Source organism: Bos indicus, chromosome 14 (genome assembly GCF_029378745.1).
Source record: "Bos indicus isolate NIAB-ARS_2022 breed Sahiwal x Tharparkar chromosome 14, NIAB-ARS_B.indTharparkar_mat_pri_1.0, whole genome shotgun sequence".
In the NCBI taxonomy this organism is placed as follows: domain Eukaryota; kingdom Metazoa; phylum Chordata; class Mammalia; order Artiodactyla; family Bovidae; genus Bos; species Bos indicus.
In genome coordinates this window covers 8,125,459-8,249,473 of record NC_091773.1, presented here as the reverse complement: position 1 = coordinate 8,249,473, position 124,015 = coordinate 8,125,459, and the positions used below count along the sequence as shown (strand labels likewise).

Here is a 124,015-nt window from a genome sequence, read left to right as displayed (position 1 = left end):
TTTCCATGCAAGAATACTGGAGTGGATTGCCATTTCCTTCTCCGGGGGATCTTCCCAACCCAGGGATCGAACCCACGGTTCCTGCATTGGCAGGCAGATTCTTTACCACTGAACCACCAGGGAAGAGAATTTACTCCATGAATAATCTTTCCTGTAAGTCCACATGGATCATGTTGGATTTTTGTAGAGTGAAATCACCTGCCACCCACAGCTTCCAAGGGCAGGTGAGGGCTCACCCCTTTTGAAATTTAGCAGACACCCAAGAACTAGATTCTTACTGAATTTGCTTCCCAATTCAGGAACGTGAACTTGGCTTCCAAGATCATAGAAGGCCTGGATGAGGGACTTGGGGCTTTCATCCCCGGGATGGGTGGGATGGGGTGGCCAGAATGCCCTGGTTTGAGAAATGAATCTGTCCTGTGCAGGCCCCAAAGAGGAAGTCTCAGTTTCGTGTTTTGAAGTCATGGGCAAGGAGACAGAGCCATGGTGCAACCTGTTCCAATAAAAGTTACCAGATGAAAAAAACATTTCTTTATTGAATGCTTAATTGGTGCCAAGCCCTCTGCTAACTTTTGAATTATCTAATCATGGCAGCAATTTTGAGCAAGCATCTCTTTCCCATTTTATAAATGGAAAGTCTGGGACTCAAAGAGTCTGGGGAATCAGCCGTCAAAAGTTGAAACCCAGATCTCTGCTTATTCCGCTCTGCCTTGCTCTGGGAGATGGTGAAGGACAGGGAAGCCTGGCGTGCTGCAGTCCATGGGGTCAGAGATGCAAAGAGTCAGACAAGACTGAGCGACTGGACAGCAACAACAACTTGATTTGGGGGAGGCCTCCAGGCAGAGCCTGAATGAGGCCTGTTGGAGTGTCCACTTCTCCAGACCCTTGTAACCCCATGTCCTGGGATCAAGGAAAGGTAAACAAAAGAATAGTCAAACTTGGGTGGAGAAATTCACATAAGTGCTTAGAGTGAATATCTCTTGCATGCAAAGATGAGTGAGAAAAAGGAGACCTGAATTTACCATGTCACTAATGCGTGCTAACCCTTAGCATAAGCCTTTGGTGAGCACTTCCCAGGCTTTAGGCTAGGTGCTTTACTGCATACCTAATTTAATCCTCAGAGCAAGCCTATGAGCTGTGGCAGTATCATCATTTCCCATTTTAGAGATAGAGCTGAGGCCCTTAGATAGTATTTGCTCAGTGTCTTCACAGCTAATGACCTGCCGACCAAGGTTAGTCTCACGCCTGGGCCATCTCTCCTGATGCTAAGCCCAATTAGTCTGCCCCCACCCACCCCTGCAAACCAAAAGGCACAAGACAACGGCTTACTGACAACAGCTGCAACATTAACTTTGAAAGTGATTCAGAGAGTGATCAAAGAAAGTAGATTCAAACGATATGATTATCTAGGCTCTCATTAACATTTAAATACTGTGTATCCCTACAAATTGTGGGGAAGTAATGCAATCTGTTACTATTACATTAAATTAGGTCACTGATTTTTAAAGACTTATCTTGACCCAAAGTAACTGAAGTAATAACTCTGCCCAGCTGGGAGTCCTGAATGGTCAGAATGGCCTGCTGTGTATTTCTGCATTGTATACATATGTGTGTGTGTGCGCGTGTATGTATATCTGTTTTCAAACTATGACTTAATATTTAAGTATTTCGACTGCCATTTTCAGGCTTTCCTGGTGGCTCAGACATTAAAGAATCTGCCTGCAACGCAGAAAACCTTGTTTTGATCCCTGGGTCAGGAAGATCTCCCGAAGAAGGGAATGGCAACCTACTCCAGTATTCTTGTCTGGAGAATCCCACGGACAGAGGAGCCTGGTGGGCTACAATCCATGGGGTCACAAAGAGTCAGACACAACTGAATGACTAACACACACACACACACACACACACACACTGCCATTTTTGTAAGTGACTGAAAAATACATATGAAGAAATGTCTTAGAATTTCCCCATAGAGGGAAAACAGCACTTGGGCAATCTGTCATGTTTTTCAGCATTCCTCATTTTTCTCATGATTTGTGTCGCACGGAACATGTTTATCCAATATGAAGAGGAAGAGTTTTCATTGCTCAAATTCCCTGTTTGTAGCTTTTTGCCTTGAAGCAATAAATCATCAGCAAAGTGACTTAGTGGACTGGGTGAGTTTTCCTGTATTTTCAGTTATTATGAGGCAATGATGGAACATTGAACACTCCCAGTAAATGTGCAGGTGGTGGACATTAGGGTCCCAGATATTTTATACATGACAATAAAAATGGCTTAAAGTTTGAAAATGCACTGAGAAATGGGAATTCTGGTATACAGAAAAGACCAGGGGGGCAAATGTGTTGAGACTGGAAAACATCTCATGTAAATATAAAATGAACATTTGGCATTCATTCACTTACTCATTTATTCAATGTCTTTTTATATTCCCAAGTACCCTGTGGGTGGGCTTCCCCGTGACTCAGTGGTAAACAGTCTGCCTACAATGCAGGAGCTGTAGGAAACTACAGGAAACTCGGATTTGGAATATCCTGGGTCTGGAATATCCCCTGGAGAAGGGAATGGCAACCCACTTTAGTATTCTTGCCTGAAGAATCCCACGGACAGAGGAGCCTGGAGAGCTACAGTCCATGGGGTGCCAAAGAGTCGGACACGACTGAAGCCACTTAGCATGCACGCATCCTGTGGGTACCTGGAGGTCTGGGACCATGACTGCATCTTCTAAGCCTAGCACATATCAGGGATTGGGGAGCATGGGTTGATGGATGGATAGAGATCTACTGGGCTTCCCTGGTGGCTCAGATGGTAAAGCATTTGCCTGCAATGCGGGAGACATGGATTCAATCCCTGGTTCGGGAAGATCCCCTGGAGAAGGAAGTGGCAACACACTGCAGTACTCTTGCCTGGAAAATTTCATGGACGGAGGAGCCTGGTAGGCTATAGTCCATGGGACTGTCACAAAGAGTCGGACACAACTTTTCTAGAGATCTATTGCCGGGTGCCTTGGGAACCAGGGGAGTGAAATGAAGTGTAAGGAAGTTTGCATAAAGAGGAAGAGGAAGCTGCTAAAGGTTGGCTTATTGATAGCAATGAGAACCATATCACCCTGCCAGTAAAGGAGACAGAATTAAGAACCAGATAAAACGGTAGAAGCAGTTCACTGCCTGGGTGGGATTAATTAACGGGTGCACAAATGTCCCCACAGGCAATAAAAGCGATAAGGTCCTCCACGTTGTTAGCCCCAGGAACTAATCCATGTTCTATAATCTGAAGATGCCAACAGGTGGTTGTGTGAGTTATGTGCTCAGCCAATTGTTTTCAAAGGTTAGAGTGATATAGTCCATTTTAGAAATGGCTGCAGAAGCCATTTCATCTCTGTGAGCTTTTTATCTGTGAAGTAAGGATAACTCAACCTCACAGATAAAGATAAAAAGGGGAAAAGAAACCATAAAATATGCTAAATATGACTGTTATTAGTGATACCATCTCTGCAGGCTGTCCGTATCATGAAGTCACATGGTCGGTGCTTTCTGCAGAGGGCGGGGCATTCAGGAAATTTTTCAGAGCAGGAATGAGGAAGGGCCTTTTCTTCAACAGTGAGTTTGCCTGTCGATGGATTTAATTTCAAAAGACATAGCAATTCACCTGCTACAACCACATCCATTACTAGGAATCCCTGCCGTGTGTACGTTGGGTAGGGGCTGGAGTATCATGAACTAACCTCTAACCGCACAGAGCAGTGACCCAGTTCGATCCCTGGGCTAGGAAGATGCCCTGGAGGAGGAAATGGCAACCCAGTCCCGTATTCTGGCCTGGAGAATCTTATGGACAGAGGAGCCTGATGGACTACAGTCCATGGGTTGCAGAGTTGGACACGACTGAGCACAGTGCAGCAGGGACCCAGCCAATGACCAGTAGTGAGGTTGTGTCAGCAGCTGTGTGTGAACATAGTATTTCCTCTGACCCAAAGGTGGGCCTCCCAGTTGGTGCTAGTGGTAAAGAATCCACCAGTGAATGCAGGAGACACAAGAAACACAGGTTCAATCCCTGGGTGTGGAAGATCCCCTGGAGAAGGAAATGGCAACCCACTCCAGTATTCTTGCCTGGGGAATCCCATGGACAGAGGAGCCTGGGTGGCTATAGTCCTTGGGATCATAGAGTCAGACACAACTGAGCATAGCATAGCAAAAGTGGTCCACAGACCCTAACCTCTCCAGTTGAAATCATCTGTATTTTTCTTATCACAGTAGTGGCAATTATCTCGAGATGCTATTATGTCCATAGTTGATTGGACAGCAAATAGACATCTGAATCAGGCTGATCCCATTCTTCTCGTTAAAAGACACAAAGACCTGATTAGTTCTGAGTCCCAGAACCAGAAGGTCAAGTAGCCTTTGGGTTAGGACCATGGTTTTATGCTTTAGAGACACAGGGAAATCTGATCTTAGAAAGCAGGAGGCTTATCTCCTCACCAATCCCATCTTCAACTCAGAAAGCCAAACTTCCCCCTTCTGCCCTTGGATTCCATGTGGGACACAGTTGAGTTTTCATGCAGCCTGAGAAGCCCAACATGGATTTAGGCTACATTTAGGGCCTCCCAAGTGGCACTAATAGTAAAGAATCCACCTGCCAACGAAGGAGATGCAAGAGACATGGGTTCCATCCCTGGGTTGGGGAGATGCCCTGGAGGAGGAAATGGCAACCCACTCTGGTATTCTGACCTGGAGAATCTTATGGATAGAGGAGCCTGGTGGACTACAGTCCATGGGGTCGCAGAGTTGGACACGACTGAGCACAGTATGGCAGGGACCCAGCCAATGACCAGTAGTAAGGTTGTATCAAAGAAGGGGAAGGAGGAAGGGGCAGATGGAGGCCTGTGTTATCCCATACAGAGCCTGCATGTGGTTGGTCTTGGTGTACACTTGGTCTTCCAGCTGCTGCTGAAACCCAAGGGTCTGGGAATCAAAACCAAAACAAGCAGCTAGAACAGAAATAGGTCCCCAGCTGGCAAACCATCTCTAAATAGCATCCGATACATGCAAACACCTGCAAGCATTCACTTCTCTTGACGACGGAAGCCTGAGCTCCCAGGAGCTGATCGTGGGAGGTCTAGGGGGCCCTGTGCCGAGTATGTGCCCACTGAGATGGTGATTTCCTGCTGACTCTTCTTGCCTGCATTTCCTTTGTTCCTGTCTCTCACACAGGACCTGACACAGAAAAGGCATTTACTGTGAATGCAGAAAAAGAATGAGCCTGTGTGCTTCTCCTCCTGTGTCTAAAGCAGGGCCCTTAAGCTAGAGGTCCTTGGACCAAGGATCCATGGATTACATTCAGGGGTCGTGTGCTTGGATGAGGGAGAAATGGATCTTTGCTTTTGTCATTGTCATTGTTCATTCAGTTGTGTCCAGCTCTCTGCAACTCCAGTGACTGCAGCACGCCAGGCTTCCCTGTCCTTCACTCTCTCCTGGGGTTTGCTCAAGTTCATGTCCATTGAGTTGGCGATGCTATCTAACCATCTCATCTCTAATTGCAATTTAGCATTTCTTCCTACTTAAATGTGGTCCATAAACCTTAACACTGCAGTTGAAATCACATGTATTTTTCTTATCGCAATTGTGGCCGTTTTCTTAAGATGTTTTACGTTCATTGCTGCTGCTGCTGTTGCTGCTAAATCGCTTCAGTCTACCTTGAAATTATATTGAGACCTACCTCCACATGGCTATTTCACTTATCAATAAAGAAACGCATGATGTTGTCACAGTTAGAACATTTGGAGAATTACACTTCGAAGTGTAAGCAGTGTCTCCTGCAATGTCATTTGCTGGATTTATTGTATGCATTAAAGCTCTTCCTGCCTCCCTCTCTGACATGTGCAGCACACACGGTCACCCTCCCCGCCTTCTCTGCCCACTCACTTGCTGCATGATGACGCAGACTGCAAAAGTGTTGACAGCTTATTACAAATGCTGAGAAACTCTTCAAGGATATGAAGAAAAGCCAGTATAGATAAACAGCATGCTAGCTATTTAAGAGGAGGGTGTTAAGTGTGGGCTGCATTTAGTAACTTGCTTCCAAAGAACAAGTATGGAAAAGCAGAAAAAGTGATTTGATATAGGAGACACCTAGCAAACATGACCTTGGCCAGGTGATCAAGGTCAACCTCATCCCTGTTAAATCACGTTGACCAATCATACTGACAGCACAAGGCGATGAGGATGCCACCGAGTGTCTGCATTCTTCATTTTCAAAACTCAGAACCCCAAATGAACCATGAGAACACCATGCACACAAACCTCAATCGAGCGTCGTTGTGCAAAATGCTCCACCAGGGCTTCTCAAAACTGCCAAGGTCATCAAAAACAAGGAAAGTCTGAGAAATTCGTACAGACCAGAGGGAACAAAGGAGGCAGGATGAAAACAGACAATGGGGGAAAATGGTGAAATCCCAAGAAAGTATGGAGTTTAGTTAATAGTAATAGATCAGTGTTGATTTGTTAGTGGTGACCAATGAATCGTAGTGACAAGTGATGTTAATAATAGGGGGACCTAGGGGTGGAATATATGGAAACTCTGTACTATCTTTGCAACTGTTTGCTAATTGTTTAAAACTTTTTACTTTCTGGCCACACTGCACAGCTTGTGGGATCTTAGTTCCCTGATCAGGGATTGAACTCATGCCCCCTGCTTTGGAAAGTGCAGAGCATTGACCACTGGACCACCAGGGAAATCCTTTGTGGTATAAATTTTAAACTAATCTTAAATAAAAATAGAAGATTGTAGTGAAACCTGTTAACATTTTTAAATACAAGTGCAAGAAGCATTACAGGCTTATCACTGGGTGGTCTTTTCACACACTTTCCTATTAAAAAAAAAAAAGTTTCCTTCTTAATTATAGGTTGAAAAGCTTGATTCCTTTGTCACTGTGTTATCTGGCCACTAAAGTGCCTGAAATGGGGCTGGTCTGAATTGAGATGTACTGTGATGTAAAATGAGTTTCCCAGGGGCTCAGCGATACAAAGCAGAAGCTGCAGGAGACGTGGGTTTGATCCCTGGGTGGGGAAAATCCCCTGGAAGAGGAAATAGCAACCCACTCCAGTATTGCCTGGGAAATCCCATGGACAGAGGAGCCTGGTGGGCTACAGTCCATGGGGTCTCAAAGAGTTGAACACAACTGAGCACAGACATGAATGAATGTGATGTGAAAATACACCCTGGATTTCTCAGTAGGAAGAAAAGAATGCAAGGCACCTCGATAACTGTTATATTGATTCTATGTTAAAATGTTAATATTTTGGATATGCTGGCTTTCATGTATTATTAAAATTCATTTCACTTGTCTCTTTCTACCTTTTTTAATGTGACTACTTGAAGATTCGAAGTTACATCAGTGGTTCGCATTGTATTTTTATTGGACAGTGATGCTCTGAAGAATTCCAAAGGTGAGAGGCATGTGGGCAGGAAGCCCCAGGTAAGGAAAGACCCATCTCAATGCATGATCTCTCAGGTGGGGGGAAAAGACACAAGCCACTGCAAAGTTACAAATTTATTGGTCTGGAAATAAATACAAATATCTCATTAAGAAACTCTTCTGGAAAGACTTGTACATAACAGCTTCTTGTTCTGATTCAGCCACTTCTGCCTCCCAGGTGGTAGGTGACAGGTAAACTGAGTCATAATCCCCCAAGCTAGCTAGAAGGCTTGACTACTTCCTCCCAGTAACCACTAGGCCCCGGTGGTTGATGCACGTTCTTCCATTCATTCTGATCAAAACTTGCTATACGAAGATCCATGGTTAGCCAAAATGAGATTGAAAGGCAGTAAGTAGTACAGGAACTCAACAGCTATGTTGACACTGCCCAGAAATGTCAGTGGTGCCACCCTGCTCAGGGAGAAGTTAGAGGGGCAGCGAAGAGGGGAAGGCAGGAGAGAGAAGGAAATCCCATGGAATACATGTTTCAGACTCTGTACATCTTCTGGGCCACCACTCCCCATGTGAATCCCACCCCCTAGCTGAAGATTCTGGAAGGTCACCAGGTCAGAAACCTTTGGCAGTCAAGTTCAGATTCACCCCCACATTGTCAAAGATTGGAAGCAGGATTTATCACACACGATTCCTGGGAACCAGATGGGATCGACTGAAATCACAACTGCACTGGATTCCATCACAACCACAAGGAATTCCTTACGTCTAATCACCAAAAATACCACCCCACCCCAACGCCCCTGCCCCAGTGCTGCTGCCTGGAGACACAGCACAGCCAGCCCCAGCTGTTTGCAATCTTTCTCTCCATTTCAGAGAAAACAACTACAAATCTACACACTCTTCCCCATGAATGAAATAACCACTCGTTCATGTATTAGGGGTGGGATGTAGGGGCGATGGAGGGGGAGGCAGGCAGCTGATTCAAAGCTTTAAACACACAAATACCAAATGCCTGCCAAGACCGTTTCTTTGAAAAACTGGAAGATTTTGTCCCTTACTCTTGTCCGTTAAAAAATGCCAGGAAAACAGGCTTCTGGGCGTCAATCATAAAAAGTGTATATATGCACAAACGTTTAAAAAAAAAACCTATTACTTCAAGTTAACTATGGAGATTTGCTTTTTCCAAATACTTCGGAGCCTCCACGTCAATTCCACCTCTCTCCCTGCTTCCCGTTTGGCTTTTTTTTTTTTAAATAGCTCCCCACCACTCCCTGCTCTCCCCCTCCCCAGTCAGAAAGGGCTTGGTTTCCAGAATCTGGGTCTGTTTTTTCTTTAGTTGGAGAGGAAACAGGAAGTAGGCGGGCCGGGCTTCCAACAAGGTGTCCCTTTGCGCCAGGATGCTCCGGCCAGGCTAGCCTTGGATAGATCGAGTGTTTACTCTGTGCTGGTTTCTGGCAGTTTGGCGTCTCCAAAGGAGGGTAGGAAGGTGGCCTCCCAGCCCCTCGTTCGGGGGGAGGAGGGGGCACTGAGGTGCACCTTTCCCTCTGGTCCACCCCACCCTACCCTCACCAGAAAGGGCGACCCCACAAACACCCAATCTCACCGTGTCGTCACCAGAGCTCACTTGTACAAATAAGCTTTGGATTAATACCGAGTTACGAGTTAACGTGCGGTTGGCAGGCAGGGGTGGGGAGGGGGGCCGGAGGAGGGGCAGCTACAGCGATCGGTCCCAGAGTCCAGGGGAGGCCGGCCGGCCCCGAGGCCGCCTAGCAGGACACCTCCGTGGAGTTGGGCCCGGCGCTGCTCCCGGGGCCGCCGGAGTTGGGGATGATGTCCAGCCGCGTGCCCTCGCTGGTGTGCGAGCGGCTGCGAGTGCCCTCGCTGGTATGCGAGCGGCTGCGGGCACCCTCCAGGGACGTGACGCTGGAGCCTGACGCTGTGCGAGACCTCATCAAGCGGGTCATGCTGGCGGAGGGCACTGGAGAGAGAGGAGAGAGCCGGTGAGGGAGTGGGCAAAGGCTGGAGACACTCGCACCTTGGCAACGCCGCCTGCCGTGTGCCCTGCCTGCCCATGGAACCTTTGCTCCTGTTCGTCTTCAAGGCCATCCAGACACTGGGCTCCCCGTCATTTCTGTGCCCACTCGAAGAGGTGAAGAGCCAGGCTCAGGCTGGGTGAGGACTGATGGGTCCCACCCTGGCATGAACCCACCAGCTGAGTCTCGATCGCAGCTGTCTGCTACTCGCTTACCAGCTGTGGGACTCGAGGAGCATCCCTCTCTGAAACCCCGGCCCCACGTGTAAAATCAGAATACTACCATGGTCCCCTGGCTATCAGTGCCCGAGTGCATGCCCACCACCCTGTGATGTCAACAGTTTCTAGAGTCAGGAGGATGTTCATAGTCGGCCCCGCTAATCCCTGCATGCCACAGGCTGGAAACCGAGGCCACACAGAGTGGTCAGCTGTGAGCTCCCAGGAACTCTTGATGGCACCATCCATTCCGAAGGACTTAAAATGCCCTTAAACATGGCAGGTGGCTGAGACGGTGGGATGAAAAACTCCACCTGTACTGGGTTGAAGAGCACCCTCCCAAGTTCACGAGCACCAGAATCTCTGACTATAACCTTATTTGGAAATAGGGTCTTCACAGATCTATCTAGATGAGTTCATCCTTGGTTAGAGTGAGCGCTAATGCAATGGCTGGTTTCCTCCTAAAAGGAGACAGATGCACACTCAGGGAGCAGCCGTGTAAAGACAGGGCAGAGGTCAGAGTGATGCAGCCACAAGCCAAGGGCTGCTGGCAAGCACCAGAAGCTGGAACGAGGGAAAGAAGGATTCTTCTGAGAATCCATACAGGGAGCGTGACCCTGCCTACATCTCGGTTTTGGACTTGTAGCCTCTAAAACTGTAGTACTGTGAGAGAATAAATTTCGTTGTTTTAAGCCATGCAGTGTGTGGAGATTTGTTATGGCCACCCTAGGAAGCTACTCCATCAGCCGATTGAAGCCTCTTTGTCAAGATCACATTGAATAAAAGACGCCACACACTGAGGCAGTGATAAGTACAAATGCATGGAGGGGTTATGTTATTGGCTCAGTGGGCATATGTGTTGGCTTTCCACCACAGATACTGACAAACAGAATTCATCCTTGCATACTGAATCTTCTTCTTAAAGAGCTAGCTCCTGAATCCAGGAAAAAATCAGGTCAATCCCACACCTGTTGCTCACATACTTTCTCTGAGCCCCCCTGTTCCTTGATCCCACATGTGCAGTCTTACTGACCCTGCAGGGCTCTGGTAACCCTAGCATGGAGTCATGGATGCTAAGGGCTTGTCACAGTGGCCCACGGCTGTGAGCAGGCACTCGGGAAATAAACGATTCCTTTCCTCATCTTTGGAGGATGCCTCTAGCTCTTTCTGTTGTCTTTCCCTATGATCTGCAGGCTGCTTTCTGGAAATAGAAGCCAACATAGTGGGTGGGGGCAAACAAGGCCGGCCTCCCACTTCCTTTCTCTCCAGAATGCACTTTCAAAGCAGAAATCCAAACCCATGGCAGGTTCAAGACGAACAGTTACAATTCAGGCCTGCAAGGTAAACAAAGCCCTTCTCAAGTTACTGCCTTTGCTGCACACTTTCCCAGAGGGGCAGAGACCCACAGACAGATGTTTTCTGTTGGAAGAGGGTTCTTTGGGACACGGTCCTGCATGGAGCATGAAAATCAGGCTTGCTGCTCTCAGCTGTGCTAGAAACTAAATGTGGCTGAGGCCAATCTGAAGACTGCGGTCAGTAGACCAAACATAACATTACTATTTTAAATGAGCAAACAGTTTAAGCCTCAGGAAAATAAAGAAAAAAAAAAAGGAAGTGACTAGACATTCAGACTTCTTAATTAAGATGGGCACTCGAATTAGAAATCCAGGCAGCAGAGCGAGAGAGAGCAAAACCAGCCACATGAGGGCTGAAGCTGTGGCTGACATGCCAACATCTGCCGACGCTGGCTGCTGCCCGGAGTGTGGCTGGACTTAGGGCTGGCTGTCCCGGCCTCGGTACTGTGTTGCTGAAAAGGGGCTGTGTGTGTCTGTGAGCAAACTGGAGCCATACTGCAAAGAGGCTGCAGGTTCTTTAGTTGTGCTGCTATTTATCCTTCAATTCTCAAATCTAACGATTTAGCAGACATGCTCTGCCTTGAATATAAGTGACTTTATCACCCATTTGCTCGGAGATTTGCAGTTTTCGAAGAACTTTCACAGATCCCCAATCTGCTTCTTGCTTAATTTCTCAAAGCCTCAGTTTCATCATTTGTAAAATGAGGATAAGAGTATCTCCTAGGATTATTGTGATCATTAAATGAGAAAAAAAAAAGGACTTAATGATTTTTCATCACCACCACCACCATCACCACCACCACCACTATCTCACCCAGCACCATCCTCACGCCACCACCATCCTCATCGCTTCCAGCACCATCACCACCACCACCATCATTATTATTGCCACCATCCATCCTCAGGCTTCCCTTGTGGCTCAGCTGGTAAAGAGTCTGTCTACAATGCGGGAGACCTGGGTTCGAGCCCTGGGTTGGGAAGATCCCCTGGAGAAGGGAATGGCAATCCACTCTAGTACTATTGCCTGGAAAATCCCATGGACAGAGGAGCCTGTTAGGGTACAGTCCATGGGGTCACAAAGAGTCGGACACGACTGAGCGACTTCACTTTCATCCATCCTCACGTCACCAGCACCACCACCACCATGACCAGCATTACCATCCTCACGACAAGTCTCTTAGGGAAACATGTAATCAAAATTAAAAAAGATTTTCATGGTTTCATGGGCTGTTGTCTTCTTGGTTCTCAGAGGGCTAGTCTTCACCCACACCTTAAAACATTCCCTGGTGTGAAACAGCTTCTGTTCAACAACGGGGGGAGAATGAGCCACTAGGGTATGAGGAGACACTGGAAGCTCTGTACTGCGGCCCACCCTCCACACACCTAAGTACTTCTTCCCTGACATGCCTGGCGTGCGAAAAGCTAAAGCTGCCCACGGTGACACAGAATCCTCGGCCCAATCCGTTTCCAGTTCCCACCACTGCCCCTCGGCCCACCCCTGCTGGGAAAAGCCATACTCACTGTATCCCATGCCCTGCACGAAGTACTTGAAGGCCTCGGCCAGCTTGGCCGGCTGCAAGAGAAAAGAGCGAAAGTGCAGTCAGTCACCGGAGGTCCGGATCACTCAGGGCCACTGGGAGCCAGGCCTGTGGTCCCCTTCATTAAAGAGCTTGGCAAAAGACAGAAACACCACGTGTTGACAGGACAAAAATACAAGAGGAAAGCAAAGAACGGGATGATTATGGAGAACCAACTTAGCTTTGACCAGGAAGAACGTTCACGTTCACTACACAGCTGGAGAAATTTAGTCAAGTTACATGACCGGTCTGAGCCAGCTTTCTCACCTATATAATATGGGCAGAGTGCTACACCTGCAACTGAGGATTTCTGTGAAGAATACATCACTGGATAAATTGATGCGTCCAGCTCAGCGTCTAGAATGTAACGGCCACTCACTGTGCTAAGGGCTTTGCAGCACTCTCTCATCTTCTCCCAACAATGACTTTGCGAGGTTAGTACCATCTTCATATACATTTCATAGCTGAACAGATTTGGAGAGAGAAACAATCCATCCAAGGTCTTCTGGTTAATTAGTGGGCCTGCACATTAACCCAGGGTTTTCCAAATCCCGTAGCAGCTTACTCTCACCCCAGTAGCAGGCAGGCTGGTGGCTGGCTGGATGAAAGGATGGTGGATACATGGATAGATGAAAATGAAAAAAGGTGGATAGAAAGAAGGAAGGAAGATGGATAGATGAATAAAAGAAGGATGGATGGTCTTAAAGAAGGAAGGATGCAAGGATGAAAGGAAAGGAAAATGGAAAGAAAGAAGGATAGGATGAGAGGATGGACAGATGGATAGATGGATGAACAGACACATCTCTTATCAACTGGGCTACTTTAAATAAAATGAGCTGGGAATGCTGCATACATACCCAGTTTGACCAATTACTCTCAAAGTTTAATCTAAACCAGGAGGTGAATGTTTGGGTAAAGGTCATATCTGAAGGCTAATTAATTCCAACTCTCAAATGTAATGTCTATTCTCACACCCTTTCACTTCACTGGTGAGCCATCATCAGAGTGGCCTTGTCCACCTCCACCAACTCCTGCCACTGTTCTCAAAGAGCCAGATGATATTTAAAGAAGAGTCTGTGCTAAAAGTGCCCTCTAGGAGTCACGGGACAATAAGATAAGAACGAGAGGTGCAAGCTGGAGCTGCGGAAAGCCAAGGGCATCTGTGTTCAACATGGCAGACAAAACAAGATGACGGGCTTGCAAATGAGATCTCAGCCCAAACTCAGCTCCCCTGCATGCCCATAGGCAATCTCTGCCACCTGATAGCCTCAATTCCCCTTCTGTGGCTGCGGTAGAAGGCACATTCTTCCTCTCTCTAAAGCTTATTGCAGGGATTGAATGGAATGAAGGATGGGAATGCCCTTTGTAAACACACCCAACTTGCAAGGGCAAGAGAAGGCAGGATGACAGAGCCATTGGTTCTTGTTGGGCTGCCCTCTTGCGGGGCTGGGCTAGTTTAGCTCCTGCCATGACATTTAAAATGTGTTATGGGACTTCCCTGGCGGTCCAGTGGTTAGGACTCTGCTCTTCCACTGCAGGAGCCACAGTTTGATCCCTGGTTGGGGAACCACGATCTCACACCAAAATAAAATAAAAAATGCTTTAATTATGGCTAGGGTTAGAGTCTTCTCATTTCAAATAGAGAAAGGAATAAAGGAGGGGGAGAGGAAAGAATAATGGTGCCCCTTCTCTTCAGCCAATTTAAGTTGCACTGTCTCAGCAGGGTGTTGAGCAGGCAGTGTGGATAAACAGCCCATCATAAAATAGTGTGCAACTATTAACTCTTATTTACATCTAAGCAGGCTTGGCTGGGCACCCATCTGTTCCTGCTGAAACTGAACCATCCCATCCTTCTCTGGCTACTCCCAGCTATTAAACAGGCAAAACTCAACAGCAGATATGAACGTGAAAATACTTTGTTCTTTGCCAGTAGAAACAGAGAGGGACACTGGAAAGGGAGACTAAGAGAGCCACCCGAGGCCACTTGTGCCTGATTACTGCTGCATGCACACAGAGACACACACATGCACACATACATGCACACACACACACACACTTATACACATGTGTGCACACATACATATACACATGTGCACGAACACACATACACATATGCACGCACCCACAGGCACATACATATACGCACATGCAGGCACACACATGCATATAGACACACATACATATACACATGTGCATGCACACACATGCATGTACCCACAGACAAACACATATACGCACATACATGCACACACATACACATGTGCGTGTACACACATACATACGCACACATGCATGCACACAGAGACACATACATATATACACATGGGTGTACACACACACACACACATATACACGTGTGGATGAACACACACACACATACACATGTGCACACACACATAGGCACACACACACACTTTGGCCCATCTCCTCTCTGTGCTCCCTGCTCTGCCCTTGGGCTCTGGGAGCCCATGGCTATGGCCTTTGGACTTCGGGGTCAGGCACACCTAGATTCTGGTCCATGACTGCCAAGCTATGTCCACTCAGCAAATCCCTTCCTGCCTTGAACCCAGTGTCATCCGCTCCACAGAGGCTCGTGCAAGAGGATCTGACACGTCCTGACGTGCAAGCACTTTTACAAACGGTAACAGGTCTACAACATGTCCTCAGACGTCACGGTGTGGGGGCAGGGGGGAGCAGGCAGCGAGGGTAAAGGGGTTAACAGGTCCCAGAGACCCCTGCCCTCCACGTGGGGAGTGGAGACAGGTGTGACTCACCTGAGAGATCTGCGGGAGGCCACCGCAATCTGCCATCTGGGGAGACAGGGAAACCGGTTAGTGCAAGGCCTCGGTGGAGGGCATGCCGACTCGGGCCTGGCTGCAAGTGGGCATCCACTCTGCCTGCTGCCCTACCCGGGTCCCGCCCTGTGAGGGGACCCGGGCAGGTTATGGGTGGGGAAACCCCCACGTCCCTCGGCTAGGCTGCTTTGATTATTAACCATGTCGGCATTGAACTCTGCCTTCTCGCACCATTACTGGCAGCTCCTGACAGGCCAGGCGCTGTGCTAGGCCCTGTAGGTGATTTCGCTCTGCCCCTCAAGAACCCTGGAAGGGATGGCTGTCCCACTTTAGAGGCAGAAACTGGGCCAGAGGGAATTGGAGGAATTTGTAAAGTCCCAAGTCGGGTCTGTCTGACCAGAAAGCATTCACTGCACAAGGCCCCATACACATGATTTCTTTAAAGATCCCTCGGAAGGAAAATGCAACATTCAAGCCTTCAGGTCTGATGAGGCTCCTGGTTGGCCATCCTTGGTAAATGCTGTCGCTTCTGAAGGTCCTATTAAAAAGCCACATCCAAAGCCATCGCTGCTTAAGGCCATTTCAGGCACACGTGAAGATTTATCCAAAGCCTAGGGCTCTGGAGCACTTGGGGAGGGAAATGCGGATGGGATGAGGATAGGGAAACAGAGCTGGAAGGTCTCTTCCAGTGAGAGTGAGTGAGGCTGTGGCCAGCCTACAGTCCAGGCTCAAGGTCAAGGTCAGCTAACCCAGGGAGGCCCTCAGCCTAATGAGGATGTAGTGACAAGACAAGGGAATTGAGCTCCAGGGGCCCATGAAGCAGGGCAGGGTGGTACAGTGAGCAGAGTCTTTCTAGAATCAGGCCCTGCCCACACAATTCCTGTCCATCCCTCTCCAGAGCACAGTGGCCAGCAGCCCATAAGCTCCTGGAGTCCCATACATAGATCCCTTCATCTTTGCAGTCTTGGGTTGCCAGCCAGCACTCAGTAGGTGTTTGTGAACAGACAGTCATCATTTCTGTGGTTTCTGACCACCAGTTATACTATAATCAGGCACAACTCAAGTCTGCACAAAATTTTTGGTGTTTCTAAGAAAGAATAAATGCAACCCCCCATCGTTTTCCCTGTACCTTGAGGAGAGTGGTCTTCGTTGGGTCCAGTTTTGAGTTGCACTCCACCTGGATGGGAAGAGGGAGAAGAAATTTCTAATTTCCTACCTGGAGCCAAAGTCATAAACTTTACCCCCTCCCTGCCACTCTGCTACCATCATCAGAAATTCCAATATTCCTACTGGCATGGAAGAAAAAACACAAGCTGTGGCATTAAATAGATGGCTTTAAATTCTAGCCCTGCTACCATGAGCTGTGTGCTCTTGGACAAGTTACTTAACCTCTCTGAGCCTCAGTTTCCTCATCAATAAAATAAAGATAGTATCTTTTTCAAAGGGTTGTGAGGAAGATTAGCTAAACTGTAGAAGGTGCTACAGAAACAGTCACTAAATGAACGGGCTTCTTTAACCAGCTGCTGCCAATGACTCTTCAGATTCAACATCCCCAGTCCTGACAACTATTCTTCGCATGAAACCACATCCACCAAACTGGTTTCTTTCTTCAATTTCTCAGTGACCCTCTTACAAGTGCATCCAGAAGTGGGAAAAATCCTCACTTGGGATGTCCAGAGTGCCTAAAGTAGAATTATCACCTCTCTTAATGTAACCTATGTATCTTTATTGATACATCCTATGATTATGTCCAGTGGACTTAAGGTTAAGTGTTAGTTGCTCGTCGTGTCTGATTCTTTGCAACCCCATGGACTATAGCCCTCCAGGCTCCTCTGTTCATGGAGTTCTCCGGGCAAGAATACTGGAGTGGGCTGCCATTTCCAGTGGACTAGATTGCATGGTTCATTTGGATACCCCAGGTCTTTACTAAATGAACATGTGCAGACCCTGCACTAGCTCACCTCTCAAAGCACATCACAATTCTAGACTTTTCCCAATAGCCCCTAAGCCTCCCATGTCCCCAGCTATAGTGATGTTGGAAAGACAGAATCCTTGTTTTACCCTTACAACATCACAGGTGGGAATTAAGGGGTGAACTGAGCCTTTCCTAAGCCTTTCCTAAGCTCTGCTCCCAGGTCCCTCTCTGCCCTGTCAGATGATAAGGCTCCAACCAGGTCTGAAAGTGCCACCTGACTCCCAAATGGGCAGAGTCTCCTGGCCAGGAATTCAAGTGGCAACATGCCCATAGAAACAAGCCAGTGGGAGGCAGCTCGGCAGGTGAGGGGGCCTGGGAGACGAGTTAGAAGGCCCACTGCCAAGGAACTAGGGCTGGCAGTCACCAGGGAAGGAGGCTGGTGGCTGGGCCTTCTGCCCAAAGTCCAGTATGGCATCTAGAAGACGTCACTTGCTCTGATGGGAGCAGAGGAGGGGCAGAGGGTGGGCAGGGAGACTTCATATAAAGTCAACCAGATCTGGACCATCGATTTAAGTACAAAAGCTACTGGTGATTTCTACATACCACAGCGTCCACAGCAGGAGAACTGTCCCCAACCACCAACAGAGCAGGACACCTGGGGGCAGGGAGAGACAGGGAGTTAACACAAGGTTCATTTAAAGGTTCTCATGCTCCCACACCTGCCAGGCTGGGACCAGAATCCTTAAAAAAAAAAAAAAAAAATTATGTTGTTTTCCCCTGTACTCTTCCCTCTTTTACTATCTTCTTTCTCCACCCTCTGCTTTATTCTTAGGAAAAATGGGTAAGTAGTCATTTACACCCTAGTATGAATTTCAGCCAGAGACCTTCTATGCCCTGATATTTTATTTTCAAGTACTACTCAAGGAAGGATGAGTAGGATTTTGCCAGTCATCAAAAACAGAGACAAAAAGGACACACCTAATTAAGGAAATTACATGTGCCAAATTCAGGTGTCAAATCATATGGTTCATGTAAGGAACTATAATAAGACATAGTCATTAAAGGTAGAATCCAGTTGGTTATACCCACGACTGTCTTTTCCTTCTAGTTTTATAAAGCACTTCAAGGTGGGTCCTGTGCCTTATTTGTCTCCAGGCTCTGTGAAGCAAAGCCTCAAACAGTTGGGCATAGAGTAGGTGTTTCATAAATTCTGTCGGGTGTGGTTATTAGCATGCCTTGTTTGAGATCTGAGGTCCCCCCAACCCTAGATCTCGGGGACACCCTACAAACCAAACTCCTGCACAGAGAGATGAGTGAGGCTGGGTCATGCCCAATCCATGGCTAGAATCCACCCAGGTCTTGCCCACTGGGCTGTCCTAGCAGCAGGCAGGCCGTCCTGCCAAGCTCAGGGCTAAGATGCTGCTGGCACTGGCCAGCAAAGCTGAAGAGACAGCGCAGGGGGGAGGGCAACTCACTGCAGGGTGACCGTGTGGGCTCCAGGCATCGGCCGCTCGATCTCCAGGTCCCGCCGGCTGCAGACAAACAACAAACACACGCACCATATAACAGCATGCCCTCCGCGGGAGGAAGCCCCCTTCCACCCAGGCAACCCCGCAGTCCTACGCTGGCCACTCTGGCAAACAGCCACCCACATCCCAAGCTGTGTGGGGTCCCACCCCAGCCCCTCTGGGTCCACCGAAGTGGCTTCAGGGACAGCAGGACTCATACATTTCCTGTGGACTCCACCTTATTGTCCTCTGTTTTGTTTTTTTCCTTTTATGCACAAATCACATCCTTCTGTGGAGGCTTCCTCATTCCCACCTGTCCCCCAAGCCACAGCCTTCACCTCCCAAATGCTGTCCAGGCTCTTCTTTTAGTCTGAGTCTTACTCTCACACCTAACTCGGAGTCCTCTACATAGTAACCAAACCATCTCTTCAGAACTCAGACCTGACCCTTTCACTCCCTCCTTTTAAACCCTCCTATGGTTTCTCACAGAGAAGGCAATGGCACCCTACTCCAGTACTCTTGCCTGGAAAATCCCATGGACAGAGGAGCCTGGTAGGCTGCAGTCCATGGGGTCAAGAAGAGTCGGACACGACTGAGTGACTTTACTTTCACTTCTCACTTTTATGCATTGGAGAAGGAAATGGCAACCCACTCCAGTGTTCTTGCCTGAAGAATACCAGGGACAGGGGAGCCTGATGGGCTGCTGTCTATGGGATCGCACAGAGTCGGACACGACTGAAGTGACTTAGCAGCAGCAGCATGGTTTCTCACTGTACGTATGGCCACCAGCCTCTCCCTGCCTGGCACCTCCCAGCATGAGACACCCTTTCCCAGCAGTCAGCTTGGAGCCAGTTCTGGATTCAAATCAGGCTCCTCTGCTTGCCAGCTGTGTGACCTTGGGCAGGGTGCTGAACCTCTCTGTGCCTTCGCTTCCCCAGCAGGAAATGATGGTGAGGGCACCCTCATCATGGAGTTTAGGAGGCATCAGTTCTTTCCTGAAGCGTGTGGGGTTGCGGGAGCTACTGCTGGTCTCCTCAGTGCCCACCGCCCAGTCAAAAGCCTGCCCACTCCAGTCCTCGCTAGTGTTTGCTGAATGAATGGGTGCTCAGCCTCCGTGTCTTCAGCTACTCACTGCGAGTATTACCTGTCCCTCCATCACTAAGAGGCTGGGAGGAAGGTAGGCGGGAAGGGACATGAATGCCCTTCGAGAAGTTGAGTTCTTAACATGTGAGGAGACACAGAGCCCAGGTCATCCTTGACCCCTCTGTGGAATGGCAGACTGAGTTCCTTGGGGATTCTAGAACCCCTGGCCGACATCAGTGGCCCCGAGCTGTCCCCTTCCCTAGCTGAGCCCCAGACTGTCAGCCAGGTATGCTTGAGAGGGCTGCACCCTTGCTAAAAGCCAGGCTCAGCTGCTCCCTACCCTTGGAATGAGTCCCTTACCTCCCAGTAGCCTTTCTGGATTCCTCTCCACGTCCCTCTCAGCTCTCCCCACCTCTGGTCCTTCTTAGGGTCAGCCTCGGCACAGGCACATACGTAAATCCATGTGCAGACCATTTGCCATGTGACTGTTCCCACTCGAGCTTGCACCCCTGGTGATCTGGAGTGGAGTTAAGCTCCTTGCAAAGTACATGTGTGCTCACTCAGTCGTGTCTGCTCTTTGCAACCCCATGGACTGTAGCAGGCCGGGCTCCTTTGTTCATGGGATTCTCCAGGCAAGAATACTGGAGTGGGCTGCTATTTCCTACTCCAGGGGATTGTCCCAACCTAGGGATCGAACCTGTGTCTTCTGTGTCTCCTGCACGGGCAAGATGGATTCTTTACCAGTGTGCCACCTGGGAAGCCCCCTTGCAAAGGATCAATACTCAAAACTCCGGGAGGCACCTGACTTCCCAGGGCCCTTCCTGGGCACCCTTGTTCTGTTCATTTATTTGCTCCAGGGCTGCATCTTAAATTACCTTTATGTTCTCCCCTCCCTGCCCCATCTTAGTTCCGGACCTGCGAAAGCGGCCATCGTGTGGCTGAACAGCACGGGTACCTGTTGTAGGCGTTGATGAACAGCTGCAAGTTGCCAGGGTTCATGTCGTTCATGACGTGGTGTCGGTAGGCGTGGACCACCTCCACGTTATTCTGCATTTCCTCCTGCGTAGAGAGAGGACAATGTCATTGTGGGAACTATGGCACTGGCTGGTCACTGCCCTCGCCATCCTTCCTCTTATTCAGGTACAAAGTGAAGACGGTAAAGCCTAATCCATAGGCCTGCTATGGGCCCGAGGGAAGCTTTGGGAAAGTAGAAGCTGTACCCAGAAGCAGACTGATGTCTGAATATCAACTGCAAGGAGAGCGATCACAAAGCTGGAGGGGCAAGCATGCCTTTCTGGGCTCAGATTTTGGGAGTTCTGATCTGAACTCAGTCCTCCTGGGTCTGAACTTGTACAAGTGTTTTACCTCTCTGAGCCTCAGTTTCCTTTAAAAAAAAAAAAAAAAGTGGGAGTGACATCACCTACTTCATCAAATTGTAGGATTTAATAAAGGCTGGGCAGTCTAGGAAGCCCATTGTAAACACCGACGCGACTTTAGCAATTACCATTATTTTCTTTTTAATGGAAGAGATGAAAAGAAGTTTTTCATGTTTGCAAAACAAAACTAACCCATGCAATGGGAAGTTGCCAGAAAGAAGCTCAATCTTGATCCCCAGGAGGGCCAACCGACCTTTGCAGAAGGCCGGCCTCAGCCTTCTCTCTCCCTGGTTCCTTTCTGAATGTGATTTGAGGCAAACAAGTTATGAGCCTGTTCTGTTTCTCATCTGTACAACAGAGGATGCTGCAATTTCATGAAAGGGCCCGATGTAATTGACGACAACCAGATCAAGAGTGGGAGGGAGCAAAGAGGGGCCAGTGTCAGCCCAGAGCTGTGTCAAGACAGTCCACGATTACTGAAGCAACAGGGACCAACCAGCTGTTCTCCCAGAAAAAAGAAAGTCACAGTCTGAGGAATTGTGCTGGGGTTACAGATCGAAACAACTGCAGTGGGTTGGGGGCACAAACAGACACCCCAAGTAATTTCAGGTATAGTCAGGCAAAGTTCTCACTCTATACCTGACACCCCCCTTCCAAGAAAATACAGACAGTGGCTCTGATCTTTCCTGTATTCCTACGAGGTGCACGTTATACACTCAGGGTGGAGAAAATGTAATGGAAACTGAAACATAAAAAAAGAGGACTTTGGCGGCTTGAAAGGTTGTCCCAGTGATGTGTTCACATCACATTCCGGGACCTTGTGAAGTTAACTTATTTGGAAATGAAGGTCTTTGCAAATGTAATTAAGTTAAGGATCCAGAGATGAGGTCATCTTGCATTATCCTGGTAGGTTCTAAATCCAGAGATTTAGAACCAGTGTCCTTGTAAGAGAAAGGGAGATTTGAAACAGATAGAGAGAAAGCCATGCAAAGATGGAGGCAGAGACTGGAGTGTGAGGGACCACCCGCCAATTGATGCTGAAGCCACCGGAAGCCGGAAGAAGCAGGAAGGACCTTCCCCTAGTCCCACTGGAGGACTGTGGCCCGGCTGACACTTGATTTCAGACTCCTGGCCTCAGAAGTGAGAGAGAATGTATGTCTGTTGTTTTAAGATACCCAGCTTGTGGTGCTTTGCTACAGCAGCCACACCAACGAACACGAGGAGCAATTCGACGCACACTGCAGCAACTCAGCAAGCATCTGCCTCCCCGGGTGTCTAAGGTCTCACTCTCCAGCCTCGGAGCAGGCAGTGGTGTGTAGGCCACACACAGGCAACAGAACACATCACCAGGCTGGACGGGCATCGAGGGGCACTTCAGACCCACATCCGGCCCTCTCCCTCAGCAGGAGGAACAAAGCCAGAGTCAGGGACCACGGTGGCCGGGGGACACGGCAGAACCACGCACCACTCCCATGTCACCAGGGGCTTGGCTCAGACCAGCCTCAGTGGGCGCACCTACACAGCAGCCCATCTGAGTGCCAGGTACCAGCGGAGGCACAGGTGGCCAGCATCCTGCATTAGTTACAGGAACCCACACTGGGCCCAGACTCATGGGCTCCAATCTCAGCCCCTCTTGCTGGCTGTGAGACCTCACACAGGTCACTCAACCTCTCTGGTCTCATTTTCCTCATCCACCACGGGTGGGGGAGGGGGGCGGGTAATATGTATACATACATAACTGGGAATAAAAAGTCTTTCTCACAGGAATCACAGAGGCCCTTAGGACTGAGGCTGACACAGTCCATAGATGTGCATGCTGTTAGCTTTGTCATAGCCCAGAACTGAAAAGAACCCAAAGTCCCTCAATCGGTGAATGGAGAAGCAACCTCTGGTCTATCCACACCACGGAACACCACTCAGCACGACAAAGGGATGAACTCTCAATATGCCCATCAACACAGATGGATCGCAAAATAATTATGTGGACTGAAAGGAGCCAGATTGGAAAATTAAGAAGCCCATACTGTGTGATGCTGTTTACATAAAACTCTAGGGAACTGCGGCGAATCTGCAGCGACCCAAAGAGGGTTAGAGGAGGACCGAGAGAAGGAGGGCCAGGCTGCCCCAGGGAAGTCCTGGGGGAAAGCTGTGTAATTAGTCACCTGGGCTTCAGTGATGGTTCTTACCGGTGTATACGAATGCCAAAATCTCACATTTTATACTTTCAATATGTGCTGTACTTCAATAAAGCTGTTTAAAAAGACTTCTGTTGAAGGGAGAGTGAGAGAGAAGGAATGACTTGACGATTGTGAATGAGTCACGACTCGCTGTTTGGGGAGGGTCGGGGGGTCGCCCCCTCGCTCCGTGCCCTCTGTGCGGGGCAGCACACGACTGAACAACAGAACGCCAGGTCACACGCTCACCTTCCCGAAGAGGTGCGACACCACCATGTCTGGAAGGGCTTGGGTCCATCCGGAGATCTGGGAGGACAGAAGCAGGCGGGATTAGATCGCAGGCATTTGTGCAGCAGCCAGACAGGGTCAGCAAACCCCACTGCCCTGGGGCGGAGCAGTGGCATGGGCTCCCCCGCATCCAAGTCTGGGGTCACCCCATGATGGAAGGTGTCTCCAGTTACCTACGGGGCCTGGAGCCCTGGCAGACGTGGCCTGGCCCTCCATCCGTTCCTTATTCTCAGAGCCCGGGGCACAGGAGATGGGCAGAAATGTGTCTGAACAAAGATCTCACATTTCCCCAGCTTTCACCAGGCCACAGCTCACCAAGTCCTCAGCAAGGGGTGGCGGGGGGTGTGGGGTAGGGTGTTGTCTGTTGCTTCCAAACACACATTGAGTTGCTAGTCTATATAACAGGATCTGTTTATGCCCAACTATCCTTTCTATGTCATCCCCCAGATTTTTCCCTCTCAAGCTAGTTTCCTCTCTCTGAATACTGTGACCTTCTCTTCTCTACCTGCTCCCACTGACAAAGCTGGAGTTCCATAAATGCTAGGCATATAGCAAGAACTCCGTAAGTGCTAGGCATACAGTAGGTGCTCCATAAATGCTGGGTATACAGCATTTATGGAGCTGTATATACAGCTAGGTATAAATGCTAAGTATACAGTAGGAGCTCCATAAATGTGTGTTGACCAACTTCAGTGTCAGGCAGGGACCGAAGGGGAGAGAAGCTCTAGACCTGGGTGTTCTCCTAGCTGCGAGACCCTGGGTTTGGGGGCATGTCACAGAGCCGCTGGACCTCAGATCTCTGATCATAACCAGGGTGCCGGGAAGCTCAGAGTCATAAGGCCAAGGCGAGGGCTACACAAGGCAACTGCTAGTGTCTGACACACACTAGACCCCCGAGAGACAGGTCTTCCACCAGGGCTGCAGCTGAGAAGGAAAGAGACAGTGCAAACAGTAAAACCCACAAAAAGCGCTCAGGCCCACATCAGCCAATGGTCAGCGGCCCAGCCCCACGCCTGGCACAGGACAGCTACCAAGAAGCCAAACCAGCCCACTGCAATGTCACTCCCTTTGCTGGAAAACAAAATAAAAAACAGGGAGTGTGTTCCGCTCCTGAATATCATGCCGGCGGGAGGAAAGGGCTCCCGTGTCCTGGCAGAATGTTCCAGGAAGAAATGAAATATCAGAGTGGCCAGGGTGGGGTGGGACGTGTGCGGAGGGGCACGACCCCTTCACACTCCCTGCCCCCGACAGCCACCCCAACCTTGGCAAAAACACACTTTCCAAATGAGAAGCCAGGATAACCCCGGCTTGAAAGGCTTTGTCCTGTTTCCATTGGAACAGTTTCCCTTTCTCCTTGGCAAATACTGGGGGCCTTTATGAAAAAAAACAATAATAATTTTTTAAAGATAAACAAGGAACCCAGCCAGAGCCAAGCTTCCCGAGACAGCGAGGGCCCTTCCCCGGGCAGGGATGTGCCCTGTTCTCTTTGCGTTTCCTGCCCTGTGGAGCTTGGGTCCAGGCGGGCACCTGGCACCTGCTGATGGAGGTAGAGCCCGCGGTGAGCCCAGCTCGGGGGTGATCCGAGGACCCCAGAGTCCAAGGGGTCCTGTTCGGCCCCAGATCTCTCACTGCCCGGCTCTGTGCAACCCTGGACAACATTCTAACCCTGCGACCCTCAGTTTCCTCCTCCATAAGATGGTCATAACAATCCCCACTCCTAGGCTGCCTGAGGATTGAATGAGGTCATGCAGATATAGCCACGGAACGTAGAAAGAGAACCTGATAAATACTCAACACATGTTAGCTAATTATTACCGGCATAAAACTAAGTGGCATAAAATCAGTACCAAACATATATATTTTTTAATTAATCCTATGTAGGGGACTGGGGTGACAGACATTTGTCTTTTGTCTTGTTTGTCTTTTTAGTCTCAGCATCTTGATATAAACCCAACATATGCTACGTCCTCAGTAGCTACATCTTAACCCAGGCTCTCCTTATCAAAGCTGGCTGGAGACCCACATCCTACTGGTATCACTGACTTGGACAGTAGTGATTTGTTGAAATCCGAATGGTGCATGGCTGAGATCATGTTCACTATTCAAAGCCAAGCAGAGGAAAGCAGCCTTCTTTGCTGGGGATAGTGGAAGGGGGTGCAAGGAGAGGTTCCTTGCAGTCTGCCCTCCAGGCAGAGTCGGGCACGCCTGCCCCTCTGCAGATTGGGATACCCCCGGCTGACCCAGGCCCCCAGGCTCACCTTGGAGGCAGCCCAGTCCATCCAGCCTTCCGCACACGGGTTCACGTTGATGAGCACAAGGCCCTCCACCATCTCGGGGTTGTTGAGCTGCAATTCAAGGCACGAGGTGAGAGAGACAACCTGGCCACAGGAGAGACTGTGAACTTTAAAGTCAAACTGAAGACAGAGAAAAGTCCGAGAGGGTCCGTGTGGACCCCCAGAGCAGGCTGATGCTCTGGATATGCCCCCCAACTTCCAAAACTGAGGTTCCAGCATAGTAGACACTACGTGGGACTTCTGAGAGAGTACAAAGAGGAAACCATAGGAAGAGTAGAAGCACACACACTTGGCAGACCTGCCTGGGACAAGTCACTTCACCCCGCTGCCCCTCAGCTTCCCCAGCTGTGAAATGGGTACATCATACCACGGACATCATAAATCAGACAAGGTAATCGGCTCTCCAGGAATCAGTAAGAATCCTCTTACTTCTCAGAGACAGAAATCTAAGATAGAGTTGAGACTATATTTTGTGGGCTCAGAGCCTAGACAGCCAAACCATTTTGTATTCATGCTAGCATTCCTAACCTCTAGAATGTCCGGCAAATAATAGGCCGTCAGATTACATATGGTTGAATACAATGTCTGGTCAGGATACAAAGGACCTGAGAGCCCCTGAAATGGACCCCGAGTAATGTCAGTGACATTCATCATGCTAACACGCGCATCTCTGATTAGTTAAGCATCAATCAGTCAGGGTCCAAGACTTTCCTGACTACAAAAACTGTGCAGCTATCACAAAGAAGGGCCACAACAGAACACTCAGTGATGTGAGGCCCTGGTCATGATCAGGACGACGATAAAAGCATCTGTCTAGTGCGGCATTTCAATGAAGGGGAAAGGGCCACTGCTGTGTGCCTGGGGGCACAGCCCTCACGTGCCCCGGGCATACAGAACTCTGGACCACACAGCCCCATGTGAACTGTGGTTCTCCCTTGGGAAATGCAATTATGGTTCATTTCTTTTTCCCTTTTGTGATTTTTTTATTTGTGGTTTTTCCAATTTTCTGCCTTAATCTTGAATTAATTTGATTTAAAACGTATTTTTAAAAAATGTTTCTTTTTAACCAACAAGGACCTACTGCACAGCATATGGAACTCTGCTCAACATTATATGGCAGCCTGGACGGGAGGGGAGTTTGGGGGAGAATGGATACATGCGTATGTATGGCTGAGTCCCTTCGCTGTTCATCTGAAACTATTACAGCATTGTTAATCGGCTATACTCCAATAGGGACTTCCCGAGTGGCTCAGATGGTAAAGAATCTGCCTGCAATATGCGAAGTTCCCCTGGAGAAGGGGATGGCTACCCACTGCAATATTCTTGCCCGGAAAATCCCTGGACAGAGGAGCCTGGCGGGGGCTATAGTCCATGATATTGCAAAGAGTCACGCATGACCGAGCAACTAACACACTATATTCCAATACAAAATAAAAAGTTAAAACAAAAAACAAAAAGACTCACAGCAAAGCGAATGAGTATGTAGGCACCTGCTCCAGTTCCCATTCCAATGATGCTCTTCAGCCTGGAAGCAGAAATAAAAATTCATATCCCAGGCGGGGGAGCCTTGCGAGGCCCTGCAGCCCTCGCCCCCTGCCCTGAGGAGCCCCGTCTCCCCCAGCGTCTGTCCTGGGCATCCCTGGGGGTGGCTGGCAGCATGCTGCCTTACGTGCCCTGGAGGAACTGCGATGCCACGCGCTCTGTGGCCTCACAGAAGACCGCAACCTCGGGAAGACTCCTCTCCCCTCACTCTGCTCCTGACGGCGGCCAGGCTCGGACAGTGCCCGATGGCCACTTACGGGAAGGCCTAGTCCCTGAACTTCCTCTTCCCGCCCTTCAGCTGTATTTTGGATTCTAAAATTTGGAAGGCAAGTTGAACTGGGCAAGAACTCTGAGGTGTTATCATTACATGAAAGGCTCAAGGAAGAAGGAAATGAGCACTGAAGAAATAAGGGCCTGGAGGGAGACATGGAGGGCTCAGGTAGCCCGTTCCAGAACATCCCATGGGAAAGAAAAGGCAATAAGAGAGGAGAGGTGGGGAAAGGGTGGGTTGAGTGGCTGCCATCATGGGGTGGATCCACTCAAGAACAGCCCGACTTGCAAGAAGCACACCGGAGTAAAGAGACTGAGACATACACTGTCTGCAGAGTGTGACAAGCTGATTTCTTCCCTATCTTTAAACATTCACCTAGATTTCAGGGGTGGGGCCAGACCAAGGCGCCAGGAGAGACAGAAGCTAGAGGTCACCTTTCTCTGCAAGCTCTTACCCAAACTGCTGCAGGACTCCGGGGAGCATTTCAGCCAACTGGTCCATGGAGGGATACATGTACCTTGGGAGAGGGCACACAGAGGCGGTTAGCGAGAGCTCGGACCCCGGCAGAAATAAACAGTGCAAACTGGAACACGTTTGAAGGGCAGGGACGGTGTGACAACCTGCCTCGTGCCCCGGACTCCTCGGTCTAGTCCCTCCGTGGCCCTTATTCCAGGCACCCCCACAGTGTATCAGCCTGTTCCTCTGAGCAAGGATGCTCTCCATCCTAATCCCCCCACACCCTTGACTTTGTAAAGTGGCCCTTTACAAACTGCTTTCTATGTCCCAGGCCCCACACCGAGCATTAGATGAGCATTATAAACTCATTTGGGCTTCCCAGGTGGCTCAGTGCTAAAGAATTCCGCCTGCCAATGCAGGAGACGTAAGAGATGCAGGTTTGATCCCTGAGTCAGGAAGACCCCTGGAGTAGGAAAAGGGCAACCTGCTCCAGTATTCTTGCCTGGAAAATTCCATGGGCAGAGGAGCCTGGTGGGCTACAGTCCATGGGGTCGCAAAGAGTCAGACAGGACTGAATGGCTGAGCACAGCACATAAGCTCATTTAATCTTTACAACAAATCTCTAAGGTTGCTATGATTTCCCTCATATAAAGATTATAAATATCACTGAGGCTAAGAGAAAAGTGACTTGGTTTTATAGATGAACAGGGACTTTGAGCTCTGAGGATTTCAAAGGAGGTCCCCTGGCAGCCCTGCCAGGAAGGGTTCCTGATCTTACGGAAACCCCCTCTTAACTTCTCTCCCCAAGACATGCCTGGGACACAAGGTGGAGAACACACACCACCCTGCTGGGGTGGACACAGTGGCCTAATTCAGCTTCAAGAAAGGAGACCTGGGGGAGTTTAAGGCACAGAGACGCCTCGATTCACACATCCTCTGGGACCACAAATTTTGCTAACAGAGGGCTGGAGGAGCTCCCCTCTGTTCCAGACTGGCCCATGACAGCAGGTATGCTAGAGCACGACGGTGTAAGGGCTCACACTGGGGAGGTTAGGGAGCCTGCTCCACCTGACACAAAGAACCGACTCACTGGAAAAGACCCTGATGCTGGGAAAAACTGAGGGCAGGAGGAGAAGGGGGCGACAGAAGACGAGATGGTTGGACAGCATCACCGACTCGATGGACACGAGTTTGCGCAAACTCCGGGAGACAGTGGAGGACAGGGAAGCCTGGCGTGCTGCAGTCCTCGGGGTCCCAAGGAGTCAGACGTAACTTAGGACTGAGCAACAATGGCAGGGAGTCTGCCAGCCGCCTGGGTCTGACTTCAGGGCGAGGCCGTCCCCTTTGCTAGATGCAGGAAGCAACAGAAGCTCCCATCACCAGCTCCTTAGCAGGGCCTGGAAGGGTCTCTTGCTCTCACTGTGCCCACCTTTCCAACGGGGACATGAGTGGTCCAAGCCCCGGTCCCACATGGAGCCGCTTCCTTGCCTGGCTCCTTCCTCTTGAACAGCAGCAACCTTGCCCACCACGTCACGCTGAACCCAGGTTCTCCTTCCCGATTATCTCCCATTTCTAGGCTGGTTCTGCCTCCCAAGAGCTGCATGCCCACACTTACTCAGGAGGCCCCCACGTGCAGGAAGCTGACTCCAGAGGCAGAAGGACCAGCCAGGGCTTCCCCGCCATCCCTGCTTTGCCAACTCAGCTTCGGGATGAAGGGCATGCACTCTGGAGGGCCGAGGAGACCCCCAACCACAGGAGGCAGATAGAAGCCAGACCCACCCCGCCCCCCACCAAGCCAAAGGCTGGAATCGCATGGTGACTTTGGGGAACAAAGACCCAGCACCTTAACCTCTAGGTCAACTGAATAAAAATTCCTGGGAGTGGAGTCAAGGTTTCAGAATATTTTTAAAATGTCCCTATCGGGAGCTAAGAGCCACCGGGTCACCCTAACTCTTAATCTGGCTAAGCAAAGATATGCTGACAGACCTCTGTCTTCATCTGCGGCTGTATTAAGAAGTTTATAACCTGTATGTTGTATCTCTGGGTGTCCCTTCCCTTCCTCTCTGAGAAAGATGAATGATTTAGGATAAATCGGTGGATACGTGTATATGTACGGCCAAGTCTCTTCACTGTCCACCTGAAACTATCACGACATTGTTGATCGGCTATACCTCGATACAAAATACATAGTTTACAATAAAATAGAATAATCTGAAATACGATGAACATACGCAGATGTATAACTGAGTCACTGTGCTGTACACTAAGTCACTCAGTCGTGTCCGACTCTCTGCGGCCACATGGACTGTAGCCCACCAGGCTCCTCTGGCCGTGGGATTCTCCAGGCGAGAATACTGGAGTGGGTAGCCATTCCCTTCTCCAGGGGATCTTTCCAACCCAGGAATCGAACCCGGGTCTCCTGCAATACAGACAGAATCTTTACCATCTAAGCTACCAGGGAAGCCCCAACACAATACCGTAAATCGTCTATGCTTAGGTGCTCAGTCGTTTCTGACGCTTTGAGACCCCATGCACTATAGCCCACCAGGCTTCTACATCCATGGGATTTCCCAGGCAAGAATACTGGAGTGGGCTGCCACTTCCTTCTCCAGGGGATCTTGCCGAACCAGGGATCCAACCTGCGTCTCTAGCATCTCTTGCATTGGCAGGCGGATTCTTTAACACTGTGCCACCTGGGAAGTCCTGCAAATCAACTACACTCCAACAAATTGTTTCAGTTAAAAAAAAAAAAAGAAAGAAAATAAAGGATAATTCAGAATAGTAACCAAAAAAGGAGATCTCTTTGTGGAGACCAAGAAGGCCTCTTCTGGGAGACTTTAAACCCAAGAACCTGCTCCCACGTTGGTTTGATCACACCATGGCAGGATTCTGCCTCTCCTGTGTGACCCTGACTGTCCAGTACATTCATTAAGCCTGGCCTCAGTCTCACAGCCAGAACTGAAAGGCCATGCCAGTCGCACACCACGGGGGAGCAGGAAGTGTAGACAACCACGAACAAGGTAGCCTGATGTTCCCAAGAGGGGATGAGCCTTAGATTCAGCAGACTGGGCTCAAACCCGATCACCCCCCTCCTCCGGTTAAACTAGTCGCACAGCCTTGAGCAAGGCAGTCAACCTTTCCATGCCTCAGTTTCTCCATCTAGAGAATGGCGCTACCAGCACTGGTTATATAAGGATTAAATGCAAATAACATTTGCAAATAAAGATGATTAAGCCTGGTCACAGGACGTATTTCATCAATATTACTTCCAACAACGATCTTTTTCTGCCCAACTTTCTAGATCTTTCTGCTAACCATTTCGTCTTGTCAAGAACCTCTCCCACTTCAGTCCTGTCTAGATCACAAACACCTATTAAAAAGTCAGCCTAAACGGGCTGCTGTGAGGCCGGGAACAGGGTGTCCAGAGGGGCGGGGGATGAGGAGTTAGTGTATGACGCTTGTGGGGCTTCAGTTTAGGCTCATAAAAAAGTCCTGGAGATGATGGTGGTGATGGCTGCACCACAGTGTCAATGTACTTAACACACTGAAAAATGGCTAAACATGGTAAATGTAAGTTATATACATTTTATCACAATAAAAAAGAAAAAAGTTAAAACCCAGCCAAGGCCTCCCCCCACTGCCTGTTTCCACCCTGCACGGCTTTCCTGCCCCTCTCCCGGGGCCCAAGGCTCCCTGCTCTTACCCCGTGGGGAAGGACGCAGCGCCGTCCTGCTGGCCGGGGGCATCCACGTGGCAGACGGCAAAGTGCTGGGTGATCTCCTGCATGTCCTCGGAGTTGAAGAGAGGGTTGTAGCAGGTTTTGTCTGGAGAAGAGGCAGGCGAGAGAGCAGAGGAAGAAGTTAGGAGGGAATGAAGTCTGCGTCCATTCTGTTTCACGCCTACACGGCAGACAAAATGAACTTTCAAGAATGGTCACCTTTTATTTCGCACTGTCCTCTGCTGATAAAAGGCTAGAAGCCCGCGCACCACAGTGAAGAGTAGCCCCGCTCTCTGCAACTAGAGAAAGCCTGCACAGAGCAATGAAGACCCAGTGGAGCCAATAAACACAATTTTAAAAAAGGGACCTAGCATGGGATCTGGTACAGATGGTTATGGCTATGGGGAAGACATGTCGGAAAAGATGAGCTTGATAAAAGAGGAATGAGAGTGAAGTACAAAAAGAGTTTTCGGTGACTGACATCACTCCTAGCCTCAGGGTCTTAAGAAGCTGTGGCAAAAAAAACGTCAGTCAGGCAGTCTGCTGATCAAGAATTGAGCAAACACCCAGCCTGCAACACACACTAGACTAGGAAGGCCTATAAGTTCCTTCCTAATCATCACAGTACCATTTCTGCTTTCTGAAACTGTAATGTTAAGTTGATCTTATTTCGGGCCCCCTCCATCAGTAAAAAGCCCACCTTTGGTAACACTTCCTGGTAATCATAAGAATCCACAGTCTAAACATTCACAGCAGCAGCATATGCACAATAGTCCGAACGAGGGAGCAGGGCAAATGCCCAACAGCTGGGAACAGATAAGTCATCTGTGCTGGGTCCACACCTCGGGGTCTCATTCAGAGAACAGAGTACTAATACATGGTACAATGTGGACGAAATCAGAAAAAGCCAGACAGGAAGCCCACATTTTGTGTGATTCCACTGATAAAAAAACGTCCAAAGTAGGCAGATCTTAGGGACAGAAGGCAGACCGAGTGGAGGCCAGGGGTTGGAGGGCATGGGAGACTGGGTGACAGGTAAAAGGACAGGCTTCCCTGGGGGCTCAGACGGTAAGAACTTGCTTGCAATGCAGGAGTCCGAGTTCAATCCCTGAGTCAGGAAGATCCCCTGGAGAAGAGAATGGCTACCCACTCCAGAATCCTCGCTTGAAGAATTCCATGGACAGAGGGGATAGTCCAGGAGGTCGCAGAGAGTCAGACATGACTGAGCAACTAACGCTTTCACTTCACTTTTCAAAACTGCTCTAAAATGGATTGTGTTGGTGGCTACACAATCCTGTGAAAATATGAAAATCTACAGCATGCTTTCAGTAAAAGCAGTCCCTGTCACACATGCTGACGGCAGAGGGCTCCTGAGCTCCCAGCCTCTCCAGGCCCCTGGGCAGTGCACTCCAGGCTTGTCCAGTCTGTAGCAAGAATTCTTCCCAGAACATCTCCAGGAAGTCCCCTGCATGTTAAGTTGCTTCAGTCGTGTCCAACTCTCTGCGATCCCGTGGACTAGAGTCCGTCAGGCTCCTCTGTCCGTGAGATTCTCCAGGCAAGAATACTGGAGAGGGTTGCTATTTCCTGCTCCAGGGAATCTTCCCAACCCACGGATGGAACCTGCATCTCCTTGGTCTCCTGCGTTGGCAGGTGGGTTCTTTGTCACTAGCACCACCCATAGTGAGAGTTCTTCCCAGAACAGCTCCAGGAAGTCCCAGCAAAAGAGAAAGATCTGGACGCCCCCGCAGCCGCCCTTCCTAGCTGACTGTGTCCCCCAGCCCTGGGGGGAACTGGCTCACCCAGAACTCCTCAGAACTTACGGTTCATCCCAATGTCGTGGTAGGTCAGGATGACGGGCCGGTTCCCCTTGGGGGTCCCACAAAGCGTGACGTGAATGGAGCCATGCAAAGTCTCAATGTCCTGCTCCTGGGGAGAGAACAGACAGACGGGCCTGTCATGTGGGACGTGAAGCCATGGTGTGGCTGTAATTACTGCCTGCAGACACCCAGCGCGTGCCACTGAGGTTTGCAGAAGCTTCTCATTTGGTCCTGGGCTTTGAGTGGCAGGTCTCTCTGGCTACAGAAATCACTCACAGAAGCAGAGATGGACTGGGGGTGACCACGGAAACCCACCCATCCCATCCCTTGCGGTCAGTGGTTGCCAATCTGAAGACCTTGACTCAAAAATAAAGAAATACACCCCAATTCTCAGGTTCCACCTTGACAGCAGAAAAGCTCATTATCTGTGCTTTTAACAAAAACTCTCTCCCTTCTCCATCCATCTCTGTCTGAGTGATGCAAGGTCTCACAAGGCTTCCTCTTTGAAGACACCTGAAGCATCTCCTGGGCTGTACCTTGCTTCTATGAAATGGGAAGTATAATAGAGCCTCCTGGGGAGGGTGAGTGCTTTACAGGGGATGGTACTGGGTGTACCAGGCTCCCTCCTAATACCCAGGCCTGCCCTCAGCACAGGGGTCCCAGCCTTATGCCCCCCCCCCAAAAATGAGTCCCTCATTTCCCCAGCCCTCTCTTCCTCTAAGTGCCTGCATTACAAGCGCTGGAAAAATCCACAGAGGATGCAGTATGGTCCGGCCCCCAGTGGGGGCCACAGGTCATCTGCCGGGCCCAGCCCTGGCTCTAAAGCCACCATGGGAACAATGGTTCATTGTGGGGGCTGCATTCTCCATTGTCTCTTCAGCTGACCCACATGGCGCCCTCTAAAAATAGGCCAGGCCGGGCAGTGTCCCCACTGGCTTGGGGCATCAGGGTTCAAACCCAAGCTCGGCCTTTTCCCAAGCCCTCTGAGACACTGGAGATCCATCTGTAAGACAGGAGGCAGCCACCCACCCTGGGTTCCTCAGCAGAGGAGATAACCTTGGACAGGGAAACAGAGCCAGGTGAGAGAGGGCTGTCCTGGACAGGACTCAGGGCAGAGGAGTTAATGTCCTCTTCCTTGTCGCATCTTTTCCAGTGGCATGTATCTGCTTCTTAGCCACCTCCCCAAACGGCCTGCAGATTTCCAGGGAGAAAGGGTGACTCTGCCCTCCACAGGGTCTGGCCTGGAGAAGGTGCTTAGAGATTTATGCAAAGGAGGTCAACCCAGTCAATTCTAAAGGAAATCAACCCTGAGTATTCATTGGAAGGACTGATGCTGAATCTGAAGTTCCAATACTTTGACCACCTGACACGAACAGTTGACTCACTGGAAAAGACCCTGATGCTGGGAAAGACTGATGCTTGGAAAGGGCAGGAGGAGAAGAGGGAGACAGAGGATGAGATGGTTAGATGGAATCACCGACTCAATGGACATGGGTTCGAGCAAACTCCAGGAGCTAGTGAAGGACAGGGAAGCCTGATGTGCTGTAGTCCATGGGGTCCCAAAGAGTTGGGCATGACTGAGCGACTAAACTGAACTGAACTGTAGCCAAAGGTGGTCAGAAGATTCAGTTCTGGCTGAAATGTCAGCAGAAGTTTCTGGAGCTTTGAGGAGAAATTTTTTTTAAAGAGTCAGACCTGGCCTTTTGAGTTTTTCCTTTCACCCATCTACCTGCCTACTACTTGGAACACAGATGTGATGCTTGGGGATTCAGCAGTGATCTTATGAGCATCAGGACAAAAGCTCCATGCTCAGGATGACAGAGCAGGAAGCTGGAGGAAGTCTGAGACGGGTGACATTTATGGTCTGCTGTACTAGTCCTTCTGGGTCGGCACAAATGTCAAACTTTACCCTCTTTAGGGTACTGTGTGTTCGATGATACTAATTCCAATCCTACACTCACCCTGCGACCCTGGCCAAGTTACCAGACTTCTCTGAGAATTCCTTCCCTCAGCCGTAAACCAAAGTCAAAAACAAACCCATCTGCTTATGGAGATGCTCCTAAGACTAAAACCATCGTAGGGACTGGACATTGCAATGTCTCTCTGCAGGCTAGCTGTTCCAGTTGCCTCTCCAGAGACAATTACTGTCAAGCTACAAAGACCAGCTCCCAGGGTTTAAGTCAACTGGCTGAATGATCTAGGAGAGCTCTGAGTTCTGCTGCCGCCACCTCCCTCCATAATCCGCCTGCTCAGCAGGCGCTGGGGAGACGCTGAGCACGCTGGACTCTAAGAGGATGACACACTTACCCAGGCTCCAAGTCAGCTGGCGCACTGGGCTGCCCCTCCCCTCAGTCTAGCAAGCCTCCGTCAAGGCACGGCCTGCAGATGGAGGGCACCCTTGGGAACAACAGGCAAAGAAAGCTGGTTTGGGGCTCATATGGTGCAGCATTAAGTCAAGGCTTGTTGAGGTGAGAAAGCCAGATCATGAGAACAGAGGCTCAGGAGAAAATGCCAAGGGCTGGCCCCACCATCATCTTTTTGTGAAATAAGGTACCCTTCCTCCATCTTCCCAGTCCCCTGCCTGGGCGCACAGTGGGGAAGGGTGGGCCTGGCTGAGCCACTGATCTCGCCCTGCCCATTGGGTAAGGAGCACGTGAGTTATGAAGACTGACAGGAGGGGTGCGTTGTAGAAGACACAATCGTATTTGCACAGAAGGACACCATCTGCTTCTGGGAAAGCTCTACAAAGCCAGGTCTGGACCCTGTGCTCCTAGGACAGCCATTTCACAGAGGACAAATGCCAGTCCCGGGGGCTGAAGCCTGGCACCCAAAGGTACACAGCTGCAGGTCATTGAGTGAAGATTCTGGACAGACCCCTGGGCCTCTAAGTCTTGATCTCTGGCCCACTGGGACATCTAGAAGAGAAGGAGATCTCACAGAGGTCATGCTCCCTCCATTACTCAGCTTTCCTCAATGGTGTCATCACATCGAGGAACAGTCAAGAAGTTACAGTCAGGAAATGACCTGCAGTGGGTGAAAGGGTGACGGCCTGGGAATTCAGTCCAAGTCTCCAAGGAGGACAGCCTCTCTTGGATTACAGAAAGAGGAAGAGGGGAAGGAGGGCCATCCATGGAGCACAGGGAGGCCCGAGGGACTTCCCTGATGGTCCAGTGGATAAGAATCTGCCTGCCAAAGCAAGGGACGAGCATTTGACCCTTAGTCTCAGAGGATCCCACATGCCAGGGGGCAGAGAAGCCCGTGTGCCAAAACTACAGAAGCCTACAAGGAAGAGCAGCCCCTGCCTGCCTCAACTGGAGAAAGCCTGCGTGCAGCAATGAAGACCTAGTGCAACCAAAAACATAGGATCAGTTCAGTTCAGCCACTCAGTCGTGTCCGAATCTTTGCTACTCCATGGACTGCAGCACGCCAGGCTTCCCTGTCCATCACCAACTCCTGGAATGTGCTCAAACTCATGTCCATCGAATTGGTGATGCCATCTAGCCAATGATACATAAAACAAAAAAGATTCTAATACATCTCTTTTCAAAAACGTTTATAGTCAAACAGAATCCTTGGAGTTGGTTCTTGGACATGAGTGTGCCTTCTCTCCAGATTGCTGGACTCCTGAATAAAGCAACCTTTCCTTTTCAACCAACCCTTGTATCTCAAGGATTGGCTTTTGAATGGCAAGCAGCCGAACACAGGGTGCCTAACCTGTGTTCCGTTAACAGCATCACAGCAGATTTTTTAAAATTGATTTATTGCTCTGTTGCTCTCCTACTCTCCCCAATATGCAGAAGTTAGAAACAAATTAATAAAAAAAAATATAGCTTATGTAGTCACTAAAAAAAAAAAAAGATCCTAATACATCTTTTAAAAAAAAATAGGAGGCATGCATGCTGAGTCTGAAGCAGTGACAGAGTGCGACAGTCATGACACCTCGGGGACAGTGCTTCTGCCCCCATTGTTACAGATTAGAAGACTGAGCCCCTAGGAGGTCAGGCGATGGGCTGAAGATACAGGGCTAGCAGAGGCAGAGCTGCCCCGCACCCGCTCTGTCCAGGACACCTATTTATTCCTCAGGACCAGGAGATGGGCGTGCACACGAGGTCAGTCTGATGGCCTGGACTGGACAGACCTGGCGAGCCGATAGGAGCCCCACCACGAGGCTGCTGCAGGCGAGGCGTTCCTGACCCCTCCACCAGGACAGTGTTCCCAGGAAACCTGGGAGGAGGGCAGAGGGGTTAAGCCTCACTTGGCGCTGACCCAGATGCGTGCCACTGCCATCTGTCACGCTCTGTCTCAGCGGCTTCCTCGGAAGTGAGGCTGGGGGCAGGCGGGGACGGAAAACGGTGGGTTGAGGATTTCCAAGCCTCTGAATTCTGCCCACCTTCAGTCAGGGGGCAGGAAAACAAGAAGCAATTGTGTGCAAAGAAAGACATTCGTAAAAGGTCACCGTTTCCATTTTCCCTGTGAGTTGATCTGCTTTCAAGAGATGGGGGGGGCGGAAATCAACTTCTCTACAGGCGGGAATCAGACCCCCTCCCCACCCCGGCAGGCCCAGCTCCACCAGACTGGGAGCTCCAGAGCAGGAGAGGGACCCCAGGAGACCCTCCAGCCCCCACCCCTCCTGCCCAGCCCCCTCCATCCCCTCCACCCCCAGGCCCTGCGGTAACATCAGCTCATTGCCCGGAGATCCCTGGTGAGCACACAAACACAGATTCCCATGGAAACCACATCAAATCAAACCATCCAAATAACTAAAGATCCAGGTGGAAGGAATTAGAAAGAGCAAATCCACCAAGAGGGGCCAAAGGAAGTGACCCAGCCCCTGGGCGGGGGGAGCTACGAGCAGTGAGCTGAGATCTGCCGCCCCCACCAGCTCGAGGGACTGAGTCAGGCTTTGCCGTCTAGCTTATCATTGTGTGACCCTAGGCAAATCCCTTACACCCTCTCTGACCTTGTCCCTTCAACAAGGATGCCAACAATACCTCTTGTAAAGGATTGTTTTGAGGGTTAAGTGAGATGATGCAGGAAAAGAGGTCAGCACAGTGTGTGACATACAGCTAGTGCTCGAGACATCAGCTCTTACAGCGCCCAAATAGACAGAGGGACCACCTTTAAGACTATCGCAGTAGTACCCTCTGACCAGTTTCTTAACATCTCCACTCTGGTCTCTTACCTGCAAAGCAAAGGTCACTTCCCACCTTAGCAAGAAAGCCCTGAGACAATGGACGGACACAATACCCCGCCTCAGGGGCTTTCCACAAAGCCTCCCCACCTGCAGCAGAAGGGGCAGGGCTGGATCAGTAAGCATCTGCCAGCTCCGATAGTCCCGGATTCTAGAATTCTAGCCAAAGAAAATAAACCAGAACTCAAAGTACTTCCACTTTCCCCACTCATCAAATTTGCAAACACTACTGCTTAGGCTGATGCCAGACCCATCTCTGCAGAGCCAGATCAAACCACTTCCTTCCTGCAGCCCCAGCACCCCAGGCCAGCAGCCCACCCAGCTCCACGCTCTGAGGGCATCAAAGCCCCTCCAAGTGAAGGACAGAGCAGGATCTCAAGAACTGCTGGCAGAATATCACATGCCTGGCCAGGCACCCATCGACCTGCCCTAAAACAGCACCCAGGCCAGAACAAACTGCCCATTTCAGGTGACATCAGCCAGGATGAGATAAGGCCCAGATGCCATCAGCTCTGGAGGCTAAGCCGTCTCCTGAGACAGCAGCCATGAGGCTATTTCTTACTGAGGACCTTTGGGCTAACTGTATGTATTTTGATTTGTGCACACACACACACACACACAAAGTTCTTGACCACTTTGGGAAAGGAAACGAGTCGGCCCCCATTTGGCTAAAATGCTGAAGCACCAAATATTCCTCGAAAAATAACACTGGCTGCTTTGGGACACTCACAGTGAAGAAGAGCAGCCTCCTTCAACTCAACCGCCAAGAACTGCCCAGAAGGGACTCTATTCCATGAGCCTTAAGGACCAACTAAATGAACATGTAAAAGTGGACTGCCGTTAAGGCACATCGATGCTCCAGCCCTTACATCAGGTCCCTGTCCAGGGTTTAAACATAAACCCATGGGAGCACTGTTTGGATTAGCTACCTGGCCAGATCTTTTCTGATAAAAAAATTGCAAAGGTAAACTGGAACCTAGTCCATAAAACGTAGATTGGCCATTCTGGGGGTTAGTCCTGCAGTATATGTCCTGGTTGACAGAGTCGATCTGGGGCAGAGCTGGGTTCAGTGGGGCCCCTTCACAGCTCTTGGCCATGGGAAAGCCTCGGTTTCCTCATCTGTCAGGCAGGCATGAGGGTGCAAGTCTCAAAAGATTCCAACAAAAGAACCTGGGAAGGCCTGGGCCTGGCCTGGCTCATCAGAGAAGCTGAAGCCCACCGTAGGCAGGAGCGCCTATGTGAATCTGAGGTCAGGGTGTGCAGGCGAGTCCCCGGGCTGGGACGCCCATCAGCTACCCTTGAGCAAGATGCTGTCAGTCTCTGCTCCTGGCGCTGTGAGCCGTAACCCGTCAGGACCCAGAGAACATCAGCCTTTACAGTATGATGAATCTTCTAAAGGATGCCCTTCAAAAGTGACTCACACCCACGGTTTTAGAGACTGCTGGAAATCTGTGGGAAACCTTCATAAACATTGTGAGTCAACCGGATCCAGGAGCCAAATCCAAATGAATATAGTTTTATCCAAAGATCTTTTCGGAAGCAACCTTGACAAAGCGTCACTTGGTACTCAGATTTAGCTCAAATATTGTGGTTCATTGATAAGGTGGGCTTCCCTGGTGGCCCAGTGGTAAAGAATCTGCCTGCCAATGCAGGAGACACAGGTTCAGTCCCCGGGTTGGGAAGATCCCCTGGAGAAGGAAATGGCAACTCACTCCAGCATTCTTGCCTGGAGAATCCCATGGACGGAGGGACTTGGTGGGCTTCAGTCCATGGAGTCGCAGAGTCGGACACAACTCAGCGACTAAACAACAAATCGGTAAGGTGGAGTCTATCAGCAGCTTACAGCAAGAAGACTCAGAATCCGAGCCAGGGGGCCCTCTGCGTGTGCTGTCGCCTTTGAATAGGTGATCGGTCCCTACTCTTCTGTCACGGGAGTCCACATTTCCCTCAGGTCTCAGTCCAGTGTCACCTGCTCCAAAAGCCCTTCCCGACCCCTCAGCCGAAGTCCTCACCCCATCACGGCAGCCTGCGCCATTGTCCTCCAAGCCCCGACGGTAGCCCAATTTGTCATCTTGCTCAATGGATCACAGGTGCCCCACTCCACCCCACCTCGGCTTCTAAGGACTCAGGAGGAATGGCTGCAATCCCAGCTTTATCCCCAGTCCCCCTACACCGTGACCTCAGGCAAGTGACTGAATCTCTGTGCACTCAGGCTGTCCATCTGTCAGAGGCAGACAGGATTCGTGGTGAGCAGCAGGAACGCCAAATGGGCAGCTCACTCAGAACGGTGCTGAGCAATATACTCCTTTAGAACTGACTTCCCTGGAAATGGGGTCACTGCCTGTCACACTCGCCCCTGTATCCCCAGCACCGAAGACGATGCCAGGCACAAAGCAGGCGTTTGTGAAAGGGACAAAGGCAAGCACAGTCGGAAAAATGCCTCCAGCTCCCAGGAGAGCTCTGGGATCCAGTGGGAGGGCTCGGCCCAGGCTGATGACCCTCATCCTGCCTCCCCGGCCCCTTGCCCAGGCTTTCGTCCTCTGCGGTATTCAGGTCCTCACTCTGCTGATGTCCAGAGGATGTAGAACCCCCCACACCCTTCCCTAGCCACCCTCAGGTCCACCGGTGCAGACGGGTGGGCCCCACCCTTGTTCTCTGCTGTGCCTCCCACCTGTGCCAGGGGCAGAAGCAAGTGGCAGAGCTCTGTAAACGGTCACAAGTGACACAAAAGCAACGAATTATCTTCATGGGGAACAGACAAACTACGTCTTCGAGGTTCCTCCCATGACCAAAATTTTAGAAATCTATGGCCCGCAAAGAGATCAAACCAGTCCCTCCTAAAGGAAATCAACCCTAAATATTCATTGAAAAGACTGATGCTGAAACTGAAGCTCCAATATTTTGACCATCTGATGCAAAGAGCCGACTCACTGGAAAAGACCCGGATGCTGGGAAAGACTGAGGGCAGGAGGGGAAGGCGTCGACAGAGGATGAGATGGTTGGATGACATCACTGACTCAATGGACCTGCGTTTGAGCAAACTCCAGGAGATAGTGAAGGACAGGGAAGCCTGGCGTGCTGCACTCCATGGGGTCGCAATGAGTCAGACACCACTTAGCGACTGAACAGCAAACACAATGACCAGAGGACCCAATAATTTCACTTTTGGGTATGTATGCAAAACTGAAAGCAGAGTCACGAATGGATGCTGGACATCTGTGTTCCCAGCAGCACTAATCATGACACCCAAAGGATGGAAGCAGCCCAAATGTCCACTGGTGGATAAAAGGATAAGCAAGATGCAGCCTGGACATAAAACAGAGCAGTAGTACTCAGGCTTAAAAAGGGATGGTGTGCTGACACTGGCTACAGTGCAGACGAAACATGAGGACGTTACGTTAAGTGAAACAAGCTAATCCTGCATGATGCCACTTATGTGAGGTACTGAGAGCAGTTAAACTCCTAGAAACAGGAAGCAGAATGCTGGCTGTCAGAGGATGCAGGGAGGGGAATGGGGAATTAGTATTTCATGGGGACAGAGTTACAGTTTTGCAAGATGAAAAGAGTTCTGGGGACTTCCCTGGTGGTTCAGGGGCTAAGACTCCACACTCAAAGCTCCCAATACAGGGGGCCTGGGCTTGATACCTGATCGGGGAACTAGACCCCGTGTCACAACTAGGAGTTTGCATGCTGCAACTAAGACCCAGCATAGCCAAAGTCCATGGGATTTTCCAGGCAAGAATACTGGATGGGTTGCCATTTCCTCCTCCAGGGGATCTTCCAAACCCAGGGATCGAACCAAAATCTGCTGCATCTTAAACAAATAAATATTTAAGAAAAAAAAGATGGAAAGAGTTCTGGGGGTTGCCAAGGGGTAGGAGGTGGGGAGAGGGATGGATTGGGAGTTTAGGGTAAGTAGATGTATACGATTGTGTGTATAATGGATAATCAGCAAGGTCCTACCGTATACTGTATAGGCAACTATATTCAGTATCTTGAGCTAAAGCATAATGGAGAGGGAAAGAAAGTGAAAGTCACTAAGTCGTCTCTGACTCTTTGTGACCCCAAGGACGATACAGTTCATGGAATCCTCCAGGCCAGAATACTGGAGTGGGTAGCCTTTCCCTTCTCCAGGGGATCTTCCCGATCCAGGGATCAAACCCAAGTCTGCTGCATTGCAGGCAGATTCTTTACCAGTTAAGTCACTAGGGAAGCCCAAGAATACTGGAGTGGGTTGCCATTTCCTCCTCCAGGGGATCGTCCTGACCGCGCGTCTCCTGCATCTCCTGTATTATAGGAGGAGTCTTTGCAGCTAAGCCATCAGAGAACCCCTACATTACATATGTATTTCAACACAAAAAACAGTTGGAAAAACCGGGTGTGTTATTGGGCCAACACTGACTGGGAAACATCACGCCAGGTTCCTCTATACAAGCTGGAGTTTTGGTCTCCATGTGGCAGATGGGGAAACTGAGACCTAAGGGAGGTGAAGCATCTTGCTCTGGGCCAGGCAGCCAGGAATGGGCAAACCTGGCTCTTGAATACGCCGAGTCTGGGTGACTCTGTGGCCTCGACCCTGGGGGAAACGGACATTACAAGGCTGCTGCAGGAAGGCAAAACCACAGACCTGATGGCTGCTTCCTGCGGAAGACGGGGACAGGGACAAGGGCTGACATTTCAGTGACAGAGAACGTAGATTCGTCTCCCTGCCCAGGGCCCCGCCCAGCCCAGCCCGGAATGATCAGCCAGATCCTGGGACTGCCGCTCCAGCCCCACGGCCCTTGGAGCCCACCAGATAACCAGGGCCACGGCTGCTGTAGCTGTTGCGTCTTTCCAGTCCTTCCACCCTGGGACCCTATCTTCACAATGGTGGGAAATGGCCAGACAAGGATCCGATGTAATCCCTGTTAGCTCCCCCACCGCACAGCACTGCACAAGCGATTCCCCTCTCTCTGTCCTTCAGTTTCTCCCGCTGTAGAAGGAGGGTCTGGATGAGCTAAACCCGGGACACCTGGAGGCAGTCTATCTACCTCCCACTGTCCCCGGTGCCCCCACATGCCCAGTGTCCTGAGACAGAGACCAGTGGACGGAGCTCTGGCCTGGGGATGGGACAGACAGAGACCTCGGCCTGTGGACCACACAGTAAGAGCACAAGCTCCCTCTCTGCTTAGACAGATTTGGGAGTGATGCCCAGTTCCACCCTCTAGCCTCAGTTTCCCCATCTGAGTGATGGGGATAATGGCACTTCTGCTTATGCTACTGTGGAGGTGTTAAGTGAGATACTGGCTGGGGAGCCCTTAGCAGAGGGCGCGGCTCACAGGAAGCATCGCTAAGCCAGCGGCATCAGGTGACGCAGAACAGGAGGCTCTCAAAGCTGGGAGAGAGAAGGCCCGGGGTCTGGTGCCACCTCCCTCTCACTGCAGGGGGACCTCTGCCAAGTGACTTCCCAGCCCTGATTCTCTTCTTAAACCAGCCCAATAAAGAGCATGACAGGAGGCCATGTCCCTCCGCTCCTTGAGGACCAAGGTCTGTGTACTGGGTGCTGAAGCAGCCAGTGAAGTGAGGGGTTCAGGTCCCCCCACCCTCTGATGGCCTAGAAGGGCAGGGAGCTGATAGTCTGAGTCACAGTGGGAAGAGGAACCAGACACAGCGGGTGATGGTGGGGGTGGGTGACTAGCCTTTGTCCCAGGGCCTGAGTTACTCACAGCCTCCACTCCTGGCTCAAGTCTCAGACCCTAGGGAGCAGCCCCACCCATCCCAGGGCCCACTCTCTGTTCCTCTGCACAAAAGGTGGGCTGAGCCCACCAGGTGGCCTGGCTTCCAGCTCTAGAGGGGCTGCAGATTCAGCCAAGACCACCCGGCTGACGTTCCCACCTGCAATGACCCCAGAGGAGAAAGTGTGCCTGGAGGTCTGATAACGTTTCCTCCTATTCCCCAGGGACCTGTGCCGGAGGGAGCTGGTGGCTCAGGAGGTCCCCAGACTTCAGAGTCTAATGATCACCTCCACACATCCATCCATGCCTGTAACCTGCATTCTTGCAGAGAGCGTGGCCTCTGCTTCCTGAGCAGTAAACACAGCCCTGAACAGCACTGGAGTCTGAGTTACATCCAGGAGAGAGGGGAACATGAAATCTGGGGGGCCTCCTTGGCTGTGTGACTTGAAGGCACTGCTCATCTGTAGTAAGACGATAGCAGAACCCCCCTGCCCCGACCAGGGCTCTTATGAAGAGTAAGTGAACACATTTGATTAAATAAGGGCAGGGTGCTTAGAACAGTGCCTGGCACACTGCTGCTGCTGCTGCTAAGTCGCGTCAGTCGTGTCCGACTCTGTGCGACTCCACAGACAGCAGCCCACCATGCTCCCCCATCCCTGGGATTCTCCAGGCAAGAACACTGGAGTGGGTTGCCATTTCCTTCTCCAATGCATGAAAGTGAAAAGTGAAAGTGAAGTCGCTCAGTCATGTCCAACTCTTAGCGACCCCACGGACTGCAGCCTACCAGGCTCCTCCACCCATGGGATTTTCCAGGCAAGAGTACTGGAGTGGGGTGCCATTGCCTGGCACACAGTTAGTACTCAAAAGCATCCATTCTTACGGTTGTGTTACAGATGGCGGGTAACAAGCTCAGAAGTTCTGAGTAACTTGCTCAAAGGCACATACCTTGAAAATGTCAGCTAGAATTAAATCCGGTTGACCTGACTCAGAAAGGGTAGGGGGAAAGATGCTTTTGTTCAGGATGCCACGATGTCTCAGCTGCAGCCTGACCGTGGCGAGTCTCACTGTCTGGGTGGCTCAGTTTCTTCATTCATAACATGGGGAGATGCCAGCCCTGGTCTGGGCGCATCCACTGCAGGGGTACCGAGAGGCTGGGATAGCAGCGATGCTGTAAACCCAGGCTGACGAGTCAGGGAGGCGCTCCTGAAGGATGCGAGGGTGTCTCTAGACTCAGCTGCTTTTAACCACAAACTCCTAGGGTGGAAACGACCTGTCCCGGCCCAAGCTGTCCCTGTGGCCTGCCCCAGACACCCGTTGACAGCGAGAGAGGCTCGAGGGCCCCAGGCTGCAAGGACCTCCCTCGGGCAGGGAGCTTCCCTGCCAGCTCACGGAGCCCCCTTCAAGCCAAGCCAGTGCCCCTCTGAAGTAAATGGACATGGTGGCTGCTAACCGTTGCTCAGGCCTCCTGCTCACGGCCCTGACACAGACGCTACCAGGAGGCTCGGAAAGCAGGTTTCACGGTGAAACTGCAAAGAGCACAGTACTAGCTGTGCCACCACGGACCAGGCACACCTAACCTCTGAGCCTCAGCTTCCTAAACTTGAAGAATGAAGACAGTGACCTGGGCTGTCTAAAGCTATTGGGGTTCAGTGGGGTGTGCCTGCGGAGATCAGGGGCCACGTCTGCCTGGGTGTCAGGGCCTGGTGCACAATGATAGTGCAACTGGTGTGTTCTGAACGGGCAATATAACACAGTGGGATGTGTTGACCTCAGAGGACAAATGGCTGAACAGAAACCAACACCTCGGATTCCCCAGGGTTTCCCGGGGCCCGGGGTCAGGGTGGGCTTCAGGAACAGCCAGGATGACCTGTAAACACACTAAAGCCCATGCACCTCGCCTGTGCTCTTTGCATTCGCCTCCCTGACTTCACACCAGCCAGTGTTTCCAACCCCACTCCCTCTTTCCCCTTCCTTCCAAAGACAAAGCCAAGATACACAGCCTCTGATGGATGGCAGGCCAATCACTGAAATACAAGATTCAGGAGGACCAGTTGCTCTTTGTGGGGAGGAAGGAGGTGAACGGTATGTTGGAGTTGCAGGACTCAGGATGGGGCGGAAGCCGGGGTACCCATGTGATGGGCAAGCAGAGGGCCAGGTGAGCATGCCAGCCTACGCCCGGCCTGTATGAGGCCCTGTCTTCTCCGGGAAGCCCACGTGACCTGGATGTGCTCAGGCTTCTGGCCCCACCCCCAGGGCCCGGCACAGTGTGGGGGCCCACACAGCTTTGGAATAAGGAGTCCAAGACTCACATTCCCTGAGATTCTGATCCACCCCTCAGCCAAAAGAGGTCAATCCCCTCTCCTGAAAGCCTGTTCCTGGACAAACCTCCAGAGGCACCCCCCCAATCTTGCTCCCATGCCAAACCGGAGCAAAGAGGAAGCCGGAAGACCACAGAGAAGCTGGTTTCACTTTCCCATGTGGAGCCAAGAACATCAAACCTTTGCTTCCCCTATCCCCTTGCATCACAGGGTCCCAAGCCCACCCAACGTCTTGCCATTTCCTGTGCACATGCCTCCCAGCTCTGCCCAGTTCTGCAGGGTCAAAGGGGCTGCTGGATCTCTGTCCGGCTTTCACAGAGGCTAACTGGCTCCTGCTTCCTTGGTCAGAACTCAAACCCACTTCTCTCTGGGGAGAAGGAGCTGAGTGCAGGGAATCGGCTTCCATCTCTCCCCTTAGCCCTAACGTCTGAACACGGATCTAACCCATGGAAGAAAGGGGAAAGGAGAAGACAGAAAAGGCGAGGGAGAAGGGAAGCCACATCTTCTACTTGCCTGAACATCAAACTCCTGCAGGAGGCCGGTGATGGTCTATGGAGAGACAAGAGAGATGGTCAGTTTCATCACTTTCCCAGGGCAGAGAAGTAATGTCCGAACACACAGACCTCCCCATGCCCTGAGTCTATCATATCAACCCTAGGTCCTTTGTGGAGCCTATTTCTTTCCAGAGAGACTGTTTATCTCAAAGAATAGCAGTCCAACTAAAAAGGAGACACAGTAGATGGATTCCTCTTTGACTAGCACCTTGGTAAAAAAGATCTGAAGGTCTAAGCTAACCACAACTGCCTATAAACTGGTCTCTGTCTCCACCCATGTGCTACACTTTTAAAGCTCGAACTTGATCGTGTCACTGTCTTTACATCTCTTCCATGGCAGCCCACCATCTGGATTAAAATACCTCTCATGGGAGGAGAGCAGAGCATTCCCCGCCATCCAACAATCCTGACTGTCCAGCTCAAATTCCACCTTTCACCAGAGTTAGTGGCAGGCCTGGCCCAGGAAGATGGGAAAAGGGCTCTCATCCCCCGGGTGGCAGTGAAAGTACAGGTCAAAGTTGGGGCTGGAATCGCCCTCGGCCAATGCTGGCACCCTTTCCTCCCAGCTCAGGATGGAGTTCAAACACCCCCTGAAAGCTGAGCCCAGCTGGATCCACCACCACCCACCATGCAAGAAGACAGCTCAGCAGAGCAAAAGGAAAGAGAGGTGCTGGAAAGGGGAAGGGGACCCCTTTGAACAGCCAGGGGCTGGGAGTTAAAATTGTAACACCCAACTGCTGAAGGAGATTAAAGTAAGGGGCGGGATGGAGGGGGGGCATGAGACTCAAGAAGGAGATGATATATGTATGATTATGACTGATTTGCATTGTTGTATGGCAGAAACCAACACAGCATTGTAAAGCAATTTTCTTCCAATTAAAAAAAAAAAAAAAAATATATATATATATATATATATAGCTTCAAATCTCCTGGGGCTGGGGTTAAGAACAGAGGGAGTGTGATAAATTCAAGTGGAAGCAAATGGCGGCCAACATACTTTGTGTATGTGTGCGTATGTGTGCGTGTGTATTGACAGGAGAGAGTAGAAAAGCTGCTTTGTACAACCCTAACCTTCACAATGTTAACAAGAGTGAAGCTGTCATTCAGATTGAGGATGGACATCAGCAAACCTAATTAAAGACACTTTGCTCAGTCAGTCTAAGGAAATGAAGGGCTTACTTCCATTTAAACCTGGAAAGAAAAGGCCAGTATCTACTTAGAGACAGACTGACATGTAACTTGGAGTTAATAACCTCCTAGATGTTTATTTCAGAAATAACATTTCCCAAGGGCAGCACTAGGCCGCCTAAAAACGTATAAACGCGGTGTGTAAACATGCATGTACCCTTGGACTCAGCGATGCCACTTGGGGAATTTATCTAAGACCTGCACGTGTATGAAACGATGAACATGCAGGATCCAAAGAGTCTATGAATACCTGCAGCTCTGCTGGGAACAGTAACGTGGCCCCAGGGGTCCACATACAGGGCCCTGGTCAAACAAACGTGGTGGAGGACTGAGACGCTGGAAAGACAGAAGCAAGTACCCTATGGACTGGTGTTGGAAAGGTCTCTGACATAGGTGATTAAGGAAACAAAGCAAATGTGGTATACTATTGCATGTGGTTTTTCAAAGCGGGAGGGATAAGAATATGTTAATATGGGGCTTCCCTGATGGCTCAGTGGTAAAGACTCCATCTGCCTGTGCAGGTGATACAGGTTAGATCCCTGGTCCTGGAGGGCCCCACACGCCTCAGAGCTGCTAAGCCCGTCACCCCAACTACTGAGCCTGTGCTCTAGAGCCCGGGAGCCAGAGCTACTGAAACCATGTGCCCGAGAGTCCCTGCTCTGCAACGAGAGAAGCCACTGCAGTGAGAAGCCCGCACCGCAACTAGAGAAAAGCCCAGGCAGCAGCAGTGAACTAGCACAGCCAAAAATAAATCAAATAAATAAACAAAATTATTTTTAAAAGATGCTAATATGTATTGCATCACCTGGGAGTTTTTCTGTTTCTTTTTTTCATTTTTTTCAAGACTGTGTCAAAGATGCAGTCAGAAGAGAAAATGGATTTGAAGCATACATAGTGAACAGTGTTGGAGTTGGCCAACTATGGGCCTCTACCTTCCTCCACCTTCTTTTTGTAAATAAAGTTTTATTAGAACACAGTAAGCCCATTGGCTTCCATACTGCCTAGGGCAGCTTCCAGGCTGTAACTGTAAAACTGAGTAGTTACAACAGAGACCATGGGTCTTCAAAGCCTAGGACACCTTCCAACTCATCCTTTACAGAAGACGTCTGCAGACCCCTCACATGGGAATGATATCGAGGATTCTGCAGCTTCCCCTGCTCTGGCTTCTAATCCTATCCAATCGACCTTGGGAAATTCTCTTCCATCAAAATGAGTTTCCATTACCTATATAATGGAAAATAGAAAGATGCGTCTCACCTTCATTAAGAAAAGTCCATGATATACACACACTGCTATATTTAAAATGGATAACCAAAAAGGCCTGTATAATACAACTCTGCTCAATGGTATGTGGCCGCCTGGATTGGAGGGCAGTTTGGGGGAGAATGGATACATGGAAATGTGTGACTGAGTTTCTTCGCTGTTGGCCTGAAACTATTACAACATTGTTAATCAGCTATACCCTAATACAAAATAAAAAGCTAAAAAAAGAAAAGTCCACGAAATAATGGACCTAAGACAGAGCAGCCACGTGCAGTCATAAAGGAATTAAATGAATAAGTCCATTTGCCAGTGGTAGTTGGCCTGAGTTTGGCTCCACGCCCCACACTTTGTAACCATGTGACCGACAAAGAAGGACAAATTAACCTCCCGGAAACTCAGCTTCCTCGTCTGTAAAATGGGAACAATCACAGAACCTAGTGTCTGATCAGCCATAGCCTTATCCTTTAATTTAGCAGGAAATAACCTATGAAGTATGATTAGTCCAGAAACCCACATGCAGGGCGGGGCTGGTGTATGTTAATTATTACTCTGGAAAGCATTTAGTTGACCTCAAAGTAACCCCACTTTTGAACCCAAGCTTTACATTTTACAAAAGGTGTCTCAGCACAGGCAGTCACAAAACTCAGTGAGAACTGGGATGTGAACGTGGTTTAAAAATACAGTGTCGACCATGAAAACGAAAAGGTTTCTCACATCCATCCACAGCCAGTCCAGGACGGATCATGCCAGGCTAGGCTATACGGCAGGGGAGTCTGCTTCCAACAAGGAGGTCTTGTTGACTTGAAAGGTTTGGCCAAAAAAAGAGGGTGATAATTGCAGCAACACGAGAACACAAGCACAGCTGGTCCCCTTCAAACTGCTCCACGTGAGTTAACCCCCTCCATCCTCACCCTGGCCCCATGACACTAGTCCTAGGGTCACTGGTTTTTAAAGTTGGGGACCTGGAGCATGAAGAGGTTGAAGGATTCGCCAGTGGTCACGGAGCAGCAGAGTGTCGCAGGCAGGACCTGAACCCAGGCAGTCTGGTCCCTTACCCACTGAGGTGGGGCAGAGCCGCTGGGCAACGGGCTTCAGGGGCAGGTTTAGAACCACAGGATGTTGAAGGTGGAGGTGTTTGGAGGAACTCTGGTCCAGTGCCCCTCTCATTACAAATGAGATTGGTGAGGACAGAAAGGCCAGAGGTGGGCGAGGCACCTTAGCCCTTGCCAGCCAAGCTGGGGCCTGAACTAGAACCTCCTGGCCTTTTGCAACAGGACAAGGTGACCTGTGGAAACCAGGAAGCAGTGGACATGTGCGTATGTGTGCATGTGTATGCACACATGTGTGCATGGATGTGTGTTCCTACTGTGCACACACATATGTCCATATACGAGTGGGGATGGGAGGGGGTGTATCCAGGGCTTCTCCACTCACCTCCCCTTTCTCCACCAAAGGCTTCACCTCGGCGAGGTCCACGTCCTGCAATTCCCGAGACATGTCCTTGATGTCACGTGCCTGCACAGAGACAGAGGCCAGGGGGTCAGCAATTCCGGCTGCTAGGTGTTTCCAGACAGAAGCAAAACTGAGGCCAGGGAGGAAGCCTTCACTCCCCAGACCAGCAGTTTCTACCTCCCGCCCACCACCCCGACCCAGTCTTGCCCCTGGGGATGGAGGGAAGTCTGTTTCCTGGGACAGGAAACTGAGGCTTTTGGACAGCTCAGTCGGTAAAGACTTTGCCTGCAATGTGGAAGACTAGAGTTCAATCCCTGGGTCAGGAAGATCCCCTGGAGGAGGAAATGGCAACCCACTCCAGTATTCTTGCCTGAGAATCCCACGGATAGAAGAGCCTGACAAGGCTACAGTCCATGGGGTCACGAGAGGTAGACACAACTTAGCCACCTAACCACCACGGCACTCAAAACCAGGCCCTGACACCCAGGCCAGGCCCACCCACCACACCAAGGACGGATGTTTTTCTCTGCACTTTAGAAGGAGACCCACGTCGCTGCCACATCCTGAAGTCAGACAGCCCCAGTCAGACAGAAGGTCCCGGAGGCCGGCCATGGGGAGGCATGGCATTAGCTCCCTCCTCTTCATCCCCACACCAGTGAGATATCCCCAACAGAGGGACGGCCACAGAGACAGCCCCATGTTCATCTCTGGGCAGGGTACTCTGCTCCCTGCTAGGGTGGGGTGGGGGGAGCGGGCAGGAGAAGGGACTATCTCAAGCCAAGATGACAGGACGGAGCATTTGGGAAGACTGTGAAAGAAAAAAGATCTTCAAGGCACAAAGCACTTGATGAGCCAGAGCGGGGGCAGGAAAGCAGGGGTCGGGGGCCGGGGTGGGGGCAGAGATCGGTGTGGGCCAGAAGGGGCCCTCCGGGGTCTGATGCCGGGCCAGCTGCAGGAGAACCACAAGAGCAAGACGGAGTGGAGTTCCAGCAGTGGAAATGCCACCGTAACTGACCTCCCTGGGGACCGAGGCTTGGGGGGTGACAGGTCCTGAGCACAGTCCCTCCTGGGGGGCTCAATCAGGGACCTGGAAGCATCAGTATTTCTTCTTAGGGGTGAAGAGTCAAGCTGAGAGTCTGAAGCTCCCCACGCCCAGTATTGGGGTGAGGTGTAATGAGCTCAGAAGGAGGGGTAGGTGCTACAGGCAGAGCTGAAGAGATGGGAGTGAAGGAGTAAGTGACAGGAGACCAGGGCCCCCCGCCAGGTCACAGACCCAGACATTCTGAATCAGGAATTGGGTGAAAACATGCTGGTTTCCAGAGTGGGGACCTCGCCCCAAACTCTTCATGGCTCCACAGATGTAATAGCCAGACAGAGAGCACAGGTCTCTGAACGTCTCAATTTCAGCTCCTCTGAGGACCCAGCTCCCTGAACCCAGAGGAACCCTCCTTGTAAAACACCTCTCAGGGGTCAGCGGGCGACAGAGCGGGGCCGCCCCACACGTTCCCCCCACGCCAGCACGTGGTGCTCTGTGGGCAGATCCCCTGGGACGCTCTGGTCTAGGACCCCAGTAGATAACCAGCCCCACAAGAATGCCTTTATGCAGCCTCTGGAGTCTAGGCTCCAGAACATTCCGAAAACAAAGTCGGTTTTATATTTGCGAGGATTCCTGGGCGGCTGCCAGCTCGGAGGCAGGAGGCATGAAAAGCCAAGGTCTGCCGGCCTTGCTAACTCAGCGTGTTCACGGTCCCGAGACCCTGGCCATGGGACACCTCGCCTACACAGGCCAGGGAGCATTCCAGAAGCTCACGGCTCTGGCAACGCTAAGAGCTTGTCACAGGGGCTCCTTCAGAACCCAGGGGTGAAGTCAGGGTCTCTGGCTATCCCTGGGCTTCCGTCCCCACCTGCCAGCTCTCCAGGACAGGTAGGTAGCCTACCTGGCTCATTCCCTTCCCTCCCTGTAGCCCCTAGCATCACAACAGACAGAATGAACAGACAGATGCACAGCTTTTATGCAGCTTCACAGCAACTGATCACTCAGTCGTGTCCGACTCCTGCAATCCCATGGACTGTCACCTGCCAGGTTCCCCTGTCCCTGGAATTCTCCAGGCAAGAATATAGGAGCGGGTTGCCCCTTCCTCCTCCAGGGGGATCTTCCCAACCCAGAGATCGAACCTACATCTCGTGCGTCTCCCGTGGTGGCAGGCAGATGCTTTACCACTGCGCCACCTGGGAGACCCATGTTTCTGTCTACATTCGCTCTTACGTGGCTTAGTAAACCACAGGAGTGAAACGCCTCGAAAACAGGTCCACGTGTATTTCAGGCTGCAGCTCAGCCCAGCGTGGTCAGGTCTCCTTGGCTGGCTTGACTCCAGTGTGATCCCATTGGAGGATCAGCCTTCACCTGCCCTCTCACCCTCCCTCAGAACCAGAAAGAGTTCAGGTCCAGCTTTCCTGGCTTTCCAAACATGCTCCCAGAGAAATCCCTTTACCCCACACCTTCTTTTCCTCCTAGAACTCAGCTTCCCAGACCCCAGGAGACAGTGGCTTGAAAACTGGTGAATCCCCCTTAAACATCAGTATTTGAGAACTGCTCCTTTTTTGGAAGCTGGAGGAGGCCTCAGGGAGCCCCACCCTTCATGTGCTCAGGGCCCTGGGGAGACTCAGAAAGGAGCTCACAGAGGACTATCACAGTGTTTGTCCAGACGAGGGTGCTTCTGTCCCCCACATCTGGCAAGGTCCGGAGACATTCTTGATCGGCACGACTGGGAGATGCTACTAGCATCCAGCTGATGTAGACCAGGGAGGCTGCTGACCACCCCACGGGGGCACAGGGCACCCCCACAGCAGAATTATCTGGCCCCAGGAGTGAAGCGGCTGAAATGCCCTGGGCCCAGACCAAGCAGCCAGTGAGAACCCCAGGGCTCTGAAGTCTGCAGGGAGACCAGATAAAGCAGAGAACACTCCAGGTTCTCCTCGTTCCCGGGGGGGTGGGGGTGGGTAGGAGGTGCCGTTCCCGCAGGCCCGGGGCAGCCTGTAGCTCATAACTGTAACTGGACACGTCCCGACAAGTGAGTTCAGCCAGGACCTCCAGCCAGGTCACCGCCTGCGATTCCCAAGACCACACAAACAGGCTGTAGAAGGTGCACCTTGAGCCCCGGGCCCCCACACCCCCTACCCCCTTCTCTGAGCTAGGGTGCTCTCAGTCCATCTCGGCAGACTTAGGCCCCTTGAGGCCAGCCCTTAACCCCGTCTCTGTTGCATCCATCAATAAACATTGCAAACTTTTGTCTCAGAAGCTGGGGGTCTAAAGGAAACCTTATAAGGAAGTTCAATATATAAAACTGTTTTTGAGAAGAAAGCTGACACCTTTTAAATGAAGCCAGGGACACCTCGTGTTCCCCATCCCTATCGTCTGCCCCCCACGAGGCAAGACCAGCCCTCAGAGCCCTTCTGAGTTCCAGGAAGCATGTGCAGTAGGAAGGTTTACTCGGAGGTGGTTTTCCTGCACAGCAGTTGTATGTGCAGACACTGAGTGGATCAAGAAAGGACTTATCACAGCTCTGTGGTGAGACCCGACTATGTGACAAGTCAGGCATAGACAGGAGGTGACCTGGTTTGGGTGCCAGGGCTGGTGCCCTGCCCCGTCCCCTTCAGGCTCCACTGAGAGGGTGCCCACACCTGGGGTCACCCCCCGCAGCCAACCTGCAGCCCCACTGGGCTCAACAAGCTCTCTCCCTGGGTTTGAGGCCAAGCGCCGGATGCCAAGCCTGCCCTTCTCCACCGCCTCCTGCAAAGTCCCAGAGCAGGACGTAGGGCTGCAGAGGCCCAGGCAACCCTGCAGGGGCGGAGGGTTGCAGGTGGCAGTTCTGAAGGGGGCCAGGCCGCACCGGGCAGGGTGGTGGGAGCCTGGGTGTCTGACTCCAGCCCCCTATGCCATCCTGTAGGGTGGGCTCTGTCTCAGCACAGAGGGAAGCCACTCCACACAGGAAATGAGGTCTCCTGCCAAAATCCCACTCAGTGCACACAGCAGAGCTCCCGGTCACAACACCAGCTGCCAGACTGGTTTATACCACTTCTTCCTTTCCCACCTGCCTGCCCAGAAGGAATTCTGAGAAAATCAATATTGCAGAAGTGAAAGGCAGCCAGGAGTTAGTGGGGAGGCGGGGGGAGATCTGAGGGTCATACCTGAACATTACCATTGATTGGCTCTGCGATCTAACCTCTGAGCCTCAGTCTGCTCATCTGTAAAATGGGCATAACAACTCCTGCTCCCAGAGAGTAGTGGGAGGCCTTCAATGCAACCATGGCACACAGAATCGGGCAAATAACTGCCTCATTAATCAGTGCACTTCCCTGGTTGCCTCAGAGACCCAGGGCCATCTGTGGGGACACGGTCTGTATTTTAAACATTCTTAGTCCCCGAGTGGCCCAGCAAGGAGAGGACACAGAAAAAAGGTCCAGCAGGTGTCACATGGGTTTCCAGCAATCAGACCCAATGCGCCACCACTCGGGTCAATGAGTAACAAAGGCCCAAGGGGCAGGGGCAGGTGGGGGGGGGGGGGCGGCGCAGGCAAATACCTTTCCAGTTCAACGGACCCAGGAGCCAGTCAGCAATGAGCTGAACTCCATGGGTTCCAGCAAAGCCAAGACTGAGATTTGCTCGGAGGAGCGAAGAAGGTGACCTCGGGGACTGGGAAGGCAGTGAGCGAAGGCATCTCAGGCCGTGAGGCCACGTGAGAGCTGTTAGCCAGTCACCCTGAGAGCAAGGGGACGGACAGCGCCTGGGATTCTCACAAGCCCTGATGGAGCAGCGGGAACACTGTTTAGGAGCTGGCGCGTGGGAAACCTGCCCCTCCCGCCACATGACTGTTCCCAAGCCATTCATCCCCTCCCTGGGCCTCGGCTTCCCATCTACAAATATGTGGCAAGTGTTCTACAGACACCGTTGTTGTTTAGTCGCTAAGTCGTGCCAGCTCTTTGTGACCTGCCAGACTCCTCTGTCCATGGAATTCTCCAGACAAGAATACCGGAGCAGGTTGCCATTTCCTTCCCCAGAGGATCTTCCTGACCCAGGGATCGAACCTGTGTCTCCTGCCAACTGGATTCTTTACTGCTCAGCCACCTGAGAAGCCCTCTATGCACATCACATAGTCCCCAAAACTCAGGACGGATGGGAGCCCAAGCAGGAAGGTGCTACATGCAGACAAAAGGGAGGTGCCCCCTGGGGTGCTATGAGGGCCTCTTGCAGCATGGCTCCGCTCAGGTCATCTGTCCTGGGAACCTGGAGGACCCTCTTCTCCCAGCCGGGACCTCCTCCTCGTCCCTAAGACTGGAGTCCTCCACCAGCTCTGGCATTCCTCCAACAAGCCACCTGGAGGGGGCATTTGCCCTTCCTCTTTGGCAAATTCTGCTGGGCCCCTAAAGTCCCTTCGAGGCGGGGGCGGGGGGCGTCAAGCACAGAAACACCCAGAGACTTCTCCTGTGTGGATCAGCTGGCGGAGTCACGTGTTTCTCTCTCCACCATACACAGCCCCCTTGAGTTACCACCAGAGGCCCAGGCTGCGAGCAAAGTCCACATCTTAGACATTCTCCCTTCACAACACATAGAAGGGATCCGCCATATTCAATACTTCAGAAAAAAGCTTCATTGCATTATTCTGTTTGTTCCTGGAGGAGGTCCCTGGGAGAATGTGGATTGGATCACCTCAGCTTACGAGTGGGTAATCTGAGGCTCAAACGCCAAGGCCTGTGTGACTTCCTAAAGGCCTAGACTCCATCCTTTGGAGTGAGTGCAGGTGGGCAGGGCAGGGACAGGCAGACCACAGCCTCCCAGAGTCCTCCAGTGAAGCAGAGAGAGAGGGGAACCAGGAACAACTGTTGATAAACTTGCATCGATTGTTACTGTCAGCCACTGGCCCAGATTTTGTCCCCTCCAGAACACGCCTGGTTTCCAAGCCACGTGAAAGCGGTGTTTTTTTCCAGCACACTGGGCTCTTTATAGAACAAAATTTAAAAGGCGGGCAGGGGATCAATGGATGCTGCTGATGTTCGCCATAACATCCTCTCTGAGTACAGTCAACTCCAGAAGGTTTGAGAGAACAGTGCCCCGTCTGCATTAACCTCCAGAAAGGCAGCCTTGGGGTATGCCCTGCCTCCCCGCACCTTGCTATGGACATGTCCTTTGGTCTTTTCTTTGCCAAAGAGATTCTGAAATCAAGCTACCAGGCAGTCCACGGGTTCTCGTGATGTTTTCTGGACCTTCTGAAACCTAAGCCTTCGAGGAGGGTGAAGAAGCTGATGGCCTCTCAATGTTTTTCTTATGTAATCAACCTAGTAAACAATAATGGCCGGACTCACTGGACCTTCTAGAAAGTTCCCCAGTTGAGGGGAAGGGAGATAGAAAACAGGGCTTTCAAAAGTCTATAAAATGAAAAAAGACGATCAGACAATCAGAATTCCTTCAAGAGGCCCTGGGTGCTTCTGCTTGGAGGCTGAACCTCAGCAGCATCCAACAGACTGTCTGATATTGAAAGACTAAAAAAGAAATCACTAAAGAGAATGCACCCCCCAGCTGCATCCATTCCCTGGGTACCAGGCTGGAGACCAAAGGCAACTTCTCTGTTTTGGGCCAGAGCACAGAACTAGCAAGAAAGTCTGGGACACAATAGCAGGAAGAGGGAGGGGCCCACACGTGGTCCTCACCCCACCCGCTGCTCCACAGCACGACCCAGGACCTTCCTGTCGGTTCTCCATGGAGGTCTGGCAGCCCAGCCACCTGTCTGGCAGAGAGAAGACCAGACAGTCTGCGGGGACGCGCAGGATAACGGAAGTCTAAAGGAGGATGCTGGGTGGGTGAGAGGCTTTTTCTGTGAATCTGCAAGACAAACACGAGCAGCACTGGAAGGTCTGTGAGATAATGTGTGGAAAGCACACAGACGGAGCCAGCGTTAGCATGGGACGTGGAGGCAGATTCCTCCTACACAACCCTTCGTCCCTGAGATGGGACAACTGCCACACTGAAAGAATCTTTCCCCGAATTGGTCTTGCTGCTCTTACCCTCTGGATGACCTTCCGATCTTTCCTACACAACAGGGCCCACGGTTATTTCCTTAGTAAATGGAGGTATCCTTTGGACCAACATTGCTTCCCTGGTGGCTCAGACAGTATAGAATCTGCCTGCAATGCAGGAGACCTGAGTTCGATCTCTGGGTCGGGAAGATTCCCCGGAGAAGGGAGCGGCCACCCACTCCAGTATTCTTACCTGTAGAATCCGAGGGACAGGGGAGCCTGGTGGACTGCCGTCTATGGGGTCACAAAGAGTTGTACACGACTGAAGCAACTATGCTACTACTACTTGAACCAATATTAACTGATTGCCTACTAAGTGCACTCTCCGGTCTACGGCAAAAGGGTAATTAAGCAGACACAACCCAGAATGATCCAAGAAGGGCACCCAACCCAGTTGGCCTGCCTGGAGGGGGAAGTCAGGGAGGGCTCACTGGAGAAAGCAGGCAAGTTCAATGATTAACAAGAAGAGCAGAGGAGGGGGAGGGTTCCCAGCTAAGAGAGTCCTCAGAATTATCTACCTCTTCGGAATGACTCTCACACTCACATTCAGAGAGAGCTGCCCAGAACCTTCTCAAAGCCAATAGGTGGAGTTGGGGGTAGAGATGGGGGAACAGAATGGAGCCCTGTTCTTCCTTAAAAAAGGTCCCCATCCACCTCTTTAAGCAGAGCAGTACATGGGCATATCGTTCATAGGTACAGAGCTTTCCACAGGTTTAAGGAGGAAAAAAAAATTTTATAAAACAAAAGATGAATCCCCCAGACTGCTAAGGAGTCCCACTTCCTAGCCCCTCAGTTGGAGGAACGCCTCTGCTGGACTGGAAATGCCTGGAGACGGTGCCCAGGTGGGCAGGTCTTCGGTAAATATACGGTATGAAGTTCAGGACTGGGTGGAAGAGAAACCTGTGTGTGGATCCACACTCTGTAATCAGGTCTATTTGGCAGCGCCAAGTCAGGGTGCCAGGGTTGCCAGGTCTCTTCTCACAGGGCGTCTGCTCTGGAGCAGTGGGGTCCGCATACTGGCAATCACACTCCTCCGGCACACCCTGCTCCAACAAGCCTGGACTGGCGCAGCAGGGGTCAAGCGAGCGTCCAGGAAATTGACCTCCGCCGGGTCCGCAGCAGAGACGGCCAACCTGCCTGTGTCTGTCTCCAAACTTAAAGAGAAAGAAAGGGCAGGGCTGGGCCCAGACTGAGATCAGGGAGTCAGGAAGGGCTTCCTGAAATGAAGCCAAGAAACCAAGTCCAGGTTCCAAAGATGGATAGAGGAGGGCCTGGGCAGCCTCAAAGGATAATGCTGCAGGGAATGGTCCACGGTGGCCCACCGGGAACGGAGCCCCATCACTTGATTCTGGACCAGCAAGGGACCTGCTCAAGCCTCAGTCTTCTGATCTGAGAAATAGCAAGGATGTCTCCTGTCTCAAAGGAACAAGGAGATGCCTTGAAATCACAAGGCACTTTAACCAAATAAAAGCTATTTACTCCAGACCCTGGAGATATGAGGAACGTGGCCCCCCTCTTTCTTTTGCTCTCCCCCAGCCATCATTCTGGAGCAAATATCCTCCTCTCTGGCAGTACACTCTAGCCCAATCCAGCCCAGAAAGCACTGAAACAATGCAGATCCCTCGCCCATCCCAGACCTACCAGGCCTGGAAATCTGCATTTCAGACAAAGTTCCATTATATTTTTATGCAATCTGCATAAGCCTAGCTTTCTGTAAAAACTTCAAGAAGCAAAACATGAATCCAGCATTTGCAGGCCTTCCCCAGGCAATGCCTTGAGAATGCCATTGGTGGAAATGATTGACCGCAAGTTCCCTCACCGTGGCCTCATGGGCAAGTACTGTCCTCAACTCTTGCCGTAGATTAACTCAATTAATATTTACACGTCCCGGTGAGACAGTATCTGTTACTCTCATTTTTCAGAGTGGGAAACTGAGGCCAGAGCTCTGGCTGGCCTCTCTGCTCTTCTCACTCAAGCCTTTTTGCAGTCACCCCAACGTGTCATTTTGAAAAAAGAACAAAGGCTTTCAGGTCTGATGCTCTGGGTTCTCAGCCTGCCCCTCCCACTTCCAGTCACATAGCCCACAAGCAAGTCCCTTAAACATTCCTGGCCTTGGTTTTCCCATCCAATCAATGGAGCCAAGACAGCACAGGGAGAGCTCTCGTGAGGATGAGAGGGGCTGTGGGATATAGCTGCTGATTCGGAGAGAGAGAAAGGTCCTGTCCCTTCCCAGCCCCCTCTGCCTGAGTCAGGGCCCCTCCCTGCTAGAATCTTAGATGCTGAGTCATCATCCTGGCTTCCCTTCTGAAGCACAGGGCCTTTTGAGTCACGCTTTGGATAGGATTCTCTGGATCCCAAGGAAGAACTGCAGCTTCAGGCCATCAGAAAAACACAATGAGATCTTTCTTCCCCATCTGTGCTGAGGCCGCTCAGGCCAGGAGATTTCAGTGCGCTGAGGGCAGGGGATGTGTGTGTCTGGGGGGCAGGGCGGGGAGGGCTTTGTTCACATCTGGGGTCCAGCCTGGGCAGCCCAAATCTGGGCCACCACCACTCAGCAGGGCTGCAGCCCTTTCTCACTACGCTGATTCTGCTTCTGTCTCAGGAACTCCTGATTCAGACTGAAAATCAACTGACCCATCAATCACCCACATTGTCTGGAAAGTTTCCCCGCCAGAAACTCAGTGAGGATCCAACTCATTTTCTGACGGCAGAAAATACATCTCTCAAGACGGAGATTCCCTGTTCACCACCTTCCATCACAGCCGGGAAACTCAGGCTGACTTCCAGGCTTGGCTTCTCCTCGGCAAGTCATTCCCTGCCTTTGGGTCCCAGTTTCCATCTGTAAACTGGGCAGAAGTTGGACCAGGAACTTGTGTGAATTTTTAATTTCTCCAAATTATTAAACCAACAGATAGCAAGCCTGGATTTGCTTCTCAGGAAAAGAGACCCCAAAAGATTCTCCAAGGTCTCCCTGGAAAGCGCAGTCACATGCTATCACCAAAAATTTAACTGCCTGTGGGATCACAGAGGAATGGGGCCTTTCAGTTGATTCAGTGTCTGTATTTGATCTCCTCCCAAAGGCCTGGCCCTGGGCCAGGTGCCAGGTGCCAAAGCGAGGCAGGCGAGGCCTTCCTTCTCGCTCTGAGAGGAGTGAAAATGATGAGAGACAAAGTGCCACAGAGCTACCAAGTCCCGGGTCTGGGGATATCCGGCTTCGCTCCTGACTCCAGAGCACTGTCCCTTTAAAGGTATCCTATCACTTCCTGACCACTCCTGTGTCCCCTCCTCCCCTGACCCCCACCCTGAGTCACCCCAACAGTTACAACCACAGAGGGTTGGGGTCTGCACCCTTGTCTGCATTTCTGCCCTGGCTGGGGAACCTCTTGAAGCCAGGTGCAGTGGGTTGCACTCTCTGTACCTTGCTTATTTCAGTTCACCTTTGTGAAACTCAGTCAAGATTCCAGCATTTCTATCCAGGAGGAAGCTGGGCTGGAAGGTCTGCCTTGGGACTGCATTTTTCACGGCAAGAACACACTCTGTGTTTAGATATTCTGTTCTTTAGGAGGTGAAGTATGGCTGATGGCTAAAGCCCTCCTGCCTGGCCACTGGCTGAACTCTCTCTGAATCTTTCATCTTTCCCAGTAACTCAAAGGAACCAAACAAACTCAAGTGCCCAGGACATTTGGGAAGAAGAGATGGTCTGGGCACAAGACAATCGCGCCCTCCCCAACTAGGTTTGCCTCCCCTACCAGCTGCCGGGCACCTCCCCCACACAAGCCACAAGTCGGTGCTGCCCCAGACCTAGAGGGATGTCTGACAGCAGAGGCGACAGGCGGGCGAGTGGGGGAGGTGGAGCGGAGCAAGGCAAATAGCCACTAAATCCCAGCTTCAGCCACTAATGCGACCCAAGCGGTGACAGCGCGTTTCCCCCGGAGCCCACCACGCGACCCAAGCGGTGACAGCGCGTTTCCCCCGGAGCCCACCACGGTGCACACGCCCTGACCCCGGCTGAATCCGAGACCGCGGCGTATCTCCCAGGAAGGGCCGAGCAAATCCAGCTGTTATCCTCCCCTCGGAGGGCAGGAGAGAGCAGGGAAGCTGGGGAGAGTGGGCGGAGGCGAAAATGACGCCACTCGAAGCCCCAGCCAGCGCAGAGCGGCCAGATGCCACACGACCCCTCTGGTCCAGGCCACCGCTTACGCGCCGCCACAGCGCCCACCCCGGGCCACCTCGGGGGGCGACCCTGCCCAGCAATGCTCGCCAACCCTCGCTCCCGCGCGTGTCACACGGGCTGGAACACTAGGACCCTTCCCCAACACACACACGCGCGCGCGCACACACACACATGCGTGCTCCACCCCGACTTCCAGGCTGAATGGGCCCCCGCCCCTCAGACACACACTGGTTGGGGGCAGAGTATGGGAAGCAGACACACCCACGTCCCCTTCTCGAGCCTCGTCCCTAGCGCCGCTCACCCCTAGCCATCTCCTTTCTACAGGCGCACTCAATCCTTCCTTCCCCAGACACCCCACTCCAGGGACACACCCCACCTCCACCCTCAAACACACACACACTCCTGGTCTCGCCTCCTCCCACGTCCAGCGCGCCCTCCAGCCTGGGGCGCCCGTGTGAGTCCGGAGGGCCTTGGGAAGCAGCGATCAAGGTATTGGGGGCTCTCCACCCCCTACCCCGATCCTCAGGATCCCACTTCCTCAGCTAGGGGAAAGGTGAACCCGGACCTTTTTTTCCCTCTTGAGGCCGAATCAAACACCCCCACTCCAGTAGTGCTCGCACCCCCAAAGCCCCTCCTGGCGCTCACCCACGGGCCACCGAGAGACCGAGCACTTGCAGCTCCGGGAGTAGGGGAGGTCTGGCCACAAAGGGCGGTCCAGCAGAGGCAGGAGCACCCATAGGCGACCGATCCCACCCCTCCTGGCGCGAAGAGGGCGTGGGGCTTACCTAAGGACGAGGGAGAAAAGCGAAAAGGACCCGGAGCTAGGCTGCAGGCGCCCAGAGGGAGCGAGGAGAGAGGCAAAGAGAGGAGTGCGCTCCACAGCCAGAGCTGGGAGCCAGGCGAGGTTTGTTTATGCCCGGGAGGAAGGCGATTTTATAGGCGCCGCGGCCCCGCCCCCCGCGCCTCGCCCCGCCCCCCCCTCCGGGCTCCCTCGCCGATCCCTCCTCCCGGGAGCTCCTCCCACTCCCTTGGGCGCGCCTGGCTCTGCTGGGGCAGCGCGCGGGGGATGCTGTTGCGCAAGCCCGCGTGGAGGCGAGGCGGGGAGCGGCCCTCCGGGTCCCGGCGGCCGTTCCGCAGCGCTGTCCCTTTCCTCGTCCGGAAGGCCGGGGCCTGGACGTGTGCAGCGGGCGTGTGTGCACTGGGGATCCATTTGGGCGCGGGTGCGTGTGCTTGGGCGCGCTCGCGCGTGTGCGTGTGGACTTCCGTGTGTCTCCGTGTGACCGAGTGGCCCCCGTCTCCATCTCAGAGTTTCTTCTTCCGAGTACCCTTGCGCCACGCCTGGACTTCCCTTAGGAGCGACTCCGGGTCTTAGATCCCAAGTCCCGAATAAGCTGCCTCCTTAACTTATTGGAGACCTGCTCCCTGCGATTCTCGCCCCATGACCCTTCCTTGTTGCATCAGCTTTACGTTGAAACCCAGACTCTCGCTTAATCGCGTCCATCTTGCTCAGCCAGTCCTTGGGCACTCTCACCCAACCCCGGTTCCCTAGTTCGAAGCCCACCTGCCCTTTCCCACCCTGCGTCCTTCTCCCCGCCCCCAGAACCCTGGCAGGAAAGGAAGGCTCTCGCTCCTTCCTCGCCCGGTTCCCAGAACTTGTACTGAGCACCCTTTCCGCGTTTAGCCGCCTTGTCTACTGTCTGGTTTGTGACTCCGTGTTCCCAACGCGCTCTGCTTATCAATATCCCCCGCGGAACTTTTTTTTAAGAAGGTACGGGCCAGGGCTCCATCCCAGGTCGGTTTGATCAGAATCTCAGGGAGTGCAGCCCAAGCGTCTTTTAAGAGCTTCCCAGATGGTTCTAATGTGCAACCCGGGTGAGACTCACTGCACCTGCACCGGGAGAATATTATTTTATGGGTGAAGGAAGACCCTACCGTTGTCCCCAGGCCCCTTGCCCAGACTTGTGTTTGCTTGCATCTGCGCTCCTCCTCCAGCCCTCTGCCTGATGGTGGTAAACCTCTTCCCTCCACCAGCCCAGGTTTTGCTCAAGATAGGGCCCTGGTTCTCCTCTGTGCAGCCCACTGGCCTCCAGGAGTCCTGGTATTTACCTATTACGTCATTCCACAAATATTTATTGAGCCACTGCTTTGAGCCAAGTTCTGCATTCAGCTGCTGGGGAAAAGGACTGAAAAGCTGAGGAGCGCCAAGATTCAGTTTCCCCATTCACCCAAAGAGAAGGTTAAGCTGGGCTCATTTCTTGGGTAACTGGATTGAGCACCTGCTCAGCCTCTGTTATATACACTGGGGGCATGGTAATGAACAAAATTAGGCCAGCTTTCTTTTACTGCACTTACACACATCCATTTCCCCTTACCTCCCCTATTTCGATTCTCAACATTTACTGAGCTGCTCTGTTTATTACCTGGCAAAAGATATAGAGGCTCAAGTTCAAAAGTGGAGTAGGCCACTACTTCCTCAATAAAAAATGGGAGCCCTGGCGTGTGGACTGGAGAGGGCACTTTGCCAGAAGAAGCCACTTCCACCCCTTTGAGGACGACTTGCGGGGTGGAGCACTCAGGGCGGTCCAGACCTGCAGCAGGCTCTGTCCAATGGCAGACGAGTCTTCTGCTTAGGAACTCAAGCCTTCTGGAAAACAATGAGCAGAGAACAAGTGAGTGGATCAGGGAGACAAGATACCAGAGACAAAGAGAGGAGAAAAGAAGAATTCTTCCGGAGTGGGGGATGGGGTGGGGGTGGGTGGGTAGCATTTTCTGTGGCATTCTCCAACCAGGGTGAAAGGAGATCATTGCAGAGTCCAAAGCAGCTCGGAAAAGTTCTGAAGGAGGTGTCGTTTGGATCACAGACTCCGTCTCATGGGTCCAATACAGCCTGTTTTTCCTTCAGTGCTGCAATACTTTGCTGTTTCTGCAATGCTCTGAGTGCCCAGATGAAGCCGTTTTCCTGCATCCACTTGCAGGAAGGAAGGACTCGGGGGCAACCCTGGATGGGCACCGGGGTAGAAGGTGCTCCCCCTGTGAAGTGGCCCCAGGGCACTGAGAGCTTCCTGCACCGCTGGTCCCCCAGCCCAGGTCAGCTGAGACAGCAGAAGCTCTGAGCCAAACGTGGGTGCAACTGTGTTGAACCATTTAAATTATTTCTCTTTCTCGCTGGTCAGCAACAGAATTAGATTTGCTTAGTGAATGCACACGTGATGCAGATCCATCACCAAATCAGATCGGATTTTCAGGACTAATGTCCCTGGAAATTTCTAGTTAGCAGCATGGACACCTTTTTTTTCATAGACTGTTCTCACTAGAAGGACCAGAGGCATCATCCATTCCCAGGCTCTGTCTTGGATTCATGGGAACTTGGGGCTGAGAGAGAGTACTTGGGAAGAATGCTTGATTTCACCACATGGGTGCTGTGGTCCCTCGGGCAGTTAACCTACATGTCTTGACATTCATCATGAGAGTGGAGAAGATGGGTAAGAGAAGCCGCTGGACCTTCTGGCCACGGTGTGTGAGTCCCCTGATGCGGTTCCATGTTTTTTAATGTGAAAAAGAGTCCCTGAAAAGCTAGCATCCCTTCTTTCTAGTATTGGGCTCCCCTCCATATCTCCCTCTCTTGTCAATCAGTCTAATCTACAAGTACACATTCACAACAATCTATGACCCATCCTAATAATCATCTCTTACCCCAAGTTCCCCTCCAGTTACTATGTAGCCTCTTCCTCCCCAAACTTCTCTAAATAGATGCCCATCCACATCCTCCACTTCCTCATCTCCCCTTCCTTTAACTTTTAGCATTTAATTTACCAAGTTCCTCAGGAGTCAGTCCTGGCTTAATAAATCTACAAAGCTCTTTAAGGAAAACAAGTCTTCTTTGCACCCACACACCACCTCCTCGCCCCCCTCCCCTCCTCCCTCTTCTCTCCCCTCTCCCTCTCCCCCCCCCCCCTCCTCTCTCCGTCTCCCTCACCCCACCCCCGCCCCTCCTCCTGGGAAGCTGGGACTTTCATCTCTGCAGATCATTTGTATCTCATCTTTGATCTCACCAGCTTTTGTGGCCCTGGCACGTTCTGTAATTTGCTGCCTCGGCCTCCTCATTGGGAAGTTGTACATAATAACAGAGCTATCTTCTAGGGTCGTTTTAAGAAATACCAGTTAATACACGTAAAGAAAAGAAAGAAAGAAAGAAAGTGAAGTTGCTCAGTCGTGTTCAACTCTTTATGTCCCCAGGGACTGTAGCCTACCAGGTTCCTCCATCCATGGGATTTTCAAGGCAACAGTACTGGAGTGGGTTGCTATTTCCTTCTTCAGGGGATCTTCCTAACCTAGGGATCGAACTCAGGTCTCCTGCATTGTAGGCAGATGCTTTACCATCTGAGCCATCAGGGAAGTCACATAAGGACCTGTGAAACATCCTAGAACAGTGCCTGGCATGTACAAAGTCCTTGATAGAATGTTAGCCATCATGATCACGACCATCATCATCTCATCCCATCTCTCCTGGCATCTTTCAAGGTACCCGATTCATACAGAAAGCCAGTAAACAGTGGTTGAACAAGTGAGCAAAAGCAAGTGCTTCTTCCTGAACTCTCCCTTCTTTCTGCAGCCCTGCTTGGACTTCATGGGGAGGGGAAGGGATCTTTCTGCTTGCTTCGGGAGCCCAAGTAGAAGGATCATATCTGTGGACCTCTGAACCTTTTCCCAGTCCTCTGAGAGCATCCTTGACATGTAATGTCCAGCTGTGAGCAATGGGGAAAATCTGCGAAAGGAAAACAATTTCACAGGCGGTTGGATGTTCGCCTTTGGTTCAGGGTACACAGTAAATCTTCCATTTTTAGTAGGAATGAAGAGGTCTATATAACTTTTGGCCATAATAACCAGTTTCTCTTTGCTCCTGGTTTGTAATGGTTTGTCAGGAGTGCTATAACAACTTACCACCAAAAGAGTGGCTTAAAATAACAGAAATGTATTTTATCTCAGTTTTGGAGGCTGGAGATCTGCCATCAAGGAGTCAGTGGGGTCAGCCTCCCTCTGAAGCCTCCAAGGTGGAATCCTTGCCCTCCTCTCCCAGCTCCTGGTGCTTGCAGGCAAGCCTTGGTATTCCCTGGCCTGCGGTTGCGTCACTCTGATTTATGCCTCCGTCATCGCAGGGCCTTCTTTCCTTGTATCTCTCTCTGTCTCTGTATCTCTCCTCATGGGAACACCAGTCATACAGGCTGAAGGGCCCACCCTAATCCAGTATGACCCCTCTGAACCTCACTGATTATATCTGCAAATGTAATCATCTGCATCTGTATTTCCAAATGAGATCACATTCTGAGGTTCTGGGCTAGAAATTAATTTGGAGAAGGAGTGATGACAGGATTCAACCCAGGGTTTCATTAATATGTGTTTACCAAATATTTTTCGTGCATTTGCACAGAGACCTACTTACTGGCCTGCTCAGGGCCACCCTGATGAAGCTGCTCTCTGATGCTCCAGAGAGAGTTCTCGCCAGGCTTTCCACCAGCCAGCCCACTTCCGTCATCCCTTGCTTGGCTGATATCTTGAATAACCTAAATCATAGGTCCTGCCTAATTAAACCTTTTATTGCTCTTACTGCCTGCCAAGTTCACCACCCCTCCCCAGTGTGGCAACAGAGATGTCCGCTAGCATGTCCAGGCATTTTTCTCCCTCCTTCGACCACTGGGTTACTCACCACTTCCTCTCGAGCAGACCCTCACGTCGGCACCTCTGAACCTTTGGCCAAGCTGTCTTCTCCTTCTAGAAAGCCCTCCCACATTCCCTTCTCTGGAGTTGTCACTCATCTGGGGAAAACATGGATTTAATCTTGAAAGGACCTGCCTGAGAACAAAGCTAGTGTGGAGCAGAACTGAGCACTGGGAGATACTGAGAGCTGAGATATCACCAGGTCGTTCACCTCCAAGTCAGCTTTTCCACGTCCTGCCCCTGAAATCAGGCACCTGGGTATGACTTGCCCTGTCAATAAACGGGAGGGGAAGTGATTTGTGTCACTTCCGGATGGGGACTTTAACAGCCCGCTGGTGATTCATCTCCTATCCCCATCACTCTCAACTCCGGCCACACGGACCATTCCAGATGGTGGAGGGTCCGTCCAACAGAACCCAGAAGGAGGGAACTCAGAGCAGAGTACCCAGCTGACCAAAATCATCATATGACAAGGGGAAAAAATAGACCTTGTTACCACGCACCAATAGGATCCAGAAGGGGGTTGTCATTGCAGCCCAGCACAGTCCATCCTGACCGGGTCATCCTCCGGCAAGGCTACGGTAAACGTCAACTCTTCCAGTAAACCTTTCATGCTCCTCTCCAACCAGATTCATCTTTTTAAAAAATCCAGTACATAGTTATTGAGCATTTAAAATCCATCAGGCACTATGTGAGATGCTAGCGATAAATGGATAAAAATGGCATGACTATATTATTGGAGTTATTAGAAGTGTTGTTAAGGACCCGGGGTCTTAGAAGACTATGTGACCCAAAATCTCACCTACTCTTGAGGTTCTAGAAAAGCCCTCCTGGAAAAGGGATGTTTGAAACTGGCACCCGTTAGACTAGGCATGGATAAGCATGCCGTCACCACCTCCTGCCCCCAGAGCTTTGTGTGTTTCCCTTTCTTGTTATTAGTTAGAAATCTTTAGTGTATATGTGGCATAAATATAATTTCAAATGGCTTAAGCAATAAAGGGGTGGGGCATACTTACGGGCTCACATAGCAGTAATATCCAGAGAGTTAGCTTCAGGAATGGCTGGATCCAGCGCCTGATGTTATCAGATCTCTGCCTCTCCAGCTCTTAGTATCTTCCAGATCAGTTTACTCCATGCTGACTTTGTTCCCAGGTGGGCTGTTTCTGTGTTAGTTCGAAGGCTGTCAGTTAGTTTGAGGTCACTTAGTTAGAGAACTCCTAGTCTGAAGAGGACAGAGCCCTGGGAAACTTCCCTCATTTTCTCTGAGAGGTCATGGGAGCTTTGAGGAGCCCGATGTATGTTTGGCAATCACTTATTCTGAAATCGCTGGCCCTTCATGCTCCACCCACGTTCCTGGCTTGACTGTCTCCACCACCGCCTCCAGCTGCACTTGCCAGCCTAACCTGCCTGTCTGCCCTGCCCATTCTAGCTCCTTTATCCTCTGGGTTTTGCTTGTACCTCTGAGGACAGAGCTTCCTACAAAAAGGGGCAGCAACTTCTCTGAGTTGGGACTAGACCGTCTTGCACAGGACAGGAAAATCTTAAATAATATTTGCTCATTGAATGGAAGAAAAGAGGAAGGAAAGGAAAGAAGGAAGATGATTTGCACTTATGTACAGACAGTTGGCTTAAAACTATTATAACAGAGCTGGACCCTATGGGCCTTCCCAGCACAGACACCCACCCCCCGCCATCCATGTCGACCACCTGCCTCTTGACTGTAGAAAAACTTTAACCAAAGACTAAATTTAATCAGAGAAGTGAGAAAACGCATAAGCAAAGGAAAGCGATCAAACAAGACCAAATAACAGTGTACCCATTAAACAAAGTCAAGGACCTTTAGTTCCTCCTCAAGGGCCATAGATAATACTCTGAGCCATATTCTTTGAGCTGTTTTACAGATATTAAAACTCCCATGAGGTGGAATAAGTTAATTATACTAAGGCTTCCCTGGTAGCTCAGCTGGTAAAGAATCCACAGGCAATGCATTCCTGGGTCAGGAAGATCCCCTGGAGGAAGACTTGGCAACCACTCCAGTATTCTTGCCTGGAGAATCCCCATGGACAAAGGAGCCTGGAGGGCTACAGTCCATGGGATTGCAAAGAGCGACTAGGCACACATTAAGTGACCACAAGCACGTAGACCCCAGACAGGTCAGAACTGGAAGGTTGATGATGTTGACTCTCGGTTACCTCACCACCAACCAATCAGAAGAATGTCCACGAGCTGATCACACACCCACAACCCTCTCCTTGGCACGTAACCCTTTCCTTCTTTTCCTTGTATAATCTCTGAGCAAAATATGGAAAGTGGGGAGTTGATTTTGAGGGGACATGCGTCCACCTTCTCCCCAGGATCGCCAGCTTCTCAGTCAAGCTATCTTTTCTTTTTACCCAACACTTATCTGTCAGTATTGGATTCTTGAGCCAGGAGCAGCCAAACCTCAGTTCAGTAACATGGCCATTCATCATCCAGGTTTAGGAGGTAGGATGGTTCTTTGACATTTCCTAAACTTTAATGTGCTCTTCTTGCTTCTGAGGCTTCAAACAACTGGCAGGATGCTCGCTGGCATCCTGGGTGATCCTTAGGATTGTCTTAGTTGGTGGAGAAGTTACAGCAGGTGTTGCAGGGCCCCCTGGGGGCTCCTTGCTGACCGCTCCCCCCAGCCACCGCCACCTGGGACCAGGTTCAACAAATGCAAAAGGATTTTTGGGGGGCGGCAACCATGCAATTTACTTCCCAGATAGATTAGAGAAGAAATGTCACATGACTTTGCATTCCTTGTGTTAAATTAAGTCTCAGCCAGCCCCCCACCATTGCTGGACCTAGTGGCAAATTATCCTGTTTGGCCCAGTGTTATTGCCATTAGGAACAAGTGTTTACTGCTTTATTTTCACCACTCACAATGCTTTCTGAAAAACCTGAAGGAGTTTTAGGTTCACTCCTTTGCTGGGAGCTTCTCAAAGCACAGCTCAGCACAGCCCTGATTCTTCAGGCATTGTGCCTCACTCTTTCTGGACAGGGACTGAAATTTGCCCTCCACCCAAGCATTCAAGCAACATGTGCCTTTGACCACCACCAGGATCATGTGCAAGAGGAAGGTGCTCTGCAGTGGGCCCGGAGGAATACAGTGTAGGCATTCCCCTTGTGAGCTGCAGGGAACAGGTGTAGGCTTGTACCAGGGAGAGTGGGCTGGACTAGGCTGAGTCAGGTTATTTTCACGGTACAGGGCAGACAAGGCGTAGCTGCCCCGTTCCTAAGCAAAAGGCAAAGGGATATAGTGGGAAAACCCACAAGCCTTTACTTCAATAAAACCCAGCCAGGCTAACCTGAGCAGGTGGACAGGTGTGTACCTCGTATTCTTTCTACAGGGCTTCCCAGGTAGCACTAGTGGTAAAGAGCCCGCCTGCCGATGCAGGAGACGTACGAGACACGGGTTCCATCCCTGAGCAGGAAGATCCCCTGGGGGAGGGCCTGGCAACCCACTCCGGTATTCTTGCCTGGAGAATCCCATGGACAGAGGAGCCTGGCTGGCTGCACTCCATAAGGTCATAAAGAGTCAGACATGACTGAGGGACTTAGCACACACATTCTTTCTACAAGTCCAGAGCACTGGCTTATCAGAGGGAAGAGCACCTGTTCTGTGGGGAGTGTGGGTGCTTTTAGCCCCATTTCACAGATGAGGAAGCTGAGTTCCGGACTGATACCACAAAGCCATCTAACTTGTGGCCCCGGCCTGGGAAAGTGGCCCTGGTGACCTGCAGGCCGAATGATTGCTGGACAGGGAGCTGGTGACCTGAATAGATTGTGTCCAGGGAGGAAGACAGCCAGGAAGTGTCTGGAGAGGAGAAAAAGTGGCTGCCAAGTACCTCCAGCCTCCCAGGGAAGCAAGGGACAGAGCCCCGGAGCCGCGTTGGGTGGTAGCAAGGGTGGAGCTCGAGTTGCTCAGTCTGCCCACAACGGACAAACGAGCCCTCGTTTATATCAAGTCCAAGTGCATGTTTGTGCAGGTAGATGCTGACTCTACCTCGGGCACCTGAGCACCAGCGGCAGTGGACCGTGGCTTAATTCTGAGCCTGTTACAACCCGGGGAAGCTACAGAATGGATGTTACTCCCATAGAAGGAAAAGGTGTTTCAGAAACAAATGTCCCGTGGAAAACTACTAGAAAATTCAAAGAAACTCTAAATGCATACACACATACATGCAACTAACAAAATAAGTTTAGAAAATTTAAGAAAGGAAACCACCATGCAGAAACAATCCCTATTAAGATTTTAGTGGGTGTCCTTCCATTTTACTATGAGTATGTGTGGGTAAATACATGTTTACAAGTGTATGATGATGTGTGTGCATGCTGAGTCACTTCAGTCATGTCTGACTCTTTGCAACCCTATGGATTGTATCCCACCAGGCTCCTCTGTCCATGGGCTTCTCCAGGCAGGAATACTGGAGTGGGTTGCCATGCCCTCCTCCAGGGGATCTTCCCGACCCAGGGATTGACCCACGTCTCCTGTGTCTCTTGCATTGGCAGGCAGGCTCTTTACTACTAGCACCACCTGGGAAGCCTGGTATGATAGTATTTAACTGCAAATAGATATTTTGATGACAGCATTTTAAAATCATCATAGGGAGAAGGGAACAACAGAGGATAAGATGGTTGGATGGCATCACCGACGCGATGGACTTGAGTTTGAGTAAGCTCCAAGAGTTAATGATGAATAGGGAAGCCTGGCATGCTGCAGTCTATGGGGTCGCAAAGAGTCAGACACAACTGAGAAACTGAACTGAACTGATATATATATTTATAACTTGCTTTTTTTTTAAAAGCCATACATGATTAACATCTTTGCATTAAAAAAATCTACCCACACATTAAAAAAATTTTCTTTTTATAAAGTATAACATCATAAAACAGAAAATGCATCAAACACGTGTTTGTGTGTGTGTGTGTATGCTAGTGTGCGCACACTCAGTCATGTCCGACTCTTTGTGTCGCCATGGACTGTGACTCACCAGGCTCCTCTGTCCATGGCATTTTCTAGGCAAGAATACTGAAGTGGGTTGCTATTTCCTACTCCAGGGGGATCTTCCTGACCCAGGGATCAAAACCACATCTCTCGCATCTCCTGCATTAGCAGGCAGATTCTTTACCATTAGTGCCAGGTGAGAGGTCCAAACAAACCTAAGTGTACAATATATTAGAATAAGTATAAAATGAGCTCCCAAGAGTATGGCCCACACCGTGGACAGTGCACCCACTACCAACCACCAGCATCCACAAGGCTATGAGAGCCTTCTTAGTGACACATAGTAGTTTTTCTATTACATGGAGGGACCATGCTTCATATAACATGTCCTACACTGATGGACATTCTGGGTGTTTCCAGTTTTCTACTGGGTTGACTATCCTTGTATATGCTTCCCCACACCCATCTTTGTATAATGCTGCAGAGCAAAACCTCTGGGCCAACATACATACGTACATGTGTGTGCTCAGTCACTCAGCTGTGTCCAACCCTTTGTGACCCCATGGACTGTAGCCCATCAGGCTCCACTGTCCATGGAATTTTCTAGGCAAGAGTACTGGAGTGGGTTGCTGTTTCCTACTCCAGGGACTCTTCCCAGGGACCACACCCACGTCTCCAGCATCTCCTGATTCGGCAGGCGAATTCTTTACTACTGCACCATGTGGGAAGCCACACACACATATAACTTCTTTAAAGGACTTTGTTCAGTGCAGTAAGCCACCTTCCAACAGGCAGCGTGAGGGCTGGGGCCTGCCAGCTGTGTGTGGGCACATCCTTGCCCCTAGGACTGTCTGCCCGATAGTCGCACACTGGCACCTCGTTGTTGGCTCAACGCATTTGCAGTCTTTGTTTGCTGACAAGGCCGAATGATGTCATTTACTTTATGTGTTTACACTTGGCCTCCCAGGATTAGAAGTGAGAGGTCCCGTTATGAAGACGTGTCATCTAAAGAGTTTGTCTGTCCCACCTCTGTGTTCATCTCTAAGAAATGAAAATCCCATCTCATCTCCCTCTCTCTTACCCCATGTCCAGAGCCCTCTTTCAGCTCCCAGGCTTGAAGCCAATCTCTGTGTGATGACTTTAGGCAAGGTCCTTGGCTCTGCTAACAGGGAGCTGGGGAACCAGACTGGTACCCCATCTATGAGCCTCATGCTCCTCGACAGACAAGCACTTCGCAGATGAGAGAGTAATCTAAGTGGAAGAGAATTTAAATTTGTTTTTTTCAGAGACTACCTATTGAACACCTATCATATGCCAGATACTGCATTAGACGCTGTGTTGGGCTGGCCAGAGAAGGCAATGGCACCCCACTCCAGTACTCTTGCCTGGAAAATCCCCTGGGCGGAGGAGCCTGGTAGACTGCAGTCCATGGGATCGTGAAGAGTCAGACATGACTGAGCGATTTCACTTTTACTTTTCACTTTCATGCATTGGAGAAGGAAATGGCAACCCACTCCAGTGTTCTTGCCTAAAGAATTCCAGAGACATGGGAGCCTGGTGGGCTGCCGTCTATGGGGTCGCACAGAGTCAGACACGACTGAAGTGACTTAGCAGCAACAGCAGCAGCATTGGGCTGGCCAAAAAGCTCATTTGGGTTTTTCAGTGAGATGTTACAGAAAAACCCAATTATTATATTTCTGTTTTTTACTGCAAAGCAAGTATTACAATCCCCATTTTACACTCAAGGAAACTGAGGCTCAGAGAGGGGTGGTAACTTGTGCAAGGACCCACAGCTAGGAAGACTAACTAGTCTGGCTGATTCCCAAGAACCTGATGTCTCTGGAAGGCCTGGCACTGTCGGCAGCTCTGCTCAGTATGTGGAATGACCATCACTGTTAAATAGCGCCTTTGTTGATCAGTCGCTAAGTTATGTCTGACTCTTTGCAACCTCATGGACTGCAGCACGCCCAGGCTCCTCTGTTCTTTGCTATCTCCCAGACTTTTACTCAAATTTATGTCCATTGAGTCAGTGATGCTACCGAACCATCTTATCCTCTGCCACCCCTTCTCCTTTGGCCTTCAGTCTTTCCCAGAATCAGGGAATGAGTCTGCTTTTTGCATCAAGTGGCCAAAGTATTGGAGCTTTAGCATGAGTCCTTCCAATGAATATTCAGAGTTGATTTCCTTTAGGATTGATTGGCTTGATCTTCTTGCTGTCCAAGGGGTTCTCAAGGGCTTCTCCAGGACCAAAGAGCACCTGGGAAATACTATACCTCAGTCTGGGAATTTTCTTGGAGAACCTCGTCCTTCTTCCATGGTGTTACCATTGCTGTTTGTTGCACACCTACATCCAGGCTGATGGAGAGACTGCTTCATACCTGATGGAAACTTAGACTATCTAACCTGAGGGCTCTTAGATGGGAAAGAGGCTTTCAATGACTAAATGTCAATTCTACACCAGAGTCCTACACACATCATCACACACAATTAGCAGTCTAACCTCAAAGAAGGCGTATGTCTCCATTTTGCAGATGGGGAAGTTGAGGCTCAGATAAAATCCTGGTCCAAGGATTCCTGGCTAACAATAACAGCTAATATGTATTCAGCACACAGGCACTGGGGATTGTGATAAAGCATTTGCATGGAGTAATCATAATCTTCAACACATCTCCAAGACTCAGGGCACCATTTTTGTCATGTCTACTTCATAAATGGAAATACTAAGACAGAAAAAAAAATTAAGTAATTTGCTCTGGATGGCCTAGCTAGTACATAATAAAGCTGGAATCAAACCCAGGAGGTCTGGCTCCCAGATTTGTCCCTAACCACTATGTCTGGAGGGCTCCCAAACCCACATTCTTTATCCCAAACCATCAAGTGCCTTCGAATGCTAGGGGCCCTATAAACACTCTTTTATATTAATATAATATTGACGGGAAGAGATGCTTGGTACTTTCTCTCAGTAGTTAGAGGACCTGACAACCAGAGAGAATGCATCCGATCCTGGGCCCCAGACTAGAGCCCACCAGGCTCCTCTGTTCATGGAATTCTCCAGGCGAGAGTAGTGGAGTGGGTAACCATACCCTTCTCCAGGGGAGCCTTCTGACCCAGGGATCGAACCCTGGTCTCCTGCATTGCAGGCAGATTCTTAACCAGCTGAGCCACCAGGGAAGCCCGTCTTTGAATCCAGGCTTCCCACAATCCCAGCCCACGCCACCTCTTCTCAAGGGGAGAGAGGGCATGCCTGGTGATGTCATGCTTGCCCGCTCCGCCGGGGCTGCACTCTGGGAAGGAGTGATGATGTGTTTAATCATTAAGTGAGTAACCATGGGCAGCTCTCTCTGGCTGATTATTAATAGAAGCTGGGGAAGGTGGGCAGCCTCACCGCTGGGCCAGCGGTTTCTGGCGTCAACTGGATGATTCAGATTTTAGGCCGTCTCTCTTGACACATCTCCTGGCTGAGGGCTGGCCCTCGCACCTCTGGGACACACCCCATTCCCAAGGCAAATTGCTGTTTCATCTTCCTCCTTGTTCCTCGTTTACATGGTCTGTTCCCAGGCTGGCTGTAGGAACTGAAGCATCCAGCCCATGGGACCTGGGTTTAAATCCTGGGATAACTTAGCCAAATCATCTGACCTCTTGGAACCTCAGTGTCCTCATCTTTGAAATGGGCATGACAACATCTACGTCATGAGACCTGGTGGAAATAATCTCATAGCAGACACTCGGGGAACCAACACCATTAAGATGAACTAGTCTGAGGCTGCCCTACTTGGAACCTGGTTGCCACGGAGCTTAATGGCCTCTGGCCCTTTGCACACACTGTCCCCTTTGCTGTGAATGTCTTTTCCTGGCCTCTTACTTTTTTTCTCCATGTGGGGTGTTACGGTTTTATAAGGAAATATAATTTATCGCAGGGCTTCCCTGGTGGCTCAGCGGTAAAGAATCTGCCTGCCAACACAGGAGATGCAGGTTTGACCCTTGGGTCGGGAAGATCCCCTGGAGAAGGGAATGGTAACCCACTTCAGTATGCTTGCCTGGAAAATCCCATGGGCAGAGGAGCCTGGTGGGCTACAGTCCTTGGGGCCACAAAGGATCAGACACAATTTAGCGACTGAGCACGCATGCATAATTTACTGCAATATTAAATAGTAGGATTCTTTTTTAATTTTTTCAGTAAGTTTCTAGGGGAAAAAACTGACTATGTTGAGCCTTCTCAACCCAGCATTAGGGTTCCTGGGCTTAAAGCAAGACACAGCCTCTACTGGCTTTTGTTTTGGTAAAGCCTGAAGCAAGTAAAATTTTGTGCCAAGAACACCAGAAGGGAAGGAGAGAAGCTAGAAGGCAGAACAGGGAGAGCTCTTTGCCTGGGTGGGGCCAGGGGCCAGTGTTCTGTTAGCAGCCAACACCCTTGACCCTGTGTCTTAAAGAGAAGGGAGGGTGGCAGATCCTCAACCTGCCCTCTCCAGAGGGTCCAGGTGTCCAGGCAGCAGCCCAGCCCTGAAGAAAGCTTCTGTTACCCAGGTGCCTAGCTGCTCCGTAACCCAACCCTTGAACCTTGGCATGATGATGGCATGCGGACACTGGGTGCCTGCTAGGACTGAGACGGGACGTCCCCCAGGGCTGGCAAAAAGGAAGCTGCCAGTCGCGTTTGATCTGACTTCAAGGAAATAAGGAAAATGGACGTTTCCTGTGCATCCGAGTGTGTGGCCAGGGATGTGGACACCACCCCTGCTGCGGGGCTCCACATCCCTGCAGGAGACGAAGCGCTCCTGGAGAGAGTGTGCCTGAGGCCACAGGCAGGACACAGGTCTGACAAGGCAGCCTCCTTGATGCCCAGCCCTATGCTTTCTAATTCAATAACCAGGGGCCACGTGTGGCTATTTCAGAATCAATTCCAGGGAAATTAAAGATTAGCCACGTTTTCAAGGGCTTATAATAGCCCCACGTGACCAGTGGCTACTGCCCCAGCCAGCAAGTATTTCCATCACAACAGGAAGTTCTCCACTGACCTCAATGATTCCCTGAGAGGCTGCTTTCTCTCCTCTGCCCGAAACAGGCGAAGTCCTCTGTCCTTTTCAGGGGCAGTTTTAATTATTTCCAATCACCAGTGTGGAAGAACTTAGATAAAAGCAGAGGGGGCAATGAAAATTTACAAAGAGGAAGTGTTCATACAAATGGTCTCTACCTGGCCTGGCAGGTATTTGTGGTTACTTTGCTGTCTGAGACACATCTGAGGGTTCCCTTATCAGACCTTTCAGGATGCTCTCTAGGGTGAGGTCTCCACTGTCATGTTCCCTCGTGGTGCCACTGAAGGGGTGTTCTGGGCTGCTAAGATCACAACGAAGCCTTATTTTTTGTTTGCAGGGCTGTCTTCTTCTTTTGGGGTGCTAGTTCTTTGAGAGAACCCTCTCGGTCACCTATGTCTCCCCAGCATGCAGAGCCTGGCTGGCACACTGCTGCTGCTGCTGCTGCTAAGTCGCTTCAGTCGTGTCCAACTCTGTGCAACCCCATAGATGGCAGCCCACCAGGCTCCCCTGTCCCTGGGATTCTTCAGGCAAGAATACTGGAGTGGGTTGCCATTTCCTTCTCCACAGAGGACATTTAATAAACATTGACAGGGTGGTTGCAAACACGGCCGGATGGCAGGCTGACTTTGATCTCTGATGTAACTAGATTTAAACTTCATCATCTCCAGGAAATCTTTGCCAACTACAGCCTCCAACTCTGGGCAGAATCATAGGTATTTAAGAGCTAGAATTGCTCTCTGTAGGGGTCCAAGATTTCCCCATTACTTTCTTAGGTTCAGCTTCCCTGATAGCCTCGTTAGTAAAGAATCCGCCTGCAATGTGGGAGACCCCGGTTCGATTCCTGGGTAGGGAAGATCCGTTGGAGAAGGGATAGGCTACCCACTCCAGTATTCTCGGGCTTCCCTTTTGGCTCAGCTGGTAAAGAATCCGCCTGCGATGTGGGAGACCTGGGTTCGATCCCTGGGTTGGGAAGATTCCCTGGAGGAGGGAAAGAAGTGGCTTTGGAGTTACAGGTAGGAGAGCAGAGAAATTAGTGATCAGAAAATGGGGAGGGTCTGAGGGATGAGTCAAAACTCAGTAGGCAAAAGAGAAGCAGAAAGATATATGTGGGCGGGGCATTTGGGGTGGAGAAGCCCTTGCATGTCTGCCCCAGGGCAGGTGCCCGCTGCTGTGTTCACAGGCAGCCTGACTGGAAGGGTGTCTCACCTGGTTCTCTGACATCCTACCCTGCTCGCAGGCTCAGTCCTGTCCTGCTCGTCGGCCACGTTCCTCACGCAGGCTGCGTCAGCCTCAGCAGAGGCAGCTAAGCCTCTGGCCCAGGTCCAGGGATGTCTGATAAGGGTCACCTGCTGAGCGGGAGTGACTGAGACTGTTACTCCTCTCCTTGCCTTCTTCCTTCCAGAAATCCCTCATTTTCATTGTTTTTCAGCACTTCTGTCTAGATATTAGAGAGCTATCCCTTGAAAACAACTTCAGTTCTGACTTCTTCCCAGGAGCATTTAAAACAGCATCTCTTCATTTACCCATCTGCCCAGCAATATTCCCTTCTAAGCAGAGCATTCTGTATTCCACTGAGCGCCAGCCATTGTGAAATGGAGAGGGAAAGTCTTCCTTTGTAATCTGGTGGGGCAGGTGGAGAGAAATCATCATCATAATTATAGTTCACTTGCAGTGAAGTGAAGTCGCTCAGTCGTGTCTGACTCTTTTCGACCCCATGGACTGTAGCCCACCAGGCTTCTCAGTCCATGGGATTTTCCAGGCATGAATACTTCACGAATACTGGAGTGGGTTGCCATTTCCTTCTCCAGGGGATCTTCCGACCCAGGGATCGAACCCAGGTCTCTCGCATTGCAGGCAAATGCTCTACCATCTGAGCCACCAGGGAAGCCTAGATAATTCTGTGTCAGGTCCCGTTCTAAGTATCTGTTGCTAGTTGAAGCCTCAGAACATTCTTATGAGGGAGATTCTGTTATCATCTCAGTTTTTAAAATGAGGAAAACGGGCACAGAATGGATGTGAAAAGACGTCCCATGATCTGTATTTGTTTTCTAGGGCTGCCATGGCAGAGAAGCACAGACTGGGCGGCCTCAACAGAAGAAATGTGCTTTGGCAGTCCTGGAGGTTAAAAGTTCAGGATCAGGGTGTGGCAGGACTGATTTCTCAAGGCTTCTCTCCTTGGCTTATAGATTGCTGTCTTCCTGTCTCCTCAGGTGGTCTTCCCTCTGTATCTCCCTGTTCTAATCTCCTCTTCTTATAGGAATACCCATGGTATTGAATTGGGACCCATTGTAATGACTTCATTTTACCTTATCTCTTTAAACGGGGCTTCCCTGGTGGCTCAGCGGTAAAGAATCTGCCTGCCTAGCAGGAGACTGGGGTTCAATCTTTGGTCTCGGAAGATCCCCTGGAGAAGGAAATGGAAAACCACTCCAGTATTCTTGCCTGGGAAATCCCATGGACAGAGGAGCCTGGCGAGCTACAGTCCATGGGGTCGCAAAAGACTTAGTGACTAGACAACAACCTCTTTAAAGACCCTGGCTTCAAATAGCATCCCATGCTGAAGCCCTGGAAGTTAGGACCTCACCATATACTGGGGGCCACAGGGGCAGGGCCAGGATTTGAACCTGGGCAGGCAGTTCCAGAATCCACGAGCTTGGGCCATGTGCTGCCCCTTACAGAGAATCCCCACCGTGGGCACCGGAGCCACAGAGATCTCCTAACCTGTGATTGCAGGAGTCCCAGAGTAGGCGGCGCCAGGAGGCAGTGGGAGGGACTGACGGTCGGTGTCCTCCAAGCCCCCCTCAACAGCTCTTCAAACCCTGGTACCCCACATTCTCTGGGAATTCTCAGGCTCAAAAAGGACCTCCTTCCAGGGAATCTTTTTCCTGTCACGTCAGCAGAGTGACAGACAGACGTATAAACAGAAGAAAAGTCGCTGCCCCACCAAGACCCTGCTGGGTGCTCCTCCTGAGGAATCCAGCTTAAAGAATAACCCTGCAGTGAGTGCCTGTTATCCCAGAGAGGAAACAATGGAAACCGGCTTCTCTGTGCTCCTACCTTTCCCCACATCTCAGAGACATCTCAGCAGAGAATATTCTAACTGGCAGGTGTGAATGAGCTGCTGGATCCAAGAATTCTATAGATGAGGATAGAGTGAAGATCAGATAAAGGGTGCGGTTGATTAAAGCCATAAAACCCGATCAAAAGTCAGAGCTGGGACACCCAACTGGACTGTGAACCCACAGATGCAGGGACCCTGCCTGTCTCAGTCACCCTGAATCCCCTGGATGGAAAACCAAATGAGCAGAAAGTAAACCTTCTGTATATATTTGTACAAATTTATTTGAAGAATGAATGAATGAACAGTGAATAAATTAATTCCCAGCCCTGGTTTGTTTTGCTTGTTTTAGTCCCGAATCACTCCAGAAAGAATGAGTCCTATCCATTCTACTCCTCATCCTCCTTGATGGGACACCAGATTTTAACACAAAACCAGCCAGAATAAATCTGATATCTCCCAGTTCCCCTTGTATAGACTAAGTTTGGGGCAATACTAAGTTTTAAGTAAAAGTAGTTGAAATCTAATAAATATGTTTAAGGAAGAAAGCATGCACAAATTCTCTTCCTCCTTAATGATGTGTGTGTGTGTGTGTGCGCGCAGCTCAGTTGTATCTGACTCTTTTCTTCCCTATGGATTATAGCCTCCCAGGCTCCTTTATCCATGGAATTTCCCAGGCAAGAATACTGGGGTGGGTTGCCATTTTCTCTGCTAGGGGAACTTCCCAACCCAGGGATTGAAATCTTGTCTCTTGTGTCTCCACTAGAGGATTCTTTATCACTAGTGCCACTGGATGAAATGCAATGGCTGGAGCTCCAGCAGCCATACTGGACTGTGAAGAGACCTTAGGAATGAAATCTAGCATAGAACAATAAAGAGAAGGAACCTGGGATATTGATACCATGGGGCACCATACTTGCTCTGAACAGCTCCTCTGGACGCCTTGGACATGAGAGAGAAGTAAATTTCTATACTGCTTACACTTCTGTTATTTGGGTGTTTCCCCCACCCCACCTATTACTCAGAATTGGACAAAACTATTTCAAGTCTCAGTGGAGAAAACTGTTTATCAGAGAGGCCACATGGAGAATTAGTCAAAATCTCAGGCTATATATTTATAGTACAGGCTATATATTTAAAGTACATTAGATGTACTTTCTAAAGAATCACCTTATACAAGTTACTCTACCTTTTAGGGTTTCAGTTCAGGGTTAGTAATTCTGCCACATCAGGTTGGTGGGCAGATTAAAGTGAGCTGCATCATATAAATACTTAGTGCACAGCTCACTGTGAAGCCCAGGCAGTGGGGTGCTCCAATAGCGAACCCGTCCTGAGCACCCAGGCCCCAGCATGGACATGGGACTAGAATCAGCTTTTGTCAGATGATGATGATGATAATAATGATGATGCTCTCCTTTCTATCACAGATGACCATGAGTCAGCCTGGCCTTGACAACGGGACAGCCCAGAACTCCTGGCAGAGCCTTCACCAGAGCGGGCAGAAGGCTGCCAGGAAGGAGAAGACACTTGGGAACTCCCTTGACTTTCCAGCCTTTGCCAGCTCAGAGAGTTCTCTAGAAAGGTGGGTGGGCCTAAGGAGAACTGGGCTGACTCTGCACCATGCTGCAGCAATCAGAACAACACAAGAACTAACCTCGAGACTATGTGCATCCAAATTAAAAAATGTTTACCACTCTGTGCCCCCAAATTGTCCAATACTTCAAGTTACAGGGACAAAGAGAAATCTGGCTCAGACAGGTTTAGTTTGGAGGGGTTTGTTCTGTCTCCAGTCTGTTACTTAAAGAAAGTGAAAGTGTTAGTCACTCAGTTGTGTCAGATTCTTTGTGACCTCACGGACAGTAGCCCACCAGGCTCCTCTGTCCATGGAACCCTCCAGGCAAGAATACTGGAGTGGGTTGCCATTCCCTTCTTCAGGGGATCTTCCTGATCCAGGGATTGAACCCAGGTCTGCATCGCAGGCAGATTCTTTACCGTCTGAGCCACCAGAGATTGTAATCAGGCAGGTAAAATGCATTCTCTTGGTTTACCTGCTCAGGAAACTTGGGGAAAACATTTTAGCTTGTTAAACCTTAATTTTGTCACTTGTACCATGGGGATACTAATACCTGCCCTCAGAGGTTGCTAATATATGAAATACATTTTTCTGGCAAGCAGTATGTACTTAGTAAATATTCTCTTACCTTCCCTTACCCCCAAGAGCCACAACAGTGGGGCCCTAGAGGACACAGAATTTATTTCAAGGGCACAAATGGAGAAGGATGTGTATTTGTCCTATGTGATCCCCTGACTACAGGTGAGCCAGGCGAGGGCAGAACTCACGCCAGGTGACATGGACATCCCCAGGTGCAGCAGCACCTATCAGGAAAGCTCTGCTCCCTGTCCCGGTCCACATCACACCACAGAGAAGTGTTTTAAGGTGAATTAAATGTTGAGTACCGATAATTTGGAAGTGGCAATATCTTTTGATTTTTTAAATTACGTGTTTAAGTTTTATATTTTAATTTCTTATAGATTCTGAGAAATCAGAGCTAGCAAGATTGTAACAGGACTTTGGAGACCTGTCTAGAATGGATAAATGTATTTCATCTCTCCTGCATGGTGGTGGACGAGAAATGGCTGCCTGGAGCACACTGCATCGAGAATTCTCCTTGTCATAGCAACTAGTGATGTCTGCCTGGGCGTAGGCAGAAGTGTGACTATAGACACGCAGTCTAGATATTTGCCATCCCTGGGTTAGTCTCTTACTAACGTCTAGTTAAACGTCATGAAGTTAGGTAATAGCTAGGTATTAATAGTAGTTCAGAGACCTTCCCTTGGTGAAGGAGACCTTCCAAGTAGAACTGGAAGTGAAAGGTACATTAACAGTTGGATCGTGTGTTAAATTATCCAGAATTGAGCACAGAAGACCAAGTACATTGCACACATTGTTTCTGATCCCTCCAACAGCTCTGCAATGAGGCAAGAGTATACCCATTTTACAGATTAAGAAATTGAGTTTCTGAGAGTTTCAGTAACTTGCCAGAAGTGTACTGAATTAAGTTGTAGAGCTGGAATCTTCTGTTCAGCCATACTGTGTTCCCATGGGGCAAAGGAATGGCCCCTTCGACTAGACCATTACAGAAGCTCTCATTTCTTTGGGCCTCCCAGAGTTCCCCAGGCAATTCCCTCAGCCTCTGCTTGGCTTTGACTCTGGGAAGTAATATTGGCTTTCACCAGATAGCTGGGTGGTTCCGGGGGTTGGGAAATGCCCGTGTTTGGTTCCAGACAGTTCAGCCTCAGCCAGACGCACGTTCTCCACGGACTCACCTATAGAAAGTCATTTCTCTACTTGCAGAGGCAGGGCCGGATGCTGACTCAGGGCTGCCTGGATGATGGGGGTTGCTTATTTCAGCAGGACTGGGAGTGTTAAAGCCTGTGTTCTCTCCACCTGCTCCTGACCAGTGGGCCAAGAACCTGAGGGGTCAGAGCAGGCTCATGGGGGTAGCCTCTGGTCCCCCTTACCTGCATCCCTTCTTCTTTGTGTTGCCTTTGTGCTAATTTTGCAAATGTTTTCATGTGTAGTAACTTTGAATGGAGAATACATTTTAATAGCTTAACAAAATAAGCAACATAAAAAGGTACAAATGAAAATTTCTTGTTCTTTCTCCTGTCCCAACCGTTCCGTCCCCCCACTGTAATAACCACTTTTGTTACATTTGTGCATGTCTTGCCTAGTTTTGTAGAGAGAACACTCACATGTCTGAACATATATGTTTATCAGCACACTTCTGCTAGGCAAAAGTTAGCATACTGTGAATATCATCCTAGAAAGTAAGTATATGCTCAGCCACTCACTTGTATCTAACCCTTTGTGGCCCCGTGGACTGTAGCCCCCCAGGCTCCTCTGCCCATGGAATTTTCCAGGCAAGAATACTGGAATGGAGTGTCATTTCCTACTCCAGGGGATCTTCCCAACCCAGGGATCAAACCCTTGTCTCTTGAGTCACCTGCATTGGCAGGCAAGTTCTTTACCACCATAACTAGTTCCACCTGGGAAGCTTTATTCCTAGTAACAATATATCCTGAAGCTCTTTCCTTATAAAACATTAAAAAATTCCCTTTTTTTTCTGACATTGCATTTGCTGTTCAGTCGCTCAGTCATGTCCAACTCTTTGCAACCCCATGGACTATAGCACACCCGGCTTCCCTGTCCTTCACCATATCCCAGAGCTGGCTGAAACTCATGTCCATTGCGTCGCTGGTGCCATTCAACCGTCTTGCCCTCTGTTGTCCCCATCTCCTCCTGCCTTTACAGATTACTAGCATCCGGGTCTTTTCTAATGAGTTGGCTCTTCACATCAGGTGGCCAAAGTATTGGATCTTCAGAATCAGTGCTTCCAATGAATATTCAGGACTGATTTCCTTTAGGATGGACTGGTTGGATCTCCTTACAGTCCAAGGGACTCTCAAGAGTCTTCTCCAACACCACAGTTCAAAAGCATCAGTTCTTCAGTGTTCTTTATGGTCCAACTCACATCCATACATGACTACTGGAAAAACCATAGCTTTGACATGACATTGCATAAATTCTGTTGAATGGATAACTAGATTATTTGTCTTCTCTTGATCGATATCAAGTACATTTCCAACTTTTTTTTCCTACAAGTAATGCTGTAGTAATGCATGTCACATAGAAACTGAGCAAATTTGTCAGTTGGATGAATTCCTGGAAGTGGGATTGCTGGTCCGATGGGTATAAACTTTTATGATTTTGCTGGTATTATCAAATTGCCCTTCATAAAGTTTGAGGAGGACAATTTTATACTCACCAGCAAAGTACCAGTTGCCACCCAATCTCACCAACAGAATGTATTCAGTTCAGTTCAGTCGCTCAGTTGTGTCTGACTCTTTGCGACCCCATGAACCGCAGCGCTCCAGGCCTCCCTGTCCATCACCAACAGAATGTATTATTAATATTTAAATTTTTAAAGAAATCTGATCAGTGAAAAAAGGTGTCTCAGTATTATCTTAATATAATTATCTCTTATTTTATGTCAAGCTCTACATCTTTTTTATATTTTTAAAAGCCCTTGCCCATTTGGGTTTTTTCTTTTAATATTTTGTTGTTTATTTCTGAGAGCTCTTTACTTTTCTGATAAATTAAAAGCTTAGTCTATGACATGAGTTGCAAATATTTTGCCCAGTTTGGTTTTTAAGTTTTTTTCTATTTTGGTCTTTTGATTTTGTTAAGGGTTTTTGTTTTGTTGTGTAGAAATTTTAAAAACTGTTATATAGTAACATTTATCAATCAATTATTTTATGAACATTGGATTTTGAACTATAGTTATATAAGCCTGCTAACTCCATATTCTCTTGTGGTGCTATTATGGTTTAAATTTTTACATGTAAGTATTTTATCCATTTTGGTTATTTATGGTAGTACATGAAGTAAGGTATGTTTAAAAGATGCCCAGTTGTCTCACTACCCTTTACACTATTTTTCTCTGCTGATTTAAGATGCCACATTTACTGTATCTTATACTAAGTTACAGAACATATTTGGTTTTATTTATCAACTTTCTCACCTGTTCAATTTGACTACGTATCAGCACTGCACTAATTTAATTAACAATAGTTAAATTAATTCATTATTGAGCTTCCTAACAGTTTAACAGCTGATAAAATTAGACCTCTTTCATTGCTCTTATTTTTTAATGAGTTTTCCTTATTTGTTTACAATATCAACTTTAGAATCATCTAGTCTACTTCTCAAACTACAACAAAAATTTGGAATTCTTATTGACACTGCATTAACGTTAGAAGTCAACCTAGAGAGAAGCATCACCTTATGAAAGGGAATCTACCTGACTGAAGACAGAGCATGTCTTTTTGTTTTTTACATCTACCTTTGTGTCTTTCCATAGAGTTTTATACTTTTTACCTAATAGGTCTTGCTTATTTCTTTTCCAGTTTATTACTAGACATTTTATCTTTTTATTGTGATTGCTCATTTACTTTTTTTTTTTCCTCTACTATGTCTAGTTTATGAGTCAGGATTAGTCAGTCAGGAACAAGAAATCCTGTTAGGTATTTTAGTTCAAGAGGATATCATATGGGAATTAGTTTCAGACTTACTGGAAGTCTCGAGGAGCAAGAGAGAGGGGATTTTACCTTGAGATCTGGAAGCTACTAACACAGGAGCCTGGAGCTCAGAGCCTGCCCTGCCTCTTGTACTGGACGTCCTACCGCTGCCCACGCTGGACCCCCACTGAGGGGCTGTGCACTGGGGTCTCTGGAGTTCTCAGCTGCCTCTCCCACTCCCTGCAACTCCAGCCTCCTGCGAATGCCTCCCACTGACAGAAACTAATAGGAACGAGGCTGCTAAGAAAGGCTGGAAAATGTCTCCTAGCCCAGAGTTCACGACAGAGTAGAGAAGGGAGGTGTGCAGCTAAGAGATTAAGGTTTTCTAAAAGTATACCTATTCACTGTTTATAGGTCTGTATAAAAATTGTTTATTTTTATATTATTTTTATCTGACTGCTTTACTCCGTTCAGTTCAGTTGCTCAGTCATGTCCGACTCTTTGCAAACCCATGGACTGCAGCACGCCAGGCCTCCCTGTCCATCACCAACTTCCAGAGCTTGCTCGAACTCATGTCCATTGAGTAGGTGATGCCATCCAACCATCTCATCCTCTGCCATCCCCTTCTCCTCCTGCCTTCAATCTTTCCCAGCATCGGTGTCTTTTCTAATGAGTCAGTTCTTCACAGCAGGTGGCCAAAGTATTGGAGTTTCAGCTTCACCATCAGTCCTTCCAGTGATTATTCAGGACTGATTTCCTTTACGATTGACTGGCTGGATCGCCTTGCAGTCCAAGGGACTCTCAAGAATCTTCTCTAACACCACAGTTCAAAAGCATCAATTCTTTGGTGCTTAGCTTTCTTTATGATCCACTCTCACATCCATACATGACTACTGGAAAAACCATAGCTTTGACTAGGTGGATCTTTGTTGGCAAAGTAATGTCTCTGCTTTTTAATATGCTGTCTAGGTTGGTCATAGCTTTTCTTCCAAGGAGCAAGTGTCTTTTAATTTCATGGCTGCAGTAACCATCTGCAGTGATTTTGGAGCCCCCAAAAATAAAGTCTCTCACTGTTTCCATTGTTTCCCCAGCTATTTATCATGAAATGATGGGACCAGATGACATGAATGTTAAGTTTTAAGCCAGCTTTTTCACTCTCCTCTTTCACCTTCATCAATAGGCTTTTTAGTTCTTCTTTGATTTCTGCCTTAAGGGTGGTGTTATCTGCATATTTGAGGTTATTAATATTTCTCCCGGCAATCTTGATTCCAGCTTGTGCTTCTTCCAGCCCAGCGTTTCTCATGATGTACTCTGCATATAAGTTAAATAAGCAGGGTGACGATAGCCTTGACGTACTCCTTTTCCTATTTGGAACCAGTCTGTTGCTCCATGTCCGGTTCTAACTGTTGCTTCCTGACTGCATAAAGGTTTCTCATGAGATTGCTTCACTGGACCCTCATAACGTTTGCAGTACTGGTTCATTTGAATGTCTTTGTTTTCCAGATATACAACCATAGTTTCTTCAGAGTTGTTGTTTTAGATTTTCCTTCCCCAAGTCTCTCTTTCTACATTTCCTTTAGAAATGTTCATTGAGTAATTAATTGCCTTGTACCTCCATTGCTACTGTTCAGTTGCTAAGTTGTGTCCAACTCTGCAACCCCATGAGCTGCAGCACACCAAGCTTCCCTGTCTTTCCTGGAGTTTGCTCAGACTCATGTCCATTGAGTCAGGGATGCCATCCAACCATCCCATCCTCTGTCATCCACTTCTCTTCTTGCCCTCAATCTTTCTCAGCATCAGGGTCTCTTCCAGTGAATTGGCTCTTCGCATCAGGTGGCCCAAGTATTGAAGCTCCATTTTCAGTAATAGTCCTTCCAATGAATATTCAGGATTGATTTCCTTTAGGGATAACTGGTTTTATCTCCTTGCTGTCCAAGGGACTCTCAAGAGTCTTCTCCAACATCACAGTTCAAAAGCATCAATTCTTCGGTGCTCAGCCTTCTTTATGGTCCAACTCTCACATCTGTACATGACCACTGGGAAAACCATGAAGACATTAAACAAAATTGATGATCATGAAGGTCCTTGTTGCTCTTGCCTTTAATAGGACTGATTCTGTGTTTCCTTTTGAGTAGAGAGACATATAGTGCATGTTAAAGAAATATCCGTCCATTACTATATTATTACTTTAAAAAAATTCCAGATTATTGAATCTGTCAAATGGATTTTCTGTTTCCCTAGAAATAATCTTACAATGTTTTCTCCTAGATCAATTAATGTAATACTTTATATTAAGAGATTTTATAATACTCAACACATGCTAAAATATTTAGATACATTTTTCCTCATCACAACGTGCTTTTAATGTGCTGCTAGATTTTATTTGTTAATGTATTATTTGGGCATCCAGAACCTACTTCCCTTTTGCACAGACATTTGAAGGAGTTTATGCATGGAGTTAATGTTCCCTGAATTTTCTGGACTGCAGCTACCATGTAAATTGAGGGAAACTTGTGCTTTTTTGATTCTGGCTTCTTTTCAAGAGTTGTTCACTGTTTTAAAAAAAAACCACATCATTCCTATAAGTGCTGGACATCACCTGCAGAACACACCCAGGTTGATCTGTGTCTATAATTATTCATGGTGATTTTTTCATTTATGTGCTACTGTGCGTAGTCACTCAGTTGTGTCTGACTATCTGCGATCCCAGTGACTATAGCCTGCCAGGCTCCTCTGTCCATATAATTCTCCAGGCAAGAATACCAGAGTGGGTTGCCATTTCCTGTTCCAGGGGATCTTCCCAACCCAGGGACTGAACCTGTGTCTTGTGTCTCCTGCATTGGCAGAGAACTTCTTTACCACTAGCTCCTCCTAGGAAACCATTTTTTTGTGTATAGATGCAGGCGAGCTGATTGCTTCATTATATTTTCCAGTATGGTCCTGCCTGAGCCTTTACATATCAAAATGCATATCACTGTATGGCAGAACATTTTGCTCTTATTCCTCCTTTGTATTAGAGTATCATGTATATTTTCTTAAAAGCAGTACACCTAAGACTATCACAACATCATTAATCAACTCTGCTGCTGCTAAGTCGCTTCAGTCGTGTCCGACTCTGTGCGACCCCATAGACGGCAGCCCACCAGGCTCCCCCGTCCCTGGAATTCTCCAGGCAAGAACACTGGAGTGGGGTGCCATTTCCTTCTCCAATGCGTGAAAGTGAAAAGTGAAAGGGAAGTCTCTCAGTCGTGTCTGACTCTTCAAGACCCCATGGACTGCAGCCTACCAGGCTCCTCCGCCCATGGATTTTTCCAGGCAAGAGTACCGGAGTGGGGTGCCATCGTCTTCTCCGAATAATCAACTCTATTCTAATCTAAAATAAAAAGCTAAAAAAATCATACATACAAGGAGATTATGTTATGATTCTGATTTCAAGGTAGGCAGGATATTTACATTTAAAGGGGGGCATGGAGGCATTGTTGTTATTTAATCACTAAGTCATGTCCAACTCTTTTGCACTTCATGAACTGTAACCTGTCAGTTTCCTCTGTCCATGGGATTTCCCAGGCAAGAATACTGGAGAAGGTTGCCATTTCTTTCTCCAAGTGATCTCCCTGACACAGGGATCAAACCCAGGTCTCCTGCATTGGCAGGTGGATTCTTTACCACTGAGCCACCAGGGCAGCCAATGGAGTCGTTAGTTTTTGATAGAAATAAACAGATCAGGAGGAAGAAGCCCCACGGCAGAAGGTCGTGGTGGAATCTGAGGCATGTAAACACCGCTTCCATGCCTTACAAGGGAAGTTACTTGATGCTCCTCCAGTAATTCCTCCCTGGCCTCCACACTGCACTTTCTCCTGGCCTTTAAGATTCCAGCAATATCCATGTTTCTTTGCCCTTAAAAGGCTTCAGAAATAATTAAGGGTTTTTGCACTTCAGGATACGGGTTGCCTATCTTTGTCCTTTAAAGGGCAAGGGGTCCGGCTGCTGCTGCTGCTGTTAAGTCGCTTCAGTCGTGTCTGGGTCTGTGCGACCCCATAGACGGCAGCCCACCAGGCTTCTCCGTCCCTGGCATTCTCCAGGCAAGAACACTGGAGTGGGTTGCCATTTCCTTCTCCAATGCATGACAGTGAAAAGCGAAAGTGAAGTCGCTCAGTCATGTCCGACTCTTAGTGACCCCATGGACTATAGCCTACCAGGCTCCTCCATCCATGGGGTTTTCCAGGCAAGAGTACTGGAGTGGGTTGCCATTGCCTTCTCCGAGCAGGGAGACAGAAGACCTCAGTTTGAGTCTCCTTGTGTGGCTCACTTTGGGAGCCTGCCCTTCTCTGAGCTTCTGTTTCTCCACCTGTAAAAGCAAGAATTATATTAACAGCTCCATCTCTGAGGGGGCAGCATTTAGGGATCTGGGAAGGACCTGTGAACACAAGGCTGCTTTCTACAAAATCTGAGGCCCCAGGTACTGGGGGGAGTGAGTCAGGCCACTCTGGAGAGCAAGGCATGCTGGGAAGGCTTCCCTACCTGCTGTGTGATCCGCCCCTTACCTACTTCCTCATCCACAGACAAAACACAGGACTCCACTCACCAGATGTGTCCTAAGGCCCATTTGCCCACAAAAGTCCCATGAGATTAATTGAAGGGTAAGCTTGTTCACGGAAGGGGGAAGCACTTTGATTCAGAAAAAATAACCTCTGTTCTAATAACCAAAAGAAGGTAAACCCCAAGTGTTCTGCATGTCTAGAAACAGCCTTGGGAGGAAATAGGACTCCCAGGGAGGAAGGTGATGGTGGCCACTTCCACGGGCTGTGCAAGCTCCCAGGCAGGGTCCCCATGTCTGAGCTGTGAGCAAAAGGCGTTCCCTCTTCAGCCCAGAACATCTGTCTCTCAGTGGCTGAGCATGTCCCCTGAGCCAAGCCCCTCAGGTTGCTCCAGGTCAGGGAGGGGATGGGCACAGAGAAAACCAAGCAGAGGATGACTGAAATAGCCCCCACAGTTACCAGAGCACAGGGCAGGCCGTTGTTAGGAGGGTCGGGAAAGAGGCCCTTTACTTGAGAGAACCGTTTTAGACAAAAAGGATTAGAAGGCACGGTAGTTCTAGACAGTGGGAACCACAAAGGCATGGACACATGAAGAAGTACAGTGTGCTTTAAGATTGACTAGTAACAGATGTATTGGGCATACAGTATGTGGGTTGGAAAATCTAGAATTGAGTTTGATTGGGTAGATGGGGGTGGGTCAGGAAGGGCCTTGTAGACTCTCATAAGGGTTTTTTTTTTCTTTTTTTCCTGGCTGCGCCATGCACGATACAAGATCTTAGTTCCCAAGCAGGGACCAAATCTGTGCCCTTGCATTGGGAGCAGAGTCTTAGCCACTAGGCGGCCAGAGAAGTCCCTTATAAGGAGTTTTGATTGCCCTTTGGGCAGTTGGGAACCACTGAGGAACTGTAAGCAGGAGAAGACATAGATTTGTGCTTTCAAAAGAGCATGGCACTTCCTTGGTGGTCCAGAGGTTAACACTTTACCTTCCAGTTCAGGGAGTATGGGTTCGATCCCTGGTTGGGAAGCTAAGATCCCACCTACCTTGCAGCCCAAAACCCAAAACATAAGAAAAAGCAATATTGTAACAAATTCAATAAAGACTTTCTAAAAAAAATGGTCCACATCAAAAGAAAAAAATCTTAAAAAAAAAAAAGAGTTTGATATCTTGTGCAGTGGAAGCACAGAGCAGGGAGACAGCTGGTGACCCTTATAAAGAGACCATGGAAAGTGAACTGAGACAGTGGCCACGGGGACCATGAAGAGGAGACAAGGCAGAAAAGCACCAAAGAGAGCAGCGTAATTGGAGTGTCGTCTGCAATGGCTCTGCCAGCTGGTCCCCTAGCACAGAACATTCGCCCAGAGGTGTGGCTGATACAGCTGAGGCTCTGAGACACAAAACGATGTTGAGTTTTACATGGGTGGCACTTGATGGGAGAGAGTGTCACATGAAGCTTTGGACCAATCCTGAGAGCTGGATGGTCCAGGATATTTATTCTTCAGAGAGAAAGTGGCTTGCTCAAGGTCACACCTCCAGAAACCAAACTGTGGTTCCATCTGTTTATTAGCGGGGACCCTGATGGGAAGGATGAGGAGCCATCCTAGACCTCTCGTCTGTGTCACTGACATGCATTTCAGTTTCTAAGGAAGGGCGTGGATTGTCCTCATCGGAGCCCTGCTTGGACGTCAGAGCAACATGAGCCTCGCGTGCTATCCTGGGAGAGAAGACTACAGAGCCATCACTCTGAGCAGAAGGGTCTTCGGTTACCATAGTGACTGGGGATGGTGAGAGAAGCTTCTTATTCTCGCTGCTTGAAAAAAAAAAAAAAGAGGTGTGGTTTCTTCTGTGATAAGCTATAAAATGCCTCATGTTCACCCCAGTCTGGATGCCTCTCTCCTTTCTTCATTTTGGCTTGCGAATTTCTCACTCTTGCTAAATAGGTCAGTTGAGTTGGAAACATTAATTGCCTGTGCTGTCAGATGCTGAGGTTCCTGCCCAGCCTCCCTCACCTGGCCCAAGTGCATGCACACTTCAGAGCCCAACTCAGATGTCCCCTCCTCTCTAAAGCCTCCACCCCGTGCTTGCCTGCTTTGTGACCCCTACAACACGCCCTTGGCTGACTGATGAGGTCACTGTCCCTGGATCCCTCCTGCAGCATTGATGTGACCCTGCCTGGCACCTGTTCCCATGGGGTCTCCCCTAGTCTCTGAGTGGTCCATCCTTTGTGTCTTTCTACCTGGGATGTGACTGCCTCCAAATTATTGAATGAATCAGTGAACACATGGATCAATCCATGCACAAATTTAAAGAATGCTAGGACAATACTATAATGAGAACAGTCTTTGGTACGTTTTAAGCTTTATTACAATATTTTTATAAAATACAGACACTGGATCCAAAAAAAAAAGACCCTATAGTGCTTGTTTTAGTTAGTTCAGGCTACTGTAACAAAACTACCATAGACTGGGAGGCTTAAACAATAATCGCCAATTTCTTACAGTTCTGGAGGCTGTGAACTCCAAGATCAAGGCCCTGATAGGGGAAAGCTCATTTCCTGGCTTGTTGCTGGCTGTCTTCTCACCGTGTCTTCATGTGATGGGTGAAGAAGCCCTCCGTGGTCTGTCCCATAAGGGCACTAATCTCGTTCACCAGGTCCCCAACCTCATGACCCAATTACCTCCTAAAGGCCCCACCTTCTAATACCATCACACTGGGGGTTAGGAAATAAATTTGCAGGAGGACACAAACATTCAGTCCGTAACACTGCCCAAGGGTGTAAAATGAAAAGTGAGTCTTTCTTCTCCTTCCCAAAACCACTTCCTAGATGTTCCAGTCCCCAAAGTGGTTTCTCATAATTTTATAAAGTTCCCTTTTATATGTTTTACATAAGTGGGAACATGCTGTACAAGTTGATCAACTAGAAGAAATAAAACAAAGCAAAATAAAAACTTTTTACTTCTTATAGTAATATCATGGATCTAGATCAGTCTTTATTCAGAGTTTTAGACTTCTATTTTACAGGTACATAATAATTTAGAGGATGAGATGGTAAGATAGCTTCATCTACTCAATAGATACGAACTTGAGTAAACTCATGGAGATAGTGAAGGACAGGGAAGCCTGGTGTGCTGCAGTCCATGGGGTCACAAAGAGTTGGACATGACTATTTGTCATACTATACACACTGTGTTATATTGGTTGGCCAGAAGTTCATTTGGGTCTTTCCGTAACATCTGATGGAAAACCCGAATTAACTTTTTGGCCAACTCAGTACTTAGCAATTAATATGTCTATTTTCTCCAAAGACCATGAAAATGCTTTTAGGGCAGGGGCTGTATCTTGCATAACCACTGTTCCCCATGTTCATTCAATATTTTTGTGGAATGAATGAGTAGATGAATGTCTGAAAGATCTGGACAACATGAGGTAGGAAGGGTTGGCAAATATTTTCTGATGCCAAGTCAGCAGCCTAACCACCAGGTTCATTAAGATATTTACTGCATTGTGTTCTATCAAATCAATGCAACAAATTTAGTCCACAGTTAAAGGACAGTCAACACACTTTCAATCTTTTACTATGGAAAAAAACACTGTATGCTTTTCTGAGTATTTCCTTACCAAAAAGTACTGGAAAATCCTAAATGTGGAAATGCTGAATCAAAAGATTTATTATTTTTGGAGATTTTGATTCCATCTTATCAAAATTCTCCTCTGGGAAATTCACAGAAATTTTTTGCTCCAACAATGGTCTACGAGTCTTGGCAATATGCTCTTCCATTCTTGGATGAGGAAAAATTAGGTGAAATTTAAATGTGTATTTCTTCTGTTATGCTGAGTTGAATATATGTTTATATATCTGTTGGCAATCTGTGCCTCTTAAATGAATTATTTGTTCTCATTCATTGTCTGTTTTTCTGTTGGGATTTTGTTTAATTTCTCATTGCAGCAGAAAGTTCCTTGGTGTTTCCAATGAACCGTGTCTTCTGGTCTCTGTGTCTTTGTTCCCTTCCCCCCTTAAACTTGGGGTGCTCAGATGACCTGCTTCAGCTGACAGAGTGAGGCAGAAGTAACACTGAATCAGTTTCAGGGCTCAGCCTTCAGAGACCCTAGGCTCTCCAGCTTTGGCTCTCTTTGAAGTCAGCTGCCAGGCAACAGGTCCAGCCACCATGACACGACCATTTTGTCAGAGGCCCAGTCTAGCCACATGGACAAGCCCCGAGGAAGAAAACCGAGGCTCCAGCCTAGCTCTGGCTGGGCTTCTGACAGCCAGCCAGGTGAGTGGTCTCCTTGGAAGTGGGTTCTGCAGCCCATTCCAGCCACTCCTCAGTGGTGAGCAGACACACAGCAGGGAGAGCAGTCAGCCCTGCCAAACCCATAGAAGAATCAATAGCAGACAAATCAAACAATTATTTCAAGCCACTAGTTTGCAGTAATTTGTTACATCCCGATAGCAACCTAAACCCTATAGATTACAGCTTGCATATGGAAGATATTAAGTGTCCAAAGTTAACCATCATTGTTAATCTTATTTTCTCCAGAATTTGTTTGGCATTTTTATTACAGCTGATTGATTTGGTCAAATCTATTCCTTTCTCTCTGTATGGGGTCAGCTTTTTGAGGTCATGCTTAAAGCTCCTGCTCAACTCAGTAAAGTACAATAATACTTACCCATATTTATGCTAGTCTTATGTCTTTACTTTTATATGTGAATTTGAACATTTTCATCAATCTAGAAATTAAGTTGAACCAAAGCAGAAGTAGAAGAAAAGTGAGCCAGTGCCCAGAGCTTTCCCTGGGTCTGAGATGAAATGCTAGTAGGGGCGGGCAGAATGGAACAGCACAGAAGGATGAAGGGGGGCAGGGGCAGGTGACACTGAGGGGGAGGGTCAGGAATAATCCAATGACCTCACCTGCCCAGGTCCTCTGGGCTCCCTCTGATGTGACAAAAGTCCTTGTCCCCAGAGCCCATCTGCTCAGGCCCCCCTGCATCCCCACTGCATGTATCACGTCTCTGTCGCTGAGACGATCACCAAGAGTCCCTTTACTAACACCACCAGTTCTGAAGACAGTCACGTCCAGGCCCAGCTGGGAACCAGCTATAGGTGGACGAGGGGACAGTGAACAACCCCAGGGTGTGGGGCATCTTTTATGATGTCTGGCCTATTCCGGCCTAGCAGCCAAAGTCAGGGAATAAACAAAGAACAAAAAACGTGTAAGCAGGAGGCACAACTCTAGGTGAAAAGAGACTCAAAATACATCATACACAGTGCATTGCATGGATCGTGACTGGACTCTGATTTGGAAAAAAAAATTTGCAAAAGTGATCTGGGAGATAATTCTGTACTTTTAACTATGGGTTGGGTATTAGATGATATTAGCAATTTCTCATCAATGATCTCAGGTGAGGTGTTGCAGTGTGGTTAGGTGAGAAAAAGGCCTTTCGTTTTAGAACATATTTGTTGAAATATTCAGGGGTAAGTGGTCATGACATCTGCATCTTACTTTCCAGTGGCCCAGCAAATAAAAAAGCAAAAATAAAAGTAAAATGCAAATAGTATTGAATCTTCAGAAGTAGTTACAAGAATAATAAAAAATGAAATGCAAGCAAGGAGCCAAGGAAAATGAGATACAGTCTTTTTGGGTCCTCTAGGTCTTTTATTAAGATTCTCAAGAAAATGCTGGTCTGTCTCAGTGATAATACAGGGTGTGGGCCCCTCCTGGGGCTGAGTTTCAAAGTGGACTGGTGGCAGCATCATCAAGGTCTGGGCATGGCAGAGGTGGGGTCCTCCCTCATGGAGCTGAACTGCAGATCTTAGGGATCCTACAGACTCACTGGGAAAGACCCTGAAGCTGAAAGATTGAAGGCAGGAGGAGAAGGGGACGACAGAGGATGAGATGGTTGGATGGCATCACCGACTCAATGGACATGAGTTTGAGTAAGCTCCAGGAGTTGGTGATGGACAGGGAAGCCTGGAGTGCTGCAGTCCATGGGGTCACAAAGAGTCGGACATGACTGAGCGACTGAACTGAACTGACTCATCTAGGGTGGCCGTCAGGTGAAATGTAAGGAATCTCTCTGAGGACTGTACCAGCCTGGGCTGGGAGCCCGGCAAGCTCACCAGCGGGATGATTTGAATGAAAGGGTGTAGATTCATGTGCTAGTCCTTCGCCCAGCGTAGGAGGCCCGCTGGGAACAAGGGCTGTTGCACATGACCTCTCTGCCCTCTCCTCTGCCCTGTCCAGTCCATCGATCACTGTGTCATGCCTCTGAGCCTGGTGATCGTTTTCTAGGGCTTAACTGAAAAAGTGGGACACAGATCACTATCGATTACTGGGGACCAAGAGCATTTTCCCATGGGTCTGGAAAGGTCATTGGCCGTTCATTTACTCATTCGCCCATTTATTTCTCCACTCAAGAACCTGGTGCTGCTCAAATGCTGTGGACCTGAGGGTTAGAAGATAAACGAGAGCTGGTACTGCCCTGGAAGTACTCACCATCATCACAAGCACAAAAGGTGATTAAGTCCATTACGGGCTATGCCTTTAGAGGTCAGCATGGCACAGAATAAAGAGGAGGCATCTTACCCACCGCCGCAGGGTGTGGAAAGGAAAGGGTGAAGGCAGGGAAATTAATGAGCAGGGCAGACAGGCTTGGGATAATCTCCGGAATAATCATAGTGATCTTTATTGAGGATCTTACATCAATGTGGCAGCATCATCTTCTTTAATCCTCTCAACAAGGGTTAAAGACCTGATTCTCTTCCCCCATCACACAGAGGGGACATCAAGGTTGAGAGGTTAGGTAACTTTCCCTTAAGGCAAGAGATGCAGATGAGATCTGAACCCGCCTGCAAGGCTGCCCACTCATGAGCGAGGCTCATGCCATTGAACGCTGCTGCCTCTGCAAGGAAGGGGAGAGGTGGGGAGGCAGAAACACAAGAGGCGAGATAGGGAGAGATGCCCAACAGGAGGGCACCAAGTTTGGAGAGCAAAACAAAGGGTGCGAGGGCAAGGGTTAAGATCTAAGGGGGCTTTATGAGCTCATTTTTCAGGGGTGGAGACTATTCCTGAGGTTAAAGGAATTGTCAAAGACACACAGCCCCAGCAGCAGAGCAAGAATTCAGGCCCACACTCTCAGCATGAAGACCTATGGCTCTGAACCCTACTGGGGTGGCTTGTCAGGTACTGGTTGGTCTTGAGTGGAGCCAAGATCAGCTGGGCAGTAGAGTGGGAGGTATGAGTTGGGAGTGGGGAGCAAGCATCTGGTGTTTTTTTTTCTAGTTAAATAAAAAACTGGATAGCAAAAGTGTTGCCTCAGCGCTAAGGCCACATGTGCACAAGGACACGTACAAATGCATGGGCTGGGCTGACTGGTTGAACTCCTCTGAGATGAGGCTAAAGCCGGCAAATATTTAACCAGGGAGGGGACAGGTATGTGCTGGGCTTCCCAGAGCCTGCAGGACCCAGCCCGAGCTCTGATCCCAGGCACCCCTGAAAACTGCTGAGTGCGGTCCCTGCCTGAGGATGCCTTCCCCTCCCCCCCGTCGCCTCCCTGCTTCTGGGCAGCTTCAAGCTCATATGTGTAGCATCCATTTCGGGGCCCTCAGTGTTGGTCAGTTCAGGGGCAGACATTCCCTATGCTCAGGGCAGAAACTCTTCACTGTAGAGGTTTTCAGGGCTAGGACTTCTCTTTTATAGATAGGGAAACTGAGGCCCACAGAAGGGAATCCCTTACCTAGGGTTACACTAGCAGAGGAGAGAGAAAAATCCAGTCTTCCGACACCCCGTCTTGGCCTCATCCTTCCTGTCTTCATGTGCTCAAGCTACTGTAACAAAAGGCTGTAGACCAGGTGGCTTAAGCAATGAAGAATTGATTTCTCACACTTCTGCAGGCTGGGAAGTCCAAGGTCAAGGCAGATGCTGTTCCTGCTGAGAGCTCTCTTCCTGGTGTGCAGATTGCCACTTTCCTGCTGTGTCTGCTCAACGTGGTGAGAGCCCTTTCTCTTCTACTTTTCATACGGGCGTTAATCCATTATAAGAAGTTCATCCTAAGACCTCACAAGTGAGGAGTGAGAAATCCCCATGAACTTTAGAACACACACGGGAGCCATGCATGTGAAGGGGCAGACCACATGTCAGTGGCTGTGCAGGCAACAGAGAAAGGATGGGGCATTGGATGGACCTGAGGGTTGCCAAAGAAACCGGAAAGCCTGGAGGACCAGCTAAGACAAGAAGCTGAAACTTGAGGGATGTGCATGCTCAGTCATGTCTGACTCTGTGACACCATGGATTATGGCCCACCAGGCTCCTCTGTCCATGGGATTTTCCAGGCAAGAATACTGGAGTGTGTAGCCATTCCCTTCTCCAGGGGATCTTCCCAGCCCGGGGATTGAACCCAGGTCTCCTGTGTTGCAAGCAGATTCTTTAGTCTCTGAGCCACCAGGGAAGCCCTCATTAACCTTGATCAACTTCTAAAAGCCCCTTTTCAATCATCATCACTTCGGGAGTAGAACTTACACATGAATTCTGGGGGGACACAAACATTCAGTCTATAGCACTCCCCAAGGTTAGGAGGATACCTTGGGCCTCATTGCTTCTTCATTCTTCTGCAAATTCTCTACCCCATCACTCTTATTATCTAAAACATTCTGTTTTCTCCCTGGACTCCAATTCCCTCCTCAGTGGATGAGGAGTCTTCGTTTTTCATCTCTGCAACTCTGACCTGGCCTGTGCCAGGTACAGACTGGCCACCTGGTGGTGGTGATGAAGTCACTAAGTTGTATCCAACTCTTGTGACCCCATGGACTGTAGCCCACCAGACTCCTCTGTCTATGGGATTTCCCAGGCAAGAATACTGGAGTGGGTTGTGATGTCCTCCACAGACTGGGTGCTAGATTTGTTAAATCCATTTACCTTTCTCTTTCCATGTACCCCACATTCTGCTTCCAGATTAATGTTTCTGTGGATGTGTTGGGAGAAATGTAGACTGTGGCTGAGCATGTGCAAAGACCCTGAGGCATGAGTGTTCACTATCAAAAAGCCTGGAAGAATTTGGAAACCAGTGTTGGATGCTGAGAGCAAAGGGGAGAGTCACAAGGAGGTGAGTTATTCTGGGGCTGCCATAATGAAGTGCTCCAGACTGGGTGGCTTAAACAACAGAAATGTACTGCCTTTGGACACTAAAAGTCTGAGATCACTGTGCCAAGCTGGTTGATTCCTTCTGAGGCCTTCTTCCGGGCTTGCAGATGGTCATGTTTCTCCTCCTTGTGTCTTCACAAGCTCTTCCCTCTGTGTGAGTGTATGTGTTGTGTCCTCATCTCCTATTCTTATAAGGACACATGCCATATTGGATTAGGGCCTCCCCGCAGTGACCTGACTTTTACTCTGCCTTTTTAAAGGGCCTCCCAGGTGGTCCAGTGGTAAAGAATCCACCTGCCAATGCAGAAGATGTAGGAGATGCAGGCTGAATCCCTGGATCAGGAAGATCCCCTGGAGAAGGAAATGGCAACCCACTCCAGTATTCCTGCCTGGGAAATCCCATGGACAGAGGAGCCTGGAGGGCTATAGTCCATGTGGTCACCTTTTTAAAGACCCTGTCTCCAAATACAGTCACATTCTGAGATCCTGGGAGTTAGAATTTCAATATATGGGTTTGAGGGGAGGGGACACAATTTAGCTCATGACAGGCAGGGCCTTGGAAGGACTTGTAGGTCCAGAAAGGGAGTTTGAACTTTATTCTAAGTTGATGTAAGGCCAGCAGAGGATTGGGAATTAAGTAGTAGATTTACTTTTTAAAAAGATTCCTTGGCTGCTGCATGATGGTTAGAGTTTAGGGGATTAAAGGTTGAAGCAAAGATGGGGCCATTGGAGGAGACTGGTTGAAAGATGACAGTGGGTGCCAGGACTAGTCTAGGGCCACAAAATGTGTAGAATCAAGGTCTACTCCCTGGGAAGTTTGGATTCAACTCTCGCTCAGCCTCTCAATGACTCTGGCCAGTGACTCCATGTCTCTTGGCATTGGTTGCAAAGTCTGTAAAATCAGAATCCAGAGGACAGCTCACTGCCTTGCCAGCACCCCAGGAGATGATGTGTGGCGAGTGTCCTGTGGATATGCATTCGAAGGTGGGGTCATCAGTACACTCTCCTCAGGCTGAGTGTCCATCCCAGCACCCATGATGGGCATGGTCCAGCCCCCGTGGGTGGCTGGCCTCTGTGCTTCACAGAGTGGGTTCATTCTGACACCTGGAAGCTCTGTTAGATTTTGAACCCTGGACTGTAAAATGTCCAGCCTTATGCCTCCGTCTTATGTCTTTGGGTCACAAGGGCCAGTCCACACCTGTTCCAGCCTGTGGTGGGACCCCCCAGGAGTTGGAGTTTGAACCACACCCCGCCGCCTAGCGACGATGACCCTGGCTGCCATATCACCATCGTGTCTGCATCTTGCTTTGCTCAGACATAAAATAATGACAGCAATAATTACCTGTTGTGAAGAATCAATGAGATAACAACTATTGGATGGTTAGCACAGTGCCTGGTACGTGGTAAACACCTGATCAACGTTAAAGATTTTATGATCTCAGTTCTACTGGTGAGCAGAAATGAAAGTTACTCAAACTCTTACCTGGGAGGCTTCTCACAAGCCTGAAGATGGCGGAAGTGGATTCAGTATCTTGCAGCTTTATTTCATCTTCACCTCCAGTGGAAGCCTTCGATGGCTGTCTCATGGGCTGTGGTTCAGATCAGATCAGATCAGTCGCTCAGTCGTGTCCAACTCTTTGCGTCCCTATGAATTGCAGCACACCAGGCCTCCCTGTCCATCACCAACTCCCGGAGTTCACTGAGACTCAAGTCCATCGAGTCAGTGATGCCATCCAGCCATCTCATCCTCTGTCATCCCCTTCTCCTCCTGCCCCCAATCCCTCCCAGCATAAGAGTCTTTTCCAATGAATCAACTCTTCACATGAGGTGGCCAAAGTACTGGAGTTTCAGCTTTAGCATCATTCCTTCCAAAGAAATCCCAGGGCTGATCTCCATTAGAATGGACTGGTTGGATCTCCTTGCAGTCCAAGGGACTCTCAAGAGTCTTCTCCAACACCACAGTTCAAAAGCATCAGTTCTTCAGTGCTCAGCCTTCTTCACAGTCCAACTCTCACATCCATACGTGACCACAGGAAAAACCATAGCCTTGACTACATGGACCTTTGTTGGCAAAGTAATGTCTCTGCTTTTGAATATGCTATCTAGGTTGGTCATAACTTTCCTTCCAAGAGGTAAGCGTCTTTTAATTTCATGGCTGCAGTCACCATCTGCAGTGATTTTGGAGCCCCAAAAAATAAAGTCTGACACTATTTCCACTGTTTCCCCATCTATTTCCCATGAAGTGATGGGACCGGATGCCATGATCTTCGTTTTCTGAATGTTGAGCTTTAAGCCAACTTTTTCAGTCTCCACTCTCACTTTCATCAAGAGGCTTTTTAGTTCCTCTTCACTTTCTGCCATAAGGGTGGTGTCATCTGCATATCTGAGGTTATTGATATTTCTCCTGGCAATCTTGATTCCAGCTTGTGTTTCTTCCAGCCCAGCGTTTCTCATGATGTACTCTGCATATAAGTTAAATAAACAGAGTGACAATATACAGCCTTGACGTACTCCTTTTCCTATTTGGAACCAGTCTGTTATTCCATGTCCAGTTCTAACTGTTGCTTCCTGACCTGCATACAAATTTCTCAAGAGGCAGATCAGGTGGTCTGGTATTCCCATCTCTTTCAGAATTTTCCACAGTTTATTGTGATCTACACAGTCAAAAGCTTTGGCATAGTCAATAAAGCAGAAATAGATGTTTTTCTGGAGCTCTCTTGCTTTTTCCATGATCCAGCAGATGTTGGCAATTTGATCTCTGGTTCCTCTGCCTTTTCTAAAACCAGCTTGAACATCAGGAAGTTCACGGTTCACATATTGCTGAAGCCTGGCTTGGAGAATTTTGAGCATTACTTTACTAGAGTGTGAGATGAGTGCAATTGTGCAGTAGTTTGACCATTCTTTGGCATTGCCTTTCTTTGGGATTGGAATGAAAACTGACCTTTTCCAGTCCTGTGGCCACTGCTGAGTTTTCCAAATTTGCTGGCATATTGAGTGCAGCACTCTCACAGCATCATCTTTCAGGATTTGGAATAGCTCAACTGGAATTCTATCACCTCCACTAGCTTTGTTCGTAGTGATGCTTTCTAAGGCCCACTTGACTTCACATTCCAGGATGTCTGGCTCTAGGTCAGTGATCACACCATCGTGATCATCTGGGATGTGAAGATCTTTTTTGTACAGTTTTTCTGTGTATTCTTGCCATCTCTTCTTAATATCTTCTGCTTCTGTTAGGTCCATACCATTTCTTTCTTTTATCGAGCCCATCTTTGCATGAAATGTTCCTTTGGTATCTCTGATTTTCTTGAAGAGATCTTTAGTCTTTCCCATTCCTCTATTTCTTTGCATTGATCACTGAAGAAGGCTTTCTTATCTCTTCTTGCTATTCTTTGGAACTCTGCATTCAGATGTTTATATCTTTCCTTTGCTCCTTTGCTTTTCGCTGTGGTTACTATCATTATTAAGGTCACTGGTTTCTTTTCCAGTAAATACACTCTTACACTGAATACAAGGAATACTCTCTTCATGTGACCAGTATCCCTGTGTGTCATGCCATAAGCTATCATCAAAGGCCCCCTCCCAGGACCCCTCTCCAAGTTATGAGGACTCTATGGTCCCTCCCACTCAGCACGGCTTCCTCCAGACAAGATGACTTTCTGATCCCAGGACAGACTTGACAGGGAACAGCCTCTGCTCAGCCTGTGAGCCTCTGTTCACGGAGACAGAGCTGGAGGCTCCCCCACAACATTTTCTGAGGCACTGTTTCAAGGCAGTAAATCAAACCACAGAGCACAAAAATGATTCCCAGGTGAATTCCTTAAACCCTCCCAGTTACACCAGGAAGGAAGGCTCAGTTTGCACTGGCCCTGATACTTCTCTAACACCCTTCTCTGCTCGTAATAAGGGGAAACGCAGTGTGCCCAGAACCTTCCCCGGGAGCTGGGTCTAGCTCGAATTTAATATCTCGTTTGCTTTTGATGGTGTTTATTTTTACCAATGATTTCAATTTACGACCAGTGAAACAGCTTCTCCACTTAGAATACTGATGCAATGTTTTCCTTTAAATTTTTATGTTTCAGTTTATATAAGGATCCATTAATTTTTTTTTTAATGTGAAGTAATAAATTTCACCAAATGTGCTTGGGTGATGGCAAAAATCACAAATGTCATATGCCAAAGACTGCCGTTTGGGAAACATTACTCAAACACAAACATGAATCCAGGCAGGGAAAACGATGTCCCAGAAGGAGACGCCAGGCAATCAGGATGTGGAGAAGCTGGGACCACCCAGGGAGTCACATGTATTATGCACTTACTTTCCTCAGTCAGGGTTTCCCTGGCGGCTCAGTGGTAAAGAATCTGTCTGCCATTGCAGGAGACACGGATGTGCTCCCTGGGTTGGGAAGATGCCCTGAGAGAGGAAATGGCAATCCATTCCAGTATTCTTGCCTGGGAAATCCATGGACAGAGGAGCCTGGCAGGCTATAGTCCATGGGGTCACAAAAGAGACAGACGTGACGTAAGAACTAAACAACAAAAACAGCTTTCCCCAGTTACTCTTGCCACCAGCCTGCAAGATGCTATTTTCCCTGTTGCCGTTGTGAAAACCGGATTCCAGGGAGGTTACGTGACTTTCGCAAAGTCATAGAGCTGAATGATGGGGCCAGGACCAGAAGCCTTGTCCCCTGGGTCAAGTGGGTCAGTCTTCCCGCCTCGGCCCGAAGCCTGCTTGTTCCAGGTCCCTTCTCCTCCCCGCACATTTGCGGAGCTGACTTCAAACGCTCTGAGCTGTCTTTTCTGAGCACGTCCTGTCCTTGGCAGTAACTCTGGTCCTGGTTACACTGACTCCACGTAAAACATGGAATTCCTCATTGAGCTGACCCTCCACAAAGTGCTGATCTGTTTCCTAAAACTGCACTGGACTCTACTTTCTCTTGCAAGAGGTCACATCTGGACATCCAGAATTCTTGCACTAAGAAGCACCTGCTTGGACCTTGGGACTTACTTACATTAACTTGACTTTGTACCCACCCTTGTCTGTTGCCTGACTCTCCACCTGAGTGCACTGATACCCAGAGTGCTGCCGTCACTTATCCACTCACCCAGCAGAGAAGCTGACCTTCTAGCTCAGTCCTATAATTCCAGAGACGCCTCCATCTCCCTTGACCCTGGTATCTCTGTAGCAGACTGTACCCCTTATCTCTGGGCTCTCTCCCATTGCTGGAAGCATTGGCCACCAGCGGTCACAATGGGTTCCTTCAAAGAGGTAGGACTGGGGGGTGGAGGGAAGGCAGGACCATCTGGTTCTTCTCCAGAGAGACCCCACTCCCGGGCATACACACCCTTGGCCTCAAGAGCAGGACAGAGGGAAGAGTCTAGGCTGAGAAACCGGAAGCCTCATTCCTGGATCACTCACTCACTCCTAGGGACTTTGGGCAAGATGTCGTCATTTGGTATATTCATCTGTAAAATGGGGAGGAGCTTCAGGAATTGCCATCTCAAGGTCTTTATGTGGCCCACAAACACTCTTATGTTCCGTTCTTGCTTGTGCCCCACCCTCATAGCAGTTTAAAAAATCAAAACAGTTCAAATAAAAAATCCAACTGTCCAGATGTTTCCTTGAAAAGAGAGAAACTGGCACCACTGACCTCATTTCCTGTGGGACAGAGGTAGCTGGAGTAGAGCTCTGGCCATCCCAGGGGATGGGACGCTGGCTCTCCAGACCTCCACTCCCTACCCGCTACGGTGCCCTCAGGTCAAGGATCAGCTGTCTTTAACACTGTTCTGATGGTTTGTTATAAAGGAGGAATAATTCTTGGTATCTCTCTAAGATGAATGAGGGAAAAAGCTGAGCACAGAATTTGCCTAGGAAAGGGAAATGTTCCCTTTCTCTCCTTCTTTTACAATATTTTGGTTTGGTTTGGTTTGGTCTGGTGTGTGGATGTGCATGCACGCGAATGTACTCACTCATGCACACATGCGTGGAAATGACAGCTCCTCTTATTTAATATGCAAAGTGGGCCCTTCATTTCCATGGTCGGCGTCTGCCACTGGGGCCTCGGAGAAGGCTGCTGCCCGGGGCTGGGAGGGCTGGAGGTCCCTTCCAGGGGGACAGGCTCTGCAGCAGTTGGCTGACCGCATGGCAGCCCAGAAGGTCAGCCGCCAGGAGGCTGAGTCCAGAATGCACCGTTTTGTTGTGTAATTAACACACAGTGTTCATTTTTAGGGCCTGTCTTGGGAATGAGAGCCAAGAGCATTCCTATGGGGTCAGAAGGGAGCGTGTTTACTGTCAGGCTGGAGAAGGCACTTCCCCCAATAAGCCCCTTGGGTAGTGCTTTCAAGATCCAGGACTCAGTAGATTCTCAACAGGCACCTTGGGCACGTGGGCTCTGGACCAGACCTGGAGAGCAGGGCCAGCAGTTAGATGCCATCCTGTCTGTAGGGAGCTCCCAGGGATGTGGGGGATCTGCCCTGGAAGGAGACCACCCCCAGGGGGTGAGGACAGTGGCAGTGAGGAGCCCAGGGAACTGGAGGGACTGGGGGCAGGGAGACTGGCAATCTGGGGCAGTGGATCCAGAGGGGGCAGTGGATCCAGAGAAGACAGGAGAAGGATGAGTTTTCTCCTCCTCGAGGGCTATTTGTAAGCATCTTCTTTTGGAATCACAATAATTTATTTTCCTGACTGCAAGTATAATTCATTCTTTTTTCAAAAAAAAAAAAATGGGTGAGTTCAAGCATAAACGTTCATCTGAGATAACCAATGCCCAGTGTTGGCTGCATACGTTTCTCCAGCATTTCCTTCTAGGTTTCAGCTTAAGACTCCTGGGGGCTCACTTTGCTCCAGGCCTGACAGCATCACGTGGTTGCACTTAATCCTCACAACAACTCCATGAGGAAGGTGCTACCTGAATGCCCATTTCTACATGGGGATACTGAGGCATGGTGTGAGTGAGTCACTCAGTCCAGGTTACACAGGAAGGAAGTGGCAGAATCAGGACCCCTGGCTCCAGGTCTGGGCTCTTAACCCTGAGGCATAGGAAGTCAAGATACTCACCCATCCTCACCCACATTCATCAGATGGTCTTGTTCGAGAATGCTTGGACTTAACCCCCGCTCTCTGCTGCCTTCAACATAATGATTACGCCCATACACCTACACTGAGGTATTATTTCCCCAAATGGTCTCATGGTGTACTAAATATCTTGTGTTACTTTCACTCTTAACTATAAGCAAATCTGCTCTTCAGTTCGAAATCTGTTTGACATTCCAAATTCGAACATACTGCCACTGATCTGACCCATCTCTTCTTTATGGTTTTTTTGGGGGGGCAGTTTCCAATTTACTTAAACACAAGGCTCCCACAGAGACCTTGGCCAAGGCCGATGAGCATTTCGGCTGGACTGGTTCCTGGAAGAGGGACCTTGGGGTCAATGGTGTGGACACGCAGCCCAGAGAGGTCTGCCAAGCCGCCCAGGAAAAACTGCCTGAGGGTTCACTTCCCTCTGCTGGAGCAGGAAGGCCTGAGCTGCGTGGCGTTTAAATGCCTCTCCTGGCCTCCGCGCACTTTGTGCTTTCATCTGTGCTCTTGGATGTCCTTAAGAAGGTCATAAAAATAACCAACAAAGCCTGTGATGTGGTCAGCCACTACAGTTCCCAGGAAGACAGGTTGGTTTGGAGGTACACAGGTGTAAGTTACATGGAGGCCCCCCTTCCTCCCCGCAGCCCCCAGCCAGCAGGCACAGTCCAGAGAGCAGAATTCAAGCTGGACTTCAGCCTCCACTTCCGCCCTTGCGCGGGGTACACATCACTGTAGTTAGGGCAGTGAGCTGGATCTGGGATGCCTGGATTCAAATCCCACCTCTAAGTCCTATGAGTCATGTGCTCTTGGACAAGCCACTTAACTCTACGTGTCAATTTCCTGGTGTGAAATAGATGCCTGTTATAATAATACTGCCTCTTTGCCTGGCCAGCAGTGGTGAGAATTAAGCAGAAATATCTAAAGCCTTTAGAGACGTATACAATGAAGATTCAGTAGATGATTGCCACCAGGCAGTTAACCATCCTCATGGGCAGTTATTAGGGTTTGGCCATCCCTTCCAGAGGCTTTGTTTTTCTCCAGCATGAAGGCTTCTTTTCGCCTTCAAGGCTGCGTGTTTTATTGGAAAGATACAAGACTTGGGAACCAGAGAGAAAGGAGCTGGGATCTGACTCTCCCCTTCAATCCATGTGACCTCAACTGACTCTCTTTACATCTCAGAGTTTCGTGTATATATACTTGAGACCTATCCACGCACCTAGCCAAGAGGGGCCCCGCAAATGCTGGTTCCTCTGTCAATTCAAGAAACCAAGACAGTAGAGGGTAGGAGGTGGAGAATTCGGGACGAGGAGGGAGGAGGAATGTGTGGATAGATCCAGACAGGAGCTTGCATTTTTGGCTCACAGAGGAGCCTTTCCAAAGCCATCGATGGTGGCCATGTCCTGCCTTGTCAGTGTCCCCAAAACCCACCGCAGAGCTATCCAGATGCCAAAGCACTAATGGGCTGATACACCAGGGCACAGCACATCCTCTCCTCCAGCCCCCCATCCTTCAATACCCAACCTTGTGCCACCTACTCCTGGAAGTGTGGACCTTTCTCCAAACTGGGATCATCACCTCCTGGGATCTCCCCTGGCTCTTCTTTTGTACCTTTTTGCAGGGACTTCATTCCACTCATATTTTCCCTGGGGGACAGAAGTTTCCAGAAGGAAGAGGCTGGTGTAATGCAAGGCAGGTGGGGATGGGGACATTGGAGTCATGACTCACCATCGAGCAATTCCAGGGACAAAGCACTTAGCCTCTCTGCCTTAGCAGGAGTGGGGCCACACTTGGTGAGCACCACCCCACCCTGCTCTGTAGTTGCTGGGCTGAGTGCATTCCCTGGGTTCTTGGAGCCGGTGAGTTCTTCTCCCTCTTCTGCTTTTGTAGAGAAGGAAGGAGTGGAGATTCAGAGGTAGCAAAAGCTTTGTCCAAGGACACACAGACTATAAACAGAGGCAGAGCTGGAATCTGAACTCAATTTTACAAGTACATGCCCCCAGGTGTCACCTCCTTCAGAGGTGGGGGACCTAGGAGAGGCTTTGGATGGGGGCTGGTTCAGTCATTTCAGTTGCTTGGTTGTGCCTGACTCTGCGTCCCCAAGGACTGCAGCACGCCAGGCCTCCCTGTCCATCACCAACTCCCAGAGCTTACTCAAACTCATGTCCATTGAGTCGGTGATTCTCTGTCATCCCCTTCTCCTCCTGCCTTCAATCTTTCCTGGCATCAGAGGCTTTTCCGATGAGTCAGTTCTTCACATCAGGTGGCCAGAGTATTGGAGTTTCAGCTTTAGCATCAGTCCTTCTGATGAATGTTCAGGGTTGCTTTCCTTTATGTATCCTATAAAACAGGGGTCCCCAGCCTCTGAGCTCTAATGCCTGAGGATCTGAGGTGGAGCTGATGTAACAATAATAATAAAGTGCGCAATAAATGCAATGCACTTGAGTCATCCTAAAACCACTCCTTTCCTGACCCTGGTCTGTGGAAAAATTGTCTTCTACCAGATCAGGCCCTGGTGCCAAAAATGCTGGGGACCACTGCTCTAGAACACAGCACAAGACTTTGAAATAAGGAATTTGACCTGGCAGCAGCACACAGAGGTTCACGGCCTTGAGTCATCATGATTCAAGTTTTTGAGTCGGCAGAGCAAATGACACCAAACACTGCCCACCCCGCCCCGCTACCCTGCCCCCCCACCCCCGCCCGCCCTCACTAATGCCTTGCCAAGCTGGGAGACACCCCGGAAGAGAAGCAATTGTCCCAAGTCAGGAGGGGCACGCTTACCTCCTGGCTCCACCCTCATGCCGCCATTCTCCCATGAGCCTTGGGGACCTGTTTTGCTGAGAGAATCTGGAAGCACCATGAGTGAAGGCCCTGTCCCCATGGCGACTGTTGTCACAGATGAGGAAACTGTAGTTTAGAAAGGTGAAAGGGCCCCTGGAATTCCAACTCAGGTGAGCTGGCAGTGTTTTTAAACACCGGACTTGATGGCTGAGGTTCATCTACCCTAAGCTATCCAGGCATAGGGAACAGTCACAGAACGATTATGGTTTCAAAACTGTTAAACTATAGTGTAGATAAATGCTTTGCAAATGCTGGTGGGCATCAGAATCACCTGGACTGTGTGTGATCTTCCCTAACTCCGATCACACACCTGCCCTGCATGATGCACGCACATGGGGTGTTTATGGGAGAAATGAAGACCCAGGGCTTCCCTGGGGGTCTGGTGGTTAAGAATCCACCTTACAATGCAGGGGGCACAGGTTTGATCCCTAGTCCAGGAAGGTCCCACATGCTGCGGGGCGACTAAGCCCATGCACCGCAACTACTGAGCCTGCACTCTAGAGCCTGTGTGCTGCAACTAGAGAGAAGCGCTGGATCACTGCGACTACGGAAAGCCTGCGTGCAGCAGCGAAGACCCAGCATAGCCAATACATAAATATTTTTTTTAAAAAAGCAGAACAAGAAGCATGCATCACCTGGGTCTGTGTCTTCCAGGCTGCCTGTCTTCAGCAGTTCATAACGTTACTGGAGTTGATTTCTGCCAAGTAGGTAGCAGCCTGCCCATTGCAGTTCGCTTGTTTTATGACTTCTACTTATAAACTGAGTTGAAATTTAGCCAGATAAGGCCTGGCCCAGTTAACAGCCTGTGGAAGGGCAGACGTTGCAGCTTGTCCCTACAGTGGCCAAACAGAGTGCCTCCCGCTGGCTGAAACTGCAGCGATATGGTGCCCCCCACCCCCTGAAGAGGAGGCATTTCTTTTTATGAAAATGGTGCAAAGATGGATGGAAGAAATATATTCCAGCACAGACGGTAAAGAATCTGCCTGCAATGCAGGAGACCCAGGTTCAATCCCTGGGACAGGAAGATCCCCTGGAGGAGGAAATGGCAACCCACTCCAGTATTCTTGCCTGGAGAATCCCAAGGAGTGAGGAGCCTGGCGGGCTACAGTCCACGGGGTTGTCCAAGAGTCGGACACGACTGAGTGACTGACACTTTCTTTCTTTCACTGGCTCCTTCCTTTAAGTGGATTGGTGTAAGGGAAGAGCATTCCAGTCACAGGTCCCTAGACCAATATTCAAGCACTGTCTGTGTGACCTTAGAGCAAGTTACTAAACATCTCTGAGCATTGCTATCTATCTTCAGCTCGCATGATTCCACAATATCCATCACCTGGGCAGGGAGAAATAATAAGACAGAAAAAGCAAAAACAGTACTGGCAGATGGATGCTGCTTGATTTATGTTAATTTTTTTCTTTGCTTCACTCTTAGAGATAATTTTATCAGTGCTTTTTTCAGAAACGCATGTGCTCCTAAGATGTCGCTCCTGGGGATGTGATAAAAGTCACTCTCCCACAATGCTTGCTGCCTTGTTAGTCTGTATCTAGGAGCTTCCTAGATGGCTGCCCCGTTGCATTGTTCAAGCTGACAGCGTTTCTTTACAGCATACTGTAAACCCAGCCTGGAGCGAGGAGCTGGGAAGTTAAAGAAAGCCTGTCCAGTCTGCAGGAGCTCACAGACCAGCCGGAGAGGGGCAGCTCCAGCCAGAAGGGACAAGCATCCCGGTGGAAATCCTCATAGGGCTACTGCTTCAGACTGTGGGAACTGGGGATGCACTCTGGGGGATGCATCTTCAATGACTTCAAATACGAGCGAGACTGCTATAGGCAGAACTGGGGGAAAACCGTCAAAAAGTGACTATGGGGTCAAATTTGTTAAACTGTAGTGTAGATAAATGCTTTGTAAATACTAGCTGGCATCAGAATCACCTGGTTGTCGTTTGGTCGCTAAGTCATATCTGATTCCTTTTTGACCCTATGGGCTGTAGCCCACCAGGCTTTTCTGTCCATAGGATTTTCCAGGCAATAATACTGGAGTGGAAGTTGCCATTTCCTCCTCCAGGGGATCTTCTTGACCCAGGGATCGAACCCACGTCTCTTGCATTGGCAGGCATATTCTTTACCACTGAGCCACTGGGGAATCACCTGAACGGTGTGCTGAAACACACATCACACGAGACAACCTGCCTTCAGGAGGTGAGTGGATAAACCGTGGTCCATTCAAACAGTGGAACACTATTCAGTCCTAAAAAGAAATAAATGATCAAGTTGTGAAAAGACATGGAGGAAACTTGATTGTGAACTCACTCAGTTCAGTTCAGTCGCTCAGTCTTGTCAGACTCTTTGTGACCCTATGGACTGCAGCATGCCAGGCTTCCATCACCAACTCCCAGAGCTTGCTCAAACTCATGTCCATCGAGTCGGTGATGCCATCCAACTATCTCTTCCTCTGCCGTCCCCTTCTCCTCCTTCCTTCAATCTTTCCTAGCATCAGGGCCTTTTCCAATGAGTTAGCTGGTGTCCAAAGTATTGGAGTTTCAGCTTCAGCATCAGTCCTTCCAATGAATATTCAGGGCTGATCTCCTTTAGGATGGACTGGTTGGATCTCCTTGCAGTCCAAGGGACTCTCAAGAGTCTTCTCCAACACCACAGTTCAAAAGCATCGATTCTTCAGTGCTCAGGTTTCTTTACGGTCCAACTCTCACATCCATACATGACTATTAGAAAAACCATAGGTTTGACTAGATGGACCTTTGCTGGCAAGGTAATGTCTCTGCTTTTTAATATGTGTTCTAGGTTGGTCCTAGCTTTTCTTCCAAGGAGCAAGCATCTTTTAATCTCATGGCTGCAGTCACCATCTGCAGTGATTTTGGAGCCCCAGAAAATAAAGTTTCTCACTGTTTCCATTGTTTCCCCATCTATTTGCCATGAAGTGATGGGACCAGATGCCATGATCTTAGTTTTTGGAATGTTGAATTTTAAGCCAGCTTTTTACTCTCTTTTTTTGTTTAATTCTTCTTCACTTTCTGCCATAAGTGTGGTGTCATCTGCATATCTGAGGTTATTGATATTTCTCCTGGCAGTCTTAATTCCAGCTTGTGCTTCATCCAGCCCCACATTTTACATGATGTACTCTGCATATAAGTTAAATAAGCAAGGTGACAATATACAGTCTTGGTGTACTCCTTTCCCGATTTGGAACCAGTGCATTGTTCCATGTCCGGTTCTCAGTGTTGCTTCTTGACCTGCATGCAGATTTCTCAGGAGGCAGATAAAGTGGTCTGGTATTCCCATCTCTTTAAGAATTTTCCACAGTTTGTTGTGATCCACACAGTCAGTATTGACTATGCATCACCAAGTGAAAAATGTCAAACTGAAAAGTTTACGTACTGTTATTTTAACTATCTGACATTCCAGAAAAGGCAAAACTATGGAAACAGTAAAAAGATCAGGGGTTTCCAGGAGCTAGGGAGGAAGAGGGACGAACAGATAGAGCACAGAGGATATTCAGGGCAGTGGAAGCTACTCTGATACTATATTGATGGATACACATCACACACATTTGTACCAAGAGGGAACCCTAATGTAAACTATGGGCTTTGGGTGATTCTGATGTGTCAGAGCAGGTTCATCAGTTGTAACAAATGTACCACTCTGGTGGGAGATTTGATAATGAGGGAGGCTATGAATATATAGAAGGAGGGGTATATGGGATATGGCTATATTTTCCACTGAATTTTTCTGTAAACCTAAAACTGTTGTAAACAGTAAAGTCTATTAAAACACACACAGATCACTGCAGTCCACCCTAGAGTCTCTGGAGTGCAACTTACAAAGGTGCATTTTCACCAAGTTCCAGGTGATGGTCCTCATAGAGAAGAGGTTGTGGAGGAAGAAAGTAGGGAAGTTAGATTGACCCAGGCCACAAAGGAGCTTGAGTGCCTGGCTGTGTGCCGGGCGATGCTCGTCACATCAAGCATATGGCCATGGTCCCCCATGTGTTCATATATCCCTCCACTGAACCAGCATCTGCCGAGCCCACCATGTACTATGGCTGTGATGAACTCCAGGTATACAGAGGTGGAGAAAATAGTCTGATTTTTGCCATCATCTTTGCCCTTCTGGGGCTTACAGTCCAGAGCCACATGGATCTTACCACACACGACGTTTTATTGTCAATGACACTGGGAAGATCTCCTGGAGTAGGAAATGCCACTGCAGTATTCTTGCCTGGAAAATTCCATGGACAGAGGAGCTTGGTGGGCCCAAGAGTTGGACACAACCGAATGCACACACACACACACACACACACACACACACAGTTGGCACACCAGGGTGCAGTAGACAGGACTCTGCAGGTGGGATTTGTTTCAAAATCATGTCTGTTTAAAGAAGGGCTTTGTCTTGACCAGAGTACCCCATAGTGTCTGAGGGACGGATGCTCTGCTATGACTCTTGATCATGGAAAGTCATGTCATCCATCTATTGAACTATAGGGTTGGCTGCTCCAATGGAGACCAGACTTAATCATGACCAGAACAAGAGAGAAATGTATCTGTCTCTTGCAACAATGCAGGCTTGGGCGGCCCATGGCTGAAATGTCTGTTCCACATTGAGATCTGAGGGCACTCAGCTCTTTCCCTTCGCTGCTCTGATGCCCCTGGTGTTGCTTCAATCCCCAGGGCTGGGATAATTTACCATCCGCCTTCTGATTGCCCAACTCCCGGGCCACTCAGATGGGATGCGGTGAGAACGGTGCTCCTGGGAGTTGTGCAATGGGGCCCTGTGGTGCACCACCACCGCCGCACAGAGACAAAGCAGGAACAGGAGAGGGGAGCGAGTGGAACGTCCCTTCAAGACTCACCCTGGAAACAGCACATTCCACTTCTGCTCACAAACCACACACCACAGCTGAGTCACGTGGCCTCGCCCGGCTGCAATGGATGTCGACGGGGATTCATCCCATTTCCATAGGATGCTTTCTGTGCAGCAATTCTTTCTGAAATGTCATTTCATTTCAGAAATGAAATGACAGCCCCGTGTTGTAACTGTGGGGCTGACTCAGGACCTAAAAGAATGATGGAGCAACACCACGGCCTAAAGTCCAAGGAACCGGCACAGGTCTCTCTAAGTCTGGGTGGTGTTTTCCCCCTGCTGCTTCTCTTCCGAGGCAAGGGCTTCAAGGAGATTCTACAGAGTATAGATTTGGGGGATGTGTTTCGGTCCACAGGGTAAAGGGCGAAGGCTCACCTGGGGAGTCCTGGAGCCTCCCTACTCTGTGTGTCCAGGGTTCCATGAGGCAGGGTTTCCCTGAACGCCAGCCTAGGGGGCTGGGCATTTCAGAGGGGACCAGGATGCCCAGGCCCCAAGCCCCTGGAAGAAGGGCAAAGTCCAGGGAGGGTGACATCACATACACACCCCACTTCAGTCAAAGATGGCATAGAGTGAAAGCAGAGGCTCAGTCCTTCCTGGAGGAGGCGGCAGAAGGGAGAGGTGTGTGCTCGGCAGCCAGGACAGCTGCGGGAAGAACATGAAACACCATGTGTGGCGGGAAGGCTGGGTCATCCCTGCAGCTCTGCCAGTGAGTGGAAAGTGGGGACAATGAGAAGGGCAGCAGAGAAAGGAGATGTGTGGAAATGAGAGCCCTCCAGCAGAGGCTTCCCTGCAGGCTCACTCAGTAAAGAATCCGCCTGCAGTGTAGGAGACCTGGGTTCGATCCCTGGGTTGGGAAGATCCCCTAGAGGAAGGCATGGCAACCTACTCCAGTATTCTTTGCCTGGGGAATCCCACGGACAGAGGAGCCTGGTGGGCTGCAGTCCATGGGGTCACAAAGAGTCAGACATGACTGAGCAACTCACCCTTGTCCTTGTCTGCAGTGGCAGCAGGGGAGTGGGGGGCTTCGAGAAGCCTCCAGGCAAAGTCAGGGTCCTCCTTCCCTGAATGATCCCCCAGCCCCAAGCCCTTCTACCCATGCCCTGATGGCACAGGCACTGAGCAAAGAGCAGCCCTTGGCTCCCTCCCTGCCCCACCCACTCAGAACAAAACAGAAGGAACTTTCTCCCTCCTCCTGGGACTGCCAGGCTCCTGACTTGCTTACCTTGGTCACAGGTCTCTTGCTTACAATAAAATGTTTGCTCAGGTTTACCTGGATTCCAGTGGGGCAAGGTCTGATAACTGGGCTGATCGACACCACACTATTTCACAGGAGAAGACCTAGGCCAGAGAGGGACATTCCTCAAGGCCCTTGAATTCCCTCACCAAGCCCAGAACTTGGGTTCCGTGACTGAGCTCCCTGTTGCTGGAAGTAATCAAGGATCAGCAGTGGAAAACTTGTCAGAGAGTGATTGAGACTCCCTGGTTTTCTGTTTCCCCACCTGTAGGGTCTAAGGCTCAGATTCTGTAACCTCTCCTCCTCATTTACATGCTGCCAATCTGCCCTCAAACATTTAATGAGCCTCCTGTACCTAGGTCTAGGTCTGAGTCTGAACCCCAGCTCTGTCCCTCACTAGCTGTGCAGCCCAGGGGACATAGCTTATCTCTGGGCCTCAGTTTTCTCATCTATAAAGTGGGCATGACAACCTCTATTTGTAGAGTTTTCGGGAAGTGCCTAGCGTACGAAAGTGCTCCATAAATGGTAGCTGCCATCATTCCTTAAGATGTGAAGAGGTCTTCAGGTTCTGGGAAGTTCTGACGACCTCAGGGTGTCCCTGCTGGTGTTCCATCAGCTTGGGAGACCCTGGTAGTAGAACTTTCTCTTGTGCTACGAGATGGTGAGTCCTAGGAGAAAGGCAGGCCCCCTAAGAGCAGTGCAGCACTGAGCACAACAGACCTGCAAGGGTGTGTGCCCTACCACCTGGACTCCAGCAGCAGCCTTGAGCACAAGTAATGTTCTCCTGAGCTTTCCAAACACCCAGAGAGGCAGAGAAGTATGTCCATGTCACCCAGACAGTGTAGAGAAGCCCTGACTGATTCCAGGCATCCCGGTGCCACAGGCTTGGTGTTTCGCTGGCTCCTGGACCACATCTGTCACTCCGTGCTTCTGCACCTTTGCTCTGCTGCACCCTGAGCCTGGAACACACCTCCTGCCTCCCAGGCTCTCCCAGTTCCAGCATTTTCTGCAAAGCCCTGTCGATGCAAAAAAAAATAGTTGCAACCTAAAAGTTGAGAGCTATTTTTTGTTCAGTGGGAATTTTTAGGACTTCAAGCCCAGGCACAGTATCTCAAGTAATCCTGAGAGAACTGCTCTGAGGAGGTGGGGAGTGGGGAAAGGAGTCAGGTTATATGGAAGTCTGCAACAAAAGACAGGTAGTCTGAACATCAAAAGGTATTTTTGTGGTTAAAGAATATCAGATATCACAAGTGAAGGAATTTAGCGCTTTTCTACACATGGGAAGATGCAAGAGTCTGGGCTTACTGAAATCATTCCTTTCATAGCATCTCAGCTATCTGGGGCCAGCATCCTGCGATTTTCCTCAGTGCTCACAGAGGGGAGTGGCTGCAGCCTAATGACCGCCTGATTGCAGGTATTGTTTTCATTCCTGGTCGCCCTTTAGGGCTCAGAAAGTTGCCTTTGGAGAACTGAAATCACCGATGACTGTGCCATCCTTTTTTATGGATATGGCAGGAATACTCCATTTCTCAGGCTACCCACTCCAGTATTCTTGGGCTTCCCCTGTGGCTCAGCTGGTAAAGGATCTGCCTGCAATGCGGAGACCTGGGTTTGATCCCTGGGTTGGGAAGATCCCCTGGAGAAGGGAAAGGCTACCCACTCCAGTATTCTGCCCTGGAGAATTCCATGGACTGTATAGTCAGTCCGTGGTGTCACAAAGAGTCAGACACAACTGAGTGACTTTCACTTTCACTGCATTTCCCACCTTGGTTCACAAGTCCCCACCTCCTGGAAGCTCTCCTTCTCATGGGCTCTAGAGAAAGTTTTTGGCTTCTTCTCAGCTCCCACAGTCCTTTGCACTGGGCTGTATCACAGCCTTATCTCCACCTCCCAGGCTGTCACCTTAATTATCTGTTTGTCTCTTTCCCAGTAAACTGGAGCGGCCAAGGACCAAGACCCTGATTGAGAAGCAGGTCTATTGACTTCAGGACCTTATCGCTCTCTGCCCTAAATTATAGTTATTTGGGTTCCTGCCTTCTCTCCCCATGCCGGCTGTTGAGCTCTGAAATGTCTTTAAAAGCATTTCATTGTTTTGTTAGTCAGTGCTTTCCCAGCAACAACTAGGTTGAGGCCCTTGATAACTTTAAAATCACAGGTTGGGGACACAGGTAGGAGAGGGAGGGGCAGGAAATGGCAATGGTTCTGGGAGAAGTGGGTGGGAAGAGAGAAAGGACTTGAAAAATTTTAAATGTCCAGCAAAGGGACTTCCCTAGCAATCCAGTGGTTAAGTCTTCGGGTTTACACTTCAGGGGGCTCAGCTTTGAGCCCTGGTCGGGGAATTAAGATCCTGCGTGCTGTACCATACAGCCAAAAATAAATAAAATACCCAGTGAAAACAGAGTCTATCCTGGTTCAGATATGTCCTCCAGGGCACTGCCTTTCTCCAGCTTAGTCCTGGACCTGGTCCTGGTTTCCAGCTGCCCGTGTGGCTGCTGCAGAAGTTGGTTCCTAGTGGAGACCTCAGGACCTCGTCCACCAGTCGCTGGCTCCGTGCTGCAGTGGGCAAGCCCAGCCCCATCAGGCCAGACCAGATTCTGAAGCCAGCATTGACACCAACAGGCTGTGTGACTGTGAGCAAGTTACTATACCCAGCTTGAAATGGGACCAGGAACACCTAAGTCAGAGGGACTTTGGGAGGGTTAAGTGAAATGATGGAGGCAGAACTTGGGGCACAAGGTGGGAGCTCTCTTTCTGCTGAAACCTAGCAGGACCCTGTGGGGCTCTCGGGCACACAGCCTTTCAAACAGTTGCTAATCAGGGATGGGAGAAGAGGCAGAGATAGGGGAGGAACAGTCAAGAAACAATAGTGCAGACTTGGGGCAGGGTCCGGGTTTCCCCTCAAGAGATTGTTGTTTAGTGGCTCAGTCGTGTCTGACTCTTTACAACCCCATGCACTGCAGCATGCCAGGTTTCCCTGTCCTTCACCATCTCCTGGAGTTTGCTCAAACTCATGTTCATTGAATCAATGATGCCATCCAACCATCTCATCCTCTTTGCCCCCTTCTCCTCCTGCCCTCAATCTTTCCCAGCATCAGGGTCTTTTCCAAACAAGTGGCCCAAGTATTGGAGCTTCAACTTTAGCATCAGTCCTTCTAATGAAAATTCAGGGTTTATTTCTTTTAGGATTGACTGGTTTGAGCTCCTTGCAGTCCCAGGGACTCTCAAGAGTCTTCTCCAGCACCACAGTTCGGGATAAACATAACAGTATCTTTGAGCTCTTCTGCAGCACTAAAACCCTCACCAAATGGAAGATGTTTCAGAGAGAAGGTCACGGTCTGATAACCTTAAGAAGCTCATCAGGAGACCACTTGAGATGGGAATGAAGGACTGTAGGCCCTCCAGACACACTGGTTCTTATCAGCAACCCGCCCTTGGACCATTGCTATAAAACTCCTTACCAAATCCCCCTGGGTTGGGACTCACAGTTTTTCAGGGCATGAACCCACTGGGTCCCCCTTTGCCTGGCAAAGCAATAAAGCTTTTCTTTTCTACTTCACCCAAAACCCTGTCTCCAAGACTTGATTTGACCCTGTGCACAGAGGCTGAGTTTTTTGGGCACCAGAACCAGGGAATAAATCAATGAAGTTGAGAACCTCCTCCTGCTCTCACTGTGACCCAGCCAGGCACCTACTCTCAGCATGCCCTCTGGCACTCACGGCCTTTCAGTCATTCAACAAACATTTCTGAGGGCTAATTAAGAACTGAGGACACAATAGGAAGCAAAGCCAGGACGTCTCCTGCCCACACAGAGCAGAGTCCAGAGGGGGAGACACACATAACCCAAATAAACAAGCTGGCTCTGACTAACAGAGAGAAGCATTTTGCCAAGTTAAAAAGAGCCAGTGAGGTCTCTGGGCAGTCAGGAAGCCCCCTTCCACCTCCCACCCTCCACATCATTTCATCTTGAGGACACACTTAACAGTAGGAAGAAGATGGACTATGCCCATTCAACAGAGAGGCAAACTAAGACAGGTAGGGGATAGGTAAGACCTTCCCAGGTTCCCCAAAACCTTCCAAAAGACCAAGCCGGGCATAGCTGCCCAATAAGAACCTGGGTCCCTCCCTTCCTGAGGCTCTCCCACAGCACCCCCAGCCTCACTAGCCTCTTCATCAGACTTCAGGAAGGCCTTTGCACGCTCTGAGCTCCACTTGTTTTTAGCAGGCCATAGGACAGGGCAGAACAACCTTACTATGGCCATTTTGCAGGTGTGCCAACATGTATTTCACAGACAAAGAACTGAGCCCAGAGTCCCTGAGGCTGGATGGCCCGGCCTGGCACCAAAGGTCCCCCTGCTCTGGGATAAAATTACAGGTCTCTTTCCCACGTGGAGCCGTGGGCTCCAGGAGGACTGGACAGGGTCTGGGCGCCTGAATCTCAAGAGGGTCCTTAGCTGGTGCTCTGACATCTGGGTCTTCTCCTGTCGGGGTGGCCCCGCAGCGGAGGGGAACTGGTGCGGGAAACCGCCACCACCTTCCCCTCCATCCTGCCCGCCTCAGTCCGGGATGGGACGTGCTGAACCTCATGCCCCTCCCAAGAATCCCTCAAGGCCGAGAGGTGACTCAGAGCCCCGTGAGCCAGGCTTCCTCCGCCAGATGTGGGGCGGGGCCCCGGGGGGCGAGGTCACCGGGGGCGGGGCCGCAGAGAGCGCGTGGTCACAGAAGAGGGCGGGGCCAGGGGAGGGCGGTCTCTTGAGGGCGGGGCCACCCCTTCCAGGAGCGGGAACACGCGGCCTGCCACTGCACCTGCTCCGCCAGTCAATACTTGGTTCCTCCCCTGCGGCTCCCTCCAGTTTCCTTCTCCTTTCCTTGGAGGGACCGCTAGGTCTGTCCTGTCCGTGGTCCTGCCGCCCTCACTTCCCGGGCATTCACGCAGGCGGATGAGGGGTGGGCGGCGGGGTTGCTGTGCTAAGGACTCCTGCAGAGCTCCCTCCTGCCATCCTCTCTGTAGTCCTGCCAGGCCAGCAGGGGGAAACTGAAGCTCGGAGAGGGAGGTGACTTGTGGAGCTGAGATTCAAAGCCAGCTCAGTCAGACCGAAAGACTATGAGCTTTCCCCAGGGCGGTCACGCTGAGTGGGGAGGGGGCTTCCCCTTGGGGACTATTGACAGTCAACTTCCTTGTGCCCATTTTATAGACAGGGAGACTGAGGTACAAGGAAGGGAAGTGGCTGGTGGGGGAGAAAGGAGACACTATGACATTGCCCTAGGACAGGACCATGTTTCCCTCTCTGCTCCTTCTTGGGGTGGGTGCTCTGGCTGACAGGGGTAGGGGTCTACCCAGAGAAGGGATGGCGAACAAATGAATGAGGTGCTGGGACTGCACTGCCCATATGACAGTTTTCATGTGGTTTTTGAGCACTTGCGGTATGACCAGAGAAACCGAAGAACTGAGTTTTTCACTGGATTTCATTTTAATTTGTTAAAATGAACATTTAAAAGCCAATATACTCAATGCAGATAGTGGAAAAGTCTGAAGCGTTTGGAATGGGTTGAGTATGTGAACCAACGTTTTCTGACTGCAGATTTTATGAAATCTAAATACAGACCAAGTACTTTAGATGAAAATTTAGCCTCTGAATAGAGATGAATTCTACGCAGTGTGAAATACACACCAGATTTCAAAGACTCAGAAGGCAAAACAGAATATAAAAGATCTCAATATTTTTTTATGTTAACTACATGTTGAAATCATGTTGAGGGTATTGGGTTAAATAAAAATTTAAATTTTGAGTTAATTTCATTTGCTTCTTTTCATTTGTTAAAACATGCTTAGTAGAACATGGAAGCCTATACACTACCATGTGTAAACCAGATTACCAAAGGGAATTTGCTGTACGACTCAGAGAACTTCAGTGGAGGCTCTGTAACAACCTAGAGGGGTGGGAAGGGGTGGGAGGTGGAAGTAAGGTTCAAAAGGGAAGGGACACATGTATACCTACAGCTGACTCATGTCGATGTATGGTAGAGGCCAACAAAATACCATGAAGCAATTTTCTTTCAATTAAAAATAAACAAGATTGGGGAAAAAACATGGTTACAAGAATATTTCATGCATTATAGTTCTGTTGGAGAGCTTTGTATGTGTGTGTGTAGGGGGGTGACTTGGTCAGGATAATTTCACATTATCTTTGCATCTTTAAATTCAGAGAAGCCAAGAGACTTGCCCAAGGTCACACAGTAGCAAGTGGCAGAACCAAGACAAGAGAATACGCATATCCTGATGATCTGCCAGTTCCCTTCCCACTTTAGGCTTTAATTATAGCTTATCCAGCAGGCCCAGCTCTAAGTGCTACACCATTACCTCACTTAATCTGCCCACCTCACTAAGAGGGACTCTCGTTACCCCAGTTCTAAGACTAACAAACAGAAAGGTTTTGTTCCTTACCCAGTTTCCTATGGTTAGAAGTCAGCAGAGTTGGGAGGCACTTTGGAGTCTGGATTCTGAAGCTTAAATGCTATGAGAACAAGGGGCTTCCCTAGTGTCTCAGTGGTGAAGAATCCACCTGTCAGTGCAGGAGACACAGGTTCAATGCCTGATCTGGGAAGATCCCACATGCCTTGGAGCAATTAACACCATGCACCACAACTACTGAGCCTGTGCTATGGCGCCCAGGAGCCACAACTACTGGGGGCTTTAG

General features: G+C 49.6%; 1 protein-coding gene and 1 long non-coding RNA gene across 3 annotated transcripts; both read right to left on the bottom strand.

Moving 5' to 3' along the window:
• Positions 1-7,531: 7,531 nt before the first annotated feature.
• Positions 7,532-63,691, bottom strand: NDRG1 (N-myc downstream regulated 1). Of its 2 annotated transcripts, XM_019973845.2 has the most exons (16): positions 63,554-63,691; positions 51,506-51,586; positions 47,580-47,615; positions 33,847-33,952; positions 32,012-32,132; positions 28,307-28,369; positions 27,504-27,564; positions 26,004-26,090; positions 23,707-23,763; positions 20,863-20,966; positions 18,792-18,848; positions 17,920-17,971; positions 16,531-16,578; positions 15,381-15,416; positions 12,551-12,602; positions 7,532-9,404 (listed from the first exon to the last, which is right to left on the bottom strand). In XM_019973845.2, the coding sequence occupies exons 2-16, from the start codon at positions 51,566-51,568 to the stop codon at positions 9,193-9,195; spliced, it is 1,155 nt and encodes a 384-aa protein (XP_019829404.2). In that variant the 5' UTR covers positions 51,569-51,586; positions 63,554-63,691; the 3' UTR covers positions 7,532-9,192. The 2 variants fall into 2 exon arrangements, with proteins under 2 accessions (XP_019829404.2, XP_070658520.1); XM_070802419.1 differs by lacking the exon at positions 47,580-47,615.
• Positions 63,692-64,894: 1,203 nt separating this feature from the next.
• LOC139186796 (uncharacterized) lies at positions 64,895-69,884 on the bottom strand. Its single transcript, XR_011570405.1, has 3 exons — positions 69,500-69,884; positions 68,987-69,118; positions 64,895-65,412 (listed from the first exon to the last, which is right to left on the bottom strand). It is a non-coding gene; the product is annotated as an uncharacterized lncRNA (long non-coding RNA).
• Between the last annotated feature and the right edge of the window lie 54,131 nt (positions 69,885-124,015).

Coding starts and splice junctions, on each gene's coding strand:
- NDRG1 (XM_019973845.2), bottom strand. CDS start 51,568: ATGTCTCGGGAATTGCAGGACGTGGACCTCGCCGAGGTGAAGCCTTTG. Junction 33,953..47,579: donor TGCAGGAGTTTGATGTTCAG/GCAAGTAGAAGA, acceptor TTCTCTCCCCAG/GAGCAGGACATTGAGACTTT. Junction 20,967..23,706: donor TGTCGCACCTCTTCGGGAAG/GTGAGCGTGTGA, acceptor CTCTCTACGCAG/GAGGAAATGCAGAATAACGT.